The sequence below is a fragment of the Colius striatus genome, chromosome 1 (assembly GCF_028858725.1).
Source record: "Colius striatus isolate bColStr4 chromosome 1, bColStr4.1.hap1, whole genome shotgun sequence".
Classification (NCBI taxonomy): domain Eukaryota; kingdom Metazoa; phylum Chordata; class Aves; order Coliiformes; family Coliidae; genus Colius; species Colius striatus.
In genome coordinates, this window is record NC_084759.1 from 61,376,521 (window position 1) to 61,498,416 (window position 121,896).

General features: G+C 42.2%; 2 protein-coding genes and 1 non-coding gene across 3 annotated transcripts; 1 reads left to right on the forward strand and 2 right to left on the reverse strand.

The window, feature by feature from the left end:
- The first annotated feature begins 8,359 nt into the window (after positions 1–8,359).
- On the forward strand, positions 8,360–74,703 carry TMEM255B (transmembrane protein 255B). Its single transcript, XM_062020567.1, has 9 exons — positions 8,360–8,438; positions 15,871–16,013; positions 20,129–20,191; positions 39,613–39,702; positions 57,462–57,542; positions 61,759–61,844; positions 64,090–64,249; positions 68,887–69,030; positions 73,957–74,703. The coding sequence occupies exons 1-9, from the start codon at positions 8,378–8,380 to the stop codon at positions 74,122–74,124; spliced, it is 996 nt and encodes a 331-aa protein (XP_061876551.1). The 5' UTR covers positions 8,360–8,377; the 3' UTR covers positions 74,125–74,703.
- Positions 55,056–55,171, reverse strand: TRNAL-CAA (transfer RNA leucine (anticodon CAA)). Its single transcript has 2 exons — positions 55,134–55,171; positions 55,056–55,101 (listed from the first exon to the last, which is right to left on the reverse strand). It is a non-coding gene; the product is annotated as a tRNA-Leu (tRNA).
- A 3,597-nt stretch (positions 74,704–78,300) lies between the features above and the next one.
- GAS6 (growth arrest specific 6) lies at positions 78,301–121,677 on the reverse strand. Its single transcript, XM_062020568.1, has 15 exons — positions 121,370–121,677; positions 120,853–121,019; positions 107,403–107,427; positions 106,570–106,632; positions 101,024–101,146; positions 99,427–99,546; positions 96,664–96,789; positions 95,395–95,516; positions 94,510–94,628; positions 93,937–94,126; positions 87,609–87,773; positions 85,646–85,814; positions 83,798–83,970; positions 82,806–83,034; positions 78,301–78,882 (listed from the first exon to the last, which is right to left on the reverse strand). The coding sequence occupies exons 1-15, from the start codon at positions 121,440–121,442 to the stop codon at positions 78,731–78,733; spliced, it is 2,016 nt and encodes a 671-aa protein (XP_061876552.1). The 5' UTR covers positions 121,443–121,677; the 3' UTR covers positions 78,301–78,730.
- Positions 121,678–121,896: the final 219 nt, after the last annotated feature.

A 121,896-nucleotide genomic window follows, 5' to 3' on the forward strand; every position in this document is an offset into this window, starting at 1 on the left:
GCTAAAGCAGCAGCCACTGTAAGTCACTGTGCCAGTTAGACTGGTGGAGAGCCCCCTTGACTGACACATTGAACTCACCTGTTGTTTGTGTATCCGGTGCTGCCTCTAGCTAAATGGGACTCATCTTGTTCACTGCTGAGCAGCCAGGAAACCTCATCTCTCCAATATCACACGGTGTCCTGCAATAGGACCTGGCCTCTAAGGTAGCTTTTATGGCCTTCTTTCTGTTATACCTTCAGATCTTTATTAAATCCTAAACATGAGCTTTTAAGAATCAGAAAACTGCTCCTCTCCTGGGTGAAATAACTGCTGCAGTTGTGCTCTTTTAAAAAAATGTGAGCACTGTAAAAGTGCTGAGACACTGGACTAGGATAAAAGCTTACTATCTTATCACCCTATAAATACCCAGGTGGTTCCTAAGGATCCTGTCAGGGAGAGAGAGAGATCCATGCTGCATTACTGGAACATCTCTTCACAGCTGGTGCATTTTCCTCTGGAGTGGGCTTCAAAGGCTGACGCTTATCTCTGCTCACCCTGTCCCTTTGCCCTCTCTCCAGCTGAGACACACTACCACATTCTCCAAACTTTACTGTTCTAAAATCAAGACATTCTAGATATAGTGGAAACTGCAGTGCATGTCAGAATATTACTCTAATTTCACGTTTCATTGTCCAGAGTTTCTGAAGAGTACTCTGAGTTATTTAAGTTTAAAGAGTCCATGAGTAAAACAATTAGGGAGATCAGTTTGACAAATGTTGCTGCTGAACACAACTCTCAGGGGGGTTCTCAGTGTGGAACTTGGCTCTTGACTCTTCTCATTTTCCACTAAACTATAAACCAGCCTGTCAGGAAAAGGAGGAGGATGTCACAACTGAGACTCTAAAACTGAACTGAGCAAAGCTGTTCAAAATGTACAGAGGAAACAACCTTGTACGGGAAGAGACTGGTGCAAGGAGTTCTTTTTTCCCTCACTGGAGCTGTACTACACATTGCCCTTGACTTTAACAGTGTCTGTTATGGCAGACATGAAGGGTGTGTGACTAAATTAGGCACCAGCCAATATGAGGAAAGGTACAGGATGCCTCACTTACTTCTGGGCTTTAAAAAAAAAAGTTATTTGAATGGACAGTATAATTCACTGTGCTATTAAAGGAATTTTTGAAGATGGCTTGAGAAGAGCAAAAAAAAATTAATCAAACTTTATATTTACTACTTGGAAGTGTAATTGAAACTATCACATCAGTATTTCAAATTGACTTATTCTTTAGAAATACTTTTGAAATTTAATCTGCATTTTCCAGAGGAGTTTTCCTCATGCATTCCAAAAACTGATGTTCCAAAAACTGTTTGGATTGGTATATATTTATACCAATCTCTATATGCATCTGTATATACATTTTTAACCTAGGTATAAATTAATGTAACAGTTCATAACACAAACTAAAGGATGTGTTTTTTTGTTCAGGCACACTTCTGATGTGTTGTTGGTGGTGCATTTCAAACATATCTTTATTAATCACCTTGTAGAGATACACATCCAGCTCATATAAACTTAGGCTCTATCAATATAAGAATATTTCACAAACAGCTACTTCTCTGAAAATTGTGTTTAACTTTTGTTTTCAGGGATTTTTTTCCAAGAAAAAGGCTTTCTGTTGTGCACTCTTCACTGTAATACTGGATTATTCCTACCAATAAGAACTCTATGACAAAGGTCAAGTATGTTATTTCTGTACTACTCAGTCATTGACCTACAACTACCCAAAGAAAGTCTCTTCAATCTGTCAGAGTTCAATTTCCAGAGTTTTTATTTCTGTATTGACCCAATCCTTCACAAGACACCTGAAAAAGGAGATAACCTTTTGTTTTACAAAAATTATGCTGACTGTTCCATGAAGTGTGACTGAGGTACAGTGACTTTAATTAGTTGTTACAGATTTACACAAGTCCTTGGCATGTTTCATTTTCATAGTAGTCCATTCATATCATGGGTTGTATGTCTTCTGATATTTCATGTCTTCATAGTCTGTGTTAATGGGGCCATCTAAGTATTAGGACTGTGAATATGTTATATTTGACATCCTTGCATTTTGCTATGCCTGTCTCCAAACTACCACAAAAGAGCTCAATCTCTGCATTTTGGTTGCTCTTTGCATTTTGTTTTGTCTTCATTTCTTAAACCCTTTGAATGAGATGAACTCCCTTCTTTCACCGAGCAACAAGATTTACCTGAAGGAAGCAGGCTTGTCATCAGCCCAGCTGAATGATGGTTGTCAGTCTTCAGCACAATCAACTCCATTTCTCTCACTATTGTTGCCTCGATACGGTTATGAGCGACACCGTAAGAATGGCCTCCTGTGCATCATCCATGTGAAGGATTTCTCATTATCTAGTTTTATTAAGAGATAAATAACATAATGACTTTTGGTATTGTGCAGCAATTGTTTTTTTTTTATAGGGGCAATGTACCTTTCCTCAAGTACATTCTCCTATGACCCCAAATATACCACACACTACCCTTGACTTTTATTCTGTTTGTTTCAGTTTGCTTCTTGCTCCCAGTGGGAGCACTGTGCACTGTGTGCACTTCTTCACACAGCACACATACCCATGTTGCTCCCTGACACAACATGTTGTGAATCCTAAAAGTTTATAGAGCTCAAAAACTGACTGCACACATTAATGGGTGAAAAGTCTAACAAAAGCAATCAAGAACTTTAAACCTGCTTTTGTCAGACATGTATCTGTGTGCCCTTCATCTATCTCAGTCGCCTCTGAACAATGTTATGAATAGCTACACATCCTCAAGTCTCTTTTTAAGCTGTCAGACAGAGCCTTTTAAATCTTCTGCTAATAAAACCACACCACACCTTGGAAACTGGCTGGCGCCAGGAAGCAGAACTTTCAAAGTGAATTGTCCAGCAATTGTCTTTTAATAGCCAATGACTATTTTAGTCAAATAGTGACCATTAACCTCAACCTCATGACTACTTACTCTTATTCCTTTCACTTCCTGCATGATTTCCTTATACTGCCCAGCTGAACTAAGGCAATTTATTCCTTGAGGGGTTGTACCAGTAATCATGCCAATAAATACTATTTATAAATTATGAGCAAAGGAAATTAACTTACCTCATTGCCATGACCCTGTGTGACTGTCTTATTAAGAATCCTCGATTCAGCCTCAGAGATGACTGGCTTACCTTTCTGTTGGGGGTTCAAATCATAGAAGGAGAGAGGCCCCAAACTTTTTGAGGAATACAAAAACAGTCTGAGTATCACAGTGAAGTGTTAAGAGCACTGGAGTTATTTAAGCTGCTTCACACTGGCAGCCTCTGTGACTGGACGTCTGAGCCTGGGCCTGGGAAACAAACCCCTGCTGAGAGCAGGAGTCATGGAGATGGGCTGGAAGGAATGGTTTTTTGCTTTGCATTTTACTGAAAACAAGTAACCAAACTTCCCCAAAGACAATACCTCAGCTACCAAAAGCCTATGTGAATTTCCAAAAGGTGTTACTGAGAAAATAAATCTCACAGGAGAATGAAGCCAAAGTAACAGGACTTAGCACCAGACCAGACACTCCTATAATCAGTGTAAACTACAATACTTCAGAAGGGATGAAAATGTAGCTGGAGGGCCACATCTCATGATGATTCTGGAAGACAGAAAGTGCTGAGGTGCTTCCACTGTCTGATATTATTCAGTGTTGGCACTGGTGGCCTTTAGATATAAGGTATAATAAATTTGCAGAGGGCATAAAGTTGGAAAGGAATGTTAAGTATCTTGGAGATATCTCCTAAAAAATGTTTTTAATATTGCCCCAGCCATTGGGCATCACCCTTGAGGAAAGATGTGGCCTACACAGTGTGTGACAACACAAAGACTACAGGGAAGCAATAGGAATGTCCACTAGTCTAGAAAAAGTGACCTAGGAGGAAAGACCAAACAGATTGGCTTTGTTTAGAATAGGAAGAAAAGACTTCAGGGACACACATGGTAGAAATTTTACATGTGACCAACCTCAGCTCCAAAGCATTCACCAGCATAATGATGACATGTAGGACAAAAGATGGAAACCTTCAAAGCTTCAATATACTACAGGGAAGGAGCAGGAGAGATTGAGAGCATCATGGAGGCCTTCAGGCCCAGTGCTGACAGGTTACCTTCTAGGTGAGAATGTGAAGATTATCCTGACAAAGAGGCCATGCTCCATGATGTACACATTAGAAGAACCCTCAACAGCACTGCCAGCTGAACTTTGGAGCACGGGGACTCCTTATGGGCACAAACCTAGCAAAGGATTAATTTTGACATATAATCGAGATATCTGAGAAACAAAGATCTTAAAAAGATTACAAAAATTCCATTCCAAATTGCACATCAAAATGGTGAAAAAAATCCTTTTGACTTTCGAGACAACCAGTGACATCAATACAACATGAACTTCTACCATGCTTACAATGGATTGAACTAATTAATAACTATTAAATAATGCATCCTAGAACACATCTGTTTAGCAGTCTTTGCACTGGCACTGTGCAAGCACTGTCACTGATACAAAGATCCCTCCTCAATTTCATTGAACTGGGGAGACTCCAAAGTTACAATGAAAGATCTCATTGTTAGTGTTTTTTTACGGGTGTAAGTTCCACTTCAGTGCGTTACTGGTATGCTCCTGCTCCTGTAGCTCTAAGTAACAGCAATATCTACGAGCTTCATGATGGTCCCTCACTTCATAACCACAGATACACTCCTCAGACAAAACACTGGTGATCTTAACTCCAGACTGGTCCCTGGGGTCCACCTCAGACAGCCTGCCTCTTTCACCATTTTGGCTTCCCTTTAGCAATCTCCATGCTTGATGTTGACCTGTACTTGTGGCTGTCTGCTCCATGTGAAGTTATTTTCTCTGAAGGACTCTGTTAAAATAAGTAACATAATCCAGATAGATTTGCTTCACTGCATTGCTTTTGCCTCAGGAATCACTTATCAAAGATCTTGTTAGTCTGACGTGATCTATCTCTGATGAGCCGTAGTGTAGTGGAACCCATTTTTCACTTACCTCTAAAACTTTTCGCAGTCAAACTACCAGGGCACTGAGTTGCTGTTGCCCTCTCTCTCTCTGCCTTTTAATAAGAGAGGTTTCCTGCCCTCCGGTGCTTCACCTCTAACTGACTTGGCTGACTCATTGAAAACAGTGCTCAGGACTTGAAAAGATAGCTACCAATTCTTGCAACATATGGGGTGTAATTTTCCTGGGCCTGTCATGAGAAATACCCTCTGTTATGCTTCTACTTCACGCCTACTAATATCATCATTTACATCATCCTCACTTGCTGTAGGTTGTGTGCCAATATCCTCACATAAATAATTTTTTGATTGAAAACCCAGAAAATGTATTCATTCAAGATCCAGAGCAGCCTCAGTCTCCATCTCATCCCTTGTATTTAACAGCCATGCATTTTCCTTCTTTGAATGGTTTTTATGATACGTAGTTGAAGAATTCTTTGTTACCTGTTATCCTTGTCTTTGCAATATCTGGCTCAGCTAGATTTCTATCCATTCTTTCTCTCTGGCTCAGTGGTTTCTAATCCTACCAACAATAGCTCTTCTATGTCCTTTCCTGTAGGTTCATAGAATCATAGAATGGTAGGGGTTGAAAGGGACCTTTAGAGATCATCTAGTCCAACCCCCCTGCAGAAACAGGTTTGCCTAGATCAGGTCGCATAGGAACATGTTCACTCACTACTTTAACATCCCTTTTGGGTAGTTACTTACCCACTAGGACCACAGTTGTTCTTAAACTATTCCAATCTATTTTAGGGGAAGAAAGTGCTGTATAGGATTTTTCATTTTGGATTTGAAGTAGGTCTATGATTCTTCCACATTCAAATCCCTGAGCTTTTAGGTCCAGGCAGCCTCACCAGTTGTTTTTCCAGTTTCCTAACATTTGCTCTCTGATATCCTGATATACACAGGACTGTAGGACAAGAGCTATTACAGTCTCTCCTGAAATTTGCAGCAAAATCCAGGAGTCATTCATTAAAGGTTATTTTCTATGATCAAATGTTTTTTAAAAGGTTTTATAATATTCTTCTTGTTTACCAAAATGAATTCCAGCAGAGCTTCCCTTTGGGCTGTTGTGCCTGTTCAATGGCTGCTGGTAGAAAAACTTTATTGCCTATCACAATCAAGAGCACATGCTGCATATAGTATTTGCTTTCCAAACTGAGGAAGTCTTCTCAAACTCTCCTTGTTATTTAGTGCTGATGGCAACCTCTATCCATAGCTATACCTGAAGCTGAGGGTCTATCTAAAAGTTTTGGTCTTTTTTATCACTTATCCAGGGTCACTTTCAAAGAAATATTTTATTTATACAATCTTTTATGTCTCCTCAATCTATTACTTCATTAATTTATATTAGTAATTGAGTCAATACAAATACTACCTCTAGCCTCATTTTTCTCTTTTCTTTCACACCTCCAGGTTAGAGGATGCAAAGAGAAAAAAGCAGCTTTGTGGTTGGCCTGGGGTCCTGGCTAACTTGGCTTCAGAAACTAAGGGTGATACCTGATAAAGTTGTCTTTCCATCTAACCATTTCCTTGGGAAACCAGACAAAGACTGAAGTAGTTAAATACATATACATGTATACATTTAGAGGTTTGAGCAAAAGAAACCCAAGAATGTTAAACAGAGTCAGCTTAACAAGGTAAGCAAAGCTGCCAGCAGTCTGACAAAATTATTGCCCACAAAAAAAAAAAAGTTCTTATGCTCTCTTCTGTGGGGAATTTCCACTTAAACACAAGGAAAAACTTCTTTCACTGTGAGGGAGCCCTGGCACAGGCTGCCCAGGGAGGGTGTGAAGTCTCCTGCTCTGGAGGTTTCCAAAACCCACCTGGATGCGTTCCTGAGCAATCTGATCCAGGTGAACCTGCTTTAGCAGGCAGATTGGACTGGATGATCTCTAAAGGTCCCTTCCAATCCCTACCATTCAGTGATTCTGTAAAAAGGAATAGCAGGCTCCAAAACAGCACAATGGCTCTTGACTCTTCTCAGTTATTCCCACACTCTTTCAGACAGAAGAAACAGATCCCTACAGTCAGTAGCACTAGAAGCAGCAGCCAGCGGTTCACGGGTAGCAATTGGAAAAGTGGCAAGATCTGCTATGGGAATGAAAACTTGAGACAGAAGGAGAGAGACAGTGAGGATGAGAAACTGACAGTCATCATGTAAGAAAAAGAATAGCCTGACATTTTCATGTAAGAAAAAGAATAGCCCGACATTTTCTTTGACTATTGACATTGCCTGTATTAACCTCTGCCTATGTCTCTAAGATGCCTTTTCTTATTAATTTTATTAATATTTCTGGTTGCTTTCCATATTATTTTGGCTTTAAACAAAGAAAAAAGGAAAAAAGGAGGAGGAAATCTGAAAGGAAAGTTTGTTAATTCTGATCTCCACCAGGTGACAAGTTGGTCCCCTGCCACAATCCAAGTGCAAATCAGGAAGTGAAGCCACGCCTGGGATACATAGAGAGTACACAAAAATTTAAGTTATTGGCTACTGTGGAAATAACGACCTAGTTTGTACCTCTCCCTCCCTTCCACACACTGAAGGGCCAAGCTGGAGATCAGCTGTTCACAATGTGCACCAAAGTGTGGTGAATGAAATGACGAGGAGAGCTGTGCCTGGTAAAGGTGAAAGCAGAAGGCAGTGAGATGTTTTTCTGGTACTTGAAGCCCACCTGTGGGGCTTTGTGCAACATCTTTGTTCTCTGATAGTACTGGTTGGAAGGGACCTTTAGAGATTATCCAACCTGCTAAAGCAGATTCCCCTCAATCAGGTCACACAGGAACGTTTCCAGGAGGCTTTTGAAAACCTTCAGAGAAGGAGACTCCACAGCCTCCCTGGGCAGCCTGTGCCAGGGCTCCCTCACCTGAACAGGAAAGAAGTTGCTCATCAAGTGGAACTGAACACGATGGGTGAGTTTTCGCCTGCGGAAGGCGAAGTGTGAGGTATCTGAGGGACCCTGGGCCGAAACACCCAAGGGAGCTCGCCCTTTTCCAGGCTCTAAGTCGAGGGGTGCAAGCCTGGTCCGCTCAGTTTAACCCGGCCCACGGCGCGGCCGCTGCCCGTGACCCTCCAAGGCGGGCTACCGCGGTGCTGTGCCGGCCGCAGGCGCCCCGCGGGGCCGTGGGCGGGCGGGGGCGGTGGCCGGGAGCCGTCCGGAGCCCCGCCTCCGCGCCCCGCCGCGCTCCCCCGCGGGGCGGGCTCGCTGGGCCGCCGGCACCCCGCGGCCAGCGCTGTCCGCAGCGCCGCCGGCCGAGGCGAAGCGAGGGCCGGGACCAGAGCGAGGCGCGGAGGCGCCCGCTGAAGATGATGGCGCCGCCGCCCGTCTCCGCGGTGCCGGGTCCCTTGGCCGTGCTGGACCCCACAGGTGAGCCTCGGCACCTGCCCCGCCGCAACTTTCCTGCCCCTGCAGAGAGCAGCGCCCAGCCCGGTGGCTGAGCGGGAGAGCGGGGCCGAGGCGGGAGGGGAGCGGGGGGCTTCCCCTGGGAGGCGCGGCTGCCTCCGCCTCAGCGCTTGGGCGAAGGGGAAGGCGCAGCGGGGACTGCCCGCTCTGCGTCCCGCGGAGTGGGGGTACTGGGGGATGGCAGCCTGAGGTGGTCATGCCGTCTCTCTCACTCTAGCTCACCGAGGTGTTTAAAAATGTCAGACCTTCTCTTTGAGCTTTCCGCCGCTGTTAATGAATCGCTCTGCTGATGTTTTTAACGAATAGCTTTTTACGGGACCTTCCTAGAAAATTAACGGAAGAGGTATCTTTCCTTGCTTGATGAAAGCAGCATCCCAGATAGATGGGTGGTTCGCATCCCATCTGGGTGGCAACGGGTTCCTTCCTTCTCTTTCTACTAATTTAGTGGTCACTGAAGTCGTGTGCTGCTTGTACTTTGGACATACGTCCTGAAAAGTAAAAAGATATGCAAAAATAACGCCAAATATTTCATTATTACAGTGAAATTCATTAAAATCTAGAAACCCCCAGTATTTATTGCTAGGAGTGAACTCCGTGTACTGTTCGAATGTTTAAACAAAGACTTTGCTATGTACCCAAGGATCTTAACAAAAAAAAGGTTAAAACAAAAAGTATCGGGTCTTAATTTGTGCCTTAAACTTGGAAGAAAAACGATTATCGTGTTGCAAAGGTAGCCGTGAAAGATGTGCTGTAACTTCAAAATGGAAAAAGAAGAATCTGTATTGCTAGCTTTAAACTAGTGCTTAGCTGCTCATTAAATTATTTATTGGCGAAACAATTGCTGCCAAAGCAATGAAGTCACACTGCTACCACATGATATCACTTACCGTAGCTATACTACATCGTAGAGCAGGATTTGTGGATTTGGTTTAATCTCTATTTATTTAGCAGCAGAATGGTAAAAGAGCACAGTAATGTTTCCTATGGTCTTGAATATATAGCACACTCATGGATTCTCCCTCAGCAAATTCACAATACAGATAAGGGACGAGCCTGATAAAAGCTGCTATCTCGTGGCTTGAAACGAGTGCTGTTGCCTCCGGTTTAATTAGTTCAGCACTCTGGACAAGTCAAGCGTTTAATCAGGAAAGGGGAAGCAATCGCCAATACCAGGTGTATGAGTATCTCTTTTCAGCATCTCGGTCCATCACATTTAATTTTGGGAGGCAATATAGGATTAATTCAGTTTCACTGGCATAAACCATCTTTGAAAATACACAATGAAAACTGCAGCCGAGGGAGAGGTGGCACTGAAGTGAGCACTGTGGTAATTAAAAAATATTAATTTAGCTCCAAAGATCTTCCCTTAAATATTTTCTTGATAGCAGCAAGGCAGCATATACCTTTGACACTATACTCCTCTGTCTATGGTGAATTTCTGCTTAAATGATCTTATAAATGGTAAATGCCACTCTCTGAAACATGTCACGTTTTTTAGTAGTATTCGTTAGGTAACAAAAATGCACTGTGGTTTTTTTTTTCTGCTACAACACTTTCCTCCCTTTCCTTGTTTTAGGATGCTAATACACATTGGGCTGGGGCATTATTTGAAGTAAGGTTAGTTCACCTTAGCCAGATGAAAGAGTAAAGTATGAAACTGTGTAGTGCTAATATTCAGCAAGTGTGACTGTGATCTGAGCAAATTGCTACGTCCTGCAGTGATTCTTTCCTTGCCAAAAAAATCATTAATTCCACACTCTTTAACAGTCTTTATGATGTCTGAAACTGGATTTTAAAAGGAGTGGCAAAGTTAGCAGAATATAGTTGCCTTGGTCTAAATGCAGGCTTTTTGGAGGGGTTGAGTTCAAAAGTAAGATCGTATGTAAGTTTTCTAGGGTTGAGAGAAGACACTGTTTCATTCTGTTCTTTCTGCTCTTGAACGCATTCCATACCATAGACACATTTCACTATTGTTCCTTCTCCTTTTAACTCACCCTTTGCATCATTCAAATCCAGACCTTACCATTCATCGTTAGATCCACCGCTTTGCATTCTGCCAGCAATCTGATCTGTATTCTCCCCACAAAATCCTTCATTTTCCATAGTCTTCCTACAAACTGAGTTTACCTGCCCAGCCATTGTGAATAGAGCATTGTAAATATAACTTTGTTTTCTGCAACTGATGAATGGATGAAAGATTTTGCTGAGTCCTGCAGAGCTTGGTCTTCAGCAGGTGCTTTTTCTTTCTGGAGGATGATCTCAATTTCTCTCCTCAAGGGTCTTTCTCTGTCCCAAGGAGACAGTGTGTGTCTTTCCTCCTTGTCTTGATGGCATTATTTTTGCTTCCATTGGGGTGACAGGTCTGTCAGGCTCAGGTACTTTGCTCAACAGGCATTTATCAAACCAGAGTGTGTTTCTGGGTCTAATCCTTTTTGTACACAGTTTTAACCTATGCCAGGCAGAGCACAAGCCAGTGCTGTGGAGTCAACATTACTTCTCTAATTTATATCTCTCCCAATTTTTACTGTAGTGCCACAGTGTCAAAACTCAGTTACTATTTCGCTGGCCAAAACTGCTGAAGAATGTTGCCAATAGAGGGTAATAACATGTTCACACTCTCTATTGACCCCAGCCTCAACCTAATGCTAATAAGGATGCGACAAGACTTCTTTCTACGGGCTTGCTTTTTGGTATGCCAAAGATAAGAATTTGAAGCTGTAACTAAATAGGGTTAAAGGTCCATAGTAAGAGTTTATAATGTTCATACTGAATCGTTGTTAAAGAACTTAAAGGGGGATAAATGTTAAAATTATTCTGAGAATCACTTCAGTATTAAAAAATTGGAAAGTCTACATTAAAGCCCACATTATCTGTTTCCTGTGCTACAAGAATGCTGGTGACGGAAGAAAATTCAACCTAGAAATACTGACAGCAACATTTCCTCTGCTCTTAACTGCTATTCTTGTATATGGTTGCTCTTTGGTCTGAGCTTTGCCATAGAGAGTGTCAGGGAAGAAGTCTGGGCCAGCCTTTCTGTCTGTGCTGTGGACAAGGCTCCTGAGAGAGCAGTCTGGCACCGGTTTTTGGCTGGTAGGTGCTTTAAAAACAGATCCAAAAAGCTGCATGGCAACTGCTACAAACAGCAGTAAACAAAGACTCAAAAAATCTTGGGAGACAACATGACCAAAATAGCAGAAGGGAACTAATAGTAGGAACCTTTTTCAGCTGTAGCCTTTTTCATCTGAAGATATTATGCTACTTGACAAACATTACTGAGACCTCACAATATGCTTGCCACTTATGTACATTCAGTTGTAAATATTCTGATAGATATAGCAAAGATTTTTATTGATATGACTAAAGAAACCCAAGCAGACAGAGCAGAAACCAATTCAGACTCGATTTTTATCAGTCTTCTCTGAGCATGGGCAGCCTTTGAGCCTTTCTGTGCTCCTGTCTGTAAGTAACCTCTCCTAAGGGTGGAGTTTATAGCTAAGTACATGGAGTTATGAGAGTTTCCATACTGGAGTGTGAAAAAGAAGAGAGATGACTGGATATTTGCCTCTGATTTGAGATGCAGGTGATCAATGAATGTAAGGATTGAAGGGTATCACAAACATAAGCGCCTTCTGGCACATGTAAATTTCAAAGCAAAAGTGTAGTTCAGTCCAAAAAATGACATTCTTTTCTGGTTTATCTCACTAAATCTACATCTGGTTTGTTCCAGTTACAAGTAAGAGCAAGCTCTTCCTGAGACATCTTCCAGCAAACTCAGTCTAGGCAATCAAACTCATATTTTTCTTTTTCATACATCAGTATTGATAACCTAAACTCTGAGGGGCAGGTTGGACACTTAATCTCCTTGCAATTCATTTAAACTTTGCCAGTACAAGTGTTATTCTTAGAATAATGTGGAAGTTTGGCTCCTCAGGCACTTTGCATAAAAGCATTCTGTGGTTTCAAAAACTCTTGGCTGAGGAGCATCTGTCCCATTGACTTTCAGAAGGTTTGTGTTCCTACATCCCTTTAGAGTATGTCTACATTGCAGCTGCAGTTTCCTAAAAGTGGATACGAGCACACATACCAAAGCCACCATTAGTCCAGCTGTCTTGACTATCATAAGACCACAGAGTCACTCAGGTGGAAAGGTACCTCAGGAAGTGGCTAGTCCAGCCTCCTGCTCAAAGTGGGCTCATCTGTGAGGTCAAACCAGTTTCCTTAGGGCTTCTTATGGCTGAATCTCAGAAACCTCCAAGGATGGAAGCAGCACAGTCTTTTTGGGCAAACTGTTCTAATGTTGAGGTTCTTTTTCTCATTACACCCAGTTTGAAACACTTCTTGTATTTCAATTTATGTCCACTGTCATTCGTTTTCCTGCTGTGCACCACTCTGAAAAGCCTGAGTCTGAACTTTTGACAACCACCTCGTAGGCACTGGAAGACTGCCACTAGCCCTGCCAAAACCCAGCTCATCTCTAGGCTGAGCAAGCCCTGTTCCTTCATTCTCTTCTCATGCAGCAAGTGTACCAGCCCCTGACCTTCTTTGGGTTCCTCTGTTGAATTCACTTGTGATTACATGATTTATTTCCTGTACTGGAGGTCTCAAAGTGTGTTTAATATTGTGTGTGGTCTGAACAGAGGGATGTAGTTACATCCTCTGATGTACTCATGATGCTTCTGTTAATGCAGCCCAGGATGCTGTTGCCTGGGCACACTGCTGGTTCACCTCATTGTCTACCACCACTGCCCAGGACCTTTTCATCAGAGCTGTTCCACAGCCTGGTCTGTATCATTGCAAGATGCTATTCCTTCCTTTGCTCAGGACTTTGCATCTGTTGAATTCTCTAAGGTTTCTGCTTAGCTCTTTTTCCAGCCTACCTAGATCCCTTTGAACAGCAAACCTGCCCTCCAGTGTACTGGCTGGCACCCAGTGTTGTGTCATCTGCCAGCTTGATAAGCAGGCATGCTATCATTTTCTGTAGGCCATTGATGAACACATTAAATGGGACAGGTCCCAAGACAGACTCCTATAGTACTCTGCTTGTTACTGACCTCAATATAGAGTACAATCCATTAACCACTCCCTCTGAATTCAACAATGCAGCTATTTTTTAAACTATCTTTATATCTACCCTTCCTGACAGCGACATCCCAATTGTGTTATGAGAATGTTGTGGGATACCTTGTTAAAAACCTTGCTAGATTTAAGGTAAAAGGCATCCAGCGCTCCACAAGTCCAATCATTCTGTCATAACAGGCAGCTGCATTGGTCAAACATGATTTTTCTGGTAAATACATGATGACTGTTGCTAATCACAGAATCAGAGAATGGTAGGGATTAGAAGGAACCTCCAGAGATCATCTGATCTGACCCCTATGCTAAATGTGGCCAGAAATGTCCTGCAAGAGAATTTGCTCAATATTTTTGGTCCCAGTCTCCCAGGAACCACAGTGAGATTGATTGACTTGTAATTCCCCAAATCATCATTTAGGCTTGCTTTGGTTTTGGTTTTTTTTTTTAATAAGATAGATGGAGCATTTGTCTTTCTTCAGTTATTGGGGATTCCCTCATCTCCAGGACTTTTCAGAGATGATTGAGTTCAGCAAGGACATGAGGTATTACTTAAAATCTGGTTGATACATTGAAGGAACTCTTTTTAGTTTGAGAAGGGCAACTGATTTGTGGAATTACAGCTCTGCTTTCCCCTCTTGGCCATGTGAGATGGCTTCATTGAAAAAACTGCCTTTAACCCCGTACACTTGGTGAAGATTTGATGGACAGTGTAGAACCTCTCCATTACCATGTCCCCAGTGAGCCTCCATGAATAAACAGGGAATTGCCAGAGGCAGACAGCTGGGGCATGGGGTGGAGGGAAGGTGTCTGAAGAGTCCCATGTATTATTTCTTGATCTTTAGCAGGAAGACTTTGTATATAGAGGTGAAAGAGACTTGTGTAAGCTCAACAGATGATATTTGGTTCAGTAAAGTTGCTTGTATGTCATACTAAAAGACTGGACCCGTTTTGGCTGGTTGTTCCCCTGGAGAAATGTCAGCAAATATACAAGTTTTTGTTATAAATGCATTTATTTATTCATTAAAATTACTTGACTTGGTTTGCAAACATCACTAATCTAGCCTGGCTTTTGAAGTGTAAACATTTAAGTGAGTTACCTGGCTTTAAATTGTCTGCATAACACATATGACTCACTATGAAGGGCTTCTGCTTGCTTTTTGAATTTCCTGCATTTCCCCTGCTTTTGCCTACAGAAACCATCATGCATCTTCTTCAGAGCCTGATCCACACAAGGCTGCTTTCCCCTCTCACCCGTGCCTCCATGATGAAGGCCGTTGCCTCTAGTATTCAGTGCAACGCCACACTCTCTGCCTCATCCTGAGACTGGGCACAGGGGCAGCTTCGTGAGGCTGTAGTGGGGAGAGACATCCCTGTGCTGTGGGCAGGTTGTGCTCTCACTGGAGCCTCTTGCTGCCTAGCTGCAGTCTGGGGTTGCACGGTGTCACATGGCACAGAGCTCCAGGGTGATCCTGTGCACCCTTGTCTTGCCTTTCAAAGCAAAAACATCAGAAAAGAGGACCACAGCTTGATTCATTTAGGTGCCTTTTATTAGCTAGAGTCATGTATTGATACTGTTTTAAATGTCTTGTATAAGCCTGTGTTATGGATTCAGGTTCTGGTGTTAGTAAGCCATGGTTGCAGCTCAGATGTGCCACCACCATAACAAGGTTTAAGTGAAGCAGGCTGAAAGCAGTAGATGAGCTTGCTGTTTTTCACTTTTGGGTATCTGAATCCGAATCCCAGTGAGACTGAATGTATTTCACTGAGCAGCTACTGTTTAAAAAAGATAGGCTCCTATACCGTCACTTGCTGGGCTATATTGCAGCTTTGCTTCAGAGATGTAGATTGGTTTGCTTGCCCTAGTAGATAGGAAGAACACATTTGTTTTCATAATGGCGTGCAGAGCTTTTGTTAATCTTGTTTCAAATAGAAATTTTTATCTTCTGTCCAGCTAGAGTGGAATTGGCACTTCACATAGTTAAGTGTTTAAGGCCTGTAGGATCTGACTTATGGATGCGAGCAACACTTAATTACAAACATTACTGAAGATAAGGTATAATTATTCCCACTGGCTTTCAGTTCAGCCTAACAAAAACTCACCTCATGCATGCACCAAGTGCGTGGGCATCAAGCTATGATGAGCTCTAGCTAACTGTATTTATTAATTCCTTCTGTTGTCTGCTAGCAGTTTTCCTTGGTCGGACAACGACAGTGGGCTAACAGCAAAAAAGATTAACAAGAGGAAATCTTCTGTTATTTTGTATTTGTTCTGCTGTGGTTGCATTGAAAAGCTCTCTTTTTTTCCCCTCCCTGCTCTTTACAGGACAATTCGCAAAAAGGAAGAAGACTTCTCTTTGGTTCACAGTCTCTCTGCTGGTAGTGTCTGTTTTCATCCTGACCATAGGTCTGGCAGCTACCACAAGAACAGAAAATGTTACCGTGGGCGGCTACTACCCAGGCATCGTTGTGAGTAAAGTAACTTACTTTATAATATTAGCTACATCCAGATAAAATATTGTCAGCTAAATATAGGAAACTCTGCTTGATTAAAAACAAAGTAATAACCAGCACTGTTGCGTTTCACAGGAGAGAGACACTCCTTCGCTTTGATCTAGTTTCAGTGTGAGGCTGTTGAGGGCAGGAGCAGGCACTGCACAGCAGTATACTAGGCTCAGGGACCTATGTGAGAACCTGTGCTTAACTTCCCACTGACTTCTATTAAATGTGACTGAACAATAGGCGTGGGATAGGTTTAAATGACCTTTTAGAGTTTTACTACACTGATGGCAGAAAGAGCCCCTCTGGTCTCGTGCCTGCATGCCAGTTCTACTGGGTACATTACGGCAAAAGCTTTGTGGATGGGCACGTAGAAGCTTCTCCCTGGACCTTCCCTAACATCCTCTTGTGCACTCTTGCTGCCAGTCCTCTTTTATGTGATCCGCTCTCAATATCCTTAGTCTTGTTTTTGCCATGGAACAGACCATTTGAACATGTTCCTGCATTGGGTACAAGGTTTGAGTTGCATCTGCTTCGTCCAGTGGTGTCCCTCTGACTTTTGGGGAGGGATAGCCCTGCCAGGTCCTTGCTAGTTCAATTCCTGATCTCAGATGAAGGGATTGATCACATCTAAAAGTGTGGAAACCCCTGGATTAAAAAAATATCTTTAAATACCTGGGCCAGGTTTTAAAAAGGATGAGTATGGGCAGCAAGTAGGGAAAGGTCCATCTGCCTCATTTGGTCTCCTTGATCCAGCCAAGAGGAAGCAACAGGTGCAAGGTGGAGAAGGAAACTCATGTACTTAGAGCTAGGTACCTGCATAGGTATATGGCTCCATCAGTACCAAAATGTGTTGTAGGATACAGTTATTTCCTGTGGAAGTGCCCAGAGAAGAGGGATATCTATCTTTTGATACTGTGCATACATTTTGTATTGCCATTAATAATTTGTGAGTTAGAACTTGTTCCTCCCAAGCAAGTCCTCTTACATCTTAGTGTCATGCTGAGAACAGGTCTTTCAGAATGATAATTTTGGGATAATGATCTATAAGGAGTGGTGTTTTAAAAATAGAACAAAATGTAGTTCCAAGAATAAAACCTTGTAGGGATGATTTTCCCTTTCATCAAGCTAAAATAGATAGATTAATACTGATAAAGGTCTCTCCTTCTCTAATTTGAAATATTTTAGAGGACCGTATTAGCTGCATTCATTCCCTTGAAAGAAGTTTTATTTCTAAGCTAAGGATGAGGAGAGAGACAAACCAGTTTATTTCAGCATTTCTTAGAATCACAGAATGGTAGGGGTTGGAAGGGACCTTTAGAGATCATCTAGTCCAACCCCCCTGCAGAAACAGGTCCACCTAGGTCAGGTCACGTAGGAACTGTTCACTCAGCTGAAAAATATAACTTACTAAAATAGTTTTTAAAAAATAGTGGAGGAGGCTTTGAAAGCAAAACTTTATTTGTAATTTCCCCCCTCAAAAGATTGTCAGAGCTAAATAATTTTCATAACATTCAGAATTCTTCTTGTGTACGTGTGATAGATTATTGCAATAACTGAGAAAGAGTGATGGGCAATTGTCAATGTAAACCTCAGTAATACACTAAACATCCCAAACATTTAGCAAGAGTTAAAGGTGCTCCCCAAACCTTGCTCGATACCTTGCTAAAAGCCTAGTCAGAGGTGTATGGCAGCACTGCTGTGTTCTTGCCTCATTTCCAGAGGTTATTGTGCAGGGCTGACCACGGAATAGCTTCAAAGTCAGCCACCTCTTTCAGAATGCACTGCATAATCCTCAGTGGGTGCTTCTCTTCGCTGACAGTAGAGGGAGCTTACAAAACCGACATTACACTGATCCTAAATTTTTAGATACCTAAAGCTAGGCTAGTGAATTTGACACCACATATTTAACCGTTGGGCTCAAAGAAAAGAGAGATTATGAGGACAGACAAAGTTACTTACAATTGAAAGTAAAGTAGAAAAATGGTTTCTCATAGAATTCAATAGTAAAATAGCAACTTCAGAGCTGGAAGGAGAGATCTAATTCTCCACCAACCTTAGGCAAGGGTTTTGGTCTTGAAAACCATGCAGAATTAGGCCCTGCCTTGCAAACACCTAAAACTGTGAATATGACTATCCACTTGCATAGATTTACTTGCATGTACAAGCATTTTCAGAGCAGGGCTTCTGCTTAGTTCCTGCTGTGCTTTAATTTCTCTGCACATGTGGTCACTTGTAATTTGTTTTGGGAAATGAGTGGGATTTTTTTTCTAAATTAATTTTTCTAGTGCCAGGAATTATCTGCATTTATGCATCCAAAGTAATTGAACATTAAATATTTCTGTGTGTAGATGAGTTAACTTTCCACTTCGAAATGTATCTGCGTTAGTCTGGATTTAGGGCTGTCTTTGTGGAATGGGCTGCAAGGCCAGAGCTGGAGCTTCTTCAACTTTACTTTCATGTAAATGTTGCTTATACTTAAAAATTTAATATCACTTCTCTGTGACTACTGCTTGTATTGTTTTCATTTGCTGTTTTTATAGTCTTTCAAGCAGGAGTCTACAGGGTCCAATTGTCTCAGTCACCATACTGACCTGGACTCCCTGAGTTCCCAACCCAAATAGCCTATTGTCTAAATAGGACAAAAAAAAGAGCAGTGCCCTAAACCAATCTCAGCCATGCAGTGACTGACATTGTGACCTCCATCTGTGGTTCTGCTCCTTCTGATTTAATTGCTGTTGTTCTGTATTTGCTCTCTTTTTCTTCACATGTATCACATTACTCCATTTCTGTGTCCCCTACATCAGCCATAAATGGGGCTTGACAGATTGTTCCCGTTGGCATGAAAAACGGGTCTTGAAACCAGGTGTCATTTTGATGTAGTTATCTTCATTTACAAAGTTATTGTCCCCTGAACAGCAGAGTGTCTTTGCTCACAGTACCAAGTCTCTCTCCTATTCAACTGTCAGCGTGGATGCAAAGACATGTGAGTCTTTGCTTTTAGTCCTTGTGCCTTCCTTTCACATCAATCTTCCCAAAGCACTTTTTAGCAAATCTCCTTTGCCTACATTTGCTTTCTTGAGAGGGAGTGACAGATTCCTGTTGTGTTACTGAGCAAGTAAAGTGGGTGCTTGTAGGAGATTTGCTTTCTGCTGTGAGCGGTTGTGCATAACAGCAAGGAGTTCACGGGCATTGCTCAAGCCCTTGGCAAGGGTCATGTAGTCCTGAGAAACTGAACTTGTGCTTGGAAGAGAGGCTCTGAACCAGATTCAGACACTTTGTTCAGAAAGAGGCTGGAAGCCAAGGAGGTGACTGAGGATGTGTCCGGGAAGGTAGTGTCAGCCCTAGAGAAGAGGGCAGTGAGGAAAGTGGAAATGGTGGGAGATTGAGGCTGAGCAGCATGTGACCAGGCAAGGCAAGCAAGGAGCTTTGTGGAAAGTCTGTTGATACCTGCACTCCTGCTGTGGCTGCCTCTGAGTCTGTGGCCAGTTACGTTGAAGCAGCACTTGCAGGAGCAGCAAAGCCAGTTTACTCCAGAATCTCTTCCTTCGCTCTCTTCTGTTGTTGCTGTTGCTGCAGCTGTCCCATGCAATGATTTTTTTTCTGTGATTTGGGGTAGTGTTCAGTCATTAAAACCAAACAAACTGAGCCCTAAGGGTTGTCACCTGCATGCGAGCAATGCATTCATTTTTTTGAGGGGAACTCTCTGCAGTTGCCTAAAGCTTTGCAGTTTTCAAAAATAATGATATATAGGCTAAACTTCAGTGTTCTGATCTCCTGCTTCATTTAATTTTCACTTTACAGCAAAAGACTATGGTAACAGTAGCCAGGTTATAGAAGCATATGTTTTTACAGGCTTCTCTTTACTACATTGCAAGTTTTGCTGCAAAATATCAGAGATGCAGTTCTGGTCACTCCCTATTACGTTATATGTTTTATCTACAGCAGTAACTTCCACCCTTTCACCTAATCCACCCCAGTTAGCCCATCTGTATGATACAGCAGCTCAGATATCAGTGTAATGCATTGGTATGTTGACCAAATAAGTTGAACTCATACATTTTTGGTTTTGTTCTTTGCCTTAGCTTGGCTTTGGATCTTTCCTAGGCATTGTTGGCATCCACCTGGTAGAGAACAGAAAACAAATGGTAAGTCACAGCCTTTTGATGTTGTTGGTGTTGTATCAGAATGTCTTAAAACCACAAAAAGCAGAGATCTCCAGTTGAATTAAAACTGCTCTGTCTGCCTCAAAATGATAGTAATTTGTTTCACCATTTCTGAGAAGTTTCAGAGAAGCATGAATTGGATGATGACTCCATCTGTACAAGGCCAGGGATGGTTTCACTTCTGACAGAAGCTGCCTGCTTTTTTTACTGAATTACTTTCCTGATGGTTTAGTGAGTTAAATCGATTCAGGGCAGGATCAGCTGAGTGCCAGAGCTTATCCAGGGCCCTGTATCTGGGAAAAGGATGAGGAGGGAGACAAAATACATGGGGTTGTACGACTTTGGGCAGCAATGAGCCACATGATGATCAGCTCAATCATAACAAGTGATCTCATCCTATGCAAGAAGTTTGTCACGAACATTTTCCTGAAACTATGCATCCTAAAAAGAAGAAAAGCCACAAGAGTTCTTGCTATCAAGATTCCTTGTTGAGGTCAGATAGGATCTGATGACATTGTGTGATTTGAGTTTACACTTACCTTGGCTTTGCAAACCCCTTGCTTTTATTTAAGTGAGGAATTCATAGAAAGTCTTTGGGGCATTTGCGTAAAGGAAGGTGTGTAGGACTCGATTTGTGGAAAGTTTTAGATTTTCTTTTCTCTCAGCAAAAAACCAGCAGTGTCTTGGTTGAATAACAGCATGTCCAATGTGTGCATAACAAAATATGATTAATTTCATAATGCAGAGCGTTCACTGGTATAAATCAAGAGTGGTGTTAAGCTCAGAGAAGGAAGTGATGGATTTACCTTGCTTTTTACAAACAATAATTATTTTACTTACAAGCAATCTGTTGTGATTTCCTGTTGTCTTCTTTGTAAATGCAGTCTTGTTCTCACTATTCATAGGCAAACTTCTTTCATAATGTCACTTTTTTTTTTTTGCATTGCTTTTAAGTTTCAGTGATGTATTTGCAAGTATTCCCTTGCTTTTAACTTTTCTTAGTGGATTTCCCAAAGGGATGAGGTGCATAAAGCTGAATTTCAGGTGAATTCAGCAGGGAGGTAGAGACTTCAAAGGTGTGAGATTCCTTCAAGTTTCATGAAAATGTACAGGTGGCTTAGAGGAGAGATTTATGGCTTAGTTCCCCCATAGTGGTAAGGGGAACAATGTCAGCTCGTCTCTTATTAAACCCTAGAAAACCCAAATGAGTTTTCTCACATGACCTGTGAGATAAAAATTTTCCCACTAACAAAACATCTTGTTTGTTTTTAAGAACTCTTGCCCTTGATTTTCTACATCAGAGACCAGAACGAACAGCAAGTGGTGGGCACATGAAAATAGCTTCCTCTTCCACAACATTCATGCTGCTTTACTAGCAGCCATCATACTTTACGGTTATCTTTCAGTTTTCCTGTATTTTGCTTCTTAGTTTTCTATTGCTTCTGTCCTTAGCAGAAAGTAAAACGGCTGAAAAAAACTAAGGTGGATAAGCAACGTGTAACCATGTAATGCTTAATGTGTTGTGTCATTTACACAAGGACTGTGGAGAAATAGAGGTCCAGTATGCTTGTTATCAGTGCCTATTTGCATTTTCTGACGTGGGACAAGGAAAACTAATTCCTGCTAATAACATTTATTAGTGATCTGGCTGTCAAAAGATTTGGTTTCTGGGGAACAGATCAAGAAAATAACTAGAAAGTTTAATTATGCATCTTGCCTTGAGAACCATCCACAGAGGGATAAGGCTTTTAACACTGTCTTTGCTAAAACTGAGCTGCTTGTTTTCAAACATTACAGAGATGAGATTGAAAGGGTTTATGTCATACTAAAAGTAAGCAGTAATTATTCCCTGGGGTGTAACTGAGTAAATTCAATTGAAAGAATTTAGGGCAGCTTTAACAAATTTACAACTATCAATAAGACTGTAAATACTTATATAAGTATAGAAATATAAAAGGAATGTTATATTCTTGTAACTAAAAAATCTATGCATTGCAACAGTACAAAGAGTGGTAGGAAGGAAGAGGAAAAGTTTACTCATTTGCTTCTATTTTAACAGAACTTCCTTGGAGCAGTTACTGCAGTTTGAGTTTAACCCAGTGTGGTTCTGACAATTCTCTGGCCATTGTAATGACTCAACACTTCATTTTTCTGTTACCTTTTTTGTTTAAGTCGATAATGAACGTAGACTCAATTACACTAGGAAAAAAAACTACTTAAAATTGTCCTTTTCTCTTTAAATCTCTTTCTCTTTTTGTCTTGAAGTTCTATTTCCTTGCGACCTATCCACTATAAGTTCAGATTTATTCATGGTTGATGAAACACTAAGTGCAATATGAAATATGTAATGATTAGCAGAACTAGTACAGCAAAAGCCCAGCATCGATAAATGTGAACGTGGGGTTTGAGAAAGAACAGGAGCAGTTAAGCAGAATGGACATTGGTTTGTTCTTAAAATACAACGTTAATAATGCTGGACCTCTTTGACCTTGTTCTTGGCATCCCAGGGCCCGCAGTAGGAGTTCAATGTGCTGACCAAGGTATAACCCTTAATTCAAAGGGACTACTGCTTGCAGAGCAGGCTTTGCTTCATTGACTAGCATGATTTCACTTCATCTCTTAGCATTTGTTCTTGGCTCTGCTATGCAGAACTTGGCACCAGCAGTACAAAATTTCCCTTTGACTAAAGATTTGCACTGATTTGGGATGTTTCTAACTGGCAAACAGCAGAAATGGCAGAAAAATGTGTTGCCGTTCCTTTTTTTGCCTCTCTTGCCCGCAGCAAACGAGGTCATGAGTAGAAGAACAGAGCATAGCTGTAAGTTGTTTTGTTCCAAAGGCACACAGTCCAGCTGGATGCGTGGAAAATATGATACTGCTCAAATCAAATGGATTTGATTGTAAGACATGAAGTATCCTTGCTTGTTTACCATCTCACGTTACGGTTCAAAGTATTTCCAATTAGAAAATGAGATGCTGAAATTGCATGCAGAGGTGGGGAAGGCTGGGTGCACAGGGGGTTCATGGCAGCAGAGCTGATCTGAGAGCATTAAGTAGTACTGAGAGTGTGCTTTAAAAAGGTTTCTCCTCAGATAAATGTGGAGGTGGCATGGGCTAACACTCAGAAACAAAGTACTCTTTAAATGTGCAGTGTTGATAAGACACCATGCCTGTTGTTTAGCTTGATGGATAAACCAAGTGCTGCCTCACAGTTTCCACTCACACGTCTTTCCAATGCCAGTCTCATCAAGACATACTGTTCACAAGGCTGAAAACAAGCATGCTGAAACTGTGGTGCCTGCCAGAGTGATTGTGAGAGGCAAGGGCACCACAGCAAGTGTCAGAGCTTTGAACATTTGTGGTATCATAATGCTCCCTGGGAGAGCTCTCTGTGGGGCCATAGGAGTCGCCCTGAGAGCATCGCATCTGCAGCAGAGAGCAGCAAAGGCAGGAGCAGGGTAAGAGGAGGGACAGGAGCACAAAGGGCACAGAAAGGACAAGGAAGGGTCTGAGAAGCTTGAGTAACCCCTCAGGAGATGTGAGTTAGAGCCAACCTCGATACAACTTAACGATGAAGACAATTGTCTGCAGCAGGTCTGAGACCAGAATTCATCCATTGCTGAGGCTTGCTTGCTTTTTCTTTGTGCTAACACCCAGTTAATTTTCTTGCTGACGTGTCTAGGACATACTCACAGATAAATCTAATGCACTGCTGCTCAACCTCGTCCTTGACTTGTTCAGAGAGATGGTTGCTGTGATTTTGGGTGAGGAGACATTGCTTCTGACAAAAGCAGAATAAAAAAATGTGAGGGAGGTTAAAACATGGAGCTTTGCACACAAACAGAAGAGGCAAAGCTATTTATTCAGACTTCTCAAGGGCTGCTAAATTCAGGTGCCTTAATATGTTTGCTTCCCAATCTCTGTCAACAATTATTAGATTTTAAATTAAGTGCTGAAAAGCAACTATGGCAGAAGTTGGAGAAACAAAGCAATCATTTTCTCTTCTGTTATTAGTTGATAGACTTCCCTGACAACACGTGTATTCCTACTCTGCATTGAGATGTACGGGAGGTAGCATTTCAATATTAGCTGGTTATTTTCTTGCCACTAGGCTTCACATCTGTTTCAGAAGAAAAGCTTTTCTGAAGGAGTTACCTGTGTGAGCCAGTTTCCAGAAGAGTCAAACCTCTTTGCTTTTTAAAATCCAATGTATCTTGTAAATGTCCCTCAGAAAATGCTCACTGGACATTTGGTGTAAAGGTGATGGTTGTTAATACGTACACCAAAAAAAGCCTGTCCTGCTCTGTTAAAGCATCTTGTTCTTGATCTACTTTTTCATGCAAATCAAGTATCCTGGAAGAAACTGACTTTAGTGCAGATTTTGATCAAAGATGCAAATTGCCGATAGATTCTGTATCACATATTAAGCTAATTAAAGCAGCTTGTTTACAAAAAGAGAAAATCCATTGAAATTCTGTAGATCTCTTGAGATTATCTTTGATGTTCCTGCTCAAATAAATGGAAGAAGTCTTTACTGGAATTGAAATGCAGATCATGTAAAGGCAATCTTTGACTTTATATAATATGCCAAGGTATTATTTATTTCCTAAACTCAAGTTTCTGAGAAAGTCAATAGCACTTCTCTTTTTGCAATGATTATTTTTTGTGTGCTCGTATTTCACATAGTTCAGGGAAGATTAATGCTAATGTTAAAAATAATAATGGAATGAATTAGCAATCTTCTTTGTATTGTTTATCACCTTTAGAATTATTCAAACTGAAAAGACCTACTGCCATCTTTTCAGTCATAAACGCACACTAGATTTTGTGTTGTGATCTAACTGCATGTTTCAGAAATGGATGAGGAGATTTGTGTAAAGATACTCAGTATAGGTTGACACTTGGCATAGTTCTTCTTTAGGTGTCTGAATTCCTTTCAAAATTTAACAGCATCTTCTTAGCTGGTAATATCAAGCAGCTTATTCTTTGAGAGCATCTTACTGCTCTTTTATACCTCACTCTTAGACCTCTGTAATGAGATGCCCTTTGGAGGCATTCTTTTCTCTCCTTAGGTTCTGGTTGGAGCCCCGAGTGGTTGGAGCCCTGAGGAGTGACTTAAACTAGACTCTAAAATTTTAGATAGCTACACTATGGTAGAAAGAATCCTAGTTTTAAGTTTACAGCACGGTAGCTTAGGTATAGGCTGTCCAGCCTCCTTTTGTGCTATAAATATGCTGCAGTCTTGGGTGTTAGTGGCCTTGTTTGACAGAAATCAGCTTTGTGATCTCTTTTTAATTTTTTGGAATTGTGAAGGATTTTCAATGTGGTCTGTCCATGGTAGGTCTGGAAAATCTGTGTTACTCCTTTTAACACAGGAGAATATATTATGAAGTTGTGGGCAGAAGCAAGATGATAATAGAGATGCTTTGAAGATTCAGTTGTTTCAGCTGAAGAGGACAGGTGTACATCTATGGTGTAAAAGCACCATCAGAGTGAAGGCAAGTGAAATTCAAAGAAGAAAGTTTTCACAGAATCACAGACTCTTAAGGGTTGGAAGAGACCTCAAAAGATCATCCAGTCCAACCCCCCTGCCAGAGCAGAACCACCTAGAGTAGGTCACAGAGGAACTTATCCAGGTGAGTTTTGAATGTCTCCAGAGAAGGAGACTCAACAACCCACCTGGGCAGCCTGTGCCAGTGCTCCATCATCCTCACAGTGAAGAAATTATTCTTTGTATTTCTTTGGAACCTCTTATGTTCCAGCTTGTACCCATTGCCCCTTTTCCTATCATTGGCCATCATTGAGAAGAGCCTGGCTCCATCCTCCTGACACTTACCCTTTACGTATCTGTAAACATTAATGAGGTCACACCTCAGTCTCCTCTTCTCCAAGCTGAAGAGCCCCAGCTGCCTCAGCCTTTCATCGTAAGGGAGATTCTCCACTCCATCATCTTTGTGGCCTTGCACTGAACTCTCTCCAGCTGCTCCCTGTCCTTCTTGAACTGAGGGGCCCAGAACTGGACACAATATTCCAGATGTGGTCTCACAAAGGCAGAGTAGAGGGGGAGGAAAACCTCTCTAGATCTACTGCCCACAGCCCTTCTAATACACCCCAGGATGCCATTGGCCTTCTTGGCCATGAGGGCACATTGCTGGCTCATGCTCATCCTGCTGTAGCCAAGACCTCCAGGTCCCTTTCCATATACTACTAAGAGTTCATTCCCCAACCTGTACTGGTACCTGTGGTTATTCTTTCCCAGATGCAAGACTTTACATTTGCCCTTGTTGAATTTCATTAGATTTCTCCACGCCCAACTCTCCAGCCTGTCCAGGTCTCATTGGATAGCAGCACAGCCTTCTGGTGTGTCAGCCACTCCCCTCAGTTTAGTATCACCATCAAACGTCCTGACAGTACCCTCTGTTCCTTCATCAAAGTCATTAATAAATATACTGAACAGTTCTGGTCCCAGCAACCACCCCTGAGAGACTCCACTTGATACAGGCCTCCAACTAGACCCTGCCCCGTTGATCACAACTCTCTATCTTTTTCCCTTCACCCAGTTAACAATCCACCTCACTACCTGATCATCCAGCCCACCTTATCTCAGTTTTGCCGCCAGGATGCTGTGGGAGCCGATGTCAAATGCTTTAACGAAATCAAGATAAACTGCATCCACTGCACTACCACCATCTATCCACCTGGTTTTTCTCTTCATAGAAGGCTATCAGGTTGGTCAAACATGACTTTCCCTTGGTAAAGCCATGTTGACTAGCAAAATCAGATTTTATGGGGGTGGGAAAAAAAAAGTAAACAGCGGAAAAGTTGTGTATAACTTATTTTAGTTGGTATAATATTATAAGAGACATTTTGCTGTTATTAGTATGATCTCTTCCATGAATGAAGGACTGAATAATTTTTTTTTAATTCAGTTGTCTGACCTTGTGCATTTAAAATGAGGATTTCCATATATATACATTGACACAGAGAGTTCTTCCTTTCCCCTTTTCCCTGCTTTCCTCTATCTTGCCAACACCTTCTTCTCTGCCTTGCCCTAGTCAACAGTAGTTTTCACTGGATTAGTGAGTTTAAATGTTCATGGCTAAACAAGCTTCAGACATAGCAAAACTGATGAGGCTGAAAATAGAGAATAGTCTGTAGAAGAAGGGAACAAGACTTGTGTTTTTGCTGGGATTAAAGTGCTGTATTAACTCACTATGCCATGAAACCATTGTCTAAGTGCTGACAGTGAATTTAATTCCCGAAGTTAGTATAAATTTCCCCACACTGTCTTGAGCGTTTCAAAGTTCAGGGACTCAAAGACAAAGAGAAATGCTCTCACTGTGTGAATTACCACAGGAAGTATATGGGTTTCCATACATACCTAGAGAGATGCCACTGCAGCGTTTGTAGTTCTCAGCAAGTTCCCTGATGACACCAAACTGGGAGGACTGGCTGATTCCCCAGAAGGCTGTGCTGCCATTCAGCAGGATCTCGACCAGCTTGAGAGTTGGGCAGAGAGGAACCTCATGAGGTTCAACAAGGACAAGTGCAGAGTCCTGCATCTGGGGAGGAGCAACCCCATGCACCAGTACAGGCTGGGGAGAGACCTGCTGAAGAGCAGCTCTGCAGAGAGAGACCTGGGAGTCGTAAGCTAAATATGAGCCAGCAACGTACCCTTGTGGCCAAGAAGGCCAGTAGCATCCTGAGATACATCAAGAAAAGTGTGGCCAGCAGGTCAAGGGAGGTTCTTCTTCTCTACTCTGCCCTGGTGAGGCCTCATCTGGAGTCCTGTGTCCAATTCTGGGCTCCCCAGCTCAAGAGGGGCAGAGAACTGCTGGAGAGAGTTCAGTGCAGGGCCACCAAGATGATCAGGGGACTGGAACATCTTCCTCATGAGGAAAGGCTGCAGGAACTGGGGCTGTTTAGTCTAGAGAAGAGGAGACTGAGGGGAGATCTTATTAACATTTATAAATAGCTAAAGGGTGGGTGTCAGGAGGTTGGGACATTTCATTTTTCTATAGTAGCTAGGAACAGGACAAGGGATAATGGGATAAAGCTGGAACACAAAAAGTTCCACTGAAATATAAGAAAAAACTATTTCACTGTTCAGGTGAGGGAGCCCTGGCACAGGCTGCCCAGAGGGGTTGTGGAGTCTCCTTCCTTGGAGGTCTTCAAGACCCGCCTGGACACGTTTCTGTGTGACCTGATCTAGGTGAACCTGCTTCTGCAGGGGGGTGGACTAGATGATCTCTAAAGGTCCCTTCCAACCCTATCATTCTATGATTCTATGATACAGCTCTGTGCTTGTCTGTTGGTTGTACCAGCCCGAGGTCTTACCTGCTCCCAAGTTCCTCAGCTTGTGAACTAACACAGCATTAGCTGAGTCTCAGATAAGAAACTACTATGTTTTGTAAAGAAAATGAAAATTTATTACTTCAGGAAAAATTTAGGAGAGACTTTGGCTTCTATTTGGAGAGCTTTCTTGGCAAACAGAATGGCTTCAATTTGCTTCTGGAAGCTTAAATTCTATAGAAACAAAAGGGAGATGCATGCATACATACATACATACATGCATATGTATGAAAATATACATGCATCAGCACAGCTTATTTTTGACACTCCAGTCTTCAAAGGCTGGCGCTATTCTTTTTACATCTTCCATCTTATTAAGTGAAAGTCTTATGGGAGGTGATTCCTTTAAGATCTGTGCTTGGAAACAGCATGCAGAATTAAGGGCATAACAGGACACTTTTCAACTGCCAATTTGTTTCCTTGTGCTGTTTATGTAATGAAAGCATTATTGTCACACAGCTGAAAACAAAAGAAAACTTTATGGCCCATGAAATGTGTTTGTGGAACAATAAATAAATTGATTACTCTCCTCACCAAGCAGGAGCAGGGGATAAGAAGTCTGGGTAAGGAATATGGGGTAAGTGCTCATATGTGCATGGTGGAGAAAGTTAGGCAGGTGAGTTCTGATCCTTCTGTTGAAGAGAGAGATCAAATTAAACAGATGAGTATCCCTGTTAGCCAGATACAATCTTCCAGGCTCTGCAGGTAGAACTTTACTGCGTGAAAGCTCGTGATTTAATTGTAATGCATTTCTGATAAGGAAATGTGTCTTGAGAAACTAATGCAGACACTGTAATGTGAAAGAGGATTTGTAAGGACATTAACAGACTTTGTTGTGAGAAAAATTCCTACTGCAAAAAAAAAAAGTTTCTGCTACTAAAACAGTGTCAGCTGTGGTAGCCTCAATCTGTGTCAGTTCCACCATTTTTTACCAGGAATCATAAACTTTTATGACAGATAGCGGGCTATTTGGTTTATTGTCCTCGTACTGCTCTGAACAGCTACTTCAGTGTAAGTGATGAGAGCTTGTTCCATTTGAATCAATAAAAGAGGATCCATGAAAAGAGATATGCGATGGATTCCTATAATGTCAGCACCAATGATCAGTGAACCTAAATTTGTGTTCCACTTTTGTCCTCTTTCCTTTCAGTGTGGTGTTTAGTTTTTGCTTCCTGACTGTATTTGATATCCTTAAGCCTGTAACCTTTATTAACGGTTCTTAGATAAGTGCTTTTGTTGATGTTTGCAAGAGGGAGTTCTTACCAGTTTGAAGTGCCTACTGGATTAAGGCTTGCTACTGAACTCCACCTATGAAATCCAGATGATTTCTTTTTCTTTTCTGTATAATGTTACTTCGTCTTCATCAAGTCCCAAGCATCCTTCTCTCCTTCCACATTGCTTCCCTCCCTCCCTTGCGAGTCCCAGGCAAATGACTGAAGGAAAGTTCCAAAGTGGAGAAGAGAAAGTGCAAATCAGAGCAGTCAACATCAAGGGAGTGAAAGAAATATTGACAAGATGTTGGTTTTGGCAGCCCAGAGACATCCTCATCTAGGTTCCCTCTATAGCCAGGGGGTAAAAAACCAGATGCCATCAGAAGGTAATTAAACCCATTCTACAGTAGCTGTTGAAGGTATCTGGAAGTGTCTGGCTCTCCGTTGATTGCAGAGGTGCACACATAACTGTTTGAGACAAATAGATTTTAAGAAGCTGGAGTTATATATAATAAAATCTATCCCTTTGGATAATTTTCTTAGCAACTTTACCACAATTGGTACCATCCAGCAGCCTGGATAAAAACTATTGCTTCACTTTGAATGGAGCATCGCGACATTCCTGTTTCAGAAATGCATACTCAGGTTTCACACCCTGCACTTCTACTGAGCAGAGCCTGGCTGATTTCTGAATACAGGCCTATCTGCTTTCTGAAGGCATGCTGTTCCCATTTGTGGTATCCCCCAGTCGGTATCTGCACAAGTGAATCAAGTAAAGAGGATATAATACCAAATATCCCAATAATTTTGGTCTCAAAAGTCATCTGGAACCAGTTCATGTGATTTGACATAGAAAACAGCAACACATCCCTATGAAATAAAAGCTAAAAAGGATGGTAAAAAGGATGGAAATGAATGAAAAAGTACATTGCTAAAAGGCAGCTTTTGAAACAAAGTAATAATTTGGGGATGCCAATTCAGATTCTGAAAGTGACTTTGGAATAGGGAGACCAGGACTCACCAAACCAGAAGATGTCTGAAAAGCAATGTTGCCTGTAAAAGCAGACTACATTTGAAGTGCTCTGGGAAGCCCCAGTGCTCCTCTGCCTAGCAGTAAGAAGCTGAAATGGTCAAAGGGTTTGATTGTATGGTCAGCACCCTGTTTAATGGGCTGAAAGTGGAGCAGCTGTTTAAACAAATCTTTTTAAAAGTAGCTAAACTATGGGTAGAACAAAGCTTATATTTTTTTACCTGCTCAAACTGGAGGGAGTCAATCATTAGGATGGTTGTATCAGCTCAGACTAGGCAGAAAATGTAACAGTACCGTTTGAATGAGCTCAGTGATGCTGATATATGCTGATGCTAGAAGGAAATCAGTAACTCTGGTTACTGGGATATGGACAGGGGTCTTCAGATGCTGTGGGAGCTTAAAAAATCACTAATAATAAAACTAATGCTGCCCTAGGAAAGGGAACCAAAACCAACCCAAACTGGTTTAGGCCATCTTCTGTTTCTTGAGTTGGAAAATTTGAACCAAGTACAATTCAATCTGTTCTTCCAACCTTGCTTTAATAACATCTGCTGGACTCTGTTGGCTAACACTCTCTCAAACTCCCAGGAGACCTGGGAGTGCATCATCAGTGGTGACATTTTTAACTGAGTCAAGACAAACATTTACCCATCAGAGAATGAGTTATCTTGAATTTAATATGTGTGCATTTCCACACATATCAAATTCGTTCTCCGGTTGCATTGTAATGATGATGCCAGTTTTGAAGTCTAAGTGCACAGAAACTGCTTAATATAGGTTATTTCATTTAGTAGATTGGTCATTCTAGTAAAGATTTGCTTGTAAAACAATTTGAAATAATTGTCTGGCTGGTTTAGGTCTGGTTTTGTATCTAATATTAGATTATGAGAGAAGAAAGAATATATCAATCAGGTAGCTCTTCTCAATAACTTTTTCTCATAGTGGTTATTGATTTAATTCCCACCATTCTTCCATTTATTGAGGATAAAAATACAGGAAAATTCATCTTTATTTCATATAACATCCTTTGCAGAAACTGGATCCTCAAATGCATCATCAGGTTATAAAGAAAGACAAGATAAATTATAGAAAGAGTACTGCAAAGAGGATTGGTATAAATTAGGGATTTATGCTCAAGAGAGCGCTTCTAGAGGGTGAGATCAATAAAGAGACTTAGACTAGGGAACTATCAAGAGTTAACATATGAGGTTTTTATTTGGACAGTACAATGATAAGGCAAAATGTTTCCATGCCACTTTTCTAGATAACTGGAGTTGCAAAAGAGTTAAGCTGCTGTATTCATCACCTGGGAGACCGGCATAGCCACTGCTAACTGACAGGGAGAAGGCAAGGAGAACAGGAGAGATGTTCTGTGTGTGGATGGCTGGAGAAGCTTTGTGAGGAGCTTAACAACAAGGCTATTAAAGGGCAGTTTTGAACTATGGGCTTTCATGCCTTAAAGAGAAATGGCAAGCTGTGTGAGCCACCTCTTACCATGGGACCCAGCACATCCATCACTCAACACTGAGTGTGTGTTGTCATGATCTAATGCTAAATTCCTGGATCTCCATAACTAACTGTCTTAGCAAATGGCACAAGTAAAGTTCCCAATAACTCAACAAGTCCATTTGACCAATAAAGAGACAATCCCTGCCCTAAAGATGTGTCTAGAGGAGATGGAGTAAGCAAACTCAGAACCTGTGCTCCCTTTCTTGTCTTACTCAACTGTGCTGCATCAGCCTTCTTGGGCTGGAGGAGAGCTGGGACCAGTAGGTCACCTTGTGGCACAATTTCTGTCCATGGACATTTCTGCGGTCTCCTGCCTGTGTGAGTAGTATAATTGATGAATGACCTGCAAAAGCTGAGCATCAACACTGCTTGAAGACAAAAAGAGAAAGCAATAAGCACTAACTGTGCCTGCATATGAGGTAAATTAACTGCGAGTAACTAAGGCATATGAAAAGATATTCTGAATTCTGCCTTTCACCATTCTGCTCTTCAGGATGTGGGGCAAGAAAAAAAGAGAAATTTTCTGAATTAAAATGCCACCATTAATTTGAAAGTGGATTTAGATCTCCTTTTTTCTCTGTAGCATAATAATTGATGTCTCTCATGTGGGTTCTGTATTCTTCCTCAACATTTGTTTATCTAATTAATTCTGCCTCTTTATGCATGCGAGGTTGTTTAAATTTCTCATGGGACGTCTCTCCTGCCTGTGTTACACTGACTGGCCTTTTCATGTTGCTAGTTTTCCTAATTATCCCTGACACAATAATGGAAAACAGCAACCTTCCTCACAGGCAGTGAAAGAAAAGTCTGCCTGACCACAAACACCAAAATAACCCCAGTCCTTATCATTTATTCATCACGGCTAAAACTTTGCTTTTACTTTGGTAGTCCCTAGGAGTGCAAATTACATGACATAGGTGAGACAACCTAATAGCAGCTGCCAGCACTTCTAGCTCCTTCCCTTCTCTCTTGGCCACAGGGTCTCACCCTGTCATTTGCACTGGGTCTACTGCTCATCTTTCCTTACAGTTTTCTGATTTAATTTTGTGTTTATTTTCTCTTCCCTCCTCCATCTGGAAGCCAGGCTAGGACACAGTTCTTTAGGCATAGGTTAGGCAGTCCAAGTCTTTCGTTGTTAGAAATTTGTATCATTGTAACTAGTGCTGTGACTGGAATTGGCATTAATGAATAACGACCATGACATAACCATATCATGTCGTGCTACACCTGTGGTGTCACAGCCCTCCATCAGAGCCTCAGTTACAGCAGTGATCTTACTGGAGAACCAACTTTTGGAAAGATTAAGTTGGCAAGTTGTAAATTATGAAGCACGTTACCTGGTGTAGTGAAAAACCTCTTCATTAGCGTAGTTGTGAAAACCAGTTTAGTAGGAGCCTTGCCTGAGCTTTGTTTTCATCACAGCAACACAAATTCTGTCCCAAGGGCAGGGGGAAAAAGTGGATACTGGGGAAGAAGGAGGGGCCACACAAGAGAGGACTTTACAAATTAGAGGAAATTAACTCACAATTAAAAGTTCTTTTACACTGTCCCACCTCACAAGACAGGCAGCATCTAGTTGAGAGCAGCATCTGAAATGCAATGCACTGAGATTAATTGTTTTAGGTTTTTTTGGGGGGGGCAGGGCTATTAATCTACAGCCCTGCTGAGGTGCCATGGTAACAGATGCAGCTGCTGGTTGAGATTGCACCAAGGGTGGAAAGTCACTCACTCTTTGGGATTTGTGCTACAGTTTTTGTAAACTTCTGCTCATACCTCTTCAGCCTGAGTGTACTGAAAAAGTGCAGTAGATTTATTTAACCATATCTTAAGTTCTGAGCTGAAATCAAACCAGTAAAAAAGGCCCACAGAAATGGCCCTACAACAGCCCCATGCATTTATTTTCCAAATACATTTGCTTGAACCTATGTGCAGATAAAAAGGGTTTTGCTAACCTGTGGCATAACATTTACATAGCCTTTTGCAAAGCCTCATGTTGCAGAGCAAAGTAATTGTGCTTCTTCCCTGCTTGGAAAAAAGAATCCCAGAGAGACTTGGTGAAACACCACAGCACTTGGAGACACTGGAGGCTATGCAGTGCAAAAGTAGCCATTTAGCATGAGTGAAGCAAGGCTGTTAGATGTAATGTAACTTATGTCTGGTACCAAGGTGACTTTGGAAAAAAAAATAGTAAATCCATACATTTTCCAAAGTCTCAGATCTACTTAGTCTTAATTGAGAGAATGAGGCACCTCACACAGCATCTGGTCCTAGAAATGACTGTCATTATCTCAGCAGTTGTGCTTTTTAACTGAGAACAAGTGAAGGGCTAAATTAGAGTCATGAGGAATCCAGGTATGTGCGAGAATGGAGACCTGGAGCAAGCATAGCAGTGGCGTTTCACAGGCTTGTTGGAACAGCTAGCAAGGTACCAGCCCATGGCAAGCAGTTGCTCATGCTGGTGAGACATGTGATTTTCTATGTCTGCTGGAAAATATTGGCTGCACATCTCCGCATGTCACAAAGTGGGGACGCTGTGCCAGTAGCTTGTGATTCGGCACACAAAGTGTCTGGGGACCTGAGGTTTTGGGGTTGCCTGAGAGCGTGGCTGCAGCCAGAGCAGCTGCATCAGACTCCCCATTGGGATTGGTCTGTGGCCAACTCTGAACTCTGAAACCAAGCCTGGAAATTGATGTGAGAGATGGTTGGTTGCCAAATGCCCATGCCAGGTGCATTTCTGACAGCTGAACAGTGTCCATGACCAGCTTCCATGGCCATAGGTTGTCCCCTGGCTGTGTTGCCTTTGCTGGGCTTACATGCATGGGAGGGTAACATTGCAGCCTGTGGTGCTGTATGCTTGAGGAAGGGCAAGGGGTTGCCTAAGATGACAATGAATTCTGCAACAAAATGCATGCCTTTTCTGAAAGAAGGCAACATGAGAGAATGTAGCAGTCCAGCTTTTCACTAGTTTTGCATTTTTGAGTGTTCTCATATTTCTGATTGATGATGGAGTAACAGATCTCTAGGGAATACTGTGTGCAAAAGTCCCTCATTGCAAGTGCTATTTTGCCCTCCCTTTTGCTAGAACACCTCTGTTAAACAGCTAACTGTTGAGTTTGATTATTGGGCCCAGAGTAGTTTTCAGTGTTTAACAACTGTCTTCATAGTTCCCTTGTAAATAACCAAATTACTGTATTCTGTACCAGAATGAGGAATAAACACGTTCTGATATAATAACAGCTGTAGAGAAGCCTGGCAGCATAGCAGTGGATCAGTAAGAGCAAAACTATTTCTTGACTAACTCTTAAAATATATTGTTATAAATATACTATACTATACATATGCTTAGCAGGGGGCTTGGACTAGATAATCTCTGGAGGTCCCTTCTAACCCCTACCATTCTATGATTTTATGAAATAATGAATAGTTTTCCTACATGAAACCTACTGCTGTTAAAAGTGGAGATGAAATGATATGAGGAATCAGTATTTATTTATTTTCAAGTGCTCTTTCTTTTACCTGTCAATAAGATTTCTCTCTATTTAAAGGAACTGTGCTGCATTCCCTTCCTGACACTATTAGGCTCATGAACTCACAACTTGAGCCATCACCTACCACTCAGAAAAATTAGGATTTGAATTTACAGCACCTCTTGATTTGGCTATCTTGGCTGCAATTTTTAGATGCAATTAGTTTTGTACTTTGTTGATGTGTTTCTCACATTCACAAGAAACAATGAGAGGTTTGAGAAAGAGTATAAATATATTATTTTATTATTTTTGTTGTTGTTGTTCTTGTATTACTTCTTTTATCATTCAAATACCTATATAAGGCAATTTAAGTCATAGAAACCTCTTGAGTGTCAAATTCTACCACTTCAGAATTGTAATAATGTTACCTCAATCAAGAAATGGTCCCCTTAGATTCAAAGGGGCTACTCACTGAAGTAATTGCTAATAGGCATGGATAAGAGCAGGAAACTCTAGCTGACAACCTTTGACTTGCAGGCAACTTCTTGAATGGATAGATGATCACCAATATGACTGAGGAGTGCAAAGCCAGCTGCATAGCTCCTGTCTATACTGGAGTTTACTGTGCACCTTTATATGCAGTCTTTTACAGATATATGGTGAAACTGAAAGGCCAGCACACTCATTAGGTGATTTAAGCTATCTTCATGAGTGAAAAATGTTGGGTTGGGGATTGTAGATCATCAATAAGTTGCTCATGTGTGAAATAAAAAGTCGCCTTGAGGTCAGCTTCCAGTAAATTCATCCTGAGTTCTGGCAATTTAGAAACAGCTGGCTAATTCCACTAATTGTTTGATTTATTGCTGTGACTTGAAAAACAAGATAGAGGCATCAGACAATAATGACTTAAGCTGAACTTTTAAACACTGCTGCTTTTTCAAATAAAGAGGTCAAGGTCTGTAGCAAATGCAGCTGACACAGGGCAGCACAGCCCACTGGTCTGCAGTGATAGATCTTTACAAGGAGCCCACAGCCTTCTTGATCTGATGAGTTGCATGCCAAGATCCTTAGACAGCCAGATTCACGAGACGTGACCTGCCATGCTGGAGAGATAAGGGATAGCAGAGGTTGAAAGGTGATGCAACCAACAGTGCTTTCTTTGAGTTCCTGACTTCTTATGGCAGGATGGAGCTGGCTGCAGGGGGAATGCAGCAAGTTCCCAAGATCACCCAGTACCACCAGCTTCAGCTATTTCTGAAGATTTTGGTTTCACAGCAATCCTGGTGCTTATGTGCTCTAAAAGCCATGAGCTAATGAGAAATTAAAAGATTGTATCAAAAAAACATTTGAAAACTGTGGTTTTTTTTCTTTTACTTTGTACTTTTTTGCTGAATCACTGAGAACTCAATGTTTGATATTGCTTTGACCAGTGTGTCTAATATTATGAGCTTATATGGCTGTAATTTCCTACTTGCTCAAGACAAGTTTTTCTGCAGAAGTTGCCAATGCTGTTGGTGATGTTGGCAGCCATCAATTTATTGTCAGAGTTGATATTATGGTGTTCTTAGCTTAACATAAGCTAAAGAGTCTGTTTTTCAAGTGGGATTGTGATGCCTTACAAATTCTACACATGTGGAAAGAGTATTTAGGTTACATAGATATGGGTGTCATTTTGGTAATCTATACCAGCATTTCTGAAATACATGTTGTGAAGGAGCAATTAGTGACTAGTAAATGACAAAGAGGTTCCAAATTCTTAACTGAAACCCTGGTCCATGTGCTTTATCAATTAAGGATGCTATTCTGTCAGTTTTCAAGTAAATTTTTTAATCTGTTATGGCTATTAATTGTGGTTTAATACTGTTGTAAATTAAAATTAACCTATCATATAGGATATATCAAAAGGTCAGACTTGAGAGATGTATATTAAATTATCATAGAATTATAGAATCGTAGAATCATAGAATGTAGGGGTTGGAAGGGACCTTTAGAGACCATCTAGTCCAACCCCCCCTGCAGAAGCAGGTTCATCTTTAAAACACAACCAGAGAGTGTACACTAGGTTCATCTTATGTGTGGCAGGTACCCACTCTTCCAAACTCAAGGAACAGAGTCCTCAAATCACAAACACCTCTAATCTGAGAGAGGAAGGAGTGACAGCAGGCCTTCCTCAAGGAGCCCAAGTAGAGCTCCTTGCCAGGTGTACACAAGCTTTCTCTTTCAGAACTCCATCTCATCTTGCCCTCAGAACAAGCCAGTGTCATCTCAAGAGTGTGTGCTAAGAGCACACTGACTGGTCTCTGACGAGGATGCATACAAGTGCTTGGCATTTCCAACTCCTAGTGCTCTCTTCAGAGTGAACTGAGAAGTGAGGTTGCAATGTCCGGGGTTATGCTAGCCCTGTGGTTGCTGCTGGAGCCATCCTTGGAGATGAAGTGAGCGCTGCTAGCAGGGGACTCAGCATGCCCAACCTGCATGGCCTTTTCCCCCAAGCCCTCCATACCACCTCCACTTGTGCTGGAGTAGCGCTGTTGATTAAGAGTTAGTAACACTTAATGAATGAGGCAGCTTGGGAGGTAGAATGAAGTCTGAAGCTATGGCTGGTAGGCCAACAAAGGCAGTGCACTGTCTGTGCTGCAACTGGGACATGTACTAGTGTGACCAGCAGGACCAAGGAAACGATTGTCCCCCTGTACTCAGCATGGGTGAGGCCGCACCTCAAGTGCTGTGTTCAGTTCTGGGCCCCTCACTACAAGGACGCTGAGGTGCCAGAGTGTGTCCACAGATGGCAATGAAGCGGGTGAAGGGTCTGGAGAACAAGTCTGATGAGGAGTGACTGAAGGAGTTAGGGGTGTTTAGCCTAGAGGAGGCTGAGAGGGAACATGATCACTCTCTACGGCTACCTGAAAGGAGCCTGTAGTGAGGTGAGAGTCGGTCTCTTCTCTCCAGTAACAAATAACACGACAAGAGAAAATGGGCTCAAGTTGTGCCAGGGGAGGTTTAGATTGAAGATTAGGAAGAACTTTTTCACTGAGAGGATTGTCAGACACTGGCATGGGCTGCCCAGGGTGGTGGTGGAGTCACCATCCCTAGAGATATTTAAAAGTTGTGTTGATGAGGTGGTGAGAGACATGGTTAAATGGTGGGCTTGGAAGTTTGACATTAGTGGTTGGACTTGATGAACTTGAAGGTCTTTTCCAACCCAAATGATTCTATGATTCTATAACAGCTGTGCTCTGCCATGCCCAGTCTGAGACTGAGGGGCAGTCTGGGAGCCCCAACAAGGGCAGGGACCCAGGCAGCACACTCTAGCCCTCCCAGAGGTGGCAGTTGTATGAGTCTCTGATTTTGTCATGGCATAAGTTATCATAAGTTATTTGGGGTGACAAAAGTGAAATTTCATGGAATAGTTACTAACTTATTACAATGTCTTTATTTATATGCATGAACTACTACCACTGCAGTAAAGCTCTAGAGATTGAAGTGAGCCAAGAGTAACATGGCCTTTTGCTATGCTTCCTATAGACACCATTGCTCTTTGATTAAGTAGGTTGATTTAGAAAAAATCATATTAAATGAATTTAATAACTCTTACAAGCTGACCTAATTTCCTCTAGAAAGATTTAAGCTTTTCTAGTAGACTTGATGGTATGTCAACTCAGCATCAAGAACTTCTGCCTTTTTTCTAGTGCATGACCAGAATCCTGCAATACTGATCGAAAGTAGATTACAGCAGGGGGTACTGTTGTTTAAGAATACCATAAAAAATAGTGCAATTATTTTACGAAAAGAATTCTGTTGAAAACATTACTCAATCCGTTTTTCTCTTTGCAGTTAGTAGCCTCCATCGTGTTTATCAGCTTTGGCGTGGTAGCAGCGTTCTGTTGTGCAATAGTTGATGGAGTGTTTGCAGCACGACACATAGTAAGTATAACAATTTTTCTGTCATATTTCACTTCTTTACTACTTTTGTCATTCCTATCAGGAAAGTGCTTACTTTTATTTTATGTGTAGGGGTTTTAGGTTTTTTTGATAACTCTCTTTGTTGGAGAAATGTCCCTTGGCAAAAAAATTAAAGGAGAACCCATCATGCCAATACTCAGAGGTGATGCCAACTGCTTTATTCATCTCTCATTCATTTCTCATTCATCTCTTATTCATCTAATCTTCCCACTTCAAGTACAGAGGTGATGTAAATTACAGGTGTGCTGAAGTGCATGCCTACTTCAGAAAGGGAAGACACTTCAGCCATCACCAGCATTTGTTTCCTTTTGCATAAAGGCTTTGTGAGCACAGTAAGGATTTGGAACACTCCAGAGAGTGATGAGCTTCAGAAGTCCCCATGGGATCTTTAGAGGGAAGCATATCACAACAGCACAAAAATAACATTTTGTTGGAGCAAAAAACAGCAAAGGAAGTGGCAGGCTTGGATTGGAGGTATTGTGAAGGAGGAACCTACTGAGTGACATAACCCATAATTAACCATCTGCTTGCCACCAAAGGGTTGGTGAGTCAATTAACTAGAACAATTACTATTTCCAGTGTGTCTTCAAAATCCAGTCCTCCTTCTTCATCCAAACCTATTGTTATCTCTGCTTCATGAGGACATATCTAGGTGGTCACAGTACTGCAGTTGCATTAGGGTTACTAGTAGTTCATTAAGTCTATGAGTGCCTAGGAGTTTTTCTCATGACCTTCTTATGTAAGTGCTAGACAAACTTAGAACAAAGGGTTTAATTTTGTCTCTTGAATTTAAAATTAAAATATTAAACAGAAAGAATTAATAGAAGCACAGGACAGTCTGGGTTGTGGGGCCATTTGAATAGACCAGTTCATGTTAGATATGTGGTTTGCTCTTCTATCTTTGGTGATAGAATACTTAAAACCCAGTCTAAACCCAACCTTTTAATTGAGCTTTGGTTTACAAAAGCATCAAGAAACAATTAGTTATATGTTTTAATAGGCACTAGAGTCAGATGTAGTATGCTACACATTACAGCAAGTATGATGATATATGGTCCCCTCATTGCTATGAACTATCACAAGCCTGTTCATCTTTCTGCTTATGTTCATTGAGAGACAGTATAACACTACAGGCATGAATAGAACTCTACTTAATTTTCTGTTAGCAAATGCATCAGAATAATTAGGCTTTTGCTGATTTGGATCATGAAGTTGTAAATGGATTTCTATTTTTATTGTTGTTGAAGAGGGCTTTAAACGTAGGCTTCAGAACTTCAGGTGCTTTGCACAAGGAAGAAGGCATCTTTTGGTATGAACAACTGAATTGTGCAATGTGAGCATGAGTGGACACTTTGGATTGTAATTGTGGTCTGTGCTATATAGACTCTGCGTGATGCTGAAGTAGCCTGCTTTTACTTGGGTTACAGAATCATAGACTCAGATAGTGGTAGGGGTTGGAAGGGACCTCTAGAGACCATCTAGTCCAACCTACCTGCTAAAGCAGGTCCATCTTGATCAGATCACACAGGAATGTGTCCAGGGAGGCTTGCAAAACCTCCAGAGAAGCAGGACTACTAGCTTAAGCTGAAGTAGGCATCAGAATAACAATAGAGCATCCTTCACATCAGTTTGAATATGAAATATCTTCTGATTTTCATTTTATTTTTAGCTTTGAGTTGGGAGAGTTGAGAAGAGAATAAATCACGTTATTATAGATTTTTATTAGTGTCTACCTGCTGTGGAATGAAGGCTATTACTGTTGCACATTTGCTCCTTGTAAAACAGTGGATAGAATAATGAAATACTTTCTCTGTTTTATTTTCTTCCCAAGAAGGCTTAAAATTGACAAAAATTCTTCCAGGAAAGAGATATTTAAATTATTTAAGATTCATTTTAAAACACTTTGCTTAGTAGAAAGCTCTGGAGCACAGCACTTAGAAAATTAAGAACACTGAAGGATAAGTAGCTTGATTTAAAATAGTAGTAGCTTATTTTAAAAATAATGCAGATGTAATTTACTGTGTAAAGTTAATTTTGCCATTGGTCCTTTCAGCTGTCTTGAAAAAAAGAAAGAAGCCAGAATCGAATGAAACAAATCAAAGCTGGAATTAACATGCAGGGATGTCATTTCAGAAAAATATGGTGATCACAGAGGTCCATTATTTGTATTTGCTGGAGACACTTTGTTATTTAGCAGATGAAAATAGCCCAGTTATGCAACAGCTAATGGACATCATTCAACAGCCTCCACTCACCACATGGGAGACCCCATGTCCCGCCTCACATATACATCCTCTGCAGTAGCTGCTACTTTCCTGTCCATGACTGCAAGCCTTGACCATTGCCACATCATCTTTAGCTTTGCTGTTAACCCCATAGTCAGCAGGAAGAAATCCATTTACAAAGAAAGGAAATTGCCTGCAAGAGCTTCTTCAGGTGAGGAAGACAACAAGTAGCAAAAGCATGGGCAAATATTTTAGGTTGTGCAGACAAGTGCTTTGTACCACCTTTCCATATGCTCAGCTGGGAATCATGGAACGTCAGTATTGACACATGACCAGTCACATTTTTCCTATAGCACAGGATAAAAAGAGACCTGGACATGCCTTAAAGCTCTAGGAGAAACCAAGGGCTCAGAGTGGGGAAGTTCTCTCTGCTTAACTGTGAGAAATGCTTTTTGATCTTGTTGAGTGGAATTCATAGATCATATCCAGACAGATTTATTAGAGGGGATCCATGAAAAAAGAAAAAGAGTTGAAGAGCTTGGGATAATACCAATGAGAACACCAGAAGATACAGCAATGGCCATCCACTGGTCATACTGTAATCTATCAAGGTCTTTATTATATTGGAAAGAGATTAAAATAGGACACCATACTGACATGAGCATTCAGGTGATGATTTGCTAAAACAACCCAGTACACAGTTACACAGTTGCCCAGCACTTTTGCAAAAGCAGCCTGATAACATGTGTTCAACTTGCCCACAGACACATCTCTTTGTCTTTTTCCTTGCCAAGCTGCTACCTAGTCAGCTTGCGCTGGGTTCTTCCAGCTCAGATGCAGGATTTGGTATTGATGCTATACAAAAACTAACAGAATACAGTGAAAGAGTTGAAATTCAGGTTCAACTGTTTCTAAAGATGCTCTAGATTTTTCTTCTAAATTGTCCAGCAGAAAATAATAAAAAGGTTTGAGTGCTCTATTAGTTGCCACTTCATTAATATTTTTGGCTTTGTTTTAAGGATGAACTGAGATGAATTTTCTGTATTTAAAAAGCCTAAGACTTGGATAATGACCCTTATGTGGCTTATCATTAATTACTGCTACATCCTCTTAGCTGAAGTTCTGTTCTAATGCAGTTTATGGTCAGACACGAACTGGCTTTAAAAGGAAGTGATTTTTAAGAGTTTGATTTATTGTGGGGCAATGATGGAACAATGTAAATCTATGGATCAGAGTTGCTGCACATAAGCACTGTCCTCTTGTGGTAGAAGCTGGATTCTACCATGGAGAGCTATAAGGTCCAGTGAAGAGTTTGGCCAAGGCCTGTGTACCTAAATATCTTCGAAGTGCTTCCAAAGCGATCTTCTGCAATTGTCATTTCAGAGGCCTCCTAAAAGCAGCCCCCATGTGTTTTTTAGTCTGGGTCAGCTGAATAGACGTATCTTTGAATGAATGCTTGGATAACATAACGGATGATGGCCTTTTGAAGGATTCTAAGATGGTTACAACTTCTGAACGTAAGTGGTGAAGTGACAAACAAACTGGTGGAATAATCAGATGTACTTTTGCAGGTAGCCAACAATATGGCTTAGTTCCTTACTTTATTACTAGCAATTTGAGAGAACACTGTGATAAGGTACTGTATTAGGAACCAAATCCTAAACAGGCCTCTGCTAAAGGAAATCATGTTATAAGAGCCTGAGAAGAGCATCTGGATCTGTTTCAGGCCTCTATTTTTATACAGATAGTTCCTAGTCCATTACAGAGCTTTCTTAACTGTCTGTAAGTAAGAAGGGGGTAGAATGTGAAATGTTGGGACAACTGGTTCAGAGAAGGGAAAAGAAATAATTTCTCCATAAGTTTGTCCTGCTCAAGATCAGTGGGGTTTGTTCATCTTCACTAGAAAGCACAAAGACAAATGATTGCTTTGTTTATGGAGATCTGGGTACTTCTTTATTCTTGTTACAGATTGCCTTACATCATAGTAGTGAAATGGCAAAGGATTGAGACCACCTGTCATTTTTTTTGTGATGCAGCATAGTTCTGTAAACAGTAGTTATTCTGAAGGAAACTGGATCCCAAACGTAGTGCCTTTGGGATGAAGATGTGTTGCAGTGTCTTCTTTGAAATATATTGTGTATACACATGATAAGTGATCTTGTCTAGCTGAAGTATTTTAATGTGACTATATATAGAGGAGAGGCTTCTTGGTGCCTAAGGCATGACATCACTCACATCAAACAAAGGTTCAAATCCCATCCTGCCTGAAAGCAGAGACAACAGTGATTTAAGATAGCAGATACTCACAGGCTGTTCTCAACATTTCAGATGTGCAAGAATTAGAGCAGAAAGAGTCAAGCTCCAGTCCTGGGCTCCTATTTTGCACTCTTTATGTCTACATGCCAGCTTTATGCTGATGGCTGAAGTTATCAAAACTCATGTGGATGTTAGAGGGATATGTGTATAAGGAAAAGGACGGTGCTGTGCAAAGGCAGATTTGCTTGTCCACCATGAGATCTAAAGTGCACTTCAAACAAGGCAGTGTTAAGTTATCCCTTGGATTCCTCTCTTCTTTTGCAAAGCCACTTCTATGTCATGTTAATTTAATTTCATTTTCAGCTGATCTAATTTCTTCCTCTTGGTAGCAGTGGCTTCAGGAATGAATTAAATAGTGCATATTACCAGGCATATAGCCCTGAGATGAACCTGTAGCTAGACTGGAGGACACTAGAACACTTATCCCTAGCATAGGATCTTCACCCACATGGTTTAAGTGTACCTTGTGGACTGTTGAAGTGTTATCAGCTGGGTATGGATTTGAGAGTTCAGAAACTAAACTTTAGATATTTGTCTTCTCCTTATGTATGTTAACTCAAAATACTCTTTAATAATACACACATTATGTAAACTGACCTTCTGAGAAGCATAGACATGTGGTAATGGGAAAACTGAGTCTTTCATATGGGGAGTGCTGATACAAATTGAGCTCTATTTGGTAGAGCTCAAAAGCTACTGTACTAAGTAATATCAAGATGGCAGTCTCCATCCAGTGAACTAATAACTGTGTTATAAATCTGCAGCCACAGCCAGCCACAGCAAAAAATAACGTGAGAGGCTACTGCCTTTGGTTCCTAACAAAGTTGTTACCTTGACAACTGGTAGTGGAAAACATAACTTGAAGAATAGATAGTTTCTCATTGCAATTAAATTAACTAGCTTCTCTGGAGAAGAACACTAAATGCATTTTACTTTCTCCATGCTGCTACATAAGACAGTATTACCATTAATTACTTCTAATTCCATTTCCATCTTTTATGACTCATTCATATAATACAATGGCATTTACCATCAAGGGTTTTGTTGTTTGGGGTGTTTTTTTAGGAGAGTGAGCACTAAACATTTCTAACTGAAACTAGCACTAGTTCAGTAGTGATTTTTACTCTGATGGTCCACTGAGGTGGGAAATGTTCTATTTATGACATTCTTAAAAATAAAGCTCATAAGGAGCAGAGTAGAGAAAAATGATATCTTAGCTCTAGGATGGAGAGACTGTGCTTTGGAAAGCAGTAAGTCTTAGGGATGAAGCATCAATGGGTAAAAAATCAGAATGTAAAGTAATCTTCCAGAGAGGTACTGTAGCTAATTGAGCTAACATAACCCATGAATTACTGGCCAGTAGTGTCTACTAGCAAGACAAAGCTGAATTATCTATAATGACAGGTATTTTGTAAGGTATTGGTGACCATGTCTACTCTGCTGCTATGGAACAAACTCAAGCATCAATCCTCTGTGTAATGGTTAGCTGCCACTTCAGCTCAGGTTCAGACCACTTGAAAACAAATATGAACTAGAGGGATAACACCAAACTCTATGGCTGTGAGCACTGTTGATGGGACTGTGTGGCCTCAGGACTGGACATTGGTCACTGGCTTTTATTTGGCAGTGTAGATGTAGCCTGTGGGACCATTGCTAGATTACTGACTCCAGCCTTGGCGTTTCTTAGTGCTTTGCAGAGAACATTATCAACTTAGAAGGAGTTCAGAGAAGAAAAAATTGAAATTTGGAGCGGCACTTGTTAGCAACAGTGCTCAGAAGTTGGATTTATTTTGTTTACCAAACAAAAGATTGAGATGTTAATTGATCCTGGTCTCTCTAAGGCATCTACGTAAATCAAAGGTCATCTGATAACAGAGGGCTTTCAGTCTCTCACCCAGATGCACAAATAAGTACAATGGGTTGAAGTCAATGCTAAACAGCTTCAAACCATGAAGCAGACACAGTTTTGACAATAATAAATTAAGGGAATAGCTTGTCATGGGTATGTATGGTTCTCTATCACTGAAATATTTAAATCCCAAGCTTCTTTTTATGTGATCTTATGAAGCTTATCCAGAACTTATGAAGATGATGCAGATTTTTTGGGGTGAAATTATTTAGCCTGTTATTCAGAAGGTCAGTCTAGAGCATCGTCTTCAAAGAAGGGTCCTGAGAACTATTTTTGTGGTCATGTGGAAGCTCTATTGCCTCTTGTCAGCTGGTCTTTCTGTGTGGTGCAAGGATCTGCTCCCTGCTGGAAAATGTGTAGGGGCTCACAGATTAAAACCAGCTAAAAATCACTTGTCAGGATTTCTAATCCAATTTTGTTAATCTTCAAATCTGTAAAGGAAATACAATCTTTAAAATGAGCAGGACTGAAATAATACCTGTACTAAAAGCACTATTCCTCAGATACTAGGTAACACACAGGAAAACCCAATGATGAATATGTTGGGTGCATCCAAGGGCTTGTCAGCAAAACTGTCATCTCATTAATGTTTTCTGGGCTAGAATGCAGAGACAGCAGAGGGGTTTAGGGTATTCCTCCCACAAATCTGCATTCTGATATTCCTCTGTTTCCAGATATTTTCCAGTAAGAAAAATAATGGCACCCTGCTTTTTTTTTTTTTTGGAGAACTTCTTAAGATCCCTCTTCCAGTTTGCAGAGCTTCTCACATTGGCAAAGTCCTCTAGTTATACAGCTGCTGTTTTTTTTCCCTAAAAGTCCTTTCAGGTTTAGCCAAATTGCAAGTTCTTTAAATCCTTTTATTTTCTTCCCTGCTGTGACTTGTTTTCCTAAGGGAAGAGGGCTGGTAATGTGCCAACCAAATAGCAATGTCTAAACCACTAGGTAGCACACACATTCTGTTCGTATGCCAAAGAACAGTTTGCTTGTTGATGGTAAGGAAAAAGAGATTCCCTGTTCTTTTCCCAGTAGCATCTCTCTAGATCTGCCACATGGTCTCCCCATGCTGTTCTGCAGCCCCAGAACATGGGCAGAGGTAAGGCTGTCTCAGGCCCTCACAACTCTTTGCCTGCACCACTGTGCAGCATAAAAGCCTTCACTGCTAGCAAAACCAAGGACTGGTCCAGCTTCCTCTCACCCTGTGACACAAACATTGGTCCCTTGGCTTCCCTTATTGAGATGCAACAATCCATGCTGAGATCCCTCATTAGTGTCAATTTTTTGGTCATTGAAGCTGCAGTAATGCAGCTTTGAGGTAAGAATTCCTTGAGGATGCAATAAGGGACATCTTACTACACATGCATGCAATAGGGAGGGAGGAAGACTACTCTTTTATTTCAAATTAAGAGTGCAGTCTGAGAGGACTGGACACACACATTTGAGTGTATGAAAGCTAAATGGTTTTATATACTCACTGCCATTTAATTACATGATCCGATCTCACAGAGAGCACAATGGCAATGCACAACAGGGCAGAATTTGTAGTGCATTGAAGTAATAGCAAATCTGGCTCTTCCAGTTTCTTTGGCTCTGAAACTGAAATCATTCAGCTTTGCTTCCAGTGAAATTAAGTAGGTGTGAACTGTGCTGAGTATATTATAAATCAGCTCCAGATATGGAGGGAAATTCTACACATACTCATTATTGCAAGAGTTAATATGAGAGGTGAGAAAGTGAGCAGGATTTGGTCCACATTTAAAATAACTATGGTATTGTAGTTTGCACAGATTATAGTCTTCTGCCTATATACATAGATTATAATCTTCTATAATCTGCATCTGTTTCCATAGAGTATAGTATTCTGCACCTGTGTGGCTCCTAGAAATCCAAATGTCAGTTTGGGGATAGGAACTTACTGATCAGTGTAGAATAGCAGCTTGGATCAGAGCAGATTTGCTGTATACTTCTATCTTTAACTTCACTTTACAAGTGAAGCACTAGCTATGCAAACCATAAAAAGCAAGTTAATTAGAGTTTAATCCTAAGAAAGGTGGGTGAGTGGGGCAAAGGGCTTTCAGTCTGCTCTGAAAAGCATCATCTGCTTCCCTCTGATGTACTGCCAGCAGAAGATAATTTCCTTCATTGCTTCCTATTCTCAGAAATGTTTCTAGACTATCAACAGATGTTTCTGTTCTATGAAAAAAAAAAAATCAAAGCTGTTACATAGATAGGGGAGAGGCAGTAACCACCTGCAGACTTCAGACTACAGCAAAAATACTTGGCATTTTTTCCCCATGATTTGTCAAAGGAAAAACACTGCTTTGAGTTGCTCTACGCTGAAACTAGTGGACTAAAAATAAGGGGAAAGGTGCTGTTTGTTCACATGGATCTAAATCAGCAAAGCATATAAAAGTTCTTAAATTCTACTAGAGTAAAAATTTAGGGTGTGTAAGTATATTGCATTTCACCCCAGCAAAAGGTTTAAAACAGCTAGAGATTTTATTTGTTTCCTCTTTAAAAAGAAACCATCATTAGTAGGAATAATAATATCATGCAGCAGGAGTTTCTCTCTTTCTGTGGGTGAATGATTATTTAGTTGCAAATAATGTCCCTGAAAGTATGTTCCCAGGTATTCAGTAAAGTTTTGATTGATGATTACTTGTGGCTCTATTAAGAGCTTATTAAAATATGTGTTGAACCAGCATTGATAGATTATGAAAAGTTCATACTTGTAATATATTCTTTTAGTCTTTGATGAGAAATTCCAAGTTTGAAGAAGTATGTTTTTAAGATATCATAGTTAGAATTTTTTTTAACAAAGCCACCTAGGATTTCCTTATCTATATGTCTCAGTGCAATTGTCTCCACACTCCCAGACAGCAATCTATCCAGTGGCTTTTTTGGCTCTGGAGCACTGAACACCATGTATTTGCACATCTGTGGTCTTCTGAAACATGTGAGCTCCCCGAGCCAGGGGAGATGGGGAAAAGCTTATCATATCTCAGCAATCAGGGTATGCATGAATCATTTTCCTAATTGTTTAGACCATCTTACTTTTATGTCTTTCCATTCTTCCTAGGGCTTCTCTCATAGACTTTTTACTCATATTTTGAGGCTTAGTCGTGCAGTCTCTTCCATTTGGACGAGCCCTGGCAGCCTGGCCTTGCATGTGTTGTGATGCGTGGCAATAGAGGTCTTCTTTTACAGGGAAGATAGGGAGCTTTGATGGCAAACAGCTGGGTATAAGCACCTACTTTTTGGGCATTGTCTGCACAATATCTAACAGAAAAAATTCAAACCTGAAGTTATTACATTATTTAGATTGCAACAGGGATACTTAAAGGCCCCTGTAATTGGTGTGCCATGCCATGAAAATGAAAATCAACACTACAGCTTTAAGCATCCAGCACTTTATTTGTATATTTTATATAGATATGTTCAATATATTTATGTTGTTCAGCCCCAGGCTTTTAATGCAGCCTGTTTTCCTTCTCTTTAACGTAACATGAATCCAAAAGAGCATTATAAATGTAAACTCTCTACATTTCAGTCAGCAAGATATTCAATATTTCAGACATGTAAAGGTAACTGTCTTGCAAAAGGACATTTCTTGCAGTAGCATTCTTAGAGACATATATTTTTTATGTATTCTGCTAGCATTAAGTCAAAAGGGAGGAGGTGGGTTGTATTTTCTGTATTTGAGTTGCATTACTGGAAACAGAATAAACAGTTCTTGCATTCTTGTGGAAAAATTAATTACTCACGTGAAACAACATGATTATAATCAAGACAGAGCAATCAGTTCATATAACAAACCCTATAATTAAGGTAATGTAATCAATGTAAGTAATCAACTATAATAAGCAATTAAAAATCTAACTGCATCAAGCAATAACTAAAATTACAGCACTGAATATCAGCTAATTGCATCATTAGAAATTTGTGTAAAAGCCAATGGTAAATTTAAGTTTTTAACTATGCAAAATAGCTGTTGAAGGTGTCATGGGAAGCTCTACAGCCTCATCCTGAGAGACATTAGCTAGCAACACTTCACTAAAGAGAAGTAGTCATATTCCAGTGCCAGGCTTGGATTTGCCAGAGGTCTGGGGTATTAAGGCAGGAGGAGTAGGCTTCCTTTGTGAGCTTTATGTGGCATCAGCTCCCCGGAACAACTGCCCTGACACATTGGTGTGCAGCAGAGCAGTCCCTGAGTAGACAGGCACGGTGTCGCTCAGCAGCTCTGCACACACCTCTTTTCTTCCTGCCACCAACTACTCCCACCTTTATGCCAGGGAGAATATGGCCAAAATTCATTGAAAAAAATAAAACTATTTGAAGATTATTTAACCTCTCCTAATAGAACTGTATCCATCCAGGATTAGACCTTTCTGTCCACATCAAGAATAGACCTGTCTTTTCACATCATGTAGCAATGGAGTAGCTCCATCATCTGGAGGCTTTTCATTTGTCTGTACAAGTGCTACCAGCCCAGAAATCTCCCTCAAACAAAAGAATATGAGACTGAGGCTGCCACTATACAATATTTTAAATAGAAGAAAAATCAATGAGGAAATATAAAGTGAGACAGATCCACATATATGTGGTTATTAGCCGTGACAGTATACAGGTACTTGCTGGTTTGAAAGACCTGAAATAAATATCTGCTGCTCTCAAGCTTTATTAGAAGAGGATTCTATAGGACCTAGTCTTTCAAATTAAATAGAAATCCTAAGAAAAGCCCCTGGAAAGCAGTGTGAAGTAAATCTGTTTTGTGAGAGTAAAGAAGTATTTAAGGCACACCAGCTGCTTTTCCTATTTTCAGCACTGGAGTTAGGTTATTTCAGCATAGCAGACGAGACAGGCAGGGTCCCTAGGCTGGAGCCCACCATTTCTGGAAGAAGATTAGCTCCTAAATTCAGTTCATGCAGGGCAGATAGAGAAGCATGAGAAAGGTTAAATGCTGACTGCAGTCTAGAGTGAAACTCTTAGCATTGCTCTCATGGCATGACCTCATCCAAAGCATGTTAAGCAAGTATTGTTGTGACTGCCTCCTAAGCATTGAAACAAAGCTGGAAGTGTATCATTTGCACCAGGGGATCACTGATGTGTTGTAGTTTCAGTAGGAGTATGGCACAGACAGAAGCATCCCATCTCTGGCTCACTCTGCATCCCTTTGAGGGGTTTGTTCAACTGTACATTTGGAAACTTTTGACTTTTAAGGCAGGGAAAACACATACAGAAATCAAATCAGCACCTGCTAGCTCAGCCTGCAGCTTAGGTGAAAAGAACATGGGAAAACCTAATTTTAAGGCTTGTAGTTTCTTCATATAGTTTGGTAATTATTGTCTGAATTTTGAAAAAATGTCAGAAACATTTTGTTCCTAATAGTCCAGTCCATTGCAGCCCTTGGTAGTAGCATCAGGGCCGGACTGCTGCACAGATGTAGGACTGTTAGAGTCCATAAATAGTTTTCCCTTTTTAGTGTTTTAGAACTCAGCCTTCCAAATCCCAGCTGACATTCACTGTGCACTCCCTGACAGCCCAAGACCTTCTACATTAGTCAAGGTGATGGTCTCATAGGGACAAAACATAGAAGAAAAAGTAGGAAACAAACATTAGTATCACAAGAGAGGAAAATTACTGAAAGGCAGAAAGGGAAAGACTTGTAGGCTCACTTGATGAAGTAAAGCTAAACTGATATTTGGATTCACAAGATGATGATGAGCTTGGTGACAATGAGAGAAAAGCTGTTAACTCCAGAAAAGATTCTCTTGGTGCATGGTCAAAATGTGAAGCAGTTAGGAATAAGCATAGAATCGTTCAGGTTGGAAAAGACCTTGAAGATCATAGAGTCCAACCATAAACTTCACACTGCCAAGTCCACCAGTATAGTTCATTTTCTTCCCATAACTGTACTTTCCCAACTTCTTTAATTTTAAATAGAATTCAGATTTTTTTCTTACAATTCCTGTCTTTCAAGACTCTGTCCATAGTGTTCAGGACTTTATTTTCTACCATCTGGACTTCCTTTCGAGGACATAGTTTTTTAAAGCCCGGGGTTTTATGGCAAACACAACATTCCAGATTACTGACAGCCAAATACTTGCAACCAAGTTGTTACATGTTTTGAGTGGTGGGCAGCCCCAGGGCACTAGTCTGTCCAAAGAGGCAATTTTCCTAGAGGAGCACATGCTCACTCCTACCCAGAGGCTTCTGCACTTGAGCAGTGTCCCCTCTTCTCAGCTGCTCTCTGAAATGCAAAGGTTATGAAAATAACACCATTACTTACGGGAATATGTTTTGATGAGACACATGAGTATTTTTATAACTGTCTGTAAGCTATGTGTATGTATCTCATGAAGAACAGGTAAAAACATTCTGTTGGTCTACCAAGAGGTTAAAGATTCTTTGTCAACAAGAAGAGAAGATATGGGTCTGTAAGAAACTAGTCTGTTTAAATGAGTTACTGTAATTAGTCTATTTTCCTTTCCATCCATTGATGTAGGTTCAATATTTGGAAATCTGGATCTGAGAGTTCAAGGGGGGTTATTATTTCTGCTCTTTTCTTAAAATAGTGAAATTATGAAAGATAAACATTGCTTTCTGAATGCCTCTTCTGCTCCAGCAATTGCAAACTGAAAACTGAATTGTGTGTTCCACTGCCAATGGGTAAAAGCCCAAAACAATTGCCAAAAAAACACCCACCCTTCTTTCTGATTCCAGAAGGTATAATCATGTGGTTTATGCAGGAGTTGCAAGGTTGGGAAGCAAACAGAAGATGTTTTGTTTCTTAAAGGTAATACCCCCTCACTGAGGATACTGACCTGTACCTTACACTCAGATGTTCCTTTTGTCACAGCCGGTATGGAAGCTGTTCATTACATTTTTAAAATGCACTTTTCTATTGAGTGAAAGCACTCATTCCTATGAATCCCTGGGATCTCCTAGTGGTGGTTTTCCTCAGGAGACACCCTTCTCCTTGAGAATGTTGTTGAAAGAGACTGAGATACAGACAGGAATAACAAAAGATTTGTAGCATTTCCTCTCATTATTTCTACATGGTGGGATCCAATTATCTTTAGCTCAAGTCCCCAGACAGTGACCCAGTCTGCCTGCTTTCTCAGACTCCTATCATGCTGGCAACTTCTTTCATGAGTGGAAGTCTTTGGCCTGAAACCTCTCAGATCTCTATGCTCCTATGTGCCATCTGCTCTTAGTCATTGTGAGGCAGACAGATACCTTTGCTCCATCTAGCCCTCCAGAAAACCATATGAACTAGTTGCTAATGACATCTATTTGTTCATATTTGCATGACTGCTTTCAGAAAGTTATCAGAGATCCTGATCTTGAAGGGAGTGATAATCTCAGGAACACACAGGTGTTGGCACAAGCCAGCTGAGCTGGCACTTGAGGGTTATGTTTCAGTTTGGTTTTAGGATTAAACTTGAAAACTCTTGGCAGTTCCTTCTTTTATTCATTGCTAGCTATGCTGTAGATGAAAAAGACCTACAAAAATGTTGTAGGAAGAAAACAGAAAATGAGAAACTTCAACTTAATGAGCCACTAAAAACATCAGTCTGGTTCTGGACTCCTTAATTTTATCTATATTTGTCTTTCACATGGGACCAGGACTTTTCTGTGGTCCCCAGGCCAACTGGCATGATGAAGCCCCTGTCCTTACTCTTAAAGCCTATTAGAGCCACGGGCAGCATGGCAGTATCCAAATTACTTACTGGGAATGGTTCTTGGCCCGTGCTAATTTCCAAACCATACCCAGAAATTATTTTGGAAGAACGATTGTTTGTCCAGGCCAAAGCCATCACAGGCACATTCTAACAATTTAATGGGCTAGCTGATCAAGTTTCAGGCCTGGGAACATTCCCTGGCAGTGATTAATCTATGCTTCTATTGATGCAGCCAAGGAAGCTAAGATGAAATAAATACTGTCATTGAAAAAAAAAATAGACCCCTCTCTATAATTATTTCAATATATTATTAGACATGTTTTTTGTCTGTAAAGTATGACATACATTTCAATTAATAGAGTTTGTGCTGTATCTCACTATGTGCAAGAAGAAGTGTGAAGAAAGGAGATTAAATTTTCACTATGTTATCCAAAATATATGTGTTCTCCAAGGAAACAGAAATTGGAACAGAAAAAAATCTACTTTCTACTCAGTTAAGAACCATACAACCTCCTCCTCATAGTCATTGTATCAAATCCACCAAAGATACTGTTCAAAGAATACTTTTCTCACACAAATAATATACTGAAATGCTCCCGCCAAAGGGAATGTGGGGTTTTTATTGTATGCTCTTAAAAGACAGCAAGCAAGCAAACCCTCTGTATTCACACACAATCTTGTTTTCCATAAAGCTTTCCTTCTCTCTCTGTTCATCGCTCACAGGTTCTAATACACTTGCAAGAAACAATATTGAAATAAAAACTACAAGAATAGGAAGAACTACAGTTTGCTCAGTAGGGTTCAAGGCTGAGAAGTTCTGATCTGCCTGAAATTAAAGGGAATTACTGGATGTCCAGATTTTTAAGGACACATCTGAAAATTTTCTAAACTTAGTCTGATGGCAACTTGACTGTATCTGCCTGTATCTTTACAGACACTTTAAAGAGTGCTAAGCATCCCAGAAAAAGCATGACAGCTTTGCTTGTGCTGTCCTGTGGGTGCTTCCTTATTTATGTACAGGTGCTCAAAGTGGGCCCCGTTTAGCCCTGTTACGTTGATTGTGGGATTTCTCTTGTTCACGTCACCCTGTTCACTTGTCTTATTGGTCCACTAAAATCATAGAATGGTAGTGGTTGGAAGGGACCTGTAGAGATCATCTAGTCCAACCCCCCCAAAAAGTGGTGTCAGAAGTGGGATTCGAACCCACGCCTCCATCTGGAGACCAGAATACCCAACGTGCTTTGGGAAGGCACAGAATGCCTTGAGTCTGGCGCCTTAGACCACTCGGCCATCCTGACTTGTCAGTTCTCATGTTTATCCCCTGATGGTCCTAATTTAAAGCTCTTGTCATTGTTTGGCGGGTCTCTAGGCAAAAATGCTTTTGCTCTGATTACTCAAGCAGATCCCATCTCTTCTAAGAAGTTCCTGATCATTAAGATGCTCTCATAGTCATAAAAGCTGAATTCCTGTTGTGGACACCAGATGCAAAGCCAGTTCTTGATCTGCTGAATCCATCCAACCCTCCTCAAGCTATTTATCCTCATCAGTAGGATGGAAGACACTACTTGGACTCTGTACTTGACCATCAACCCCTTCCAGGATTTTCCAGATCAAACTGAAACTTGTTATTGTTGTGAACATGATGGACAGAAGTTTTTCATGGATTTGCACCTCATGGCAGGAAAAGTAATTTTTACTGCTCACTCCATCTCTCATTTCATCGCCATGCAACAGATGAAATCGGAGTTGGAGTGTGATGCTGTATGAAATAAGAACAACACAGCCTTTGGCTGATACAATGCTTGCTGTGCCAGGGGAGAAACTACAATCCTGTCAGTCCTCGCAAACAGACCTGTCCCTGGAAGTCACAGCTGAAGGCTAATGCTTTCCCAGGCCTATGGAAGAATGTTGTCCTAGTTCAAGGCATGTCACGCTGTTTGTGTGGTATTCACTTTTCCTCTAGAGAAAATGAGTTACTGAAGCATTTTTTCTTACACTTGTGCAATATAAATAAATATTTTTGGACGCAGGAAGCTAACCTTTCCCCAACCCTTGGATGCTGGTCTCCAAAATTCCTTGGGTTTGCCAGAGTAATCAGAAAGGCAAAAAAGCTGATGGATGAGTTTTATTCATTGACCTGTCTGCATTCCTGCCTGGTGCTGCATTTTAGCTGATTACGCATTTTGGGTCAGCAGATTTATACAGTTTCACACTTAATTATCCAACAAGCAAAGAGTACTCAGAAGTGATCTTAAGTAGTGCAAATCTTTCTGCAGTTTCTGGGTTGTTTCTGGATAGGTCATAAAGTTTAAAAATGCAGTGAAAGTTAAGCAGCACAGATTTCTTCTAACAGCCTAAGTGGTCCTTTGCTTACAAGCTATCACAAAAAGAGGGAAGAGCAGACAGCGGGTTTCCATTTTCTCTTTTGGAAGTAGTCAGACTGACATTGGGGAGTACTTGAGTGCTTTTGAAGACACAGGTATGGACTAGATAAGTGACAGAAATACAAAAAAAAAAAGACATTTTTTTGGCCAGCATAAGCCATTCCCACACTTTGTCTGGGTTAGATATTGGATCACAGAGGATCTTCAGTTGTTAAATCTTCCCTATGGTCTTGTCCTGAAATTGACTGAGGTATGTAGCCTCCAGCCTTCAAAGCTGCCATTCGCCAAGTCCAGAAACACACATCCTTCATCTAGCCAAGGACATTTCATTGTCCTCTTTCTTCGTATCTGCTTGTGGGAACCGTTGCAAGCAAAATATGAAATATGAAATATGAGCAGTGAATGCATCTTTCGCAATAAGCATAAATGCAAAAGAAGGCAAAAGCAAACAGTGTGAATTGCCTCCTCTTTGTGCCTTCATTTCTTCATTATTGTTTTGCTTTTGGGGTTTGAAGTGTGTGTAGTAAGTGGAATGCTTAAAGTATTAGGTATTTTACTTTGTTTTCACCATGGACATTGTTGAAATCCTTTTAAAGGAAAGTCTTGTATTTTTGTGTTAGTTAAGAGATTGTACCAGGAGCAAGAGTGACTGAACCATTCTCATAGAGCAGTACTATTTGACATCAAGCAAGGAAGTGGTTAAATGCCTGGGATAGTGCCTTCTTAAAAGAAATGACTGGTAGAGAGAAGGAAAGAAAGAAAAGAGAGAGAGAGAAAGAGAGAAAGAAAGAAAGAAAGAGAGAGAGAAAAAGAAAGAAAGAAAGAAAGAAAGAAAGAAAGAGAGAAAAAGAAAGAAAGAAAGAAAGAAAGAAAGAAAGAAAGAAAGAGAGAGAGAAAAAGAAAGAAAGAAAGAAAGAAAGAAAGAAAGAAAGAAAGAAAGAAAGAAAGAAAGAAAGAAAGAAAGAAAGAAAAAGAAAAGAAAGAAACTCACACAGCTTAGAGGCAGAGTGAGGAAGGAAAATGTAATGCTGAGGAGAGCCATTCTGAAAAGAAAGTCAGCACTGGGGTGTGTGAGCCGTTTACCCAAGTGTCTGCATGACTTCAGCTGCACAGAGCCATAAACATCTGGCATGGGGACATGGGAAATGGTGCCTTCACGCTTCTTCCAAACTGAGTACTGTTTTGGCTGTTTTTCTCTTAACAGGAACCCAGACCTTTGTATAACAAAAGGTGCCAGTTTTATTCAAGTGGAATAGGATTCCTATACGATGCCTACCAGACAGAGGTAAAGAAACTCACCTCATCATATGTTCATTTCTGCTGTGCTCTGAGGGGCTAGGGAGGAGGGGGGCAGGTGTTGGAGAGCATGTCTGTGCATGTAAGTCATGGCTTGGTAGAAACTCCACTGTGTTCTCCTACAAGTAACTTGTCCAAGCTGCTGATGATTGCAGATCATTTCAACCAGTGAGGTTTTGAGTCATCATTGGTGTCTCTTTCCAATCCCTGGGACTGGAATAGTTCCTAGTCCATCAATACTGTCTAATAGCTGTCTGGAATGTATTTGTCACATTGGCATCTCTCTCTAAGGAGCTTTTTGTAGACTTTAAGCAGAATAGGAAATATCTAAATTAATCCATTTGCATTGTCCAGAAGGCTTCAAATTTTCTCTGTATTTATCCAGCACAGGCCAAGAATCTCAATGGTTTGAATGCAGCTTTTTATTATCTCAGTGACATTAACATGGTTGGAAAAGTGCCCATACCCAAATGGCTAGCCTGCAGAGTCCAGATTTAGCTTCTTTTCTTATTTTTCATATTATTATTGTGGTAAATTGCTGGGAGTGAAAAGAAAAGCAAACAGAGAAGGACTGAGAACAGCTAAACAGTGGTATAACTTACGAGAAGCCAAATGCCCTTCATCACCACTCCTTCCATGGCTAAGAAAAGGTGTCTGGGGAATTTTACTGTTAATAATTCTAGACAGCTTAGCAAAGTATATTACCAGGTTAAGCAGCTAACACTTTCCAAATCTTACCATTAGGACACCCCATTGTTGATTGCAGAAAAGGTACAACAAAGATATTTCATTGACCTCTTTGCCTAAAGACCTACCCAGACAAACTTACGACCTGTGAAAACACCTTTTCCTGTAAGTTTCACTCCATCCCCTTCTAAAGTGTGCACGTACACTCAGACAGACATTGCCTGAGAAATGCTTCTGATTCCTTTACTAAGCATGTAGCAGACATCTCAGTGACCACAACTCCCTGCAGGTGACCCCCAGCCTCAGGCTTCTGGCCAGACAGGTTTCTCCAACTATGCAAATTCAGGGAATGTCTAAAGTTGGGCCACCCAACAATCACACTCCTTGCTGGCAAAACCCCCATATCTTTTAAAAGTGGAGTTAGCTTGTAATAACATTCTTGTCTGATTGTCCACTGATCTAGTGTCAGTATGTGGCAATTCAGAGTTAATGATCTGTGGCATTGGAACTTGTCTCTCTCTTTTCCAAAGTTAGCTAGCTAACTAGATCATGGGACATGCTCTGAACAACGAGGCAAATGCCTAACTAGGAAGAGAGATTGTCTACTGAATGCAAGTTTCCTTTCAATGCCATCTCTAGCCTGTGAGTGGTCTCCAGCTCATGTTGGTTGTTTGCCTGTTTCGGCTCTTCTCTTTGCTCAAAGCAGAAGGAATTTGATTTTCTTGCAATTAATCATGAAATAAGAACATCTCTTCACTTGGTACTGAGGGGACAGACAGGCACAAACAGCCTGAATTTGGTCATTGAAATGAAATAATAGATCTTGACATGCAGAATACCCACAAATGGCCCGTTTCCACCACCCTTGCTCACACCACACAGTTAATTGTTTATTTTGGTTTATTGACTTTTCTCCTAAAAAAAAGGAGTGCTTTGCTCTTTGCATGTTTTAAAAAGGCAATGATAAAAATAGACAGCAACAGTAAATCCCTTGGCCAATAATATAATATGTTTTGTAGGCTTGAAGCAGCTAATACCATATTTAAGATCTTGCCAATCTTTCTCTTTTGTACTTCTAGAATTCTACAGTAATGAGGGACAAATGAGCCTTATTGATGCTTGGAGAGGGGAAAACTACTGTTATTTACTATCAGAAGCAGTCCCCAAAGCCACGAATCAGAACAAACCACCTTTTCAATAGCTCCATTCCATCTTACAAAGCCCTCTGATGCCAATGGAAATGGTATTTTAATAATGAAGGTCCAAAGTCTTCTGTTCCATTCTGCAAAAGCATTAGGGCACCCCAAGAAAAATGACTGTGGTAGCAGACGCATTGGCACACTCCAGGACTGGTTTTCAAACTGCTTTAAGAAGCAGCATAGTGTGGTGTCTCAGTCCCTTCTGACCTGGATCTTGATTAAACCGACACAGTCAATGACTCCAATCCCTACTCCAGTAGTGCGCTCCTCTTCTGAAGTAAATTGCACCTTAGGCTGAGGATGGCTGCAGCTGAATGTGACTTGAACCCAGCAAAGCATGTGAGTGAAATTTCAGTAAGTTCAGACATACCAGAACAAGACTGATGCAAAGAGGTCCTATCCCACAGTGAGATATTCTTGTGACAAGTGGGATGCGTCTGCATCAAGCTGCAAGCTCTGTGTCCAAATTGCAACTTAGAGACCGTCCTTTTATGACATAACTTTCATTTTGGATTAGAAGAGCTGCTTTGTATGAGACACTAACTGCAGGTACAGCCTTGCCCAAGGCAGCAAAGCAATCCCAAGGCTTTGTTTTAACTTCCTTTTAACTTTAGCTTTGTCATTCAGTTTCCACTGCTCAATCAAATCCTGCTAAGGACAGGTGTGGCAAGTCTAAGACCAGCTGCAAGTTGAACTTTCTCTGGTATTGAGTGTGTGTGTGTGAGAAAATGATTTATTGTCGGGGTGAAGAGGGGCTTACGTGTACCTACGTTTATTGTTCTGACATCTGTCCTGTCCATCCCTGCAATTCCTGCTCACACAAATAAACCTTTTTCAGCTTTCTTTTCAAAAGCTTGCAGTAAACTCAAGGCCATTTCCTCTTATTTGATGGATTTCTTGGATCATTTCTAAGTGGTTTTGTTTGTGGGTTTGGAAATTGTTCTTCTTGTTGTTTCTAATTATTTCACTCTTCAGGAGGAGACAGGAAAAAGAGAGAGCTCCCATTTATTGGAAGCTGTTCAGATACGCTGGCTTCTTTGCCCACTTCCCCATTATAATCAAGTGTTATTCTTATCCTAAACAGTGGCTTGCTATGGGGCATCTCTCAAGACCCATGGTCCCTGCTTCACAGCTGTAGGGATCCATGTCTTAGAGCTGCAGGCTCTAGGTCTCGTCAAAATAGCATCAGGCAGCACAGCAAAAGGCATCACTGAATCATAGAATTCTTTTCGTTGGAAAAGACCTTTGAGATCATTGTCCAACCACTAACCTCACCCTGCCAAGCCCATCACTAAACCATGTCCTTCAGCCCCTCATCTACATGGCTTTTAACTGTCTCCAGGGATGGTGACTCCACCATCTCCCTGGGCAGCCTGTTTGGTGCTTAATAACCCTCTCAGTTAAAAAAATTGTCCTAATATCCCATCTAAACGTCCCCTGGCACAACTTGAGGCCATTTCCTCTTGTCCTATCACTCCTTACTTGGGAGATCAAGCCCTACCTCACTACAACCTTACAGACAGTTGTAGAGAGTGATCATGTCTCTTCTCAGCCTCCTCCAGACTAAATAACCCCAGTTCCCCCAGCAACTCCTCATCAGACTTGTTCTCCAGAACCCTCACCAGCTTCATTGCCCATCTCTGGATATGCTCCAGCACTTCAATGTCATTCTTGTAGTGAGGGGTCCAATACAGTATTCAAGGTGTGGCCTTACCAGTGCCCAGTACAGGGGGACAACGACTTCCCTGTCCCTCCTGGCTACACTGTTCCTGATACAGGCCAGGATGCCATTGGCCTTCTTGGCCACCTGGGCACACTGCTGGCTCGTGTTCAGCTGGCTGTTGATCAACACTCCCAGGTCTTTTTCCCTTGGACAGCTTTCCAGCCACACATTCCCAAGCCTGTAGTGTTGCATGAGGTTGTTGTGGCCCAAGTGCAAGACATAGCACTTGGTCTTGTTGAACCTTATGCAATTGGCCTCAGCACATCAATCCAGCCTCTGAAGAGCCTTCCTGTACTCAAGCAGGTCTACACTCCAGATAACTCTGGCAGTTTTGGCTGCAGGTCAAGGTTGTAGGCCGTGGGTTTCATAGTGCAAACGACCCAGGACTCAGGAGCTGATGTTCTGACTGAAACACCTGGGAGCTCAGGGATGTCCTTCTGCCCTGCAGTCATGGATTTTCAAACCTCAGGATCTTTCTGCACAACAGATAGTAAAATCTAACACTGCAGTGAGTGGCTGCTTCTTTGTGGTCAGTAGGATGCTTCACACAACACTGAAATACTGAGAGTAAAAGTCAGTCTCTTCTTTTTTGACAGGTGACATGTTACACCTTAAACAGCAAGTGCCAGTTGAAAGTAAGGAGTAACACCTGCTATTGCTGTGACCTGTACAACTGTGAGAAGTGAGTACCCATGTACAGTCAATGGCCTCTGTCAAATCCTTTGTTGACTGTCCCTCTTCTTAAATGATAGAGGTGTGCCCTTAGGACTGGAGAAACAACAAGAGGGGCTTGTATGCTGAGCAATCCAATTCCTCTAGCATCAAAATCCTGATGCCAGCAAAGAAGAAGTCAGGGGTTGCATATTAGTATTGGCATTACTTCAATTTCTTTTTCTTTAAAAATGTCCACAAGCTCTTTGCTGTGTGAGCAAAATTAGCTGGTCAGACATAGCCTTGTCAAGAGTTGCTGTTGATCTTGCAATATGATTCTCCCATTAGATTTAATGAATCCTGGTTTTGGGTTGTTTTTTTTTCCCACCAAACTAGGGAAAACAAAATGAATAGGAGCACACTAGGAACACACTTGGCAGTGAGCAGAGATCATGTTGTAGGCGTATGCAGAGCTCTTTTGTTAGCAACAGCCTCTGTAGATACAGGACTTTGCTAAATTGTCATAGGATAGATACAGAGTGTGTTGGGAGTGCTTTTTGAAGCTGCCCATTTGACTCTAACATTACCAAAGCATGAGATGTCAGAAAATAAGAGAGGAAACATCTGGATGCACCTACAAAGATCATCTGAAGGTGGCATGGGGTTGCCATGCAGTGTAACAGGAGTAAAGAAAGTAAACAGGAAAACCACATCACAGCAAAGTCCAAAGGTTTATAAAGTGGAAGATGAATGAAATGAACTAGCACAACTGACTGGCACCTGGCACACAGAGATTTCAACTGCAAGCAGCATCAACATACAAGAAGAACATGGAGAGATTAGGAACACTCCTCCTCTGGGTGAAGATCCTCAGTACCGTTTTTATAAGACATCGGGTTTTGCTGAAGCCATTGGCATTGATACAATGATACCATTAAACATGTGTGTTCTGCCATTGTTAGCAATCCAGAGCAGACAGCAAGATCTTTTGGCACTGGCATGGGCAAATCCAGATTAAAGAAGCAGTCTTGCTACTCTACAGGCTTGGCAATTCAAATTCACAGGACAGCTAGAGAGATATAGGAGGACACAGCACTCACATAAGGTGAAGTGACTTGGTGTCAGCTGTTCAATAGACCAGTACGCAGGCAGGATTGCAAGACAGATTTCCTCAGCCTCATGGCAGCTGAAGCTGTAGATTTATTTAGTTAAGCAACTAAATAAATGGGGTTCAAGTGAACTCAACATCAGTGGATCCTCAGTGCAAAACCATGCCCTACAACAAATGATTGGCCGTTTCCAGGAATTAGTGTACTTAGCTTGGTTCTTCCCAGAAATGTTGTGGGTTTCTCTGCACTGCTACCTTTCTCTGCAGAGCTTTCTCTAACTACTATCTCCACTGCTGCCCCACGCTCTGGGGATGGAGGAGCAGAAAAGGGAGCACAAACTGCTCACTTCTGGCTTCCACCATAATCTGTTGGCAGTTTCCTAACACTGCAAAAACAAATGTGGCATTTAAGAAATCTTCCCAACTCAAATTGCTGCTCAAGGAGCTCATTAGTGGTGTACCATTAAGGCATTAAGGTACTGGAAAGAGCTGCAGGAAACCATCACTTTAAATTTTGCAGTAGGATATTTATGACTTTTGGCAAGAAAATGAGAATTAATTTCACAACATGCCTGATTTACAATAACCAGCGCAGTGTAGAAATAGGAACAAAGAAAGATCTCTGGATAGTACAATCCATAGTGTAAAGACACATCTTTATACTGTACTACATTGCATCTGTTAATCTGAAACCACAGATGCCATAAGCAAATATAACCAGCTGGCAAAATCTCCCTTCCTGTGGTTGAATTCATGCTTAAGTAATTTGCCTTCCCCAGTTTCAGAGATGCCAGCAGATTTCCAGGTGAACTGGGAAAAAAAAAAACAAGGCAATGCTAAGCATGGTTTAGCTGGTAGCTAAATAACAAGAGAACATAGGACTGTGCCCCAAGCAAAAAAAACCCAGAGTCCCTGCTGATGCACACCACCTGTCAGCCAGACTAGGGTTGGTATTAGTTGGACTACACCTTTAGTGCTGGCATTAGCAGAGCCAATTTTTGTCTACAGTTGAGCTTTCTCCAGTTGATCTGAGCAGTGTTTGGTAGGTGTATGGCTGAAATGATTTGCCAAATGGGGAAATGAGCATAAGTGATTGAGATCCTCTGGTGCTCTGTATTGTGTGCAGAACCATTCCCACCACAGTGACACTATCTGCATTCCCTTTCAGTTCAGAGCAGTCCTCCAGCTATTATGAATTCCTGGGCGTGAGCAGCTGTCAGGATGTGGTTCACCTCTATAGGCTGCTGTGGTCCTCCACCATCCTCAACATCATCGGGTTGTTTCTGGGGATTATTACAGCAGCCATTCTTGGGGCGTTTAAGGACATGGTAAGGCTCAGTCTTTTGCCTTCTGTGAAGACTTCTGTGCTTGTTGGTGTTATCATCAAGTGGGTTAAAACCAGGGAAGTGTTGCGTGTATCAAGGAGGCACTTTAAACATGTTTCCTGTGTATTCTGAGTGTCTGGAGTCCTGTCTTCAGGATAATCTGTTGCCAGCTGCTCACAGCTAAGTAGGTCAAGCCTGGTCAAATATATGAATGGAAGGGAAAAAGCCAGGCGTCTGTGTGAACAGATGCTGGTGATTCACTTAGTGGCACCTCTGTGGGTTTTTTCCTTCTAATTCAGCACTGAACACGTGGATCAGCACAGAGTCTGAGGGTGCCAGTTTGTAGCTAACGTGTAAAACCCGGGTCCTAGGTGTGAGTAACCTGATGTAGTTCTTTTCCCAAGAATGAGGATTAACTCTCAAGTACTAGTCAAGTTTTTATTTAAAAAACATTAACTTCCTCTGTGGTTTCACTAAGGAAAGTCACCCTCTAAATGCACCCTGTGCCACACCACTATGTTGTGCTGATGTGCACCAATGCATTCAGAAGAGGCTGTGTGCTAGGAGGGATTCTGCTTAGATTTTCTGACCTGTTAAAAGGATGAAGTTCCTGGGGTTATCACTGTCAGTGGTCATGTTTGATAAAGCAGTGCCTAAAGACCAAGTGCCTCATCTGTTTCAAGGCACTCAGAAGGGTAGATGGCTCCAGCATAAAGAGCTTCCAAACTAAATGGGCAGAGGTGTGAGGATGGAGGTGAAATGCAGGAGCCAAAGGGTGGTGTGGTAGCAGCACAGGTCATCTTACATCCATGATGTTTCTGGTGGCTATTCCAGAGGAGAAAACTAAATAGAAGGACAGGTGAAAGGAAAGAAGAGAGGGATGAAGCAGGGAAGAGAAAGCAAGATATATGGGTGAGATGTACATTTTTTTTCGGCAGGAGGGGCAGAGTAGAGGAAAGGGGCTACTCAGAGCTGGCAGACAGGGAGCAAAGGACCCAGTCAGACTGGAGGCCATTCAGGCTCTGCTCTGACTACCCAGCATCCCTTAGCAAGCATGTCTTGTATCTACATGTATCTACAACGTGTCCTGTGCTTAAAACTATGTGATAGAGAAGGGACATATTATTTATTGGAAATTCACCGTTGTTAAAAGTAGCAAAATGTTTACTCTAAATATTGCTCTATTTAGCTTAAGGGAAACAAGCATGCTGGGCCTTTGCACACAAGAAATGTATAGCTAAGCTTTCCTTTATATGAGAGGAGTCTTGATAAGAAATTGCAGCCAGCCATGAAGAGTTGGGTCTGCCTGATGACAGGGAGTGGAGGCAGCTTTCCCGGCTTAATTCATCCCCTCCATGTGAGAGTGGCAATGGCAGAAGAGAAGCAGGAACAACCACAGTGGGAAGTGAGAGGAAGAGCAGCTCCATGAAGGCAGGCATCGCTCATCTACAGTAAGTCCTTGGTAGAACACTTCAGCTTTCCAGTGCTGCTAAGTATTTTCCCCTGCCTAGAAGATGGGTGTGTCTCCATCAAGGGCAGCTGTGGGTGTTGGTAGTGCTGCTTTGAGGTGAGGAAAGGTGCAGAGAGCCAGCCTGAGTCACAGAATCACAGAATCATAGAATGGTAGGAGTTGGAAGGGACCTTTAGAGATCATCTAGTCCAACCCCCCTGCAGAAGCAGGGTCACCTAGATCAGGTCACATAGGAACATGTCCAGGAGGGTCTTGAAGACCTCCAAGGAAGGAGACTCCACAACCCCTCTGGGCAGCCTGAGCCAGGGCTCCCTCACCTGAACAGTGAAATAGTGTTTTCTTATATTTAAGTGGAACTTAAAGCAGAAGAGGGAGAGAAAGGGACATGGGACTAAAATATTAAAAAAAACAAAACAAAACAAAGCCAACTAAAAAATGTGTGGGAGAGCAATTTTCTTCCTTTGAGGATGCCACCTTCCCACAGAAATGCTCACTGGCATTTCACAGGGAGAGCTGCAAAGCCCAGTGAAGTGCCTCAGGGCATTGCTCTAAGCCTGACTCCCAGCAAACACAAGTCCAGGCTGACTAGTCAAACACAAAACATCATGTTTATCTCTGAGGAACGCTGGCAGCCAAAACACGTTGCAACGGGGAGAGTTTGCAAAACTGTGCTGTTGCCTCTAAAACCCATCACATTTCCTGGACAGAAAAAAAAAAACAAAAAGAAAGAAAGAAGTGTTGTTTTGGTTGTTGAGGGTTTTCTTTCTTGTGACAAATTCCCTGCAGACCCTGGCATGCTCCCTGCGGTTTTGCTGCCTGCCAGAAAGGGCTGTGCTGCCTCAGCGGGAAACATTTCATCCTCTCCTGACCCCCAAGGTGTCAGCTCTCAGTGGCCCCTGTGTCACTTGTGGGGCACTCCTCTGTGATCTGCTGGGTGCTGGGGGGCTGCAGTGGTACCCTCCTTTTCAGATCTGCAGTGGTCATGGATATAGGACACCAGATAGGTAAACAGAAGGACGTACTTGGAATATCCAAATGGTAAAGCACCGTGATTATTTCTTACAGAAGGCAGAGGTAGAGAAATGTGTGGAAAAAACTTCACTTGGTGGTACTAAGAGTTAATCTAGAAACTCCTTTCCATGCCCCAGTGTTCATCTGACGACTTGTAGATATCTTCCTGACACACCTTGCCAAGGAATCTGCCTGCCCTGAGTTCAGGGTTACATTAATCCTGATGTTCCTGGGGGGCTTTGGAGGTTTTTTTCAGTGTCCTTGAAGTCCTCAAGGGGATGAGTAGATTAAATATCATTCCCTCATCCCCTCTTCCCTCACCCTGCTCTAAAAAAGAAAGCAAAATGTACCTCTAATTACTGAGCTACTTGCCACATGTTCATGTTTTAGGACTCACGCAACTAAAGGTGTAGTCTGACATTAAAACTAGTTGTAGCTCAGAAATAAACACTTTGGCAGGTCTGTGGCAGCCCAGCAGCCTGACCTGCCTTGCTCTGCAGCCACACAACCCAGCACACAGCCAGCAGCAGCGGGGTCCCTGGTCCCCAGGCTCCCTGACACCCACATGGCACTGGCAATGCTCCCTGGCCAGCTCATAGTTCCTTACCTCTTTGGCTTGGGGGGTGTTTCAGTTTAAAATGTCTCCAGCTACTCTTGTATTTTATGTGACTAATTAAACACAGTGTCATTACTGCAATACTTGATAAAAGCATCCAACCAGCGACAATACCTGCTGCATCCAGCTCTGGGCTCCCCAGCTCAAGAGGGACAGGGAACTGCTGGAGAGAGTCCAGTGCAGGGCTACCAAGTTGATCACGGGACTGGAGCATCTTCCTTATGAGGAAAGGCTGCAGGAACTGGGGCTGTTCAGCCTGGAGAAGACCAAGGGAGGACCTCATCAACACTTATAAATACCTAAATGGTGTCAGGAGGATGGGGAGACAGTCTTTTTCTGTAGTGTCCAGCAACAGGACTAGGGTTAATCCTAAAGGATGTTTTCCATGTACAACCGCAATTAATAGGTCTCTTTCTCAATCACAGTGAGACCTCACACTCTCTCCAGATGATACAGTGGCTTATGTCTCTCACTGATAAACTGAAAGGAAATGCCAAAAACCAAAAAGAATCCTGGCTGCTGCTTTCGGTGTTTGTCTGGCAACCAGTGTGTTTTATTATTTCAGTTAAAAAAATTCCATGCTCTCATGTAGAGGAATCTGCTAATGAAAACAAAAGAGATAAAAGAAACCACTGGATTTGTCTCACTTTGCAAAGTAGAGGGACACAAAAAGCTTTCACAGAGCTCTGTTGTCCTTCACAAAGGGTTATGCAACACAGGGCTTTAGGATTTAACTCAAGCACTCTTTCACATTTAGGGTTTGCTCCTTTTTTTTTGGCCTCCCCTAGTTATGTTTGCTGGCTTAATATGAGCTCTTCCTGCAAGCTTCATCTCACATTGCAGTTAAGTGACATGCCAATAGAGCCACAGGATATGAATTAAGGATTTTGTGCATTAGGAATGAGATATGCACATGGGGGGTGGTATTGGACAACCAGCAGCAAACTCCATTTCACAAGCAAGATGAAGCTGTGAAAAAAGGGAGATCGTGGAATGGTAGGGGTTGGAAGGGATCTCTAGAGTTCATCCAGTCCAACCCCCCTGCAGGTTCACCTAGATCAGGTCTCACAGAACACATCCAGGCAGGTTTTGAAAGCCTCCACAACTGTTTGTAGATCTCAGTAGGAAAGCAGAAAAAACACGAGAGCATCTAGTAGTTGCTATTGCAAGGAGTCTGCAGCGAGCCGTTTGGTGCTGGAGGGGATAAGGAGAGGTGGTCAGACCTATGTGCTGCACTCTTCAGGGTGTCTTGGGTCTGGAGTCCTGCCAGTGCTTTCTGTAACTAGTGCTAGGGAAGCAGCAGCAGCCTTTTTCCAAGGGAAAAAGACTAAAATAGATGTGTATTTCTGGTCAGAAAAATTCACTCCAGATACACCCTCCTCATTCTGTCTGCTCCTTGGGTTTGGTTTTGTTTTTGTAGTACTGGTGTTATGTTGGAAAACAGAAAGTTGTTAAATTGCCTAGTTGCTTATGTTAGGATCAGTTCCTTCACCAGCCCCCTCTGTGCTGTGCTGATACATTGTTGTCTTCTGTGCTCAACAGGTACCTCTGTCCCAAATAGCTTTCAGCGCTGCACCTCCTCCTCAGATCCTGTACAATCCTGCGCAGCAGATCCTGACATACGCTGGCTTTTGTCCTTCTGCAGCAACTATCTCAACATATCCATCCTACCCATTACCGCTCCAGGTACAGTACAAAATGGCACCCTTCTTACTCCATCAGAAAAGCATAAGTTGTTACTCACTACAAACTCTGCAGGGCTAGATTTTAGCTCCCAAGGGTTTGTAATGAAGGAAGGAAGTTGGACCCCAGCTCACAGACTCATCTGTGCAACGACTTAGTCTGGGCCTAGTTCTCAGATCTGTTCTCAGATCTAAGGCTTTCTCTGGTTGTCTTTTAGACTCTGCTGACCCGGAATCCCAATGTGGGATTAGAGCTTCACTATAGGAGTCATGAAGGTGAACACAGACTCCATGTTGGGCAAGATTAAGCAGCAGCAGAGGCATGAGGAGAAGCCAGAGGAAGCATCTGACACACAGAGGTTTTGGCAGAAAAGTTTACACACTTTTCAAAACCAGCTCTATGCTAGATGAAAATGCAGAGTGGTGCTTTAAAAGGTGTTTGGTATTTAAAAGGAGTTTGTCAAGAGGATGGGGTGGTACTTTTTTCTGTTGTCTCAAGTGACAGGACAAGAGTACAAGCTGGAACACAAAAAGTTCCACTCAAACATGAGGAAAAACTACTGTTCAGGTGAGGGAGCCCTGGCACAGGCTGCCCAGGGAGGGTGTGGAGGCTCCTTCTCTGGGAGTTTCCAAACCCACCTGGCTACATTCCTGTGTGACCTGATTGATATGAACCTGCTTTAGCAGGGCGAGTGGACCAGATGATCTCCAGAGGTACCTTCCAACCTCTACCATTCTGGGATTCTGTGCTGAGGATGGTGTTTGGTGCATTTTTTTTGCCCCAGAGTGAGATGAATAACATAGGGCAAGATGATAAATAACTGAGACCCTGGAGCAATCCTAGGAGTTTTTAGCTCCTTTTTAAAAGCCCATTAAGACTATTTTGTTCAGTGCCTTCTTATACTTTGGGGGTGTGGTGCTAGACCAGTGGGTACCACCAGTTTTGCAGTACTTCTTAATTGAAAACACTGCATGTTTAGCATGAACTTGCTGAGGACCAGCTCCCCATAGCCTACTGGGCTACATTGGTTTATGGCCAATAAGCTACCAGGCACAAGTAGTTGGATATGATGATCATCCAGACCAGTGAATTGTCAGTGTGCTCCTGGTATGGGTTTGTCCCAGGCCAGCCAACAGCCTGCCAACAACACCCTGGAAAGGGTCAGGAGGTGGCAAGGGCAATGAAGCACTCCTGGTAGGTGGTGTGCATACAGTCACACCAGTTTGATGCTGAGATTTCAGCTGTAATGATGTGGGATGTGCTGTGCCAGTTGGCTTCACAGACAGAACAGTCCTTGGCACGTCTTATTTATTAACAGAAATGGGGCCAGGCACTTTTGGAGACTATGAGTTGAAAGAAAAAAAAGAGCACACTTGGAGATCTCATTTTGTTTGCTTTTAGCTGAAAAGCTGTGCTGCTCTGCAGAGTTCAGTTAGCACGTAGCCAAGACTAGAAAGGGACAAGAACGGACAAAAGAGATCAGTTAAGCTGAAAAGATGGATATAAGTAGTCATGAGGGTCAATTGTAACTATTCAGTCCTGTGTCCACTGAGAAAAAGACATACATCATATTTACCCCAATTTGTTAACTGCATCCCAAAATAGTTATTTTCATAGATTTCTACTTCTCATTTGTCTTCTGTCCCCTTCATAACATTCAAAGACAGGCACCACCAGCTGTGTCCAAGCCAGGAGAGGTCTGTGAGAAGCACTGGACTCCAAAAGTGAAAATGTTTAATCCTTTTCCTGGAAAAAAAACCCCAACAACCACACACACACGCAAAAACAAGCCACCTTCCTGCATGCATGAGCTCATTATGTTGTAATTTGGAGAGAATTAATTTCTACATTGATATATGAGTTTAAAAATCACAATAAATTTACTCAAAGCTACAAATGGTGAATGTTAGAAGCAGGACTGATGAGGGACAGCCAGGAGCTTAACTCTGCTTGGCTTGCATTACTTGAGAGCTGTGAGCTGAATCCGTGGGGCTGGAGGAAGGTCTTCATAACCCATCCCAACGGTGCCCAGCTGCTGGATTCAGGCCTTCACAAGCCCTGCTCAGCTGGTCCTCATCCTTAAGGCAACTACCTGCCCCAAGACTGGGATTCATTTAGCTAAACATGGGAGCTGTTGGCATCTAGAGGGTCCAGGTCCACTTTGAGGGTCCAGGTCCTGTAGTCCTTATGTCACATCTATGTGGATGTCTGGGATATCCTGTGGCATCCCAAAAAGGATGGACATATGGGCAGCTGAATTGAGCTCTAGTTGTCTACAGTGCAGGAGGCTCTGCCTGAGCTGGTATATCCTTCAGAGTCCACAGAGAGAGCAAGACATTTCTCATACCTTCATCATCTCAGGCTAAAGATGTGTGATGTGATGTGAATCCACCTTCCCATTGGCTGGGGGGGGAACATTCAGTTGCTACACATTACTGTACTGTGCACTTAGATATCCATGTTCTTGAGCCTTCAATTGAGACACCAAAATCTGAGGCTGAGCACTGTGTCTGAGGGGTGCAGTGCAGTTGCATAAAGACAGGGCCTCTGAGATGGCCTAATGTTCACAAGACATCCATGCAGGGCTGGCCGATTTGGGACGAGCTCTACATGAGACTCACAGGTATTTCTGAAGTAGCTGGCAGAGGGTACCCTTGGCCACCTCAAAAAACATCATGTTTTTGCTTCCAGGTAGACCAAGAGCCACACAGAAGAGCCCCAATCACAGAATCTTAAGGTTTGGAAGACAAACCTCTCTTCTCAGTAATCCCTTTGGCTTGCCAAAGGTTTGGCTAAACACTGTTCCTAAGGCCCTGTATTTCACTATTGCCCTGCAGCTGCCATCACCTGGGGCAGGGTCACACGTGGAGTTTCAATACAACAAAATCCACAGCCACAGTTCCTCATCCTGGGAATGGATGCCATGAGGGATTAGCTTGGCACACAACACTGCCTAGCCTGAGCACAACCCTCACTTGCATGGACTGAAGCTCTGTTAGCTCAAAGGCTGTGAACATGAGTTCACCTGTGGCTCCCAGCATTAAGCAGGTTCATTCCTAGTCCTCTGCTGAATCCAGCATCTCCCTGAATAATGCTTGCTGCTGGGAGAGGCAAACAAAGTCTTTAAAAAACCTACCACCTTGACTAGGAGTAAATCATAGACTCACAGAATGGTAGGGGTTGGAAGGGACCTTTAGAGATCATCTAGTCCAACCCCCCTGCAGAAGCAGGTCCAGGCAGGTCTTGAAGACCTCCAAAGAAGGAGACTCCACAGTTCTCCCAACATTTGCTTGTCCACAAGCAAAAATCAAGCCAAATGCTAGAAAGGGTGGAAACAGGAGTGCATTTTGACAAGGAGGTAACCAGCATTTCTTCTGCTTACAGTGGCATATGCTAACAAAATCATTCATCCCTTACTGGTACAGTTCAGTCACCACTAGTCTTGGTAGCAGGCCTGCCAAATGGTCAGGTAAATGATTAGCTGTGCAGGGACTGGTGGTGGTGACAGCAGAAAGGCTTGTGCCAGTCATTCCTGCTGGAGAAGAACTCATTACAGAAGCAGTTCCAAGGCAGACAGATGGAAACAGTGGTTGCAGTTTGAGGGTGGAAGAGAAGCAACAACTCCAGAATAAATAAAAGAACCAAACCACTCAAAACCACAACAACTACATTTGGAGCTGCTCTGGCTCTGTCAGTATACCTGCACTGCCTCTGGGAGGGTTAAAGGGCATAACCAACCTTCCTAGCAGGATGTCTCCACTCTCACTCACCCAGTCACCCTCTGGTACAAATGCAGGACAACATTTTGCCCTGGGTTTGGCCCAGGGCAGTAGCCCCTGCTCACCTCAAGCCCTGCAGAGAAGCCAGGGGCACTGTGGCATGGCCTCTGCCAGCTCTGAGGTGCCAATGCCTAGGTACCAGCCCTGCTACTGGCCTTCTAGATGGTGACTATTATTTTTTTTTAGCAGCAGGGAACAGCCTGGAGTTTTCATTTCCTTTGATATAGATCATAGAATCACAGAATCTCAAGGGCTAGAAGACCTTGAAAGATCACCTAGTCCAAGCCCCCCCTGCCAGAACAGGACATCATTACTATTTTTTGTTGGTTTGTGGTGTTGTTTTTGACTGGTTTAGGGGTTTGTTTTCTTTGAACCTGAGGGGAACTGAGCACAACTCTTCTGATGAAGCCCATGGACTGGCATGTGCTGGTATTTGAGGGGAGAAGACAAATCCTGACCCTCTTGAAAACAATGGCAAAGCTTGGTTTAAAGCAGTAGTAGGATTTTATCCTGCCCAGTAGTAGGATTTTATCCATGTCCCTACATGCAGTCTTTTGTTTAACAAACTCTGCTTGTTCTGAATATGGGCTGCTTCCCAAGCTCTATTTTTTTGTGCCTCTTTCAGCTAAAGCCCCATTATAGTTGAGACATCCAAAGTGAAAGACCTCCAGGCAGACACGTGCCTACCTGTAAAATTTTCTATTAAGAGGAATCTGGTTTTTGGCACAGGATGAAGACCTTGCATTTATGCAAGTATTATAAGTGAGATGAATTACAGCCTGAGATGATAATTTAAATCTCACAGTGATTCACAGCAGCAATGAGCAGCTACACATCACCCAATCAGCCAGTCGGGTGCGGTGCCTCACCCAGGGAGCCAAAGCATCTTTCCTTGCAGAAATTCCTGTTCTGCTCCAATGCCTTCCTCTAAGTGCAACCTCTGTTAAAGATGACTTGGACTACAGATGAAACAGTGTCCCTTTTCACTAGATGCTACTGTTGCTATACAGGAGCAAGTGCTTTAAAACTAGAGCAAGTGTCATGCTGCAAGGCAGGCAGAATGTCATCACGGGGCTTACTATGTAGCACACAATGCAGGGCTGCAAATGGGGTTGTGATTCTTTACTGATTTGTCTTTGTCTCTATACAGCCTGCGAGCAATTTTCCAGGAACGTCATCTACCGACATTTCTTTATCAGAAGAAACGCAGCCTCCATCTCAGTCCAGCTCCAGCTATGGTCTCCCCCCGAATGCTCCAGCCCTCTATACACCGACTTGCTTCTTGCCTGGAGAAAAGCCTCCTCCCTACGCACCATAGAACAAAGAGTTTACCTGAGGTAGCTCGTAGGCTTTTAGTTTCAGAAACCTCTGGCAACTGTTACTGTGCAAGCACTAGGCCTCCCAAGGAACCCGGCGCAGAGTGTATGTGTTAGAGCCACTCTGCTTTTACCCACAGCTCGCTGTCAGTGGAGCACAACCCTGGAAACTGAGGGCAGACACATTACCTGTGGGGTGACCAGTCCCATCACCCATGAGATGAACAGTCTCATCGCCTGTGGGGTGGCCAGGCACCCCCCAGACTGCCTGCAGTCCAATGCAGTGTTGCCTTCTGGCTGCCATAAGCCTGAGGTGTTTCCTTCTCGACACACTGCAGGTTGAATTTTCTTGAAGAGTAGAAATGAAGACAACGTTCCAGATACACGTTCTGCTTTCACAAACCACTAGAGAGGGGTTTGAGCCTGTGTTGTCTGAGTGGGTAGCTGGGAGCTCTCCGAGTCAATCATTTTGGGTAGGAAGAGAGCAGGCATTTGTTTGCTTGTAGTATTTATTTCACAACCCTTTTTTTGGTGAAAGTGATGTACCAATATAAAAAGTGTGGCAATTATTTTACAATAAAACTGACTGTGTCTATTTATACTGTACCTTGAGGCTGTATATATTTGTCAGGACAGGCAAACAACGGTATAGAAGGAAAACTAGCCTACCAAAATAGTTCTCTCGTACAAGTTTCAAACAGAAAGTTTCATTTTCTTTGGACTATTTTATCCCAACTCTGTGCCAGGCAAGTCTGCATAGCAACATGCCATGTCAATGCACTACAGATGCAGTTTCCAGGTGTTTTAAGCTACACTTTATTGTTCAAATTGATCCCTTTCTAGTCAAAAGAGGACCACGACAAAACTCGCTCTACATTAAACCCCAGTTATTTTTTTTTAAACTGATCAAGGCCTGATCCAGGCATTTTATGACGACTGAAGCAAAACAGATGAAGGATTGGAATTCCTTCATGTTGTTTGTTGTTTTGTGGGGTTTTCTTTTCCTCCCATTGTAAAACAGACAAAAATACATTGACAAGACTAAGCAGCAATGCCTGTTGTATTGCCATTGACAAGAACAGAGTCTTGTCCCTGTGGTGTGCTTTCTCGCTGTGCATTGCATTAGCTGGGAATCCTTCAGCACATGGCTGCCAATTTTGGGGGCAGGAGTGGCTACACCAGCATGAAAACCCATCAGACTGCTGTATCCTTTCACTGCTGCTTGCTCCTGCAGGAAGGGTGGTGGTGCTGCTCCATAGATCTTAAGAGTCTAGACAGCAAGGAAACTATAGAAATCTCCTGAAAGGCCAAAGGGCAAAGCAGGCAAAGGAAGATATTTCTCATTAACTTTTTGAGCAGCTGCTTCGTATTATGAAAATACTAAAGAAGTCTACATAAACAAAACCAGCCTACTCTAGGGTTTCCTTTGAGAGGAAGTGACACCATCAGACCAGCTGAAAATAGAACAAAGAATGATCATCCCTTTATGTAAGACTCTCCACCTTTCAAGAAATCTGTTAATTCACGTGTTGTACCTCTCTATAAAGCAGATTCCAAGCTGATACACTTAAGACCAGAGGTTCATTTATGTGAACCATCAAAGCCACATTTTGTACAATTTAAGAAGGTTTTTCTGAAATGCAAAGTGATGATAACACCAGTGACAAGGTGCCGTACATATATTGGTGAATTACATGACCCTAGTTGAGAGAAACAGAAGCCAGAGAGGACACCGTTCCTTTTCATTTAAACATTAATTCAGTACATCTACAATACTTAGTTCTTGTGCAAATGCAGGCTGTGAAGAACACAATCACCCTGATGATGGAGACATTCAAAACCTACCTGGACAAGTTCCTGTGTGACCTCCTCTAGGTGGCCTGCTCTGGCAGAGGGGTTGGACTAGATGGTCTTTTGAGGTCTCTTCCAACCCTTAAGATGCTGTGATTCGGTGAAATAAGTGGAACTACACATTTCCACTTGGAACTACTTCCTTTATGCTTGCTATGAATACCCCAAAGGGAACCACCTGGGTTCATTTTGGGGATTCAAAGTGTTGATGCAACTTGCTGCCTTTGAGTTGAGCACCTAGACTTCCTATACCACAATACCAAAGAATGCCTTTCATCTCATTCCTCTTTTTGATGGTGTATAGAAGCAGCTACCTCTTCCTCTGGCATGGTACTGCTGCAGGTATTAAAAACAATGCAGCTTGACACAAAGGAACCCCTACTTCTGTCACTCTCCAGACTTTCTCTTCTAAACCACATTTTGGTTCAGAGTGCATTGTGGTCTATTCAAAATCACTTCACATACATGTAGACGTGCAGAGTCCTGGGGAAACTGTTGCTCTGAATTATATTGGTTTAGAAAATGCAATTATAATCTTGGTCACATAATATTAAGTCTGAAATGGCAGAATACCATCCTGTACCACAGCATTCACATTTCCATGCTCCAGAATAATACTAGCCTCATAATACCACTTACATTAACACAAAGGTCAGACAGGTTTGTGAGTCATTTATGCCACATGGTAGTGTTTTGGGAACTACCAGAGAAATTACACAAAAATGCCAGACATAAAGACTATTTTGTTAACACATTTCCTTAGAAAAGAACAGAGTAAACCAGGGTTTTTTTCATCTACTTGCTTTAAAAGAATGGGTGTCTTCCAAGATCATACTGTTTTCGTTAGAGCTACTCCGAGTTAAAAAGATGGGAGATGTATTTTGGTAAAGGACTACAATAACCATGAAAAAGACACAGAAAACTAAACAGTGTGGAAGTGCTATTAACTAGTGTCTTCAGGATTCCTGGCTCCCACTGGAGATACTAAAATAACATTTCTTGGGTTCTCCATCACATCATAAGTTGATTCATAGTCATCAACTGTAACAGCAAGCACTCTCAGGAATAATGTGGTTTTCCTTGCTCAATGAAAAAAAAAAGCAAATCCATAGAACTACTTCTGGGTTTTCCTGTTCAGGCATACTCTGCCAGTAAGTTATTACAACTATCCTTTCAAACTTGCATCTGGTCCCATCTGAGTGTCAAGAGTCTTTTGACAGGTCCTTCTGTAAGTGTAAATGAGTAGACTGATTGAAAGTGATAAAGCTCTGGTCTTTTCTACCCTCCTGCATTACTGATGACCGATTTGGTCATGACCCAGAGCTACAATGTCAGGCTGGCTAATGGAGTACCTTCCTCTTCCTTGCTAAATAAAGCAGGGATCCTTAGCAGGAAGTATGTTTGGATAGTCTTCCCCCTCTTCCACCTTTTTATCCATTGCATCTCCACAGCTTGGCCACAGATGTTGTCACACGTGTAAATTATTAGGCTAATCAGTCACCTCTGTATTTGACCAGGCAAAATATGGCATAGAATGACTAGGAGTAACTTTTAAAAGACCTTTTCCATGTTAATCCCCTGAAGCATGCGGTGACCTTAACCATCCATTACTCACATTTCCACCACAGCATATGCCTATCTTTCTCAGTCCATTAATGTGATCAAGACAAGGGCCAAATAACGTGAGGTTTCAGTGCCTCGAAGCAGCCTGGGCAAAGCCCACTCCCCAAGGACTGCTTAAAAGCCGAGTGCACTTTATGGCTCTACAACCTCTCCTGACTAAACCTCCTCACTCACATGTTCTCACCACACTGCAATTCGGCCTGGCTGACTCTCACAGTCTCAAGCCTCTTTGCTCCCACTGGGCTCACAGAGAATGAGCCAATCTAAAAATGAAGCGGTGAAAATCTGTCATCGCAAGATAATATTCCCCAGCTCTTGACACCTCATCGTTCGCTTCGGTGGTTATTGACAAAAAAGGCATATGGCTCTGAGCTTATTGAGTCCCTTCTTCCAATTGTTTCCTGCTGACCCAATTTTGTTTTTCATTTTCTGTTGACCAAGAGTTTTTGTAAAGGTCACAACTGACTCTTTGATCCGTGGTACCAGAAAGAGAAACTCAAGCAGTAAGAACAGCAGCAACCATTTGGTCTCCAGACCAGAAGATACATTGTACAGACATAAGCACATAAAAGCCTCCACCTCCATCAAAAAAACCCCAACCATTCCCCCCAGTACATTCTCCACATCAGGCATAGCCTGAGTCATTATCTCTAAATAACAGAATAATCTCAGTAGAGGTACATTTAAAAACTTGTATGTAAATATTTTATTCTCTCGTATTTTGCAAATCAGAAAGCAGTATTTGGTAATAAAAAATACCACAGAATTATTATTTTTCTTCCAGTCCACAGTCATATATTATCAGGTTTTCCACATTACAGACAAACTGTCTCTTAACGGTCTAAAGATAACTTTCACTTTCGGCATACTTCCATACCTTTGGCTTCTTTAATATTACTCTTCTGATGTATTTACAACTATATTACAACCTTTAAACCTCAAGAGCAAAAGAGTATTTCAGTAATCAATCTGACATAAGGATCAGTAGCTCCTACATAAGTTCAGTGTTTAAGAGAAACTATACACGCAGTGTGGCAGGTCTGAATAATTTATATCTTTAAAAAACCGAAACAAAACAAAAGAGGAAAAGCACTGAAAGTTTCTGAGTATAAAACTTTCTCCCCGCAGTGGTACCTACTGACCCTCCTCTACTGGAGGGCAGGAATGTGAGGTGATGTCACTGTGCTTGTAGAGAGCCTCGTCTAAGTCCAGCGCCTTGTTGCTCAGCTTGAGGGTCATGCAGCCATGGTAGGATGCTGTAACTGGAGTGGATGTGACGGGAACATCTGTATGAAAGGGGAAACAAATAGCTCTAGAGGTTGGTTGTGAATAAATACCTACGCTCAGGTGGCCATCACTTCAGTGAATGCAAGCTCTCCTGTCCTCCACTCTGGGATTTCTGCCCCCACCCCTCCCCAGAAGGCAAAAGCACAATCCCAGATGTGGGGAAAAAGCTCTGGTGCACAAAAGCCCTTCTGCCAGGCTGAACCCTTCCTCAGCTGCTCTGTGTCTCTGTGAGGCCTCCAGTCCTGATGAAACTGTGCTACACAGCAGCAAGGCTTCACACCAGATGCACAGCGTTCACGCAGCTTTCCATCTTGATGTTCCCCCACCCTTCACCTCAGGACAACCTTCACCTCCGCCTTGTCTGTTGTTATATCTCCCTCTAATGCTCTCTCTTTTCAAAATAATCTACCAAAGGATTATGGGAAGAACTTCCTGCCAGGAAGGCTCCTCCTACATCCAGCCTCTACCACTGGCCAGACTCAGATCTTTACTGTGATTATATCATGTATCAGCACAAGAAGGTTGCCGGCACTCATCAGAAAGGTGTTGCAACACATCAGTTGAGCTGCTGAGACTAACGAGACTAGGTTTTTTTTCTACAGAGATCCACTGATGACATACTTGTAATCATTTTACCAGAGGCAGAAAACAAGTGGCAAGGAAGAAGACAAAAAATATCAAGGAAGAAGACACTAAGTACAACCTGACTAATTAGAGGAAATCAGTCAATCTTATGACTAATTTGTGTAACATCATAAAGAAACAAAAGCCCTGCATGTCCTAAAGTAATAACGTGAACATTTATGTGAACTGTGTCCTCTGCAGTTCCCCAAAGGTCATACGTTTATCTAAATCCCAAAGCCGACCCAATCAAGCTGGTTGTGCAATGGAGAGCAAGGAATAATCTGTCTCACTGATTATTTAACTTCACAGTGAGGCAGGTAGCTAAGTAAACCCCTTATCTTCACACTGAAGCAAGGACAACTTGAACAATAGGTTGTCCCATTGATCTGAGACTACATGCAATTCAAAGAGTTCTGCTTGGAGGCAAACACAGGGCCAAATTTGAAGCTGATGTGATCAGCTCAGACAGACTGTAGGACTGAGTGAGAGAAAAGGAGGTTTGTGTGGGATCTGTAAGCCACAAAGAGATACCATAAATGTTTTTTCAGCTTCCTGCCTGAAAAGTAACTTTGCTTGGTAGTTCCTTAAAGCTAATTTTTTTAGCTATTTCCTATTCCTTGCCATTTACCAAATTCTAGCTGTGAAGTCTGCTTGAGGTGGGGGCATCTGTATTGTAGCATCCTCACATGAATGTGAACTAAATCTTGACCCAGAAGAAGCTGACAGTGTTGGCTTAATGGCTTGAACACTGACCTAAAGAATCAGGCAGACTGCTGTTACATGCGCCACAGGGCTGACTGAGAGTGTGGGTTTGAGATGGATTTGTAAGATAACACTAAAATTATTTAAAACCAAAAGAATAAAAATATTTTCCTTATGTTCCTATGTGACCTGATCTAGGTGAACCTGCTTCTGCAGGGGGGTTGGACTAGATGATCTCTAAAGGTCCCTTCCAACCTCTATCATTCTATGACTCCATGATATAACTGCAAATCAGGTCAAATATTTGATTTTCTTTTATGACTTGAAATGCATCTGACTGAAAATGATCTGACTAAATAATGTTTCTTCCACATCTGCAGTATTGGCTGTAATTAGGATGGGACACAGTACATATTTTCACCCGGAATTCTCTCTTTATATGCAGCAAGTGGAATAAGGACATTGAGTGTGACCACTGTACTCAAAGTATTTTCTCCATAGGGTATGGAAGCAAGGCAAAACCAAAAAGGACACAGTGTTTTCAAAGCTAAATGAGCTAAATTCCCCTAGATATGACCATTTGGTATAGTTATTTAACCCAGAGTGATGAATCCAAGCAAAGTGCTGAAATATTTATTTGTTTGGCAAATGACGATAGGTATCTCGATGCAAACACTGGGTTCCTCTCAGTGGCAAAAGCAGACCACAAGCAGAAATTCTCCTTGCTGAGCAGAACAGATCAAGGAAAAGCAGCTAAACCCTGAGAGGTCACCTGGGTCCATAGAGCCAGAGCTATGATCCTTTCACATTTCACTGTGACTGATTAAAAACTGTGCTTTACCCAGTACGGTTTGTCTAAGCAAATGACGAAGAACTCAGGACAGGGACAGAACGGGATTGCTTCCTGAGCTGTGAAAGTCTCTGCTCTGTGTTTGAAAGCTGCTTGAAAGGACACAGGTGATTTCTCTGCCTCATGAAACGGCCAGCTCGGAGGTTCAGTCTTTTTCCTGCCAGTGTATGAATGTTCCAGAGTGTGTGGCCTCCTCCTTTTAGGTGTGATAGAAGCTATTTGCATCACTGGCATAAATACTCCTTAACTCCTTGTTCATGAAGGGGATAGGCATGTCATGTGTCCTAGCACACGTGGCACCTTGGTCACCCTCTTCCAGCCTGACTGCTTCAGTGCCTACCAGGAGGCCAATATTGCTGCCTCTCCCTTGCTTGGGCAAGTAGGGGCAAGATTTTGCTTAGGTGCTGGCAACAAAATATGATGCACTGCTGTGCATCAGAGACATAAGTGTTTCCTCAACTGCACTCCTCAGCAGTAGGGACTGATAAACCAGTTCAGCCAGAAGAAGAGAAAAAAAACCCAAACTTGGCCAAAATTCCATGATTTGGATGAAAGTTCAGTCTTCCAGGTTCAGGTCAGAGGAGCAAGATGACCTCTCATGAGAAGCAATGTTGCTGCTGAAAAGCCAGCAAAAGTATAAATGGCAGTAACCCTGCAGCCGTGCCCTAAGTACCCTCTGCTGCAGGGAGGAAATCTGCTAACTGTGTAGTCCTCTGATAGTTCAAAGAGGATACCAGCCATGGAGAATCACCATACTGGGCTTCCCAAGTTTCAGTTGAAACAATGTGAGATCCTGGTATGCCCCTCAAGGAGTGCTCACCCATGTTCATTACATTAATGAAGCACTGCAGGAGCCTGTGGTCCAGCTCCTATGGATTTTACTGGGTTTAAGATAATGATTCTGTTTAAAACTACTCTTCAGGTAAAGCATAGATCATGGGATTGTTTCAGTTGGAAAACACCCTTAATATCATCAAGTCCAACCACTAGCCAGACACTGCCAAGCTCATCACTAAACCATGTCCCTTAGCACCTCATCTATGTGTCTTTTAAATATCTCCAGAGATGGTGACTCCACCACCTCCCTGGGCAGCCTGTGCCAGTGTCTAACAACCCTCTCAGTGAAAACGTTCTTCTGAATCTCCAGTCTAAACCTCCCCTGGTGAAACTTGAGCCCATTTCCTCTTTTCATCTCACTTGAGAGAAGAGATCAGCCCCTACCCCACTCCTTTCAGGTGGTTGTAGAGAGTGATCATGCCTCCTCCAGGCCAAACTTCCTCCATTCCCTCAGCCACTCATCAGACTTGTTCTCCAGATCCTTCACCAGCTTCTTTGCCCATCTCTCGACACATTCCAGCACCTCAATGTCCTTCTTGTAGTGAGGGGCCCAGAACTGAACACAGCACTTAAGGTGCGGCCTCACCAGCGCCGAGAACAGGGAGACAATCACTTCCCTGGCCCTGCTGGTCACACTATTTCTGATACAAGGCAGGATGTCATTACCAGTCAAAACATCCTCTTACTATTTTTGCCTCCAGCTGCTCTCAGGTCACAACCATTCAAGAAAAAAATTGCCAAGCGTACCCTCATATCTGTTAAGATCACACACCTGTGTTGCAGATAAAGCCTCTCAAGCAGAAATAGAGAAGGAAGTGCCCAGCTTGAATGGAGACTGTTTTCCTGACCACTAGCTCAGCAAGGTGAGCTGAGAGCCTGCGAGTCCATGCTACAAAACTGGACACTCACCTGGCAATCCTCCCACGTATGTCTTCACCTTTGACTGCAAAGAGCTTTCCAAGATGGACAGACTGTCTTCTAACTCAGAGATGCTTAGTTCACTCTGTCCCTCTATCTCATCTACCCTCAGGGATAAGTGATCTTTGTTGAGGAGGATGTCCACGGTGTGTTCCTTCTTATCGCAGAGATTTATGGCCAGTCTCGACACAACCGTGTTCTCCAAGGCCACGATGACAAACTAGACAGCAGAGAAAAGAGGCAGTGACCAAAAATACACCTAGCCACGCTTATCCAAGACCAGGATGACCTGTTACCTTGTTTACAAAGCCTTTTCAGAACCACCAGAGAATTAGCCTTATTACTATTGTTGTGTTCTGAGCTCATTTGCATAGATGAAAAACCAACAAAGTGGTGGGACTTAATTGTTTAGTTGTAACCACCATCTTCTCACAGAGAAAAATTCTTAGTGGGTTTTACAGAAGTAGCTATGCTGCAGTGGAACATGAGTTTTAGTGAAATCATTCCTGATATACACTCGTGTAGTGCCAGAATCCAGCTCTTTATTGTGAATACCACTGCATCAGTAGCTTCAGTCATAACTGGCCACTCACAGCACCTTGAGTGACACTGAAAGCCTCACTCCTGACTACTCTGAGACTCTTAATGATGAGCTCCAGAGAATGAAGCCTTGCTTTAATGCTTTGCTTATGGCATTAAACAGCTTCTGTGTCAGAAAGACATAACAAGATATACTTGTATTCGAGAGATCAGTTCCATCTTTTACCTAGACCATGTTTGCAGAGAGTTCCCCAGCAGTCTCTGACATGTACCCATAAGGGACAGAACTTTGGTACCAGCCAAGAACCTCAGTCTCAGACCATCTTCTGAGATGGTGGGGGCAAATGATGAGGCAGGCAGCAAGCCTGATAATGGTCCTCTGAGAACGACTTTCAGTTCCCATGAACTAGCAAAGGACTTTAGAAAAATGTTTAAGGCTGTACCTGTTGTTTCAGTTTCTTTGTGGAATGATAGTCGATCAGGGATAGTGACAAAGGGACAGATGTTTCTTCTGTAACTAGAGCAAACAGCACACCAGTATCTGTTGCTGGTTGAATTGCAGCATTTACTTCTATTTCCCAACTTGTCTTGGTTTCATTTCCAGAAGAAGGTTTCACTGCAGAAAAAGAAATGTATAGCATGACAAACACAGGATTAACAGGTCAAGTGAAGAGGCTGTGCAATTCCTGTCTGGAGAAGAGGATAGATGAGTGGGTATATGGATGGACTGACACATTTCTTTTACTCAAAAATACATTCCAAAGGACCTGAACATAAAATCAGAGAAAAAACCAGCATCAGTTTCCTCTTGTTACCTTCTGCATTCTGCTGCCTTTCAGAATGTCAAAGGCCAAGGTTAAGCTATTTTATAAAAGCATTATTTTAAAAAGAGAGATACAAATTCCCATGGCTGTCAATGCAACACATTCAAAGAACTGCTGCAAGATAGGGCATCCAATTTTTTAATCCTTCTTGACTGTCCAAAGATCACTGAGGAATCAAAGTCCAAATCTGACATACAGGAAACATTTCTATGAAAGTCTGTGTTAAACTGAAAAAAGGATATAAGCACAAAACACTGATCACCAGCCTCTCTGAGTGTGAGATATTTCATCTCATCTGCTGAACACTCAACTAAATTCTCTGGCATCATTCTTACTGCCCCTGTGCCCTTGTAATTTAAAAGGTGATGCTGGCTTTAATGCCAGTTGATGCTGCTGTAGTTTAAATTACGCTGGCTACAAAGAAAGATTTCAATCCTCCTTCTGCAACCTCCCTTCAGAGGAGTATGAGCTTTTCTGGTTTACCACATCTTGAAATACAATAAATAAGTTCTTTATAAACCTTACCATTATGAAGTAAAAAAAAAACTCAATACCCAAAGCCAGAGGATTACTGTTTGTACTACAAAAAAAAGAAGATGCAGGTGCTGAGGCCTCATCTTTGCTGTCATCTGCACTTCAGATGCTGCCTTGTCTCTACTTTGCAGCTTTTGAATCCATGTGGTAAACAAGACCATAACAGACACCTGATACTCCTTAATTCACAATGGCACAGCAGAAAAATCCACATAATGATGCACAGAAGCTCCTGCAGAGGAGGACTTGCACATCAAACTAAAATAGATGAGTGGCATTTGTATGGGTTTAAAAATACTGACGGTCGATGGCACATATAAAGAAACAGAATAATTCAGAACAAAGAAAAGGTGCCTTTCTGAGTGTTACATTACCAGGGCCAGGTTTGGTTTGAAACTTGCTATTACTACACCTAGGCCAATTTCATTCAGCTTGTATGAGGGATAGGCTTAGTGTGTCTGTCCCAAGTGTAACTAATAGCACCCAATGATTAAATGGGAATCTAATCTTGGACATTTTGCTACACAGACAATATTGCCTTTCTCTGCATCATAAGCTAAAGATACAGCACTATGGCTTGCAACTCTCCCTTTTCAGCAAAAAACAGTGGATAAGGCTAGAACCACCTATGTTACATGACAGAGAAATGTGAGGCCCCTAAAGCTGAAGATGAGCTGGAATCAGCCTGGATGTGAAATGCATTACTGGAGCTACACAGAGAGAATCTAATCCGTGCTGGGCATATTTGTACAGGCTCTAACCATCATATATAGGCCCTCTTTTGCTATGAACCAGAAATTCAGCTATTCCCTCTCCATCCACAGCTGCCAGTCTGCATCAATCAATACCAAGTCCGGCACCTATTTAATCTTTCAACTGTTTATTAACCAGGACAATAGGTCAGACATAAAAACCAAAAAATAAAGTACTCACCGTAAGTTAGATTAAACATAGCAAAACCTCGGCCAGGATAGAAAGACCCTCGTCCTGCTACAGAAAAACACTGCATCTTTTCATTCATCTTTACGGTGTCTTCGATGGTGGTGTCCTCCCCATTCAGCCAGTTCCATGCCCGCATGCAACCATCCAGCCGAGGGTTTATCTAGGAAGATGAAGCAGTATCTCATGCCTCAAACTACTGTTTAGTGAAGAAAAACTGAGTCTGAGTGCAGAGGAATACCGTGTTATTGGATGATAACTGAATGGGAGAAATCACTTTGTTGTGTTACGCACACACAAACCAAATGGCAGCTGCTCAGGTTGTAAGTTGTTGGGCTTAAGGGAGGGTTGCCTGAGCCACAACATGGGCACGCTACTCCATACACAGCTTGTTCCTTCCAGCTTCCACTTATGCTCTGCTGTACCAAAGGTCAGCATTAAAATGTGAGACAGCATGTACAGAGAAGGCTCCTTGCAAAGCATCTAAATCAGCACTATTACCCCCCAATTAACTGATGCAGAGAGTTAGTTAAATGTCTGAGCCAGGATAAAAACCTCTGGAGTTTTTGGCTCTCAATCCTATACTCAGACCACACCCTGAGCTTAATGTTTCAGACAAACAATGGCCCTGAATGACTTCCTGGGAGAAACAGGAGCCTTCCTCAGCTGCTGCGCTCGCAGTCACAGAGCTGTCAGCTTGTCACATCATTTGGAAATAAAGAGATGCCAAGTGTGGTGGACGTTCAAAGCAGCAGGAGTAGCAACTATTTCAGAAACATAGCAATCATTTCCCTCAAAGAGTGCTGTAGCTTTTATTCATATGCCCTATCTACTTGAATCAGGAGGAAATACAGCAAAATAAGCCTCTTTTTTTCTTTGGATCTTACTACATTGAAACACTAAACACAAACAGCTAAAATCTGATACAATATACACAAAGTACAAACTTTGGTCACAACACAAGAAGTGGCCCCAATGCTGTTTCCAGACATAGTGAGCTAAAAGGTACCCTTACACAGCGGTGTGTCCACTGAGCCCCAGGACACGGTCTCCAAGCTACCGTGACCACTGTTAATTTTCACAGAATCACAGACTGGTAGGAGTTAGAAGGGACTTCTAGAGATGATCCACTCCAGGCCCCTGCTAAAGCAGATTCACCTTGATCAGGTCACACAGGAACATGTCCAGGCAGGTTTTGAATAACACCACAGAAGACTCCACAACTTCCCTGGGCAGCCTGTGCCCTCACAGGAGAGACGTTTCTCCTCATGTTCAAGTGGAACTTCCTGTGTTCCAGCTTGTGCCCGTTAACCCTTGTCACTGGACACTACAGAGAAAAAGACTCACCTCATCCTCTTGACATCCACCCTTTAGGTATTTATAAACATTGATAAGGTCCCCCCTCAATATTTTCCAGGCTAAACAGCCCTAGGATTCTCAGCCTTTTCTCATAAGAGAGATGTTCCCATCCCTTAATCATCTTGGTAGCCCTCTGATGGACTCTCTCCACAAGTTCCCTGTCTCTCTTCAGTTGGGAAGCCCAGAACTGGACACAGTACTCCAGATGTGGTCTTATTAGGGGACAGTATAGTGGCAGGGCAATTCCCTTTGACCTGCTGGCCACACTCTTCTTAATACATTCCAGGATGTCATTGGTCTTCTTGGCCATAAGGCTAATTTTGTCAGGTACTCCAGTTTTCTGTGTCCTAATTCTGCAGGCTAAGGGTGGGATACACCTCACCCAAACATCAGTCAAATAATCCAGTGTCTCACCTTTGCTACCAGCTTAGGCATCCTCTATAGTCAACGAAGACAAAGCTGTACCCAGAAGGTGATAATTTCACCTGTTTCAGGCAGGCTGAACTACTTTCAGGAAGGACCTACTTTAACTCCAAGAGAAGACGAAATCAAGCCCTTCAGGCATCCACAAGAAGATGAGTGATCGTGCAATACTTACTGGTAGAATAAGATCCTTTGTTTTGAAAGGAATGCCTCCTACTGTCAAATTCAGCTGATACAGTCCTTGGTGTAGAGTAAACAGGTCCCCTGAGACAGCTATTTTCATAACTGCATCCCTGTTGACCTTTAAAACCAAACTTCTTTCGAGTTCTTCAACTGAGATCTGAAACAGTAAAATATTGCAAATAGAATAATTCAGTATAAAAAGAAGAAACCTGCAACCTCAACTAAAGGACAGACATCACCAGTGAAACCTCCAAGATGGAGAAATATTTTTTGTCCCCAAGCCTGTCTACCTTTTAAATTACATTCCACATTGATATGTAAGTCTTTACTCTAGAAAGAAACCTGAGGTTGCCCTAATGGGAAAGACCACTGACACTCTTCAAAACAGCTACACAAAAGCACGAGTGGATTAACTACATCACATTTGTAGGTTGTGCTATGCAAAATGTAAATGCAAAACCGAGTTATTAATGAGAAACTTCTTACTGCAACTGCATGTGAAAGGAAAAGCTGGAAAGACAGATAAGATGTCTTTTGTTGGACTAGTGAAAGATAATGCAGAAACCTTCCAGCCACAAAAAAGCCATCAGGAGATGTCGGTTTTGATAGGGTAAAAAAAACGTGTAATAGGCAATAATTTTTCTCTCAAATGGTCTCTGCAAGTTCTACCTCCATATCTCTGAAGAGCTACTTCTACAAAGATTCCTATCAGTGTTGAAATGTCAAAAAAAACTTTCATCATTTTAATTATGACCAGGCTGCACAGAGAAGCACCCTAAAGCAGCCAGCTCTGCAGAGGGAGGGATAGGAGCAGGTGAAGCACAGAACTGACACACAGTAGGCTGCTGAACAGGTCCTGCTGCCTTGGGACCTAGGTCTTGCTGCCAATGGGGAATTCTGTGGCTGTAGCAGAAGATAACCCCTTTCTTCCTATAGAGAAGAAAGCAGTGCACCTCTGCTATTCATACCTTCAACACAGCACTTCCCCTCCTCACTCTGTGACAGATACCTCACCTACTCCCTCTTCCTCCATACGGGTCTGTTCCCTGGGCCACCCAGATTCTGCCTCCATCACCTGTATAGAACCCAATATCTACTTCAGCAGCTGTTTAAACTTCTTCATCTCTCTCCCTGTTGGTAGGCCAGGTCATGAGCATCTTTCCATTTCAAGAGTAGCTGCTCCAAAACTGTTTCCGTCAGCCATGCTGAGCTTTCGCTCTGTGGCTGTAACATAAAGGACAAGAGCATTGAGCAGGTTTATACCTGGACCCTCCCTTTGAGTTACAGCCTTCAGTAGTGAAGTACAAGGGAATCTGACAGTGAAAATATTATTCAGAGACTATGAGACTTTCTTTCTTCTCCTGTGGATTCCAGTACAGTCTGGTTGCTATTGTTAAAATGCTGTTTATGCCCGGCGTGTTGCTCTGTACTGTGTCCTACAGGACGTGATTTTACCTATCTGAAGCTTGCTTGTTTAAAGTGACATCTGTAACTCCTGACTGAATGTCAGGGAGACACACAAGCCAGTCTCAAATGGGTTTTGGGGGGCACTGGCAGGCTGTAAAGTCCACTCAGGTGATGGGAACGTAAGTTCTCAGGTCCTGGCAGCCACAGCTCACTTGGCTTAGCTACAATGATTATCTAGCTAAAATCTCAGCGGTCACCTATGCTAAGGGTCACCACTGCTCTTATGCACTGAGGTGCAGAGCATCCCAACTAGTTGGTGCAGACCATCTCCCTGCTCCTGGCACAGAGAGCAGGCAGCATTGGGGCAAATAGGAATGGGTAAAAGCTGGTTGCAGTGATGCACATACTGTTCTTCTGAGAAGAAATCCTGCAGCTTGCAGGGCCACCAAAATTCAAGGCCTTCTAAAATGGTATATTAGATTATACAGAAAGTAACAACATAGAAATTTTTAAAAGGAAGTCTGAGTTGTTAGTTGCTCCTGATCATTGATATAAACAAACTCAAATCAGTGGAAATCATCATAGCAGAAGGGGCTAATCCCTGTGGAGGCTCTTAAATTCTAGTTTAGGAAACACATTCTGCCTGTATCATGCTGCTCTCCGGCAGTTTCAGCTTTGGTTCCTTCTATCCAAAGCTGAACTGATCACCTAAAAACCTACAAAGCACTACTAACACCTACAAATCAAAAGGGGAGGAATTTTGGTAGTCAGCAGACTGCTCTAATTCCTCCTGCCTGCCACAGTGAGCATGGGGACATTCAGGTATGCAGTTCTCACAGCTAAGGGTTACCTGTAAGGGCAGTCAGTTTTGTTTGGATTCATGCCCTGTGTAACTCGTAGCACACAGGCAGCCTGTCCACTGCTGAAAAGCGAGTAGACAGCACTGAAAAGGGAGAGGACTACAGGCAGCCGCAGGGTTAAAGTCAAATACCAACCTGCTTGCAATTGCTTAACCTTCAGTTTTGACATTCAGCAGTGCAAGTAAGTTATTTTTGCTAACCATGCTGTCCTCAGAGCAGTGCTAAATTAAACACTGCAAATAAGACAGAATTACGACACTTTTCTTTTGGCAATGCAAAACAAACAGACGGTGAGTGTGTCCTCGGCTATCATCAGTTCATACCTGCCACTTTATCCAGCTGGAGCACACACAAATAACTACATTAGAAGCTTTCCCTGAGGCTTGCTTCTTTGTGTTTTCAGTGCTGGGAATGGTCATTTAAAAAATAGTTTAGGAAGGCCCAACATTAGAGAAAGCACTTGGGTAGAAATATTGGCCTGAAGTTTTGAAAATGCCTCCCTAGTTCCATAAAAGTATGTGTTCTGGTTTTGGCTGGGATAGTTAATTTTCTTCCTAGTAGGTGGTACAGTGGATTTAGTGTGAGAATAACATTGGTAACATACTGATGTTTTAGCTGTTGCTATGTAGTGCTTATCCCAAGTCAAGGACTTTTCAGTTTCCCATGCTCTGCCAGTGAGGAGGTGCACAAGAAGTTGGGAGGGAGCCAGGACAGCTGACCCAAACTAGGCAAAGGGCTGTTCCATATCATAGAACATCATGCCCAGCATAGACACTGGTGGGGGTAGCCAGGAGAGGCAAATCACTGCTTGGGGATCAGTCAGTTGGTGCTGAGCAACTGTATTGTGCAGCACTTGGGGTTTTTTCCCTTGAGTTTTATTTCTCTCTCTCTTTTTATTACATGCCTTTATGTTACAATTATTACTATTATTCTATATATTATTGTTATATTTAATTTTAGTTATGAAACTGTTTTTATCTCAACCCACAAGTTTTACTTTTTTTCCCTGATTCTCCTCCCCATCCCCCTGGGGGTGGGTTGGTAAGTGAACAGCTGCGTGGTGCTTAGTTGCTGGCTGGGGTTGAACCATGAAGCCATGCAACTTTTGCTCAAGACACCAAAACACATATACTGCTGATGTTTTTTCTTAGTTTTAAATAGCCATTGTTCTTCCATCTGATGAAAGTTAAATAGTAAATTTACTGTTTTCTCACAATCCCTACAAAGTTCTCCCAAGTATCCAAACTCCACTATTTTAGCTCTAACCCTAATTAAGGACTTGGTCCTGTACATAGTGAAGTCCAGAATAAAGCTCTCAAACTGTATTTAAGTCTGGACTATGACCTCTGAAGGTTTTTGGGATTGTGCTTCACAGTGAGTGAAGCTGAAAAGTGCATATAAGTCCACACTTCAAATGTGTGGCTACATGTTTTATGGAAGGAGACAGATAGAAAGGAATAATCCCTCAATGGGATTTCCCCAATTAAAAACCATGTCAGACAGTGGTAAAAGAAGAAATGAGGGAGGGGATAACACAGAGGAATAGATTTATATAATTCAGTCATACAGATTAAATGGCATTTATAGCCAGGGGTGACACTGGATCTTAAGCAGAAGAGAACAAAGTAGCTGTAGGGTGGAGGTAAACAGGTAAGAGAACAGATAAGAGAAAGGAGAAATCAACAGCACACCAGCAACACAAGCAGCATCCCCAGTCTCAGAGGTGAGTCATCCATGGAATCAAAAGACTAAAGGCTCCTTCCTTCTGCTGCTGCTCAACTGTGGGTAAATCCTTCTGCCTTTGGTCAGTATCAGGCACAACATTAACACTTGAAATTTGGAAGACAGGCACCAGAGCTATGGCCAGTAACCCAATCCAAGAATCACTCCTGCACCAGCAGGATGCTCTCTTCTTCCCTCATGCCATAGACTGTCTCCAGCAGCTGCCAGATCCTGCTCAGTCCACACACAGGCAGTACTTCTGGCTGCAGGGGCACTTCTGGACTCCTTTGGCATGGATCCTGTCCACCTCCACCCCACAGCACCCACAGCTCAGTCTGCACAGTCCCAAAAATCTTGGGGAAAGGTTTCCAGTAGATTTATAAATCAAAGAAGCACAGAATTGTTTGGTTGGAAAGAACCTTTAAGATCAAGTCCAACCACTAACCTCACACTGTCAGGCCCATCACTAGATCACATCCCTCAGCACCTCACCTACATGGCTTTTCAATATCTCTAGGGATGGTGACTTCATCACCTCCCTGGGTAGCCTGTACCAGTGTTTAACAACTCTCTTTGGAGACAAAATGTCAGTCTCTCAGCAAACACACAGTGTGCATTGCTGCAGCAACCCGGGCTGGGCAATTTCCTGATTATGATGTTACCTGGGGACAAAAGTCTTGACACTGATGGCTGGCAGGAAGCCAATAATTCTTGCCTCAAAGTTATACTTACTTCTGTCATGCTGCCTTCTCTCCCTGCAGAAATCAAGCATAGTCTTTTCTTGCCCTGTAACTCCTATGTTTGAGCATTTTTGTATTACTTGAGGAAAGAAAACACACTTCATCTGTCTCTCCCAAAACTAACATGGCAAAGTTCGTAACTATTTCATAATGAGGTCTGGCACTTCACAAGTATGTTACATGCCTGTGTTAAATGCTTTAGCTTGGTAATGACTGCTTCTTGGGACTCCTAAGTCTCCCCAGGGGCATCAGCTCTGTTTTCAGATCTTCCACCCTCTCTGTGTGGGCAATTACAGTTGCCATATTTCAAATGAGCAGAGGAAATCTTACAACAAATTTAGTAAGAACTGGCTTGAGGCTATTCCTACCTGTAAAGATAGAGCACGCCATATATTTTATCTACAGCTTTGCCAAACCTCTCCATTTTGAATTTAAAATTATTTCAGTGACAGTACAGGAACTCAATTAAACATCACCTCATCTGCTGGAAACATTATCAAATGTCAGCACTTGACAGTGAATGCACTCAAGGATTTCTTTATTTTTTCATAAGAAACACACTTTTTCCCACTTTGCTTTTTTTTTCATGTGTTAATTCTAACTTTTTTCTATACCTAGAATTTAAAACAGAAAATTATTCACAGTTGCCAGTATCTGCATTTGTCTCATATGCAAGTTAGCCGAGAACTTCCCACCCACTCCCCTAGAGACACATCAACTTCAAAGTCAAAAGATCTAATTGAGTAAGAAAAAATGAAAGGAGAGGAAAAGGCAGAAGCAATAAGGCATACATAACTTTCTAATTTACAGTAGATCATACTACAGGATTCTTTTCACGATCCTGTCAACAAATGGTAACACCAGGAGATGTTCTGTGAGAGTGGAAAGAACACAAACCTGTACAAGTTCCAAGAGGCATCTTCTCGTGAGATGGCTGGGGTTATGTTACTAGCAAACAGAGAGGATCTAATAGACCCCAATATCATTACAAAGGAAATGGTCTATTTTGTATATAAACAAGCCTGAAGACTTTAAAAAAAGGATGCTGTAGCATAAGAGATTTCGCATTAGAAACATGCAGACGAATAAACAGAAGCAACTGCACACACCAAACATCCTTGGAAGCTCCCTTACAAGAATGGCTACAGAGCTCCTTCCCTCTTACTCCCTTCCAACTCTCATCCACAGGGTATCTTCTCGAACTGACCTGAAGTCAGCTCAGCACTGCTGCATCTCAAAGGCACCATGTCTGCTCTGTTGTGCAAATCAGTGATGTGGTCTAGTTTACAACAGATATAAAGTATAATTTGATTTGTTAGGAAAAATATCTCCTTCTCACCTGAGAATGTACAATGTACCAGCACAAGGTGCTGAGGGACATGGTTTAGTGATGGGTTTGGCAGTGTGAGGTTAGTGGGTGGATTCGATGATCTTAAAGGTCTTTTCCAGCCATAACAATTCTATGATTCTACGCACTGAATGGATAGAACGGTTGGAAAAGCACCTTCTCAAGACACAAAGGCTGTCTGCACCAGAGCCCCTCAGGTGCAAGCCAAGAGAGGACAAGCTCTCAGCAGCGGCCTGGACTCACCGTCTGCCACATGCCGTGGTTGATGAGCGGCCCGCTGCTGGTCACGCGGCCTATCCCGTTGTACTTCAGCTGCAGCTCCAGCCGTCCTTTGCGCAAAGCCAAGAGTACCCATGTACTGTCTTGATGGCCTCCAGCAAAGAAAAGGATACCTTCAGGATCAAAGGTTCTAAAGTCGAACTCAGCCACAAGTCTGACCGCACAGGTGCCAAGAAATAAATTAGTTATGCAGAGTTCAAAAACCACAGACTACTTTCCATACAGATAGCATCAATACTAGCAGTTATAAAGCTCTGTTAAAACATACTAGCTGCGCTCCCCAAAAGACTTAAGCTGTGAAGACAGGTTTGAAAATAGTGTCCAGAATAAAGAATACATCACTCCACTTCAGCAATTACCCTAGGAGCTCTGTGGTCAAGGCTGCCTTTCTCAGTTACTGGTTTGAATAATGTTTTGCCTTACAGGACTCCACAATCCAAAGAAATTATGATGATTATAAGGCTAATTGTTATTGTAATGACTTTACTCCATTAAAGCCAGGCAGTGCATTTGGCTGTCATTCTAAATTGTCCTCACCTCGTCAGCTGTCTCCTCTTGAAGCGCAGCCTGATGACAGGAGTGCCGCTGAACAACCTCCCCAGGTACATGGATTTAACACTTTTCCCAACAGCAAAAGGCACACATGGCATTATGTTCTAGAATCAAAATGCATGTTTGAGTGCTTATTCTCCTCACAGAGCTGAAAGAGAATCAGAGAGTATGCCTCCTCTTCTCTCAGGTAGTTTCTATACATGTAGTAGGCTAGGGCACTTTAAAGCTTAGACTCTCAAAATGCTGCTGTTTTGGTACTGAGGACATTTCCTCTTTCCTTCTCTTCTCCCTCCTATCTGCCTTGGAAGAATTGTTTCCTGTTACCAAATGAAATCATACCCATAGGGCACAGCATGAGGTTTTCAACTGCAGCATTGTGTCTGTGTGGTAGTTTGAGTCCCAGACCCACTACAGTCTGCAACAAAAGATATGGTAAGAACTTGCTGTTAGCTGGTTCCCACAGAGTCAGCCTGTGGCATCTACCTCTAATGCCTGGAAAGGATCAAGTGCAAGTGCTGGTCTGTAACTTAGACCATGTTCCCTGAGACCTTTGCACCATCCCACTGGGTCTAGCTCAGAAAAGCTTGTGAAGTCAGGGGTAACTCATAGCGAAACACGGGGCTAGCAGGACTACCACTGGCATGCTTTTATTTGGAATGGGAAAAGGAGAAGCCTGAGAAGACAGACTTGCAGGAGAAAGTTTCTTTTCAGGAGAGATAGTGTCCCCAGCTCATATGTCTTGTCCAATACGACTCTCTCCTGTTGGTCACTCAGCTCAACCAGTTTTGGTCCAGAGCTTCGTCATTTATTCTTAATTGCAATGTAAAAGAAAGGTCTGTTCTGCAGTTACAGCAATGAAGACCAGCATACCTCACATGTATTCATGTCCTGGGAAAGTTTTACTCCCCCTCTGCCATCGCAGTGACAGGTATAACTCCCTGGCGAGTTGACACAGGTTTGTTCACAGAGATTTTCCTCACATTCATTTATATCTACACAAAACCAGCAAAGAAGAGAGGAGAAAACAGAAACTGAGTTTGTTTAAACATGAATCATCTAGGGGGAAAAAGGGTTAGGAGTGCTGTTTTGTAGCACCTTTCATTTGCATGTGTCCAAGTGCTCCAAAGCCAGTACTTACTTTATGCCACATCCTTACAGCAGTGAAGAGTTAGAATTAGCATCTGCACAAATCTATTTTCACAGACAGATTCCAGCTGCCCAAAGATACACAGAAAGTCATTGGGAAGGCTGGAAGCAGAGCTCAACTCCTTGTCTGCTGGTGCAGAGCCCTGAGCTTTAACTTCAAGACAAGATTTCCTCCCCTCAGGCCCCTTTTGCTATGCCTATGCTGACTGGCTCCTGTTCCTTCAACTCAGGTTCAACTCAGGGACCTTTTTCTTCATTGCCACTCAGCAGCTGGAGCCTTAACAGACAAGTAAAAGCTGAGCTTCTCATTCATGATTTTCTTTCTTTTTATTCCCCTTCCAGCTTGTTTTTATCTGTTTCACAAACAAATGCAGGAAAACAAACTGTGATGGCCCACAGGGATCTCTTCAGGCAGAGATAAACGTTTAGAGCCCAGCAGGGCTGGTTGGAGTGTTATTCAAGTCATTATGTTAACTTAGACAAAAGGCAAGAATGCTAGCTTTGGAACAGTTTCAACACTTACTCCATTGAGAAAGCCTGCAGGCAGTGTAGCCAGCAGAACTGTGCATGGTTCCAATGCATATTAAGCTCCTAGTTCAGAGTAGTATCACAAGACAGGTTTTGAAAGAACAACAGCTACTGCTCTGTAACTTTTATTGTCCTACAAAGAGAGACAGCAACATGCACAGATGCTTCTGAGCTTCCCACAGATCTTGTAATAAATTCAAGAAATCTCAGTGCTCTGGCTCATACAGCTTGATTGAAGTCAGCAAAGGTAACTCCAAATTCAATGAACTGCAAACTTGATGAACTTAAAGATGACCACAAAATGCAAACTCACTCACAAATAGGGAAATTGAAATCCAGCATGAAAGTAAGATTAAAAAAATCCCAAACAACAAGCTTTTTACTGAAGCCTGAAATGAAATTTCTGGAGTTTTACAGATTTAAATAATGTAATAAACACTAACATGATGTTTTTCACAACCTTACCATGACAAGTCTTCTTCACATCGTTGTACTTGTAGCCTGCATCACAGAGACATTCATATGAGCTTACTAAATTTTTACAATGAGCTTCTCCACAGATGTCTGCTGATGCTGTGCATTCGTCTATATCTGCAAAACAAGCAATGAAACAACACAACTTCAGGTGAGTATAATCACTTCACTGTTCTCATACTGAAGTGGGCCAAAAGATCACAGAATCACAGAATCTTAAGGGTTGGAAGGGACCTCAAAAGACCATCTAGTCAGAACCCCCCTACCAGAGCAGGCCACCTAGAGTAGGTCACACAGGAACTCATCCAAGTGGGTTTTGAATGTCTCCAGAGAAGGAGACTCCACAACCCATCAGGGCAGCCTGTTCCAGTGCTCTGTCATCCTCAGTGAAAAAGTTTTTCCTTATGTTCCTTTGGAACTTCTTCTGTTCCAGCTTGTACCCATTGCCCCTTGTCCTATCATTGAACATCACTGAGAACAGCCTGGCTCCATCCTCCTGACACCTGCCCTTTACATATTTGTAAACATTAATGAGATCACTACTTAGTCTCCTCTTCTCCAAGCTCAAGTGCCCCAGCTCCCTCAGTCTTTCCTCATAAGGGAGATGCTCCATTCCCTTCATCATCTTGGTGGCCCTGCACTGCTCCAGCTGCTCCCTGTCCTTCTTGTGTCCAGAACTGGACACAATATTCCAGATGCGGTCTCACGAGGGCAGAGTATTGGAGGAGGAGAACCTCTCCCGACCTACTGCCCACAGCCCTTCTAATACACCCCAGGATGCCATTGGCCTTCTTGGCTACGAGGACACATTGCTGGCTCGTGCTCAATCTGCTGTATACCAGGACCCCCAGGTCCCTTTCCCTCTAACAGTTCATTCCGCAACCTGTACTGGTACCTGGGGTTATTCTTTCCCAGATTCAAGACTCTACACTTGCCTCTGTTGAAATTCATTAGATTGTTCTCTGCCCAACCCTCCAGTCTGTCCAGGTCTCATTGAATGGCAGCACAGACTTCTGGTGTGCCAGCCACTCCCCTCAATTTAGTACCATCTACAAACTTGCTGACAGTGCCCTCTGTTCCCTCATCAAGATACCAAAGATCCCCATATTATTTTCATAACTGAAAGACTGAAACAACAGTATATTTAGGAATCCATCTTTAGGGTTAGATGGCTGTAAGAGGTGACTTCAGGCTTTCAAAGCCAGTCTTTCTTTAAGCTATTAACCACTACTGGAAAAAAAAAAAACAATGCAAAGTAAGCCTGGGGGAAAAGTGTTGAACAAAACATCTCCCACAACATGGGTTGAAACTGCAGGTTAAAATAGCAGCAAGCAGAAACTGAGGAACGGCAGTATGTGTTTTACCAAAACACTGAAGAAACACACAGCCTTTGGAGCATCACCGATTTCTGTTGTCCCTCTTAGACAGGCAAACAGCCATTTGCACACATTCACAAAACTAAGATCTAAATCTTCTAATGCGAAGTAGAAATGGGGAATTAAAGTAGCCCAATTTGTCACAGAGAACAAGTCATGTCTAAGAGATGTTGCAGAGTTTCACCATGAAGGTAGGCAATGGACATTGCCTGGACATTATGGACTGAAGGTCCATAAAACCAACCAAGTGTTTTTCTAATTTGTTAACTAATAGCTAGCAGAATCCTGGTGCTGACAAAACACTTGCAGTATACTAAAAGTTTAATATTTAACTTTTACTTTCTAGTACATGTTAAAACTGCAACTGCCTGTTACACTTTGGGATTTTCCCATGTAGGAGTGAACTGGCCGATGTCTATCTAACACACTATGTAGCCTAGTCTACAAATCAACAGACAAAAACTAACTCTTTAGTGTGTTCACATGGTGACAGGCATAAACACGAAGCTGACTCTTCTGAGTGTCTGCTCCCATTAGAAAGCAATACCATGTCATCCACAGTCATCACTTTTTACAGTGGAAGGGACAGAGAAGTAAAATCCTGCTCTTTGTCTTTTGGCTGGTAGCATTAGACGATGTTCAGGTCAGGTATGCAAACTGTTTAGAAATGGGTTGTCACATCCATCTGTAAAGGCTTGCCTTTTTTTTCATGAGCTACACTTAACAGCCACCTGTGATCATTAATGAGCCTGTGCCTCAGCATGAAGACTCTTAACACTTTTAAAATCTCAGTTGCTTAAGTTTTGGTTCTGTAAATTCATTCTGCAGTTTCAATCAGATACTTTGGATCCTCGCTTTCTGTGCTCAGCTGCTATGTGAAACAGCTGCCAACCTTCACTGGGACCTTTCTACAGCTATTAATATTCAGTCACAGTGAACTTATGAATCTCTGTCTGAATTCATTAGGTGCTGCACATACCCAAATTTAGAAAAACAAAATGAGACATACAAAAGAAATCAAATGGCTCGCACACTACAACACCATGAGACTGGAAAGAATCGTAACAATGCATCTGGCAGGCCCTTCCTCCTCTCCAGGGTATGAGGGCTGACCAGCTACTCCAACTTAGCACAATCCAAGCCACATAGCCTCTGTGATTCATGCCTCAGCCATGATATTGGAGAGCAGCACGGTGCGACCGCTGCCAAGCCCAGACTTGCGGGGCTGGCTGGAGCACTCAGGACAGTCCCTGCAGAGTGAGGCTAAAAGGAGCTACCAGCCAATCTCTACTGGGCTAGGGGCTGCTCGATGCAACTCAGCTCCCTGAAATGCAGTCACATGTCACTGAAGCAAACTGAGAGGTCCAGAAAAGCTCACCTTCACATGTTCTGCTGTCCTTAAGAGTGTAGCCACTGTAGCACGAGCAACGGTAGCTGCCCAGCTTGTTGAGGCAGAGCTGGTTACAGCCACCATTCTGCGTTCTGCACTCATCAACATCTGCATCAAAAGAAAGTATTACAGTCAGCTTTTCCCCTCTGCCACTCATCTGGAGGGTCACAGTAGGATTGGCATAGGGAAAGAGAAAGACCAAATGAAAAACACCATTACAGTTGCAAATCAATGATTACAAAAAGCACAAAGAAACCACTCAAACATTTCAAGTACATTAGCTCAAATTGATGTAATTAAAACAGACAGACAAAGAACCATAACTGAGTATCTCCTTCACAGTTCTGAGAATGCAGAAGAATACCTTTAGTTATTGTGGAAGAAACTTGTTTGCAGAATTATATAGCTAATGTGTTCTATATCATAATGAACATAATGATACTATAACCAATAAGTTTAGGATGAAAGTTTTAAATAAAACAAGAACAATGTATCCTAACTACTACAGAATTCATGAGATCTCAAAAAGTTTTCAGTTCACAGCTACTGAGCACTGAGCTGAACTATACTTCAATGAAGTCAAGCAGCAAATGTCTGTTAAATCCAGCAGTCTGGATTTTACCCTCCATCTGCCCAACCTGCTCGTTATGTCCTGCTTGTATATGGGACTCTAGAGATCGCTGATGAGTAGAACAGCACATTTCATGGCATTTTATAAGAAAAAAAGAGGGGATATGCTTCAGACTGATCAGTTGCTGAGCTCTCAAAGCTGATTGCATACTGATCAGTCAACTGGCTCAAATGCTTAAATAAGCTGCTTTGAGTGATCCCGTAATCTCCCCAGAAATATTTACATCAGAAGGAAAGGCTTTGGATCTCCTGCTGTCTTGGTTGACACAATTCTGGTACTGGATGAATGCGACTTCTGGCAATTACTTAATATTGAGCCTGACAGGAAACTTCAGAGATAGAAGGGGGGGGAAAAAAGGAGATAAAAAAAATGAGGGAGGGAATAAAACTCTCCTAAAGGAATAGAGAAAATTATCTGGGGGCCTGGAACTTCTTGCACAAAAAGCTTCTGCTGAAATATTCTCTTTGGAGTTGATGGAAATACAAAGCGAGCTTAAGCAGATGTGGAATAAAGTTCTACTAATAAGGAGGCTTTAACAGACTCATTTCATCATCAGACTCAGACCCTGACTTGCCTGCTGAAAGCCACAGTTTCCATTGCAGGGATGCTAAAAAGGAAAATGGGCCAAGCCCCTCTGGTTCGTCTGTGATTTGTTACAGGGTTCACAGCAGCAGCTATGAACTTTGTTTCTATGACTTTGTTTCTGCTGCCCCTTTGAGGAGTGGGACAGAAAGTTGGAGCATAACTTTGTAGATTATCTTGCCAAGACCAAGCTGAGATCCACTAAAGTCACATAAAGATGTTGACTTATCTAATTCACAGAACGGTAAGAACATGAGTGGGGTGTAATCTAGCTTCAATTCTGAATTGTGCAGCACAGTATCAGTCACCACTGGAGAAATATGGCAAAATCCAAGTTTGTTACAAGTAAAAAAGACAATAAAATCCAGTTACCTTTTTCACATGTTTTTCCCTGCCAGCCAGGCTTGCATTCGCAGTAGAAGTCCCCCTGGAGATCTTCACATTTGACAGTCCCCTCTTTGTGACAAGGATCAGGAGAACACTGGTTTGGCAAATCTGATTTGTGTAAGGAATAAATTAAAAAGAAATCAACCCAAAATCAGTACAGTGATGTCACTAACAACCAGGTGTCTCACTCTCATTACAAGTCCAGAAGTTTAAACAGTAATGGGGAATCACTATCAGAAGTACTCACACCTGGCAGAACTGGAAGCTAGTTCTTAGTGTTCACATGCCAAACAAGCTGTGCCAGGAATTTTGCTGAGCACATGCAGTAGAATTAATTTAATTGCAAAAGGAAGCAAGCTACCACCTTCATAACTGAAGGAAAATTCAACAAAACAACTTAAAGTAGCTCATTTTTAAGAAGGTTAATTCTAGTCTTCTTAGTTTTGGGAAAAATAGAATGCAGGTAGCAACTGAAGTACTGAAGGAAGGGTGGGCACTCTTTTCATTACTTTGGGTAGTTTAACTGAGGATCTTACCAGTGCTGATAGATTTGTGGCAAGAAAAGGTTTATATCTGAAATTTTTGTCAGAGCAGTCCAACTTGGGCTTTTCTATCACATAGAATGAGAATATTAACAGTGAAAGAATCACAAACCACTGATCCAGTTTACAGGCAGCACAATGCTCCTGTGAGGGCAATACAGATTAAGTCTGTCACTGATTTTTAAGCCAACTTCCAATAGTTGGCCATTGATTTCCTCTATACGAAAGCAGCAAGACAGTAGTCACCACACTTTGGAAAGGATTGGAGGAACAAATATCAAACTACTGTGTAACTGCCCAACAAATGGAAGTTACCTGAATTTGGACATTACCCATCTACCTACAAAACACCCAGGGACAGTGCTTTACAGAGATAGCTAGAGGAAGGATACGAGAATATCCTTGTCCTCACAAAAAAAAAGCAGTTGGTAGCTATCATGTACCTGTTATACCAATGTTCTAGATCAGTGATCTTCGAGAAACATGAATATGTGTGAACTGTTTCCACAAGCTTAACCAGAAGGAGCAGTGCAGGAGCTCATTCTGTAGACTGCAAAGTTCATCTAAGTTGAAGGACCTGTTTCCATATTGCCTCTCAGCAGTGGGGTTCAGGAGAGACAGGGCACTTCTGTGCACCTTCTACATTTGGGTGAACTTTAGTCACAGTACAATCTGCCATGGAAACCACTTTCTACAAAGAACATTTGAAACTGACCAGAGCTTCTGCAAACCTGAATGAACAGGTTTTTTGAATGCTCATTCACAATGGGACTGAGCTACACTGGAGCAGTTAAAGGGTCAGTCCTGCTGACTTCTGGGTACATGGAATGCATTGGAAAGGGGAGTCCTATAATATGAAAACATGATGTCTAGGCTTCTCTTCTGATGAACATACATGGCAGCTTCCAGTGCCTGACCAGCTGTGCCCTGAGAGTGGGACTGGCACAGCTACAAAGCAATGATTCTGACCAACTCTTTTGGTGCATGATACAGTAACTGCAGCTAGCAGTCTTTAAAGGAAGAACTGTCATTAGCAAGGCTTTCTGCAATTCTACAGTCTTGGCAGCACATCCTTAAAACTCAGCATGATACAGGACATGCAGCTAGAAGTCTTTAAAGGAAGAACTCCCATCACTAACAATGCTTTCTACAATCTTATAGTCTTAGCAGTACATCCTTACAACTCAGGAGAAACCCAATTCAGTGCAGACAAATGAAACAGTTTACAACTGGATGGGTACATTTTAGAGCACCTGATCAGCAACAGCCCACTGCAGACCAGGTTTGGCCTGTGAAACTAGATTTGCAGTGCAAGAAGTGCTCAGTGGATATATATCAAGCAAGCAGCAGCAGCAGAGGCCCCTTTCATACACTGTTTCTGCTGAGACCAACATTCAGTAGACCAACATCCAGTTTAGACTCTTCCTGATATTCTGCAACATGACTTGTGAATTGATGGGCATATGGGGTGGCAGGGAGGCATGAAGGGAGAGGAACTGTTTGTCAAGCAGTAGCCCCATCAAATTGAGAGAAGAATTGGATTAACTCCCATTTTTGTCAGGATTACACTGCTTTTCATGTAAAAGAAAACACAGCTACAAGGGCTGTCTGAACATCCACCTGCCAGAATAACTCACAGTTCACTCATGCACTGCTGGAAGTGGAGGAGTTGAGGAAGGACAGGCCAGGTTAAGGCAGAGGTGAGCTCCAACAGTAGCTTTGATCAGCACATTTCTTTTCCTAGACTGACCAGTAAAGTGTTTACTATATACAATTAACAGAATGGTTTAGGTATAGTAAACCAAGACTGAGTTTTTTGAAGTAGCACAAACTAAGCATCCCAGACATGGCAGTGTTTCCAAAGTCACATGATGAGCAAAACAAGTCAAGAGGATTTTATGTTTTATGTTACTTATCCGGTTCTTCTGATTCTTTCCCTCACACCAGATTCTGACATGCTTTGTGTGCACAGGTGCAAATAACGCTGCCCAGCAGAATACCACCCTACTGCAACTCATGACAAATGGCAAGAAGAGCCATGGACACTTCTGTCACAGCAACACTGTGCTGAGAGTTTTCCCCTATTATATGAGAGTTTGAGAACTCATGAAACAGTCTTCTACTTTCCTGGTACTTTCACAGCTGTGTAATTCTGCCAATTTCATAGAAGGTGCTCCTGAGTTACATCATTGCAAGAGAAAATGAGCTTCTGTTTCCATTTATTTGTATGACAGATTTTACTGGAGTTTTTAAAAGTGATGAAGAGAATGACCTTCTTGTGTGCTTTGAGGTCTGCCTAGTAGCACATGTATAGCTCGTAAGTGCAGAGAGAACAGAACTAACAGTTCCATCTTTGAAGTCTGAATGGAAGCAATACCTTACCTAGGCATGCTGACAGTCGCTTCCCATTCAGTTCTCTGTACTGTCAATTGATTTTTTGATAGTCACAGGACTGTGCAAATTAAAACTTCATTGGGAAAATGAAGGGTATAGAAAAAAAGTGTGATGAGGAGCAGCTGCGGGAGATGGGAATGTTTAGCCTGGAGAAGAAGAGGCTGAGAGGAGACAATCACTCTCTACAACTACCTGAAAGGAGGCTGTAGCAAGGTGGGGGTTGGTCTCTTCTCTCCAGTAATGAATGATAGGATGAGAGGAAATGGGCTCAGGTTGCACCAGAGGAGCTTTAGATTGGAGATTAGGAAGAACTGTTTCACTGAGAGGGTTGTTAGACACTGGCACAGGCTGCCCAGGGAGGTGGTAAAGTCCTCATCCCTGAAGATACTTAAAAGACACATAGATGAGGTGCTGAGGGATATGGTTTATTGATGGGCTTGGCAGTGTGAGGTTAGTGGTTGGACTTGATCTTAAAGGTCTTTTCCAACCAAAATGATTCTGTGATTATGACTATGACACTCACTATTAAAAAGCAGACACACATGACCTAACAAAAATGCCACAGTGTTTTTTAAGGCCACATGCATCTTCATTTCCAAAAAAATCCTGACAAGTGTTCCAAACTCTTGCAAAACCAAATCCCTAGTTCCTAGCTGACCTACAGGATCTCTTTTAGAAAAAGATCCAGTACCGCAGACCAAAGTACAGATATCTATGTGTAAGGTAAGCATGCATCTGCAAAGCAGTTGTCTGAAATTCTCACTGTAGTCAGTGAAGATCTGGTCAGTATGATAAATGGAGTCCGAAGAGTGATTCAGTTCTCCCCAGAGCAGACACAGTTTGTCAGTGGAATCCCTCTGGAATCACTGACTGCAGATTAACTCTCCACTGACTCTGATGGTAAGTAATACTGCTCATGCAGGCACCTATGCTGCAAAACATCTGCATCTACCTCTCCAAAGAGGTAGAGCCTACCTGTATCCCCGATCTAAAGATCTTATGAAACTAAGAATCCTCAAATACTCTGCTAAGCTGTCTAATTACTGTCACAGTTAAGATTTGTACCTTATCTTCAGTACAAACTAGTCTAGTTGATTGCCCTCTACACCTTAGGTGATGCACTATCTTTGTATAATAGATTAAAAGGGCCTTGCACTACCTTGTTTTGAGAGGAGAAAGAGTGTTAAGAAACAAAACCCCACAGAGCTACACATAGCCTTTTGGCAGCATCTGTGTAAAAAGCAAAGGCCCATTGGAATTGGCCAAGGACAGAGCCTGTCATTATTCCAAGCTCATTTCAGGCTCCTTCTCTGTTATTTCTCCTGTGAATTGACAACAGCTAGCCAAAACTCAGTCATTTAAAAATCTTTAATATTTTAATGGGGGAAAATATTATCATTTTATTTCCAAACCACTGCATCTGTAATGAGCAAAAATCCCTAAAACCAATTACCCAGCTTTTATTTTTACAGACTTTTTCATCACTACCCTTTAGACTTGCATTTCTAAAACACAGATTAGCTGTTTGGAAGGAGTGTTCTCAGTTGATACTACCATTTCCAGCAGAAAATCATGCCTCTTTGCTGTGTCACAGGCAAAGGAAGCATTTAGCCTCCCATCCCACTTTGAACTAGGTGGCATATCACAGCTGACATGAGTACCATGAGTCCAAGAATTCCCAGGTCAGAGGACTCTAACATCTGTAAGTGATAGTGCTGTGTTATAGGAAGATAAGTCTTCACATACCATGTATGAACCTTGGAATCCACTCTTAGAAAAGGTTGCTGTGATCCAGTTTATAAATGTGAAAGGCCAACTGAACCCTGGTCCTGCTTTGGTAGAACTGGTATAAGCACGTGACTAATCCAACTTGGTCACAGCAAGAGACTGAATCACAGGGGTAAAAATTAAAAGAAATATACATACATGTGTTTTTCTCCCCATTTGAACTGATATTTAGAATATTTATGCAGCTTTATACCTTTGGCAATACTGAGCTTCAAGAGGGAACTGGAAAGGTATTGGAAGAGTTCATTAAATTCTGATTTTCAGTGTTAGTGATTAACAAAGACCCTTCCCTCTCTACATGGATACCAGTCTGACATCCATATTGATTTCAATTTTAAAAGGTTGCAATATTTAAAGCACAGTCACACAATGCATGAAACTGGCCTCAATGTAAAGAAGTCTGACACAAGCCTGGGTTTGACTTTAAGATTTTTTTTAAGATTCCTTAATAGAGGTGAGCTGAATTTCACAATCAAGAGAAAAGAAAACAAAAGGTCAAGTATAGTGTACAACCTTATGGTAAATCCCATTTCTCAGATCACTCAGACCTTGGGAAACTGGTGGGAAAGAAATGTCTTGTATCTTAAAATACCAAAGCACTGAAAGATAACAGTGAGGTGACAACAGGTTATAAAAGGGGTAAGGTCTTGTTTTGCTGCTCAGATAGGACAAATGGTATGGAGTCTCAAGCCTACAGAATTGTAAAGCCAGTACTAAAATGCTATCAGAAATGGAGCTGGTTGAAGTGGTTCCACTCCTTCAGAAGGAGAGAACATTAACTGTGACACACAAATCAAAAATGCTTACTGTGAACACATGTAATGAAATCTGGACTTCTTATGTATGGCGACCCGTATTTCTGAATACAAGCTGAAGAACAGAAAACAAAATCATTGTTATTATAATGAAGACATGGCAGTTGTTCAAAGCATGTAAAATGATACCTGACCTGCTAGAGGGTGGACACAAAAATCCATGCAACATTATAATCTCCCACATGCCTTAAAATTCCTAAGTTCATTAGAAATGTTTAGCTTTGATGTACAGTAGAGTCATAAGCCATCTGAAGAGGATGACTGCATAGCCAGATGCTACTGTGATTCTAAAAGCATGTTTGTACCTACTCAAATGTGACCTACTAAATCTCTTTCAAAAAAACCTAAAATGCACATGGAGCTTTCTCAAACTGTTGGCATTTGTCATCTTAAGTACTGTGTAGCAAACATAAATTGAAAACAATACGATGCCACAACTATGATACAGTCAACAGAACATGCCAGTGGTTCAATCAGAAAGGCACTTCTTTTTCTTTTTAAATACAGAGATGGAAGTAATTAAAAAGGGAAAAAGGTAGAAGACTTAAAATTATTTACTAATGCTGCAAGCTACAGATATGCAACATCAACAATTTAACATACAGAAAACACATGACAAATCTCTGTATGCAAATCTATACATAAGTTAAAAAACACTTCAAAATCATATAAGGAATAAATAATCTATCTTAAAAGTTATCAATGCATGTTTATTGCAATCAGATTCCATCACTTTCCTTAGCAGAGACTTCAGCTTTGACAAGCTCCAGTGTTAGGCATCCACACCATCGCTGCCACAAAATTAAAGTAGAAGCTTCAACTCACCCAAGTATTTCGGGTAAAAATATTCCTGTAGGAGAAAAAAATAAAATAATCAAAGATTCATTGAATAGTATTTGCTTCTATAGGCATACTATTTAAGAGTAGCTGTTAGCTTGGTGGTCCTCCACAGCAGTTGTTTAACAATGCCCAAACACCAACATGCTATTTTCTTTTTGTTCAGAGCCTGAAGCAGCACAGTGTCGTACATGCATTTTGTCTTTTCAAAAGGAAGGACAGCTCCAGCCTCAAGGTATTTTTTTACAACAGTTGACCTGGGAAGTTGTAGTGGCTGAATGTGGAACCACTTACCCACTATCCAAGAGGTAAAAGTGCCGATGATGGCATGAGGTAGGGGAAGGAAGAGGAATCTAGAGATGAAATCCCAGAGGGAAAGTACAAAATCATTTAGTCATCTAGTGCCTCCATGAAGGCCCTATGCCGATGCAGAATGTGGGCAACACCCTAACACCATAACCACTAACGAAAAAGGGTACCTTTTCCTGTCACAACAAGCACCCTACAACTCTAACAGCAGCCAATCCATCACATGGTGGAGACTGTCTGCTCAAAGAAGGGAATAATGAAGGTTTGCAAGTGAGGGGAAAATTAGCACTCATTAATCTCAAAACAAACACTGCAAAAGCCATTCCCATTCCTCTGTGGTACATGGCCATGCATTACCTTCTGTCAACAAATTGTGGCCACTGAGCAACAGCAGCAGTTTGCTGATATGATGTGGACCTAACCTTGCACAGTAGAAAAATATTCAGCCTGGTGAGGCCTTGCCAGTCGCATGAGTGCTGGCACCAAGGGAGAGAAACTGTAAGAAAATGCAGCAGTGCTGCATGGAAGGGTGGGAGATTGGCCTAAGCTTATCTTTAAATCATATCCTTAGAAAACATACCAAAAAATCATGGCCAGGAAAAAGCATTTCTTTCCAATTTCACTTCATATTAGATTTCATGATGTATAAGTCACTAGCTCAAGTGCTGTCAAAATCATAATCGGGGCATGCAATGAGGGAAAACTGGTGGATTTTCATAGAATTATAGAATGGTAGGGGTTAGAAGGGACCTATAGAGATCATCTTGTCCAACTCCCCTGCAGAAGCAGGTCAACCTAGGTCAGGTCACATAGGAACGTGTCCAGGAGGGTCTTAAAGATCTCCAAGGAAGGTGACAATTTTTTATCAGTGCTTAATTTTTTTGGTTGATTTTAAGAGAAGCTATTTCTTTGCTAATCGTGAAAGCACATGAATAGTGTAATTCTCTTTGATAGAACATCACTGATTTTTCATACAGCACTCTGTGCAGTGGGATTGGGACAGTAAATATCCTGCATTCTACAAAATTTATTTCAGTCTATACAGAGTGCAAGATAGGAAACTATTTATCTTCTCCTCTTATTACAAGTCTGGATAAGCTCATGCATATATTCAGGCATTTAAATACAACAGACAGATACACGCCATCATTCGACCTGGGCTGTCTAATGTAATCAAAGGCATTGCTGTCGTTCACCAGAAAAATCAATCGCTTCTGGCAAATACGTAGCAGTTACTGAAAGGCATCATGCAAATATACAGCCTAAATCACAATAGCACCAATAAAAAAGTAGAAGTAGCTCACACCTACTTTAACTGTCAATTCTGATATGGGAGTAATAGGTTTAGCATCTTTTGGGGATGAGCTTTGAAATATCTCTTTGGGTTAGCAAAGTGAGTGAGGAGCTCAGAACTCACTATGATCTCCTCTCCCTCTTTTCTTTTTCATTTGAGGTTTAGTGTCAGAAAAGATAAGTAAAAAAAAAAAATTCAGTCAAAATAAAAGTAAATATAAACAGTCTCAGTATGCAGTTGAGTGCCCAGCTGTGCTCTAACCACAAACTGAACTTCAGCCAGCACATGAGGAGAAAATGATACCGGCATGTGATGAAATAGTCCAATTTCTTTTTTCATTATTTCCCCTTTATTCAACATATGTCACAAGAATGTGCAGTTGGTGTTTAACCACTAACAGGATAATCAAGACACTGGCAATTCACAGGACAAGAAATAGGAACTTTCATGTTCATGGCCACCAGCCTAATTGCTCCAAGTCAGTGATGGCAAATGAATGAGACTTCATTTTCTCCTTCACCTCTGAAGAATGAGTTGAGTGCTAGAAAAGCTGTATAGAGTTTACTTTTGAATAAAAGTTCAAGGTACAAAAAGTTATTTTCATTGCACAAATAACTTTCTGAATGCAAACTCCCTGTATATTCATTCAATGCCAGTTAAACAGCAGAAGAGTAAAATCACAAGACACTGTACCACCACGAGATTCATTTCTTGACGTAACAGAGGCTATTAATAGAAATTCAAGTGCTCTTTCCCTACCTTGCTCATTCGCTTGTGTTAAACAAAACTTGCTCATCAGTAGCACTTCTCCAGGTCTATAGGACCTGGATAAATCAACATGATCACAGTTCTAACATTACTCATTCTTACAGGATTAACCTTTCATGTTTCTCTGTCATCGATTTTCCTTACAACAGGATTCTGGAAATACAATGACAACGTAATTCTATTCTTTCTAAAAGATTAATCAAGACTAAAGGACAAATAATCTTCCACCTTGAGAAAAGGAACTTGCTTAAACTGCAAGTAGTAGTCTTTTTTCAAAAAAATCACCAATGAAAAGTTTTCCCAGTTAAAAATTCAAGTTGTGCCTAACCCACACAGAAAGACAGACAGACATCCATTAACTCTTGTGTGAGTGCTCAACTCTGTAATACTTTTTCAGTCTTACGTGTTGCACTGAGTCTTAACGACCCACAGATGTCAGGGAAAATGCAAAACCCATATAGGGTCAGGTCCTTTCAATTGTATTTTCAGGATCCAACAAAAATACCAAGAGAAATGTCCTGAGGGCTGCTAAGAAAGAGTTAGCAAAGATTCTCTGTTACTAGTTTGCTGATTTCTCAACTAGTCAGGCTCACCAAACACCTCACCATCCAGAAAGCCATCCAGTATTCAGAGGACCAAACTGCAGGAGGTTATCTAACTGTGACCACCATGGTAGTTAAACTTTCAGTTTGGACTCTGGTAAAAAAAAAGTCAACATTTAATTGTCACCAGCCCTTCCCCTTTGGATTTGCTTTCCTAATTCCTGCTGAAAATAAAAGCAAGAGCAATGGGCTTTTTAGACACAAAGCCATAAACAAATACATGTTGGACACACACCAGATAGGCTGCTGTACAGTCATCAACCTCACCAAGCTTTCTAATCAATCTGTCCACTAGTAACGTTCCAATGCATGCAAGAGGAAGACAAGACCATGCAGAAGCGCCAGCCTCGACAAGCAAACAACTTTCATGAATATAGTCTCAACAATTTCAACCTCTTGGCCTGCTCCTACCAAGAAAACCTTCACATTTTTCCAATCCTCTTTTTTGTCACCCAACACCCTTTCTCTCTGTCTGGTTCCTTATTATCAATTAGTACAACTGGGACCCCAGATGCTTCAACAGCCAAGGGCCTGGCACTCGGACAGACTGGCATGTGGTATGAGTTACACACCACGCATCACCAGTACTTCTCAGCACAGATCTCAGGTAAAGAGGGAGAAATGAGAGAGACTAGGAAGCACCTTACATCTACAAGTCTCCACCCTTTCAGTGAAGTGGAAAGTACAGCATGAGGCCAGTCCCTCCAGTCAGGTCCCAGCTTGCTTATATCAGCTCGGTTCAAGAGACTTTTCCCTCACTGTCCAGGAGTCAGAGCTCTGCTTTCATAGAGAAGAGTGAAGCTCTACAGGTTCCACCCCTTTCCCATGAACACATGCACATCCTAGAAGCAGGTCTTTCGATGCATCAAACACAGTTAGTAGTTTCCACAACAACAGTGCAAAGGCCAAAAACACATGCTTTTATGCCAGGATAGAGTGACACCAAACGCTTCTTCATGTGGTTAAGAAGTCCCTCTTCCACCCACATCTCAAGCTTATTCCTACCCTTATAACACAGTCACTACAACACTTAGTGTGGACATAAAAAATGAATGAGTGTATAAGCTTACAAAAGTGTTCTCAAAAAAGAACCACAAACAAACACCTCCCCCAAAACTCCAAGTTGTTCATTTTTATGACTGGGGTTTCTTCCAAATGTTAATGCTTGCGGTGACATAAATAAGAACAGCTTCTGTGGAACCACCCTCACAATACCCTGCATTGAAACAACTAAGGAGAACAGCAACATGAAGGCAATAACTCAGAGCAGAGCTATGAAGATGACGGTGCAGAAATACCTACATCAGCTTCCCTGCCAAAGGAAACCTGCAATGTGACTAGAGTCATCATCTGTTTTCAACTCTATAGCCAAAATCTCCCTTAGTGGTAAAATCCAGAAGTTAGTGAAATTATACTGGGTATGCATTAGTCCCGCTGCATGTTTAGAGAAGATGGAAGAACACAAGAACAGGCGTTAACATGAGTCACCGTATAAAAATAGCCCTTCTGAAAACATAACAATGACCCTATCTACACCAGGAAAATGTTCTCATCGTTGCTTAAAGTAATTGGCAAGACTGGAAACCTCAACTAAAAGGCCCTGACAACTGCTTCTGTTTGTTATGCTTGAGTACTAGGTCAGGTAAGCCTGATCAGCACTGAATCTAATCAGGATCCTGTTTCAGCTGTAGTGACAGCATATAAAAGATATAGTTTACAGAAAGACCATTTACTTTCCAGAGCACATGGCTCTTGGTGGCCCTTTCTGAGCAGGGTGATTGGACCAGACAGCCTCCAGAGGTGCCTGCCAATGTCAGCCATCCTGTTATGCTGTGATTCTGGGACTGCAGCACTGTCAACACTGGAGCATTTCACAGACTCATGTTAGTAAGGGCAATTTCTAAAAAGCACTTTCTTAGTTACCTCTTTGAAAGCAGTGACAACTCCCACATTTTGCCCTTTTCTCATTTCCATATGACTCTCCCTTTTCCTCTTTCCTTTGGGACTGAATGTTTGTCTTGGGCATGGCCTGACCTTGTTTATTAATGCTCAAGATCCCTCTGCCTGTTTTAAAACTCAGCCCTCGGCTTTCAATGCATAACAAATTTAATGCAGAATGATTTGCCCTTCCTCCCATACAATGTAATTAAACAGTCCTGCAATTCATAATGCATGTAGAACCTATGAAGCTACAGAAGTCATGCTCAAACCAATGCCACATTGCTTGTACAAGCTTTCCTTCTCATTGTGAGGAATCCTGGATGATATTCATTCTCCATGCAACAAGCAAAGAGAACTCTCCACAATTTAGCAAGTGAGGCTTTAGAGAAGGAAGCAGATCATGTTACAATCCAAAAGTCTCATCTCCTACCACCAAAGTTAATCTGCTTAGGGTAGCTTTTAGATTTTGTGTACATTTGCAAAATATTCACTTCACCTTGCCCAGCTATTCTGGTGCACAAAAACTGTGACTGCCCCATCACAGAGTTGTTGATCTTTCCAAATAAGAAGACTACCCTTTCCAGCATCATTTGTTTCATCCAGACTAGGTGTCTCTGCAGAATCTTGAAGGCTAGAAACAAAAACCATCTATTGTCATAGCTTCCCTTGCCCTCTTCTGAGGGGAACAACTATCTCAACAGCTTATTGAGGTGCCACTTCAGAAAAAAAGTGTTGCTTTGCAATGAGGAAAACCCCACTAATAATTAAGACACACAATTACAGGAAAAAAAGTAATGAAAGGAAAGAAGTAGAAACAAAAGTTCCTGTATGTCACAGCCAAGCAAAACACGGATACTTTACATTTGTGAAGAAACAGGTAGCACAGAGAGATGATTTCTATGTGGAGGCTGAGGTAGGGTTTGATTGCACAGTAGTGGCATAAAATGGATCTAATCGGTACCAAGGGCCAAATATTCCAATAAAAATCAGTCATAGAGTGATTCCAATGAGGTTTTTGCATGTGCTTTTATTCTATTCTTAATGAAATCCAATCACAAATGCTTTGAGGTTTCCTCCACTGCTTTAGGGTTGAAAGGCTGCTTTCCCTCCAGCTGTGTTAATGTCCAATTTGAAAAGAGGATCTGGATTTGATGATAGATCTTCACTCGCTCTCGCTTGCTTGACTCCTTACTTGTTGCAATAGTTACAATATTTGTATATGTGGCTAAACTAACCTTCACTTTGAAACTTCAGCCAAATTAAGCAAACCAGGATCTGACAGAACCACTAGCTTACGTAAAAAGCTGTCTCCCTTCAACATTCTATACTCTACATACTCTCATCCTATAATCTACATTACTCTACAATTACTATGTAAAACAGAACAGATTATATATTCCATTCAGCATCATTTAAATGTTTGTGTTCTCCCTTATAGGTTCTATAACATTTTACTCACTGAAGTAAAGAATTTTTTTTCCCTTTCCTGTAATCTAATTATATTGTTTCTTAAGATTTTGTTTGCCTGCAGGGGCTGCAACTCAGACTAGGAGTATTCAATCACTTTAAGGCATTGCTGGACTTGGCCTCAGAGGGGACAGGGGAGTGAAGAATAGGGAAGTGACTCCTAAGACAACACTAGACCCTTGTGACAGAATCTGATCTCATACTTCCCTGTTCACTATTATAATAACAAAGCAACTTTTGCATTGCTGTTTCTGTCTTAAATGTTTTCTGGAATTGAACTAGGACTCCCTGTTCCAGGAGTCAGACAAATGTGGTAGCTCTCCAGATGCACATGATTTTGTAGACTGCAAATATGACCCATTCTTTTACCTCTTTATTTTATGCATCCTTCTGCCAAGTGTGTAGAGTGAAGACAACACCAACACTTGTCTCCCTCTCTGAGTATCCTCCTTACTTTCCAACTTTGCTCTTCCTCTGGGTCTCACTGCTGATGCTCAAAGGAATGAGAAGAAAACCAAAACCAATAAATATGGAAACTTCCCCACAGACATGGCCATGTGTGGCGAGTCTCTGGAACAGCAGGTCATAAAAAAAACAGAGATGAAGGCAGTTACAGAAGGGAGACCTGCTGAAAAACCCATCAGATTCTCCAAGGCTTGGTTGTCCGTCCACTTCTTTGAAGTGTGAGGTGTGATGACCCTTTCTGCTTCTCCCCTGACCTTCCTGACCTGGCCTTCCCATCCTAACCCACACTGTGTTTTCCACTATGTTGGTGCAACTCTTTCTGAAGTTGTGAAGATCGGGAACTGATCCAGCTGCAAAATCACCATTTTTCTCTCCAGACAACTTTTTCTTCAGATCAGTTACTTAAACAGGTCAATGCAGTTGCACCAATCGCTGTGCAGGAAGGGCGTACATATAGTCAAGGGGGCTGCTTACTCCAAATAGGTAATCTGAGCTCCTAAAACAGCATTTAGATAAGTGTATGACCTGTCTTCTGAAGCAGGAAAGAGTACTTTTGTCACCTTTCTGCTACTGAACTCCACAACCACAAACAAATGCTGTGTCTGTACCACCAAGAAGACAGATAGTCCAAATCTGTTTGCCTTCCAGATCAGTTAGACCCACTGGATTTTAGTATGATGCTTTTCCACCCTGTGTTTCCTTTATAAGAAACTACAGGGAGAAGGAAGAAAGAGAAAATAGAATATCTAGTGGCCACCCAGATTTCATCCCATTAAAGAGCTGGGATGCCATTGTGGCATGTACCTGGGCAGCCAAACTTTTCTTCTTCCTTCTTCTTTCCTTCAATCCATTCCTGGATAAAAGTCTAAATCTCCTCATATTTTCTTTCTCAAAATCTATTCAGCAGGTTAAACCATCAGCACAGAGTTTTCTTCCCTCAGATGAATTCTGTACCAACAATAGGAGATACAGAAATGTATACCAGCTATAAATCTCATCCTTCCTCTGCCAAAATGCCACAACTCAGTATATTGAGAAGAAGTTTCACAGCAAACAAACATGGATTTTTGCCTGGATCTAGAAAGGAATATTCTATACAGGGATGATGACATCTGTATTTAAAGATATCAGTATTTTTCATGTCTAGACTACACACATTCACTAAATTACTCAAAGAAATTTTACACTGCTTAACTCTCCCAGTAACTCCTCTCCTCCCCCTACATGCCTTCATACTTTTCTGATTAGTATTTACAAGTGTGTATCTACCTCACTATTCTTAGAAATAAGACCTAAATATTTTCTGCCAAGCACCCCTCCCGAAAAATAAAAGTTTGGATGACTCCAGTCCATGCATGCAGCTCATCTCTGTTATCATGTCCATGACATGTAAGGGAACAAATAAAGAAATAAAACCAATGAATCTGCAACACCATGAAAGCCAACCAAACTGACCATTATCACACCCTATAAATTGCTTCATCTGCATTTCAGCTTCTTGATAAATGCAGCTTAGTGGAGAAAAAAAATGCTGACATTGCTGGATGTTTTGTTAGGAGCAGTAATTTTCAAGACATGACTGCAAAAAGCCATGAAAAGTCTGGTTTGGTCTCACTGCTGCTCTCACCATGAGCGAGAAACTGGTGTAGACCCTTCAGCCTGAGTTACCCTGTGATTCTCTGCCAGTGTTTTGTGTATCTGACAAGCTGCAAATCTTAAAAGCAGTTTGGATGTAAGGCCTTCAAAAAGTAGAACTTTTCATGTGTCTGCCCATGAATCAGATGTTCCTTCTGCATGCATAAGAAAACCAGCTGTCTTTCCAAAGCACTCTACTATGGGACAAATCCATAAACACAGGTGGCTTGGCTGACCTGCATCAGTGCTTCTGATAGACTTAAAACTTTTCAAAGTATTCATTATGGCAGTTTCAATGGTGACTTGCAGGGAGACCAGTGATTCTTCAACAGTAACTACAGCAAGTAAGATGTGCAGTGACAAATGCTGTACTGATTAACTATGGTACCAAATGAAAAGAGGCTGAATTCAAACACCTTCCTTATGCTGAGCCTTTCAAAGCAGAAACTCCGTGCACAAGGACAACTTTTTGCCTGTATTTATTCTTTAGTGAAATCTAATGTTTCCAAGAACATCAGCAAACTACACTCCCTTCTGCCTTTTGTTTTACTTGCTTGGATGACCACATTTTTAGAACAGGTCAACCAAATTCCAAAGCAGTTTATCAGTCAGTTAACAAGCTGTAATACCTTGACCGCATACCAAGGTCAAATATTTCTGCAGTATTGCTTTTTGTAAGACCCCATCACCATTTTAAATAAGATAACACTCTTATCTCTATATCCAAGATACTTTGCAACTTCTTCCCATCTATCTAGAATATCTTTTTAATAGATCACATTTAGAAACAGTCCTCATACCTCCCATGAAAATGTCTTCCATCCTTATTTTTCCCCACCATGCTATCTCTTCAGTTTTCTGTTTGGTACCTTTAGGATACATGAAGTTATAAAACAGGAACCGTCCCAGAATGCTGCAGTAATTTATAATCAGCTTCACAAAAAAAAAAAAGGATAACCTGCTAGACTCATTAACCCAGGCTCACGTTTGTTTTTACCATGTTTAGTCATACAAATGCCACAGACTGAGTTTTGTTCTGCCTCCAAAAAAACCCTTCCCATCTAAAAACGTTTCAACTGATCTTCCTTCCTCCAGTCTGGGCAATCTGATATTTGTATTTTCTGTAACAAAAAAAGACAAAAGCTCCACTGGCCTGCAAATGAATGGCTATTTAGCCCCGCCTAAAGCACTATTCTTAGCAGCTGATGTAAGTAATCACACATGTGGCAACACCCACACTCAGGTTTCAGAGAATGCGCATCTCCTGCTGACTGCCTGCACATGCGGCTTTAGGGAAAGTGAAACAACAGAAGGCAAGGGAAAAAAAAAAGAGGTCTCTGATACAGGTACAGGACATTTCATTTCTATTGACTGGTCTGTCCATAAAATGCTATTCTTGGCTCGGTTTTATAATTTGTTGGACCAAGCCATGGTTTAATCTGGGAAGCATCACACAAGTTATGCTACAGCCTTGCTTCTGAAGCTGTCTGATTTAATAAGTTAATGCAACCTCCTACCACATCAAGTCACAGGTGTTGAAATTAGGCTTTGGGATTCTCTTCACATAACCACGGGAGAGTTAAAAACAGGACAAAATTTGTAAGACTCACACATTTCATTAAATCATCTGATGAAGGCAGCCAGGGTAGAGAGACAATACATTTGCATGCTCACATTGCAAGTCTTCCTTGAGGTCAAATAGAAGCAGCAAGATATTAACTAATCGCAAATTAACCTTCATGGAATCACAGAATCATTTTGGTTGGAAAAAACCTTTAAGGTCATCATGTCCAACCACTAACCTCGCGCTGCGAAGCCCACCACTAAACCATGTCCCTCAGCACCTCATCTACATGGCTTTGAAATATCTCCATCTCCAGGCATCGTGACTCTACCACCTCTCTGGGTAGACTGTGTCTATGTCTAAAAACCCTCTCAGTGAAAAAAGTTCTTCCTAATATCCCATCTAAACCTCCCTGGGTGCAACTTGAGCCTATTTCCTCTTGTTCTGTCGCTTGTTACTTGGGAGAAGAGACCAACCCCCACCTCACTTATGGTCTCAAGTAGCTGTAGAGAGTGATCACTTATCCCCTCAGTGTCCTCCAGATTAGAGTTGGAGTTGTGAGGCAGTTGCCAAGGCTGCAAGACCATTTCAGCCACGGGATAGCAAACAGCCAAATACCTAGATTTGTACTCATCTGGTGCTTTAAAGCATAAACCCTGAGAGATACAACAGCACAGATAAGCAGCTCAGCAATGTGTGCCCCACAGCTTGCCTACTACAACATTAGCCATTGGGCTCAGTGCAGGGTAAAAAAGTGCTGTAACTGTTTCTTTCTGTTATGATCTAAGTAGTCCATCTCGTGACTAGAATCAGCAGGCAAGAGACAAAACTGTCAACGTTGCTAAACTACAAGGAATCATCAGTTGTCAACAGCAATCAGTACGTTTCCTGGGTCAATAAAAAGTCCTTGCTTTAACAGCATGGATCAGCTGCAGCCTGACAATATGCTGAAGCATGACTGTAGTTACAGTAATTCCACCAGCTGCTACATGTTGTTTAGCAACAGTTTTCATCTGCCCTGAGATGTCTAACCCAGCTGGCTTCCTCCTTCTGTCAGTCATCAGGAAAGGATGTACAATGCAGCATCAGTGAAATGATAACACAACACCCTAGTGTTTAAGAAACCCTTCCATTGCCCTCAGGTGCTTGTTAATACTCTGTCCATCAAACACACAGATACTGCTGGAGGGGCAGTCACCTGTCCCTTAGAGAGCACCTGTCCCTTACAAAGCCCTTACAGGCTTCCAATGTGTAGTGTAGTAACAGCCTGCACAGGTGACCTCTGCCACCATGCTTCAGAAAACTACTGCTCAACAGCAGCTGCTGCCTTCACATCACACACTGATTGCAAAACAGATAGGAAGGGCCATAAATCCCCTTGATAGGCAGTGGCATGCTTGCGCCTCGGTCAAATTGAAGCCAACAGCAAGCAGTAGGACATACTGCACGTAACAAGCAAATTCACAGCTCTTGGGAGGTTTGTGTTTCAGAAAAGGTAGGATCTTATGTCGCTGCAGACCTAAAAGTAGTGTAAAATACACTATTTTGGTGTAGAAGTGCATGCAAAATAAGCAAGGTGGTATAGACGCTAGAAGCTCATCTGGTGTTAGTGATATTTCTTCAGAGGTCTTCAGAACTAGAGACAGACATAGCAGCAGTAATTAATAAAATACACCAAAAAGAATCCAAAAATCATTTTCAATGACAGAAAGTCTGCATTGTCCTGTGAAACACACTTAAATGGCATGACTGGATCTTAGAGAATCTGTATTGCACATGAGAAGATTTTAAACCACAGTGATATTGCTATTTTCAGCACAGTAGGACAACTGTATATATATTTTTTTCAATACACAAAATAAGTACCAAATATTGTTAAAAACTCCCGACATAATTGCAGAATCTACCACCCTCTAAACTAATCTATCAATGCATCGCCCTTGGCTACTTTCTTGGCCAGAAGCCAGTTAGCAAAACTGGTGACCTCAGATCACCTTTTTTTCCAGAATGCTACAAAATCCCATTCAGGATTATTTTTTTCCTGTATTCACTGCTATATGACAAATATTTTTACTGAGCTTAAAGTTATGTTACTCAACATGAATATGGAATTAGTTGTGCCAGTTACTCTCACCACATTACATAGTTATTCATATTCTGTATTAGCTTGGGTTTACAGGACAGAAGTGAGCACTGCTGCATGCAGATGTGACTACGTGTACACATAGGAGGTGTACTGTTAAACACTGCCTGGGCAAGTGCTCCATGTTAAGCTCTGAACTAAAGACTGCCAAAAAGAAAAGCCAGCACTACAATGTTTTTGCTGTACTTACTGCTGCCATGTGACAGCAAGCTACTGCACTGTATATCCAGCACCGAGCCTGCTAACGAAGCACACGTGTCAAGACTTGTCTGACCGAAACATAAAACATCTCCTCAGATGAGTCCCTCCCTTGCCTGTGCGTGCACACACGCATTCTCTCTCTCTCTCTATCCCATCTCCTCACTAGAGCATCGTACCATTAACAGGAACATGCTGTGCAATATGAAGCTTCACTTTGAATACCAAGAAAATCCACTTCCCACTGCTAAATCAATGCCAGATAATCTCAGCAATGAGAACAGCCTACCCAAAACAGTGCAGTCTAAAGTAACTGGAAGAGTAAGCCAAGCTTAGAAAAGCAACACAACTGCACCCGCATGCTGTCCAAAGTGAGAAGAATGAAGTGAAAGTCAGCCTTGAGCAGACTGGAAAAGTCAGCTCTGTACACAGTGTGCCAGCTGTAACTGTGTGAATCCAGGCTTAGTGTTAGAAGTGCCACAGTACCATGTTCCCATTTGCATGCTCTCTTGCTGTCACAGTGACAGGTCCTGAACCAACTGATTCTCAAATGCTGACCAAGTTGAAACGGTGCAAAAGGACTGAAGTGTGTTGATGACACATTTCCAAGAAACCCCTATTCTGACATATGCCACAACATTAAGGGGATTTTAAACACAGCTGGGGAGGGAAGCTGAAAGAAAGAGGAGTGGTAAGGTGTCCAGATTGAGAAGCCATAACATAATATCCCAGTGGTCTTGTTTCATGCATTTACCCGCTGAGTGGCCAGGGCCCTTCCACTCTCCAGAGAGCAGTCACGACAGCAGGCACTAGGCTGCGCCGCTCACCTAGACCATCCTCACTGCTGCATTTCTGACTGGACAGCAGTGACACGGCCCCAGAGCAGGCTGAGTACGGCTTCCAAGTCCTTCACTTCATGGTTCTAGCTCTTGCTCCGCCCAACGGCTTCCTTAGCTGCACAGGCAGCCGGCACCCAACCGCAGACGGATGGATGCAGGGAAGGAACAGCCGGACAACCCACGCAAATCTCGGCGGCAGCTCTGCGCCCTTACCGTCTCGGGGTCGTTCTCAAACACTTCCCGAGCCTCCTCCTTGTTGCAGTACTCCTCCACGCACTCCCTCTCCAGGTGCCCTTGCTTGGTCTCCTCGAAGATCTGGTAGGCTCGCCGCTGCCTCTGCCGCAGGAACTGGGCAGCGTCCCGGGCGCGCAGCAGCACGGCTGGGCCGCCGGTCGCCGAGGGGACGCGAAGGACAAGGAGAGGAGGAAGGAGAGGCAGCGGTGAACAGCTAAGCCCGCCGGGCCGCCCTGTACCACACAGACCCCCGAAACCGCCGCCCCGCACCGAGCCCATTCCCCCCCATCAGCACCGCCGCGGCCTCGGTGCAGCCCCTTGCCCGAGCACCCACCGCTGCGACCGCCGCCGCCTTCCCTCACCGCAGCTCCGCACCCCGCCGCTCCCGCCGCCTCCGCCCCGGCCGCCGCAGCAGCAGCTCCGCAGCACACACGGGGCGGTGGGGGATGCTCGGCGGCGTGTGCGGGAGCGATGGCTCCCCGCGCCTGGTACTCACTCTGCGAGGAGTCGGCAGCCAGCAGGACGAGCAGCAGGGCGGCCCCGAGGGGAGCCGCGGGATGCGGCATCATGCGGCGGCCGCGCCGGGCCGAGCCGCGCCGGGCTGGGGCGCTGAGGGTGCGGAACGGCACGGAGCGGGGCGGGCGGAGCGGGGAGCGCGCTGCTGCTGCTGCGGGAGCGGGGAGCCCGGCGGGAAAGCCGCTCGCCCGCCCTACCCAATCGCTCGGCAAGTCAGCGCCGAGCCGCGGCGGAGGGCCACACCTCGCGGCGGAGGGCCCGGCCCCGCGTACCTGCCGGTGCCGAGCGGCGGGGGAGTGCCGGCGGCGGGGAGCCGCGCGGAGGGGCGGGCGGCGCGGGGGAGGGGTGCTCCCTTCCCACCGGCCGGGCGGTGCTGCCGGGCACGGCTCCCCGTGAGCTCTGCGCCTCGTCGCTTCGGCTGGAAGCTTGGCTTGTCTCCACACCCCAGTGCGTATTCACAGCTACATTCTCAGTTTATTCCTGGATTTTGGGATAAAATCCTGAGGA

Bases quoted from the DNA above. Each gene is read 5' to 3' on its own strand.
- TMEM255B (XM_062020567.1), top strand. From the start codon at position 8,378: ATGATGGCGCCGCCGCCCGTCTCCGCGGTGCCGGGTCCCTTGGCCGTG. The intron at 16,014-20,128 runs GTGAGTAAAGTA...TCTTTGCCTTAG, and splicing joins GCTACTACCCAGGCATCGTT to CTTGGCTTTGGATCTTTCCT. The intron at 20,192-39,612 runs GTAAGTCACAGC...TTCTCTTTGCAG, and splicing joins TAGAGAACAGAAAACAAATG to TTAGTAGCCTCCATCGTGTT.
- GAS6 (XM_062020568.1), bottom strand. From the start codon at position 121,442: ATGATGCCGCATCCCGCGGCTCCCCTCGGGGCCGCCCTGCTGCTCGTC. The intron at 87,774-93,936 runs GTGAGTCCAGGC...TTACTGTTTCAG, and splicing joins ACCACGGCATGTGGCAGACG to ATCTCAGTTGAAGAACTCGA. The intron at 85,815-87,608 runs GTAAGTATTGCA...TCATCTTCCTAG, and splicing joins CAAAGGATCTTATTCTACCA to ATAAACCCTCGGCTGGATGG.